General features: G+C 45.5%; 6 protein-coding genes across 11 annotated transcripts; 2 read left to right on the forward strand and 4 right to left on the reverse strand.

Moving 5' to 3' along the window:
• Positions 1 to 2,270: 2,270 nt before the first annotated feature.
• Positions 2,271 to 11,579, reverse strand: AGTRAP (angiotensin II receptor associated protein). 2 transcript variants are annotated; one of them, XM_063176795.1, is made up of 5 exons: positions 11,497 to 11,579; positions 6,216 to 6,250; positions 5,903 to 6,014; positions 5,037 to 5,235; positions 2,271 to 3,015 (listed from the first exon to the last, which is right to left on the reverse strand). In XM_063176795.1, exons 1-5 carry the CDS (start codon positions 11,521 to 11,523, stop codon positions 2,909 to 2,911), a joined length of 480 nt encoding a protein of 159 aa, XP_063032865.1. In that variant the 5' UTR covers positions 11,524 to 11,579; the 3' UTR covers positions 2,271 to 2,908. The 2 variants fall into 2 exon arrangements, with proteins under 2 accessions (XP_063032865.1, XP_063032866.1); XM_063176796.1 differs by lacking the exons at positions 6,216 to 6,250; positions 11,497 to 11,579 and adding an exon at positions 6,104 to 6,203.
• A 7,144-nt stretch (positions 11,580 to 18,723) lies between these two features.
• DRAXIN (dorsal inhibitory axon guidance protein) lies at positions 18,724 to 35,053 on the reverse strand. 2 transcript variants are annotated; one of them, XM_063176968.1, is made up of 8 exons: positions 35,036 to 35,053; positions 34,589 to 34,666; positions 25,942 to 26,408; positions 24,444 to 24,631; positions 23,949 to 24,060; positions 23,524 to 23,613; positions 23,166 to 23,255; positions 18,724 to 19,737 (listed from the first exon to the last, which is right to left on the reverse strand). In XM_063176968.1, the coding sequence occupies exons 3-8, from the start codon at positions 26,384 to 26,386 to the stop codon at positions 19,625 to 19,627; spliced, it is 1,038 nt and encodes a 345-aa protein (XP_063033038.1). In that variant the 5' UTR covers positions 26,387 to 26,408; positions 34,589 to 34,666; positions 35,036 to 35,053; the 3' UTR covers positions 18,724 to 19,624. The 2 variants fall into 2 exon arrangements, with proteins under 2 accessions (XP_063033038.1, XP_063033037.1); XM_063176967.1 differs by lacking the exon at positions 35,036 to 35,053 and having other exon boundaries at positions 34,589 to 34,984.
• A 219-nt stretch (positions 35,054 to 35,272) lies between these two features.
• Positions 35,273 to 41,707, forward strand: MAD2L2 (mitotic arrest deficient 2 like 2). 2 transcript variants are annotated; one of them, XM_063177073.1, is made up of 9 exons: positions 35,273 to 35,322; positions 37,538 to 37,589; positions 37,818 to 37,936; positions 38,459 to 38,530; positions 39,345 to 39,445; positions 39,561 to 39,655; positions 39,759 to 39,832; positions 40,835 to 40,927; positions 41,228 to 41,707. In XM_063177073.1, exons 2-9 carry the CDS (start codon positions 37,550 to 37,552, stop codon positions 41,267 to 41,269), a joined length of 636 nt encoding a protein of 211 aa, XP_063033143.1. In that variant the 5' UTR covers positions 35,273 to 35,322; positions 37,538 to 37,549; the 3' UTR covers positions 41,270 to 41,707. The 2 variants fall into 2 exon arrangements, with proteins under 2 accessions (XP_063033143.1, XP_063033144.1); XM_063177074.1 differs by lacking the exon at positions 35,273 to 35,322 and adding an exon at positions 35,417 to 35,529.
• On the reverse strand, positions 38,031 to 46,204 carry LOC134429753 (F-box only protein 44-like). The gene is made up of 7 exons (XM_063177068.1): positions 46,152 to 46,204; positions 45,722 to 46,035; positions 44,991 to 45,117; positions 44,208 to 44,303; positions 43,734 to 43,869; positions 41,189 to 42,982; positions 38,031 to 38,562 (listed from the first exon to the last, which is right to left on the reverse strand). Exons 1-6 carry the CDS (start codon positions 46,163 to 46,165, stop codon positions 42,836 to 42,838), a joined length of 834 nt encoding a protein of 277 aa, XP_063033138.1. The 5' UTR covers positions 46,166 to 46,204; the 3' UTR covers positions 38,031 to 38,562; positions 41,189 to 42,835.
• Positions 46,205 to 46,711: 507 nt separating this feature from the next.
• On the forward strand, positions 46,712 to 60,801 carry FBXO2 (F-box protein 2). Of its 3 annotated transcripts, none has more exons than XM_063177071.1 (6): positions 46,712 to 46,958; positions 48,848 to 49,116; positions 50,375 to 50,501; positions 50,593 to 50,688; positions 51,799 to 51,934; positions 58,582 to 60,801. In XM_063177071.1, the coding sequence occupies exons 2-6, from the start codon at positions 48,873 to 48,875 to the stop codon at positions 58,615 to 58,617; spliced, it is 639 nt and encodes a 212-aa protein (XP_063033141.1). In that variant the 5' UTR covers positions 46,712 to 46,958; positions 48,848 to 48,872; the 3' UTR covers positions 58,618 to 60,801. The 3 variants fall into 3 exon arrangements, with proteins under 3 accessions (XP_063033141.1, XP_063033140.1, XP_063033139.1); XM_063177070.1 differs by lacking the exon at positions 58,582 to 60,801 and adding an exon at positions 52,777 to 54,525 and having other exon boundaries at positions 48,792 to 49,116; XM_063177069.1 differs by lacking the exon at positions 58,582 to 60,801 and adding an exon at positions 52,777 to 54,525.
• A 15,484-nt stretch (positions 60,802 to 76,285) lies between these two features.
• DISP3 (dispatched RND transporter family member 3) lies at positions 76,286 to 121,282 on the reverse strand. The gene is made up of 21 exons (XM_063176825.1): positions 121,217 to 121,282; positions 103,627 to 104,563; positions 101,595 to 101,814; positions 98,994 to 99,130; positions 98,046 to 98,180; positions 97,023 to 97,183; positions 95,454 to 95,593; positions 94,626 to 94,771; positions 93,088 to 93,249; positions 92,362 to 92,523; positions 91,332 to 91,454; positions 90,235 to 90,371; positions 89,519 to 89,700; positions 88,934 to 89,064; positions 87,851 to 88,023; positions 86,618 to 86,744; positions 85,450 to 85,595; positions 84,378 to 84,537; positions 83,276 to 83,389; positions 81,972 to 82,138; positions 76,286 to 81,056 (listed from the first exon to the last, which is right to left on the reverse strand). The coding sequence occupies exons 2-21, from the start codon at positions 104,552 to 104,554 to the stop codon at positions 80,694 to 80,696; spliced, it is 4,014 nt and encodes a 1,337-aa protein (XP_063032895.1). The 5' UTR covers positions 104,555 to 104,563; positions 121,217 to 121,282; the 3' UTR covers positions 76,286 to 80,693.
• Positions 121,283 to 121,896: the final 614 nt, after the last annotated feature.

Here is a 121,896-nt window from a genome sequence, read left to right on the forward strand (position 1 = left end):
GAGCTTTATTCTGGCCCACAGGCCTCTGAATGCAGCACCAGCTCCACCAGAACTCCCTGAGCCTGTGGTTGCTGTTCCTTTTAACCCTGGGGAGAGGGGCAGGGAAGGGGTAGGGAGCCACCAACCAGGTACATGGAGGAGGTCTGAAGGGACAAAGGACACCTAGATAGCTTAATGTCTCTCTAGGGGTAGAGGGCATCTTTTGAATTCTGCCAATTACTCGATTCCCTTCTGGAATGACAGGGGGCAAGGGAGGGGGAAGGAGAGGTGATGGATACACCTGGGGAAAGAATCTTCAGGGAGAAACCCGGGGTATCTGAAGCAAACCACATCACACCGCAACAAACAAGCACACACTTGGGTAGTCCTCCCTCCGCAGCGCTGCCATCCAAGCACCCAAGAGGCAGTAATGGGAGTGAGAAACTCCTCACCCACAGCCGAGGCTCCACTTACCCACTCCGAGAGGCACCGGCAGCACTGCTGGGCCCCGGGGACCGACCCCACTGAGCGTCTGAGCCGGCACCTCCTTCGCGGCCACAGCCACCCCCGGCCCCCTCAGCGCCCGCTCCAGCTGCGGCTCCATAAGCAGCTTATCCCCCCGATTAGGTCGGTCACCGGGGCTACAGATGGCCGGGGAAAGCAGCTCTGGGCCATGGCTAATTAAAGCCGGGGCCCGGCCGGGGAGAGGGGGGCTCATGCCGGGCGGGAGCCGTGCCTGTCCCGGGCAGTGCCTCAGGACACCGCCATCGCTTCCTCTTCTCCCTCCTTCCCCACCCGAACCCGCCAGCGCTGAGGGAGGCACCTGCCCTGGGCGGGCTAGGCTTAATGATGGGAGCTGCCTGCTCACCGCTAAAATGCCGGGCACAGCAGGACCTGAGGGTTTAAAACAACAAAGCGAAACCAGCTGAATGGAGCATCGCAGCTGTGTGGGTGAGGAGATCTCACTGAGACCCCTGAGAGGCAGCAAGGCCATGCTCCGGCACAGCAGCCCCGTGAATCCCCTCACGCCCTCCTGAACCAGATACAAACACTCTCTTCCTCCTCAGCCAGGAGAGGGGTCTGTTTTTATCATCACCTCTGATTTACTGCCCAAAATAGGTATCCTTGAGGCACAGTAAGATCAGTGTTACTGGTGAGGGGTTTGTTTTTATCATCACCTCTGATTTACTGCCCAAAACAGGTATCCTTGAGGCATTGTAAGATCAGTGTTACTCGTGCCTTGCTCTGCTTCTTGGAGCTCCCAAATGTACCAAATTTCCCACAGAAAAACGCATGGCAGGTCAGCTAGATGGGAATTTCCAATGTATAACATCTGGGAAGGCCTCCCTAGATATAACTGATTGTGCCAACACCCAAACCCCACAGTATTAAAAGCAGTGATTTTGTCTTTGGTCCATGGATCTAGGTAAAAAAAGCATTTAAATGTCTTATTCAGGGCTCTGTGCTGTCATTGTACAGTTCTAAAGAGATGAAAAAACCCATTCACATAAAGGCTCTGGAACTCCACAAGCCACAACAATTTCTGCCTACTCTTTCCTTCTTTGCCATCTAATCACAAGAACAGACCAATTCCTAGTCTTGTGCCCTATGATATGTAAAGTCTGAAAAAAGAACGTACAACACTTTTATGGCATTTACCATGTGCTTGGTTCAGGTCAATGTAGTGCTTGTGCAGCAGAGGAGCAGAAGCATCTGCTTATGTTTGAAGTGAAGGAAATTGGGTGAAAACTGCTTGGTTTTAAAAATACAAAATGGCACGTTTCTGGAGGTTACAGCAAAGTCAACAGGAGTCTTGTTTACTGAAGCATCAACAAAGGAGAAGGTCTTGTCAGGAGAAATGCAGTTGTAATAAAACAGATATAAAATTTGACAATGAACTTCTTCAGAAAAATACCTATCTTCCTAACACTTGAATTCTGCCAAACATACTAATTTTCTTCTGTAAATGAATCCTGTTGAAATGTGGTTGTTTGAGTGCTTCTGGGGTTTTGTTTGTTTGGTTTTCTTTTTTTAGAATCTTACCTGAAAGCCACAGCAGGACAGATCATCTACAGTGTAAGTAAGTCCATCTTTCCTCAATCATTTTACTTGCTCATCTTCCCACCCACAAAATTATATGCAGAATTTTCTACTTCTCAGAGTAAAGCTTAGGCTAAAAGCCATCAGAGCCCTGTAGACCTTCCCCTATAATGACCCTCCCAGATTGCCTGGCTACAGTCCCAAGCCCTCAGGAAAAGCTACATTTTCAAATGAGACATAAGTGACCAGTGTAACTTTTTCTAACACAGGAAAACTGTGTTCATTTTATAGTTTTCTTAGAAAAATGTAACATTTCAACTTCTGTTAAGACAATCAGCTGAAGGCAAAAGGACAATTCAAGGCACAAAGGATCTGTAATCTACATTCAACAGTCACTTTAAGTATCCTGAAGGACATTGAACTTGCATAAAAGCATCAGTTAATAAAACCCAATACCAGATCCTGGGAGCACAAGAAGTTAAATAATGCCATCAAAAACAGCTCTTGGGAACTCCCAGGTGTTTCCTGGAAATATATTGCATAAAATCAGGCTAAACTGTGTTGCTTTAGGGCAGTCCATGAGCCTTTTAAAGATTGCTTGTCCAGGAGTGCTTTGAGTGGTTCTCTTATAAAGAAGAGGAAGCACAGTGGAAGACTGTAGGAGGTGCATCCATCACATGTATAGAGGATTTAGGGGGAGGGGAGAGAGTATTGGGATTACACAGTGCTTAACATGACACCTCCAAGATCTTCGGGACTTACTGCACCACCCAACCTTTAGGCAGGCAAAAGAAATACCAGCTCTTATTTTCCCAGTAGCAGGTGCTGCTCAGTGGGAAGAGGAAGGCCTGGCTGGGCAGGGGCAGTGTCAGTGCTGGCTGCAGGGTGCTCAGTAGGGTGGCTGGGCTGCCTTGCTTGAGGAAGGCCACTGTGGAGGAGCCTCTGGCTGATCAATGGGCTCGTAGCTGCTGCTGTCCCGGCCTGCACTGCTGACACCTGAAAAGAGATGGAAGAGAACAAGCTTGGCACAAAGGCAAAAGCACAAGAACTGAATGCTCTAGGAGAAACAAACAGCTCAGGAGCACACATTTTACCAGCTCCCCCAGCACCTGTGGTCTGTGATCCTCACTGAACAGGAGGTAAGAAAAGTCATCCTTCCAACATGCCTGTTCTTTCCTTGAGAACAGCTCTCTTAGCAGCCACATGGATGTGTGGAAAGCAAAACCCACAACACCCCATAGCAGCACAACAGGTTCCTGTAACAATGCATTTCAGCAAGATTAAGTGTATGAGACCTCAGGAAAAAATGAATAGAGCCAGAAGCTGCAGGAGCTGTGGCTAGCTGACAGCACAGATTTAAAGGAATGCTACATCCCTGAACCACTCTTCCCAACAATGCAGCTGTGCTCAATTGTGGTCAAATTACCTCAAATTTGAGTCCAACAGTGCTTCTAACTCCACCATGAACAATTTACCTGCACAAAATTCATGTTACTGTCCAGGGGATGAGCAGGGAAAGAGGAGGCAGAGAATATCCATGGACAGATCTTTATCTATGGGCATTTGCCATGGGGAGAAGGCAACCTGAATCACAGACAGCCACCAGAAAATGAGGGGTTTGTTCTAAGCAGCAAGGATGCTCCCAGGCAACAAAAAGGGACTTAATGTAGAAGGAAAACAAGACAGAAAAGGCCAGGAAAATTTCAACACTGGTGGGTTCAAGAGAAAATGCCAGATAGCAGGAAAATAAGAGGAAATTTGTTAAGCACATTCACCACAAAGCAACACACAGTACTGAAAATCTTGTAAGAAAGACAGTTCAGGAGAGGATATGAAACTACAAAGTGTCTTAATTCCCACCTGTGCCTGAGAGGAGACTCAGTTTGGCATAGTGTGGTTGAAAAGTGCTGCCAAATCCCAAGCAGAGATGAACTCCTCAACGATTCCAATACTTTCTATACATATATTGAATCCCTATGACAAGCACAGTGAGCAGCTGATAAAAACTGACACAAAAAAGGCACTGCAGATGACTCACGTGCCTCCTGACCCAGGAGACATAAGACATATCCATCTACATTTTCACAGGTAGCTGGCAGAGATGACATCCACACTCCACTAGCAGAGAAGTGCAAATATCACTCATGGTTTCTTTCCATGGCTTCTCCTCCCCTGCAGGTTTCCCCCTCTTTTCACAGGGGTGTGATCTTTGCTACCACCAAAGCTTCCAGACACTGTAATGCAGGTACACCATCTTTTGTCTGGCACAAACTTATCAGGATGACAAACAGAGCTGTGACAGGCTGCAGGTTTTGCCAGCATGAATTCAAACAACAATCCCTGGCAAACAATCAATCCCTGGCAGCTGCCCAGGCATGAATTACTACCAGGAATGCTTGGCAAAGCTGACCAAGACTCAGAACATTTAACCACAGCCCATCCTCTCTGACAAATCTTCCACATTATCATTTTCAAATACAACCAGGGGAAAAATTAAATGTCTCCAAGCTAACCCACATCAGGTAAATATGTGCACATTAGTGCCATTTTCCATGTGAGGAACAAAGTCCAAAGCAATCAAGGTAAATAGGACATGTGAGGCTCACATGGAGTTAGAAATCCAGCTTTATTTCCCTCTTGTTCATAATCCAGCCTGAAGAAATACTACCTCTACTTTCCCCCAGAAGGAAAAAAAAAGGGTTGACAAAGAAAGGACACCCAAGAGTTTCCAACAAACACACAAATGCAGGAGGAGGAAGAGAGGAAAAAGACTCTCAACACCATTGTGGGCAAAATGTCAAAATCTTCAGTTCTGCAAGGGGAGAGAGGAAGAACATAAATTTAAGTCCAAAGACACACCAGAAGGACAAAATGGGATGACAAACATGAGCAAGACAGAGCAAGCACTGTCTGCCTGGAGTGAGGGCAGAATCCAGTTGCACAGAGCTCAGGCTGATAGGGCCAGGCAGCCCTGAGGAGGGAGCCCACACTGACATGGAAGCAGAAGCAGCTCCTACCTATGTTCAAGGTGTACTCTCCTCCACGCTCCCGATACATCCGATACACCAGGTAGCAGGACAGGGGTTTGAGGAGGAGGCTGAAGATGGCCATGCCCACGCTGAACCGCTTGGCATCACTGAGGTAGTCGTGGGAAGGGTAGAAGATAGAGATGTGAATGATGTCTGTGAGGACTGTGAGCAGCAGGCCAGTCAAGAACTGGAAACAAGGACAGAGAATGGGACATGAACAGAGCAAGGGTTGAACCACCGACAGTAACAGTCAGTATCTGCTTCCTGCAAGACCTGTGTTGCACAATCATCCTTCACCCCAGTGTCACACAGCACTCTTGGAACTGCCCCAGGCAGACACATACTCCTAGGTGAATGATCTTGTATTTCATGCCTTCTCCTCTCAGATATCTTCTCATAATATATTATGATACAATATCTTCTCTCTAGAATTGATATTGTTATATAATCATGAGATATATGATTATATATATATCTTATATATCATGATACAATATCTTCTCTCTAGAATTGTTTATTTTTGTATGCCAATCTATTCAATGCTCAGAAAAGGGTTTTACAGAGCCCCTCCAACTGAAGCATATGAAACACTGTGAGTCCTCATCTAGCACTACAAGTCACAACAGCAGGTTATGAAAAAAAAGGAAGAATCAAGTATGTCTCATCTCTGAAAAGAAAAATAATTGACAGTGAATGCTTCTCATCATGGTTTACAGAGTTCATAGATTTATGAACTCTTTAAAAAAAAACAAACCCACCCAAACAGGGAGCTTCTGTGTAGGGAACAGTTGAAAATCATCACCAGCTCAAGGACTCTGCCCTCCACCCTCTTCCAGCAGCACTTTTACACTCACCATCGTTATGGCATCAAGGGAATCTCGCTGCACAATGGCCCAGATCCCCACTGCAAGGACACTGAAATTTCCCCAGGCATAGGAGACAGGCAACATGTAATTCATGCACCCCCTGCCAAATGAGACAAAAAAATCCAGCTCACGTTCACAATAAGCCTACAACAGTTTGGATTCTTCCCTGTTCCCATACAAACACCTCACTCTTAGATTTAGGATTTTCTTGCAAACAGGGATTGCTGATTCCCAGGGAACATGCCATTCCTGGTTTGAAGGAATACCCTCTTCTCCCCCAGGCCAGACACTAATCACTCACCACACTGTGAGCAGCCAATGTACCAGAATGATAGCCTATGAAAAAAGAACAACAAACAGGAAGACAGGTTAGCATGTTGGGAGAAATCTGGGAGGATCAACATGAAATGGCACCATCTTGTTCCCAAGGGATGGGTGCAAGAGTGGCTTGGACCCATGAACCAGTGCAGAAAGATGGTGAAGCAATTGGGACAGTGAAGACAAAGCTATTTTTCTGCACATCTGTTGCTGAGTATGTCCTGTGGTGCTGCACTGCAGTCATTCACTCTTCTTGTCATCTCTGTCAACATCTGATTCAGGGACCACTTAACCTTTTCCAAATGGGTTATTAATTTTGGAACTCCAGAAGGGTTTGCACAGAAAGCCAGGCAATCTGATTAACACTGTGCTAGCACAGTTTATACATGACCAATCTGGCATCCCATCACCAAAAGACCCATAGACAGCCATGCCTGCAGCTCCAAGAATTTCCCTCCAGTCCTCAGCAAATCCTTCTTTTACCTCCTTCCAGTCTGTTCAATCTCACTGCAGTATAAACAGACCTGAAGGCTTCTTCCAGCACTCTGGGAACCTGATCCTGCCAGAGCCCACAGCTTTTCTCTCCCACTGAAGCCACAAGGTCCCACTGCCAACAGCGCCCTGAGCAGCAGTAAGGTAATGCTGTCACAAATTCTGTACTTTGCAGGTGTCCTTAATGATCCTGGTCCTTGTATGTAATGGAACAAATCCAAGAAAAAAGGGATCATACTGTAATAAGTGCTACAAGGATTCTCTTCACCACCACTTGCCATTTTTGTAACCAAGGAAACATACCCTACATGTTTATTCAGAGAAAAAATAGGAACAAAAATATATCACTTCAGGCTTTTTCTCCATCTACAGCCTGCTGGTCACTCCAGCAAAGGGAGATCACTCATATTTGCTCTCTAAACATTTGTGAAAGCAGGAATTTGGAAGACAGGCTCTATTAACAGCCTCACCAAAGAGAGGCTGAAGCCTGGACATATCAGAGGATCCATGGGATACAGGTGCACTTTCATTTTTTCTTAGCTGAGAGAAAGGCTTCAAATTGGCATTTCTGCTGCCCTTGGTATTAAAAAAGCCAAACCCACATTACCAAAACCCCTCTGAAGCACACTCCCCCCCACCAAAGGAAAAAAAAAGAAAATTGGGAAATGAGTACACAACAAAAGCCTAAGTTACTCAGTGGCATAGGAAAGCTGTATGCAGATACAAGCATTGAGAAACAAAAAAAATTTAAGATCTACTGACACCCTGCTAGATTCCTTGACTTAAAACATCTCTCTGTGCTCTAACTGAAAACAAAACTAGCTGCTGGAGAAGAGAGTGAAGCTGTGAAGCTGTGACATAAGTGCAGCACAGTCAGGACAGCACAGGGCTGGGCTCACACTGCTCTGCCAGGACACCACAATGCAAATGATTTCCTGCTCTTCCTTCACTGCACTGCCCCATCACAGCTGCTGAGCACTCACAGACTTTGCTGTAACTTCCAACACTGCTTAGACAGATTTTTACTGATTAATTTCTTTACTTGTTCATGAAAGCTTAGAAAATGCTTCAGCACCCCTGGTGCTTCCCCTTCTCCCAAACTGTACCACAGACACACTGGGAAAACTGCTAATCAGTAAAATACAAGATATTCCTGGATATGAGAATGGAGACATGCAAATAGCATTTACTCAAGAGACTATCACTACATCAGGAAAATTCTTAATTAGGTAGTATTTAATTGCATGTTACATACCCTCAAGACCCCTCAAAGCTCACCAGTTAACATAATTAGGCAGGGTGGGTTTTTTTAAAAGCTGCCTAGATCAATACTGCAGTTACTAAATTATGAAGTATGTTTAATCACCAGCATAAAGGGCTGATACTGTGAATGACTGCTGAAATAAAACCAAGATATTCCCTTTTCAGTTATTAGTCCAATTTACCTGACAGTTCTTCAGCACAGTACGGAATTGGCTAGTGGTGTTGGTATGCTTTAACATAGAAAATACAGTGTTAATGAAAAACTACAAATTACTATGTGAGATTAGTTAATTTGCAGGCAGTCTCCTGATAAAACAGCAGAAGAATTTAAAATGTTTCCATCTATCCAAGGACTTAAGTCTGTAGCTAAGACAGACATACATTTCTTCTTTTGAGAAAATAACTCCAAAGTTATTGATGAACTAGTGGTGGGAGCAGAAAATAAGAAAGGTGGGTCCTTTGTCTCCATCTCTTCTGGGAAAAGGGATGGCTGTGTAATTAAAAGCACCCCATTGGAAACTGGGGAGAGCTCAGGAGAATTCCCACCTCCTCTGCAAACCCCAGCATGAGATGGAACTAATTGCCAAGCATAAAAAGAGCCTAAGTCTGCCAGGGTCTCATTAGATGGGAAACTCTTTGGAACAGGAACTCCTTTAAACATGCTTCAGCACAAGATTGCATTTTGACCAAGTTAAAAATGAAACAGTTCCAAATTACAATTATTTTCTTGTTGTATCTAAATTTCTATTTTCCAGTGAGCTCACCTACTCTGTGAGTGACATTCACCTGAGAACACACAAAACCAAAATAAGTATCTGAGTGGCCACCTGTGAGGATGCTCCTCATTATTACAACAGAGTGATAATAATGAGAGTGCTTAAGCAGTGGGACAGGCTGTCCAATGGGGCTGACATGGCTCTGTTCTTATTTTAAAACTCAGCTGATTTTTGACTTGAGCTATTTGATCTAACTTTGCAGTTTGCCTTGCTTTGAGTAGGAGGTTTAATCACATGCCATACAGACATCTCTATTATTCCTTGCTTCTGTGACTGAGCATTTAAAAATGCCTAAGCACAAAACGTGTGTTTCCAGGCACATGAATGGTAGGGCATTGTCCAGGCTTGATCAAAGTCAAACGTTGCATTTCGAGGCTCTGCATGATTATTTCAATAACCACTGGTGTCAAGCTGTCATGGCAAAGCATGGCTGTGCTGCTTCCCCCGTGTTTTGCTGAGCATGGCTGTTAGAACTGAGCCATAGAACCTGTTCAATGAGCACTCCCCACCCACTGCAGGGCAAAGCCTGCCACCTTAATTTTACAGCTCTGCAAGGAGCTTAGAGCTACCCCAAGGCTAAGGTACTGCTACATTCTGGCACAAACACAGCTCAGTCATGCAGCTTTCTTGGAACCACTTCTATCACAAGGCTCATCTTTACAATCTCACAGAACCAGTAAGCAGATCCTGCCAATGAATAGCAGCAGTGTGTGATATTTCCAGGCCCCTTCTGAGTAAGAATCTTCCCCACTTTTGTGGCATTTTACAGGGAGTCAGGCCCTAACTCAGGAGCAGAATAAAGTGTAGGTACAACTATTAACTCCCAATCCCTGTCTTTGCAGCTCAGAGCAGAAGTGGCAGACTTGACAACAAGGAATTTCTTAATGCTGAAAACAGTTTGCCCAGGACAAGCTCACACTTATCTAGCAAGAGATTGGAAAATGGTTGTCTGAAACAAGGAAGAAAGGCAACATTTTAGTTTTGTAGTCTTTGTGACTCATTCATTGAAAAGTCTGTGGTTTTCAGCTCACCTATCTCCATTTCCCATGGCAGAACACGTATTTCGTGTTGGCAAACTTTTAAATTAAATGTCTTTAGTTTTCACTGTTGTTTTAGCATGGGAAAAAATAATCAAATCAAGTTAAAAAACAAAGCAAGATCTTTTAATCTTCCTAGTGCCCTGGGAATCACACAGTAGTCCAAACTTGTCAGAGCAAAGTATCAGCTAGTTTCCAGAATGTAATATAATCCATCCACAAGCTGGGCCTTGAAAAATCCATTTGCTTACTTGCCTCTAATGAGGGAAGTTGCTTTTCTTGGTGAACTAGTAAGAGGGGTATTCATCATTATATGAACACCAATCTTTTCTTTAATACAGCCACATGAAAGCTGTCCTGTACAAAGCTGAATTAATAATAAAGCTGAGATAATACTATTCTCCCATCCAACCCATAGGCAGCCTGGTCCAAGGCCACTGCTCACAGCTTAACAAATCAGCAAAAAAAGCCCTGATGTGATCTGTGATGCTTTCAGTCACTAGGGAAACCTTTAACCAAAGAAAGCATCCAAACCAAGCTGTATTAAATAAAATCACAAAGTAGTGAAGCTGGGAAAGGACACATACACCTAGAAATCTCAGGGCTCTGAAAATGTGAAAGACAAAAAAAAAATAGAGGAAAATGTCACATGTCTGGTAGCACAGAAGACATCAGAATCAAACATCAACATCAAAAGCTAACAGTGTGATTTTAACATCCACTGGCCAGAAGCAAGAAGTGCTTCTTCCAAAAGTGAAAAATGCTACGTTACTGTTTAGGTCTCTTATATTTCCTTTCTGTGGCTATCAGATATTCACTGAAATTTCCAAAGTGCCCAGAGGTGGAGCCTGCCCTACCCAGCAGAGAAGCAACTGCAGTTATGTATCAGATGATAAGCCTCAAGTAAGTGGGCTTATTTTTCTAAGACACTTTGCCTGACAAGCAAAAGCTTTGTCTCCTCAGGACCTTGTGCAGTGTTTATCTTGGCTTAGCTCTAGTCAGCTGATCCAGAAACCTCCATGGACACTAGTTAATGACTTCAGCAATATCCCTGAAGTAGGGGCAAACTTTGGAGTCATCACCTGGTGGGTTTAACCAAGAATCATAGAATACACTGAGTTGGAAGGGACCCATCAGGGTTACCAACTCCAGGCCCTGCACAGGACACCCCAAGAATTCCAGCCTCTGCTTGACAGCATTGTCTAAATGCTCCTTGAACTCAGACAGGCTCGATGCTGTCTGATCACCCTGTGGAGAAAACATTTTCCTGACAGCCAACCTAAACCTCCCCCTGACTCAGATTCATGGCCTTCAGAACTTCTGCAGCCTTTGCCCACGTGATAAAAAAAAGCAGAAACTTCAGTTCTTCCTCCTCAGAGGGTTCCGGTTTTCCTCCTCAGAGGGCTCTGGTTTTCCCCCTCAGAGGGCTCCGGTTTTTCCCCCTCACAGGGCTCCGGTTTTTCCCCCTCAGAGGGCTCGGTTTTTCCCCCTCGGAGGGCTCTACAGCTCCAGCAGGGCCTCAGCCAGGATCTGGAGTAGGCACTCGGCCGGAGAACATGCGAGAGGAGCAGGGTACAGGGAGGGCCGATCCGATCCGATCGAGCGCCCGGGGGGCTCAGCCCGCCGCAGCCGCCCCCAGCCGCCCTCCCGCTCCCCCGGCCCCGCTCCCGAGCCCCGGGGCAGGGGAAGCCCCTACCTTGAGGCTGACGGCCGGCAGCTCCATGGCAGCAGCCCCGGGACCGCCGGCAGGGCCGGGCTCGGGGACGGAGAAGGGCGGGAGGAGCCGGGACACCGCCCCCGGCCCCGCCCGGCCCCGGCCCGGACACGGCGGGCGGTGCGTGGCGGCTCTGGGGCGCACCGGGATATCGAATTTGTATGGAACCCCCCCATGAGGGGAGAATGATGCATCTGGCTCCATCTTATCAGAAGGCTAATTAATTACTTTATTATACTATATTATTTTATACTGTATTACATTACATCTAAACTGAATCTGCCAAGCACTCCTCTGCACTCAATCTCGTGACTGTCAGCCGACAGTCCCGACACACACACACCCTGACAGGCCAAGGAAACAGAACACCGGCACTTTGGGTAAACAAGCTCCATATTGCGTTCTACTTTGGCACAAGCACAGGCACAGCAAATGATAAGAATTGTTTTTCCTTTCTCTGAGGTTCAGAGAATGTGGAACCCAGAAATTTTCTTGGGAAGAATTGTGCCTTGCTTTTCTCTGTGAAGAGAAATGTGGCTGCACAGGGGACCCTTGCTGGGGTTCGCTGAGTTGCAGCTGGTTAGAGGTGTTCCAGCAGAGGAGGCAGCCCGGCTGCTCTGCCTGACTGATGTGAACCTCACAGCTTCTAATCTCATTAATGCCTCGAAGGTGGGTGCCATGAGGATAGTGCCAGACTCTTCTCTGTGGTACTGAGTCACAGGATGGTGGGCATAAACTAAAACACCAGAAGTTCCAGCTAAACATGAGAAAGAACTTCTTTACGTTGAGGGTGGCCGAGCACTGGGACAGGCTGCCCTAGAAGGGCATGGAGTCTCTCTGGAGACATTCCAAACACAACTGAAACACAGCTGGACACGTTCCTGTGTCACCTGCTCCAGATGACCCAGTGGCAAGGACCTGGACTAGATGATCTCCAGAGGCACCTTCCAACCCTAACAATCCTGTGATTTTGTTTCAAAAGCCACCATTAAGTTAAAAATATGCATATATCAGTTTCTTGGCTGCAAACACCCAGCCAAAGTGTGCACAGATCAGTTTGTTGGCTCCAAAAACCCAGCCAAACTCTTCCATCTGTTTGCACATGCAATGCAATGAGACAAGGTTGGACATTATATTTTGATTGTAATCAGTGTCTGGGTAAGCTAATGTGTGCAAAGGACTTAACAGCTTTCTGCAGGAAGAGAATTTTTGTGCATATGTCACTGGTGTGGCCAAAGTGTAAGGAGTGACAAAGAAACTGTTGATAGACACCAATAAAAAGGTTATTTTAAGGTGCTAACTGTGCTCAGCTATGTCACTCAACAGCTAAGTCAAGTTAAGGTCAGTCTCAGGGGTTGAACCAGGTAGCTAGCATGGCTGGCAGTACTTAGTTGCTTCCTTGGGCCCTGGATTTTTCCCTAGAACAAGATGACTGAACCCTTTGCCTAAAAACCTGGTACAAATAACAAGTTCTTCATTTCTTATTCCGAAAGAGACCTGTTTTCATTTCAGAGCTAGGGAAGTTGATGAGTGACCAGTTCAACCCCACACAGTTCAGCTATAACCATTTCCTGTCCAGTTCATACCAGCAGCCTTCTCTGCAGGTCTAGCAAATGAAACAACAGAACCCAGAGGTCAGGATGACATTTCTCAAACCCTCCCATCCTTGCCTAATGCATGCTGTCTGCAGTGTAAGGCTGCAATGTCTTACAAGGTTGGTTCCTTTCTTGTCATTATTCCCTCTTAGAGAAAAGATGGGGCCTCTGAGAAAGTAGCTGGGTCAGAGGATCATTGCAGAAGTTGGATGTGGAAATGCATGAGTCAACCCTCAGTCTCATTTCCAGCTCAAGCAGTGAGAATTGTGCAGTGCTGAACTTGCTGTCAGACATTCTCAAACAAGCCACAAATGTAGTGCAATCCAGCCTGTCCTTGACCGTGTCCTGAGTGCTATTGACTGCTCACAGCAGCACACTTCAAGATTTCCCAAGGCAAAGCATTAAATGCCAAAATGAAATTACCTAGAAAATGCTAGGAAGCATCAAAATAAAACTGACTGGCTGCATAGCTCAGAACAACAGTAAAAAAAAACCCAAAAAAGCTGTGAAGTCCCCTCAGGAATCTCTGAATATGTCACTTTCAAATGAAAGATTGAAATATAACTCATCTATTGCCACATGACACATGAGCTGTGCCTTCACCTCCATTATTGTGTCTTGCAGGGAAGTTCTGTCTTTATCTACAGAAGTCGTGGTATCAAATGAGATCAATGCTTGTGGTTCCAGTAATGTCAAGTGTCACTGTCATATTTTCTGAAAAATCCCTTTGCCCAAGATTCTTCTGCTGGGAAGCTGAGAAGCCTCAGAGAAAAATGAAAATAATAATTATCCGATTGCTTCTCCTGTGTTTTGCTGCTTTGGAATGGGTTTGGAGATTGTTTATCCAACAGGTGATTGTTTCATTAGTTTCATGTGAATTGTTTTAACTTAATGACCAATCATGGTCCAGCTGTGTCAGGACTATGGAAGCAGAGTTTTCATTATCATTCTTTGTAACCTTCTGTAAATATCCTTTCTTTATTTTTAGTATAGTTTTAGTACAGTATACTTTAATATAAGATCATAAAATAATAAATTAGTCTTCTAAGAACATGGAGTCAGATTCTCAATTCCTCCTTCATCCTGGGGACCCACATAATACCACAGTCAAGGAATGACTGGATTTCAATGTAAATAACACAAATATAGGACACTTGGGATGGGGGGAAAGACAGAGAGACTGAACAGCCAAATTGCTGGCTCAGAGCTGTGTGTGAAGTTCACTAGGATGCCCTTCTGCCACGACAGGAATCTATCAAAGGAGAACTGTTTGTTATCAAGATAAATCCCATTATCCCAGGTGAATGATAAGCACTGTTAGGATGCAGCATCATGTGGGTGTCACCCTGGTTTTTTTAAGTTTTTCTAAGCCTTCTGATGTTTATATTCTTGTAATGAACTTTCTCACGCACTTCATGTAAATAACTAATTGTTTTGCATTCTTTTATGGAGGAGGAGAAATTTGATGGGCTGTTGGTTTGTCCAGTGTCATTGGAGAGGTGGCACTGTCATCCTCCAATCCACTGTCACTTTTGGAACTCTATAAATGTTGGAGTCAGAAATTAAACTTCTCTCTTTTTTACCTTGTGTGTCCATGTCATTTTATTTCATGTCCTACAGTGACAATGTGGGTGTCTTTGGTCCCTTCAGCATTCTCACTCAGCCTGAGACAGTCTCATTATCATTTATGCACCATGAGCCATAATTTGAATTGATGTATCCTCTGTTTAATGCAAAGCATTTCCCCTTGTACAATAAAAGCACTTGATTTCATTTTGTTCATCAATGTATCAGGCAGCTAATTCATCCCTGCTTATTATATCCTGGGCTTGCTTGTCATGGGCTCAAGGGACTTAGGAATTATCTCATGGATATGAAACAATGAGAGCTATGACTGACATTATGCATTTATATGTCTCTCACACCTGTCTGATCTGGGGGTTGCTTGTTTTTTATTTCTACTTTGTGCTGGTGTACCTTGTAAATTGCCTCTCTGTGTAACCCACTGTGTCTCTTCCCTTCCCCAGGTCTGATAAAGCAACACAACATGGTGAGGAAGATAAGCAGCAAGTTAAAGAAGGCCTGCAGGGAGGAGCAGGTTACCCAGGAGACTGGATACAGAGATTTTTGTGACTATAAGGCTGCTCCAAGTGAGTTCAGCTCACTGCAACCAATACCCAGCAATTAGCTGCTTTATGCAAAATCTGGTGTTTTAAAAAATCTATTGGTTTGCCTTGTGCAGACTGAGTAAAAGCCTGGATCCCCTCCTGATAGCATAAAAGTGAGGTTAATAAGGCAGAAATGCTTTCCTTGGCATTTTCAGGACACTGTACCCTATGATAGCAATTCCATAGGGTTAATTCCACAGGGTTAATACAATTGCTCCTGCTGGCCCTTGGAGGTGCACACCAGCTCCCCCCTCATAGTTCTGTCCTCCTTCCCCTCTCTAGGGGTTCAGTCTGAAGACAACTGAAGGCTGCAGCTGACACCAGTGTCTCTGAGTTTTGCCCCTGGCTATGGAGCTGAGAGCAGTGAAGGCACCACCTCAGCACAAATTTATATATATCAGCCACAGAGCCTTTCTGAATAAGCAGTGAGGAAGGGCATATAGAAGTTGCCTGGCTCTACAAACTCCCTTTTAAATCCCAGTGGGAAATCAGCAAACAGAATCATTATCTGGATTGGAGGGGAAACTGAAGGCACTTTGTAATGCTGATGGAAAGCCTCCTCCTGCAATTTCACTGCAATTTCACAGGCAAGGTGATCTGGGGAGTGGAGAGGGTCACATTAATGTGGTGTCCTGACAAATGCACTTGGAAATCCTTCCCATCTCAGCAGCAACGAGCTGCTCCTCTGATTTTCTAAAATCTAACTAAAGCTTTGAGATATCATTAACAGACCACTCTTCAAGGTTCACTGGCACTCCAGAAAATGAACTGACACACAAGAAGTGGTTTTATGGAGTGCATATGCTCACTCAGAACATTCCAAGAAAACAACAGCCCTCGGGTTCTTTTGATAAAAAATATGAAAGCAATGTTTTTTCCAGGCTTCATGTAGCAGAGAATGACTGGCATGGATGTGATCATGGGTTTCAAACTGAAGCACTTACACACACTGTGGATTTACAACAGGGTAATTACTGGGGGAGGGAGGGAAGAGAGAGAGTTTCAATAAAACACCTCCAAGCAAAAATGAATGCAGACTATTACAGACCTGAGACAGAACGATTCCCAAGTGTTTTAATTTGTGCTTCCACTCCTTGCCTGTCTTGCAGTCATAATTTTGGCAACTACCAGCAACATCCCTGAGATTCAACAGCATTGTAGAGCAGGCAGCTGCTGAAATGATTATGTCAAATCAGCATGCTGTTCTCTCTTTTCCATGTTTAATGATTCTCACCCTTGGAGAGCAGTTTAAGGTGATGCATAACCCTTGGACTCTCAGAGGCCACTAACAGCAGTAGCTGTAGAACAGGACTTTGGGTGGGACTATGTCACTCACCTTTCTTGCATGCATGCTCTGTGATTAACTTTATAAATTATTGCACAGAATCCTGCTCTGGCTGGTTTGGGGCTGGTCCAAAGTCCTTTCAAGACAATAGACAATCTTGCAAGAGTTCTGACTTAAATTCTCTGGGGGCAGCAGAGAAGCTGAGCTTGTGTGAATTCTTAATTTGAGTTTCTTAAACAATCAGTTGAGAAGAACATCTAAATCAAGCCTTGCTTGACATTTGTGTCTCTCTCTTGTTCAGACCTAATGCCCCCAAAGGCAAAACCGTTACTGACAGCACTGTGACTATGAGAGACTGGGGAGAAAGGGGAAAGCTGCTAAAAGTAACCCATGATGGTGATGCTCTGCAGCTGCTGTCACAGAGTGGCACTAAGAGCTTTGCTGAGCTCACAAGTGGGTTGGGCTTGGGCAAATGCTGCCCTGCGGTTTTATATCACAGGCTGCTCTTGCATTCCACACCTTTGCACGTTATTTACTCAACAGCTTTCCTTTGCACTGCAATTGTGAGGTCAGGAGTTGATCTGGCTGACCCATATTTCATGCTGATTCTTTTCACACTGCTGTGGCTGTGCAGCATGTGCTGTACCACTGCTCACCCCCCCTGCTCCACCTCTGCCACACCACAGCTTGACTCAGCAGCAATGACACTTGGTCACAGGCTCTCCTTCTGAAACTCCAATGTGAGCAATCAATCCAGTAATCTGTAAATTGTATCAGTAAACTTGACTGATAATAGTTAACTGAATTTTCACTGACCTTAACTAATCCCACCAATTAAGAATAATGTTTTCTTTATATTCAGAGTTAATAGCAGACTGAAGGCTGAAAAAGCAAGGACTGAAGGATTAAGTCTCCTTTTGGAGTCAAAACTCTGACAAAATTCAGACTTGCTTGTATTTCATGATATGCAGCAGTCTTGCCTAAAACACTGTCCATGATCCTACAAGGATCCCATTTGTAGTGTAAGAAGCAAGGAATACCTCATCACCAAAGATAAAGACCCCTGCAAAATTTCCTTCTTGCTTTCGGCTGCACTGTTCCCCCCAGACCTTGGCTCCCACACTAAAAAGCAGAGTGATATCAAACCTGGTTTTGATAGTGCCTGTGCATGTGGTTCTCATCAGTGTCACACAGACCAGAGGCTGAGAGCTCTGCAATTGAATGTGATCAATTAGGAGCCTTTTTTCCCTTTCTGCTTCCACTGACAATGGCTCAGGCAGCACCACCCACTATTCACATCTGGGCTGAAGGAGGGGCTGCATTGCTCTCCCTGGGTTAATAAACTGAATTCTTGCTGCTGTGGCATCGAGCTGAAGGCAAACCCCCTTTCTTTATTTCTTTTGTGCTGAGACTGTCATGCTGTAAACAGAAATTGAAACAGCTGCATCCAGCTCTGTGGTAGGTTTTGCCTAAGTGCTCCCATACAAATTCCTCCTTTAGCAGGTGTGCACAGGTCAGAAGTGACATTGTGACATTCACAGAGTTTCTCTGTGGCCATGAGTGGGCACTCAAATTAGAGATGTAAAGTATAACTCTCACAGTCTTTGAGTGAATACACAATGCAAAGTGGCACTGTAGCACAAACAAGATTGCAAATTGGAGTTTTGAATAACTAAATGGAACATAGGGGGTTTAGGGAAGCTGTGTAAAGAGGATTCTGCCCACAGCACCACAATTAATATTTCTATTCCTAAAGAAAGTGCTATCCATCTCCAGGCTCTGGGATATAAAAAGCTCCATAGCTGCCTCCCTGCAGAAGTCAGGGTATTGGGGTGTTAGCAGTAACAAAGAACATTTTTCCAGCTACCAATACTCCAAATTAACACACAAAGCCTTTTTGCTCCACTGAAGCTAGTGATTAGGTATTAGTATAAAGAAGTTTAAAACATCTGGCTGGCTACACTAGGTAGAAACAATTATCTCCAATTTGAGGGAGAGTACAGGCAACCTTGGGCAGAGAAATTTTTCTACCAGTGGCACAATTGTTCTGTGTGATTACCTCAAGTCATCAGTGTTACCTGCTGACCAACTTCCCTATAGGCTTTTCTGGCTCCTCCACATCCTTGGGTGCAGTCAAAAAGCAGAAGAGTTGCACAAAGGATATCCATCATATCTTTATTTACATATCACAGAAACACACATGCAACATGTCACAGGTTTTACTACAATGGAACAACCTGTCCCTATCTCTTGTTACCAAAAAAAATATTTTTGGCTCACTAGGAAAACTATCACTTCCCCAGAAAGCTCCTAAAAATAGTAATTAAAAATAACAGACCTGGCAGGATAGAAAAATGAGTGAGAGCTACAGGCTGGGATGTGTTGCCACATCCTTGCAGAAACCAGGTGGTTCTCTGAAAGCAAGAAAGGAGGGATGGAGTGGGATTGGATGGTCCCAAAGATGACAGGTCCCAGGATGCAGTGGTAGTGTGGAATAGCTAAGGAATATGTCTGGAGCAGTGAAAAAGGGAGAGAGCAAGAGGTCTGCCTCTCTCACCTGGGCAGGCAGCTGATCAATCTCCCATCTTTGATTCCACCTGGATGCTACAAATTTCCTCTCCTCTAGGAACTTCCAGTCCTTAAGGAGGATCTGTCTACCTTTATTCTCAAGCAATAATTAAGGGGTAAAGCTTAAGCTCATATCCCCTTGGCCCTGAAGGATCTTCCACATCTTGCCTGTCTTGAGAGAAGATGAAACTGCACAGCTTTTGCTGCCAGGACCATCAGAATGGGAGTCATGATCATTGCTCACTAACTAGGAGGGGGGGACTCAATTCAGTGGCAGGAATGTGCTGAAGGGAGGGACAGGGAGTGCAGTCCTGCTGTGGAAAGGGCTGATGCCACTGTACTTATAATGAACACCAATTTCAGTCTAGCTGGGACCTGGCACGTTCAGAGCCTGCAGCTTCCCTCATTTGCTCAGCTTTTCCCTCTAATTCCCACTGCTAGGTATAAAGAGTTTGAGCCCAGCTCCTGACCATGCAGGCAGGAGTCCCACCCTCCTAAACGTTAATGAAAGATCCCTGCTCTCCGTTGGCTGAGTCGGGCTCCACACAGCGCCCCTTCCTCCGGGTCACTCTTCGGTTCCGGTGGAATTTGGCGTAACAGCGCAGCCCTATGGAAAAGATGTTGTGAAAAATGTGTCATTTATCATTGGCTTTTTGCAAAATATTAAAGTGAATGTTGCATGTGTTGTGCTAGAAAGTTATGCTGTGTTAATTTTCTTAAGTAGTGTGTTAAATATAGTTTTGGGTTATAACAAAATGTTAAAATAGAAACTATGCTATGTAAGATACTTTTTTTAAAGACAGGGGTGAGATACTCCCACCAAGACAGCAGCCACAGGACACCTAAATCTTTCAGAGAAAGAATTTATTGCTCCCTTATCAGAACAAACTTCTTCCTGCCTTGCTCAGTCCTGAAGACCCTGTCAGGATTCAGAGGAAGAAGCTGACACTGCCCAGACAGAATCCTGTGTTTGATGGAATTTATGCATCATGGATGAGCTGTATGAATATGCAACGGGCTGTTGCTTTTAAGGGTTAATCCTCTGTGAACGTGGGTCCTTTTCTGGGCTTAGTTTGCCCAGAAAGAGGTACCCAGACTGTCTGTAACTCTCTGTTTTTATTGTCTCGTATTGTCATAATCCCAATTGTTCAAATTTTTATTACTCTAATTATATTGCTATTTTTATAACCATTTTATTACTATTGCACTTTTAAAATTCTAAAACCAAGTGATTGGCATTTTTCACAATGTGCAGAAGTGAGGAGGGACCAGGGCTCACTACAGCAGTGACACCAACTATTTCTCTGCCTCAGATACTGCTGCACTGGGGACAGTCCTGGTGCTGTGTCAAATAGGGTGGGAGAGAAATGCCTCACATTCAAGGCCTATTGCTCTCTGGGCATTGCCATTCTGTTTGGCTCACTGTTCTGGTTTGGGATTCATTGTTCAGTCAGGTTTCCCTGGATTCTTGAAATGCCAATGAATTATTCCAATTGTTTCCAGTGATTTTATGGAAGCCCTGCTTGGTTTCCTCCTATTACTTCCCATTACTGTCTAAGTAATCTCTCCACTGGGAAATTACTACAGACTTAATGTGCAGCAGCAATGACTAGGGACCTCCCCTTGCTATTTATTTCTCTGAAACTTCAAGAGAGAAGGGAAGAGGCTTTGAAGTGTTATTACTGGGAGGTCTGATCCAAAACCCACTGCTCATCTCCTTTAATTTCTCTGTTTTAGATGCTCAATGTGCACGGTCTGAAGGAAGCTAGCTAATATAGCATGGGTGAGTATGAAGGGGAAAAAAGGAATTTATTTGTAAAAACCATGAGTACATATTCTCCCATGGCAGTGGAAGGTAATGTGAGCCTCTGGTCGTGGTAACTATTTGGTTTCTGCCTCCAAGAGGTTGATTTTATGCTGTTTCTTGTCTGACTTTGTTACACCAGAATGTGTAACTAGTTGGGCCAAACAGGGTGGATAGACTTTGGGGAACTAATTCTCATGAAAACCCTGCTTTTCAGTAGTGCAGGATCTTGTCACTGGGCTTGCCAGGAGCTGATTTGATCATTCTAGAAACTGCAGTTCTTTTCACTTCTAGAGCAGGCAGCAGAGGATTTCTAGCTTTTGTAATGAGACAGCTCAAAACTTTCCTTGGTTGTACACTGGAGATCCAGATGATGTCACACAGCAGTCCTTGGGAATTATGTCCCTGGGCTACATTGAGACCAGCTTCCTTAAAAAGCTGGGTTTGTGCCCCTCATTACCAATCACCCCAGGGCAAACTGGCCTCCTAAAAGGGGAGCATGCAAGATCAGAGCTCTACTCTTATCTAAGCCTCTTGTCTGTCTTACCTGGATCTCCCCTCTCTGGGGATCTTTTTTATGCTGCACAGGATGCATATTTCCTATCAACTGATAACTAGCTTAAGGACAAAGCAGGGCCTGGGGCAGCCTCATTAAGGATTGCAGAAACACAATTCTTGTTTCTAGGCTAATCTATCAGAAGGTCATCTCTGATTAGGACCTTGTGGTGTTACACAACACACCCAGGGTGAAGACTATCATTTAACATTGCAACTCCAGGAAAGCTGCCCATTGAACTGGGTGAAAAGTAGGCAAACAGCCTGGTCAAATCACTAGGTACCTAATGCAGGTCACAAAGCTTGGCAAACAGTTTTACTGGCAGGCAAGACTCAGTGCCTGGAGCTGATCCTGAACATGTTCAGACTAGAAGAGTGAGTGCCTTTTAACACTTTCATAATGCACCTGCCTGGTAAAGGCTGATGTGGATGCTTCAGAAATAGTTTTAAGAAACAGAAGCTTGAGTCTGCCCCAGACTCTACTAAATTGCTACAAGCTCAGTTGAAATTAACTTGTGGAAGTCATGTTAGGCACAAGGGTATCCCCAGCTGGCCATTGCTGCTCCACATAGTGCAGCCTTGTGTCACAGACAGGTTTTATGAAAAATCCTTTCATTAGGGTCTTTTCTCCTGAGAAGCTGAGAGGCCTCAGAAATGAAATGTAAACATTGATTATCTGCTGCTGTGGAATGCAACAGGTGCATCTTTGATTGGTCTCATGTAGTTGTTTTTAATTAATGGCCAATCACAGTCCAGCTGTCTTGGACTCTCTGGTCAATCACAAGATTTTATCATTCCTTTCTATCCCTTTCTAGCCTTCTGATGAATCCTTTCTCTATTCTTTTAGTATAATTTTAATATATAATTTTCCTTTAATATAATATATATCATCAAATAATAAGTCAACCTTCTGAAACATGGAGTCAGATCCTCATCTCTTCCCTCGTCCTGGGACCCCTGTGAACACCACCACAGCTTTGTTCAGCACAGCTTCCCTGGGCTCCCAGGCAATTCCCAGCCACAGGCTACCTTAGCAAGCTCAGCTCTTTGTGATTATCAGCTCCTTTTGTGATTTCATCTCTTCAGCTTGCTAAGTGCCTTAGGCAGACACAAGGAGACAGAGGAGAAGTCTGTGTGAAGTTCCACGGGGATGGATTTATTTGCAGCCTCTGTGAAAGTCTCAGGAACAGCTCTTCTCCTAAGCTGGGCAAAAGTAGCTCTTTATATAGAGTACAAGAGTTTTAGAAATTGTCCAACAGTAAGGGTCAAAAGGAAAGTAACTTATAGTCTTAAGAGAGATAAGCAAGGGTCTAAAGGTGGAAAAAGGGGCTTAGGTCCAGTCATCATGACTTGGCATTTTCTGTCTTAGGCTGCTGAACTCCATGGAGGCCTTGCAGGCCCTGTGCCTGCTACAGCTATAGATATAAAGATAAAAAGATAGATAGATAGATAGATAGATAGATAGATAGATAGATAGATAGATAGATAGATAGATAGATAGATATTAAAGAACTGTTACTCCTTTCCTCATATCTTTGCCACAAAGCCCTGTAATTTCAAAGCTATAATAATTTGGAGGGAAGGGGTTCACATTTTCCATTCCAAGGGAGGTTCCTGCCTTCCTTGGCAGACAGCTGTCTTTTAAAGCAAGACAGGGAGCAAAGAGCTGCACTCACCTTCAGTGCACATACAGTCATCATAGCACTTGTTGTTAAGGCCTCGATTGTGTGGCTTGCAGAGGTGTTCACGTAGGTCACAGCAAGAGCCTGCAACACAGGAGCAGGGGTCAGCACAGCTCAGGTGTGCCCTTACCTGCAGGGCTACTGACACCCATGACAGCCTTATTTTACAAATAAACACCCATGGCATTGTACAGACATTATCTGGTCCCCACCACACACCTAGAGAGCCTCTGCTCTTCCCTTGCACACCACTTCCTATCACTAGTAGAGATTGGAATGCGTGTCTAAAAACCTGAGCTGGATTTCAAACACCCCATGTTTGGAGAAATGGCTCTGCCAGGCTGATGCTGACCTGGGGGGCAGTCAAGGTGGTGATCACATGGCTCTCCTTCAGCTGTTGTGGTTTCATTTCCACTGTTGGGGCTCTTACTGCGGCGTTTTTCTGTGTAAAAAAAAAAAGATTCTGATAGAAAATTTCGCGCTAGTGTTTTCATTTTGGAGAAGATATTTTTCCAGGGTAAAAACAGCCTCAAATTTCATGAGTTTGAACTCTAAACCTTCATAGTCTATTCCTCTCCCCATTTATAATTTTTATTCTGCCCTCCAAATATCCAAAATGAGAAGCATTCTGAAACCGAGCACAAAACTCAATCAGCATTATGCTGCTTCTCTCTTCCCCCACCTCTGTGATCTCCTGTTCTTCAGCACATCTATGAATACAATCATAGACAAGCCTTACAGGATGACTTTTGGGAAAGAGGAAGGGAGGTTTAGCACCTTTCTTTTTAGCAGATGGCCACATTTCTGGTTTGAGATCCTCATAATCAGTCCAGTCAAAGAGTGCCATATCCAAGGTGGGCATCACATCCCCATCTTGCCTGAGGCGAGCCTGCAAACCACAAAAAAATAAACCAGATAGACAATGGATTGCACTTCTGTAGAGACACTGAAGTCTTTGCAAATTTTCATGGTGCTTTTACATTAAAAAGTCTTTATTGCCTCTCCCCTCCTCCACTCCTGTCTTATCCACTGGGGATTCCAGGCATCTCATTTTCAAAAGCAAAATCCTTTCCCTTGTTGAGGCTGAGGGCAAGAGGGAAGTTTCCACTGCTTCTGTGCGACAACAAAAGGTGAGCAACATGCACTGGGACATGCTGGCACTTCAGTCAAGTGCTTCTACTGTCTCTGTGGTCCTTGAAACTCAGTGGATCTGGATAGCTGAGGGGGAGGCAAGGCTTGGAGGTACAGAACAGCTCCCAGCTGTCTCCTTACCTGTGACCGTGGTGAGGTGGCTGGAAGAACAGGAGGCTCCTCTGTGGAAACAGCTGTGTCCAGTGCAGCAGTGAGCAGTGGGCTGGGAGTCAGACTTGGAGCTTCCTCTGCCTGGAGATTTTGAAACTGTTCTTCAGAGCTTTTGGGTTTCTTGTACAGGGAGCTTGGCCCAGCACCAGCAGTCTTCCCTGCAGAGGGAAACAGGTACAGTGGCATTACCTTTCTCATCCCTTTTCTCTGAGTGACAAATTTGAATCAAAAGAATTCATGTTTCATCCAGTTGCCAACCACTCTTCCATGATCCTGAGCAGCTGTTTTAACCACAGTATAACAGAGTAATAAGCTATTACAGTGATAAATCAGCTCCAGAGTATATGCAGCTTGATTTTTACAAGCTTAAGACATACAAAATCACACCTCCCTCAAGATCTGTCTCTTGTTTAAGAAGCAAAACATGTTTTTTTGTGGTCTCAAAAGTACAAAATGTACCTGTTTAACCATTTTTAAACCAATGGATTAAGCTATTGCAAATACCTGTGAATACATTCTTATTTGATTTTAGTAGTGAGTTACTTCAATGTAGCTCAAGTCAGGACTTACCTACCTTGAAATTACCTTCACAGATATGTCCATCTTCTTCATAAGTATTAATTTAAATACAGACCTTAAGTTAACCTCAAGAAATAAGCCCTGTTTGTAGTCTGCAAACATTGCTTCAAACCAGTTTTGTTGCATGTTCTTTCATATTGCTAACACAAGCTGTTTAGTCAGCCCTCTGAAAAAAACAATGGAGCTCTTCTTACTGAGGCAGGGAGGAGTGAAGGATGGAACCCAAGGACGTGACACCCAGCTTGTCACACAGTGTAGATTGACACAAATTGCCTCGTTTTAACAGAACTCAAGGTTTACCACAGAAACACCCACCCACAACCTGACCTGCTAAGGAAAGCAGTCCCAGTCAAAATCAAGCAACATTTTAAAGTTATCACTGCAATTTCACATATGCAAAATCTGAATTTTTTGTTGTTGTTGTTGTTCAGCATAAACATAGAAGGGTACAAGCTCTGGTGAGAAGAAACTGCTCTTCAAAACAAAATAAGGGGGTTGTGTTTTTTCTAATTCTCATTATTTTTTTGAAGTCAATGGAGAGATTGAGCATGGCTTAGACATATTTGTTCCTAATTTGGACCACTTGCTAAAAAGGAAAATAAAAACAAAACAGACCACCCTAAAACAGTCCCTCAAGTCTTAGGGTCTCTCAGAGCTCCCCATGTAAGACAAACCAGGTCATTTTCACAAAATTGCAGCCAGCACTAAATTCTGCTTCTGCAGTTCCCCTTTTTTCTTGCGCTACTTTTGTTTGGCACATTTTCCCCCCAGAGCAGGCAAACACACACACTCCACACCCTGCACACACACACACGTGGCTCCCCCACAGCTGCCTCCTCTTGGAGATGCTCATTCCCAGTGCCACCAGCTCCCCTTGGGGCTCCAGTACCTCGGTGATGTTTGAGCCTGTCCCTGCGGCTGTACCGACGATGCTCTCGGTTCTGCTTCTTTCCTTTCTCAGAGCCTGGCGACTGGTTTTCCCTCTCAGGATACGATTCAAACCCCAGGAAAACATCCTTATTCTGCTTCAGGGCTGCTGGCTGTCCCTCTGCCCCCAGCTCTTCCACAGCTGAAGCTCCACTGCCCATCCTGAGGCTCTCTTCCCCAGCCAGCTGCCCTCTTGAAGGCATCTTCTCCTTCTTGGCCAAGCCTTGCCTGTGGTGGCGCCCAGTTCTGGGCTGCTGCAGCCACATCTCTTGGTTTTGGAGGTGGTGGTTGCTCCCTGGGGCATTTTTGAGCTTTGTGCCAGGGTTCAGGGAGATTGCAAGGCTGATGTCTGAAAGAAGCAGCACGCACAGGAAAAGGAAAGAAGAGAAGGTGGAAGAAGTTTCCATAATCGTGGGTGCTCTGGCTCACCTGCAATTAAAAAAAAGGGGGGTAAAAAAAAAGCAACCAACACTTAGGAACTGTAAAGACCATCAAGAATCAGTCCTAGAACACTTAGATAAAAACCATTATGGTGACACTTAGATAAAAACCATTATGGTGTCCTGAGGTGGAAGCAAGTTATTCCCTCTTTGCTTATCTCCTCTTGTCCCTGGTTAGAGCAGCTGAGACACATGTGCAGGGCCTGCAGGGCTGAGAAGTCCCAGTTTCATGTGCAAATGAGGTCATCAATCAGCAGGACACTTGCCTTTGATTCCCCACCAGCCCCCCTACCCTGCTATTCACAGCCACCATCTGAGGGGCTGGGGGGGCTGGCTGCTGCCCACAGCTCTGAAGCCTGGCACAATACCAGCTGCCAGGCTGGCACCCTGGGCTGGGGGCACCGGCCCCTCCTCACAGCTGGTTTTCTTGCAATGGAGATGTCAAAATGAACAGAACTGGAGGCAGATGGTGGCCACGCAGGACCAGTAACAGCCCTGAGCAGCTCAAGACAAGAGACTTCCACACGTGCTTGCATGCAGCTTCAGGGTGGTGGAAATTGGTCAAAGAAAGAAAAAAAACACTGGAGATTTTGTGCTGATACCCCATGGCATGGCAGGGAAATAAAAAGGCTGTCAGCAGAGCAGGGGATGCTGGTCCAAAGCACCCAAGGGCAAAGGCAGGCTGAGGTTTCCTGAGCTTGTCCCACTCTCCTTCCTTGGTCCTGCACAGGTCACCAGGCAAGGCTGTCACTGGGAGGGCAATCTGAGTCCCAAGAACATCGAGACCAAGTTTCACTGAGTCCACCAGCACAGTGGCTGCAGACTGTTCTCATTCATTCTGCTTCACTGCCATGTCTTTGAGGGTCTTCTTTCATCCTTTTGTTTGTGTCACAAGACGTGGCTTTGGGACGTTGTGGCTTCGTGCTCTGTGCAAGTCAGAGCATTCTCTAATTAAGTTATTCAGTCATTCTCCCCTGTCCTTTTCCACAAAATGGGGGAAGGAATTTGCAGCGTTTCTAGTGCAGCTTTTCCAGACTGTCCCTCTCTCTCTAGACAGCATGAAGACATGCTTAAAACCTGGGATTTTGATTTTAAGAGTTCCCTGGGATTCTGGCTGCCACAAAACCAGGCCAGTGCTAATGTTTGAGGAACACTGTCAGAGTTACAGCCACAGCTTTCCACTCAACCCCATCTCAGTCTTCATGCACCTCAGCACTTGGCTGCACCTGATTTCCATCTGTTCACCAGGAGAACCACTTTGCTGCTTAATCACAGGGGCTCATACTCCCTCCTCCAGGTGATTTGCTGCTTGGCCAGCCTGTTGATTTGGCACAGCCTGGTTTTTGGTAGCAGGGAGGGGGCCACAGGGGTAAGAAGCTGCTAGAAGCATCACCATGTCCAACAGAGCCAAAGGGAAGGGAAGGAGGTGGGAGAGGAATAATGGAATTGTCTTTGCAAACCAGCTGTGGGGCTGCTGGTAGATAAAACTGGCACTGGGAGGTAAAAGAAATGGGAAGGATTCCACTGATTGATGAATAGAAAAAGGTATTTGCTTTTACAAATAAAATTTCAGTTTGCTGATAAATGAAATTAGACATGGAAAGATGAAAGAAGCAATGGGGAAGAAAAACCCCTGAATTCCATAAAAATTAAAAATTAAAAGGGAGGGTTGTACATTAGAGGGAAATCTTTGGGATCAGGCATTTTGGGAAGTCTGAACCTCTCAAGTACCTCAGAAATGGGGAAAGAGAGAAGGGAAATGTGGCTGGAAATTGGGATAAAAAGGAGGCTGGGTGCTCCAAAAATTGGAGAGACCCCAGGGGAATGCCCCATGGCCTCTCCCTTTATTGGAATAAAGCCAGAAAGGGACTCCTCTGCCTCCTTTTTGGACATAAACCTCTGGTGTTTGTGGATTAATTTTCCCAACAGGTGCTCCAGGCATTGGGAGCAGAGATTCCTCTGCAAGCTGTGGTGATGGGCCTGGTAAAACAAACTGTGTCCTTGTGATGCATGAAATCCATGGGGCACGCAGAGATCCACTCACAGCCCTGGGAAAAGTGCTCATGGTGGAGAGGGGGGATGGCAGAGAAAGCTGGGATCCAGCAGGAGACCCAAACAGAGAGAGAGGGCCCCTGCTGCCAGAGATAGAGATAGAGATAGATAGAGAGTTTGGGGCCCTGCTCCCAAGCTAGAGCAGCCTGTCCTTTGAGGAGTGCACCCTGTGGATGAGTGACCCACACCACAGCCGTTTTGGGGTGGTTCTTGCCTGCAGGAGGGAGCCCAAGGCAGAGCAGAGGAGATTCCTCTCCCCGAGTGAACAGAACAAGACCTTGAGTGATAAACTGACCAAAACCCCCCTGCCCTGTCTGCCTGTGCTGTTGGGGAAAAGAGGGAAGGGCTGGGGAGGGGAAAAGGTGTTTTAAAGGCTTCTTTTACTTCTCATTATCCTCCCCTGACTCTGTTAATAATAAATTTAACTTATACCTTAAATTTGAACCTGTTTTGCCCTTAGAGTATTTTCCTGCCAGCCCTTATCTCAATCTCAATTAAATTTGTTAATTTTTTCCCCTCTCTTCTGCCCAACTATAGCATAAGAGGGTGAACAAACAACTTTTGTGTGTGCCTGGTGTTTGGCCAGTGTCAAAGCATGACACCAGCCACTGCAACCTGTGAAGGGCACCAGGTAACAGCCTTTCAGGCCAATTCTGACTCCAGTTTGTGTGGAGCTGACAGAAGATACCCTAGGAGTAGCTTGGCCTCTTCCTTTGCCCTTTCCTTCCAGCCTGAGAGACAGATATGGAGAATTTTGAGTCAGTGAAAACTTTGCCATCACAGCAGCATCCTGGAGTTAAGAGAGGGATGCCTTCATGCTGTTAATTGAATAAACCCTGCTCATGCACTCCCCAGCCAATCCTGCCTTTCCAGGATTCCTCTCTGCTGCTGTTCATGGCCTGGGAATGTGTTTTCAGTTCTGCAAAGAGGCAGCAGCACAGGGGCCTTCTTTTCATGCAGTTTTCAAAAAAGCAGGTATTTCTACTGGCCATAAAAGACAATAAACTGTTCCTTGAGGACTGATTTAGGAGGCACTGGGAAGCACACTCGCAAAGGCATAACACTAGAAATGCTATTTTATTGGCAGCTACCTGGAACAAAGGAAAACCAGACTGACAGCTAAATCTATTTTAAAAAATTTAAGATCTTCTTCCAAACTGCTAGAACAAGTATCAACACACAGCTCTGCATGGGGCCATTTGCTTTTTTTCCCCAGACCATGGGGTCTTTGCTTTTTTTCCCTAGGATTTTCTCTTTAAGAACCAGCTGGATTAAGACATCACTCAGAACAACTCAAAGAGCTATAAAGAGCATCTTACCTTTTCATCTGTAGGCAAAATACCAAGAGGAGAGAACAAGTGCAAAGAGAATGCAAGGGTGTCTCCAATCTCACTCTCACAGATGTGTCCCTTTGATGGGGAATCTGACAGACACATTCTGATTTTCAGTGGGAGCTGGGAGGCAGCTAAATGCTGCAGGGCACTTAAACAGAAGGTCTGCTTCAAAGCACAGGGGGTGTTTATTTAAGCAGCCCAGCTGTCTTGTTGGCACAAGCCAGGGTGAAAATGCAGGTAGGAACACGGATTGCCTCGTCTCTGCACGGGCAGGTTAATGTCACTGTGGTACTGTCACTGGGAATCTTGCATTAATAATGTGCCTGCATTAGCTGACAACCTGTTCTATGCTGTTGTCAGGGAAATCTGAGCTGTTTGCTACACCAAACCTGTGCATGGACAAGTCTTGGGATAATACAACACTGCTGTGCTAGAGGCAAAGCAGTCCCAGCCTTCTCCTAACCACTTGTTTCCATGTCCCGATCTACCTTTAATTCCAGAAAACTCTTCACACCTCCTTCATTTTTCTTACCCTGTAGAATTCACACCTACAAAAGACAGCTAGATAACACAACAGCATCCCTAGCTCTCAGTGCTCAGGTTTTTTGTATTTACTGGGAATGTTCAGATAAAGGCAGGAATGATGAATTTGGCTCTATGTTCTCAGAAGGCTAATTTATTGTTTTATGATACTCTATTATATTGAAGAATATAGTATATACATCCTTTAGTATACTATACTATACTATACTATACTATACTATACTATACTATACTATACTATACTATACTATACTATACTATACTAAAGAATACAGAATGGATACTTACAGAAGGCTAAAAAGATAATAATGAAAACTCGTGACTCTTTCCAGAGCCCCAACACAGCTTGGCCCCGATTGGCCAAAGAGTGAAAACAACTCCCAGCAGAATGCAATGAAACAATCACCTGTGGGTAAACAATCTCCAAACACATTCTAAAGGAGCACAACACAGGAGAAGCAAATGAGATAAGAATTGTTTTCCTTTTCTCTGAGGCTTCACAGCTTCCCAGGAGAAAAACCCTGGGTGAAGGGATTTTTTCAGAGAATGTGAATGCCGTACAAGTTGAACACCAAAATAAACTTCACCCTCTTTTCTAGCAGGACCACAGTCCACAAAAAAAATCCATGCTAGCCCTGGGCTCATTGATGACAGCAAGGCTCTCACCCTGCTGATGCAGCCTGCAAAGGATGAAATTCTGCCTGAGACACACACCAGGCAGAAAGAGGTCTGGCCTTGTAAGGAGCTGCCTTTTCTAAATTGCTATAAACAAACACACAATTTCAACAAGCCCAGAATTCATTGTCTTCTTAGGGTTCATATATTAGCAAGGGAAATAGATGGAGTATTTGCCACGTTAAGCTGCCCCTGTGGTTCCTCACAACACCAGACCTACATCCTTATTGCTCCACCCCTCTTCCAGCACTACCTTTTAGATCCTCAAGATTACAAAGCACCTGAGACAGCAAATCTGCCTCTCACATGAACACAAGTACTGCAAAGAGCTGCCCAGAGTGTGGACTCAGGGCTGGGCAGTGAGTTACGGTGCTGTTTTCCAGCCACAATTTCTGATCCATTTTGGGTTAAGACATCAGTGGATGTTTACAACCCCCTAAGTGAAATTGAGGGGGGCTGGGGGGTTGCATCTTGGATAATTTTCCCTGTGGGAAGTCTTCTCTGGACTCACTAATATAATTGCTGTTTTTCTGCTCTCTGCTCATAATCCTGCAAGGATTGAGCAGGTACATGGAAATTCTCTCATGTTTTTCTGCTATAAATACAGTTGTGTCACCTTGGCTCTGAAATAGACTCTGAAAATGTTCCTGGTGTATTTGGTTTGGATTTGACAAAACAGGAACATTAGATCATCTGCATCCATTCATGTGTCTCGCTTAAAACATGACATCTGACAGTCCTAGCTTTAACTTTGCACATTTCTTCATGTCACACCCAAGGGCAACAAAACCCTTGAACTGAGAGACTGTCAAGATCTTTGATGCATTTATTATGCTCAAGGGCTGAACCAAGCTGGACCCAAGCACGTGTGCTGGGCTAGATTTTTTTTTGGCTCTGATAAGCTCAGGCTTTGGCAGACATGTGTAAAGATTTCCTGGACTCCAGACAACCCCAATCTGCAGCAACACACAAAATGTGTGGGCATCTGCATGGGTGTTGTGTGTGTGTGTGCCTGTGTGGCAGGGATGGCAGACAATAAACCCAGCTCTGTGTGCCAGGCTCCCTGCAAATGAGGAGCCATGGGGTGATGGATGGGCTTGAGAAGGCCTGGAGCAGAATGGATGGGGTGGGCTCTGTGGTGGCTGACATGCAGAGAGCTGGCTGGAGCCATGAGGATGGCATTGTGCAGATAAATGAGATTTGACTTCCCTGCTGGGTCTCTTTCCATCTGTTTTTCTGTTTCTGGAGGCAAACGCTGGGAAGGTTCACAGACAATCTGCCAAGAGACTTTCCCATGTCTAAAAGCTCAATCCCAGCTTTGTGGGGTCTCCCAAAGCAGGCAGGTAATATTTGCCCTTCTCTTTTCATTTCCAGGACAAAAGTACTAAGATTTTTATTCTTTCCAATATCTCCTGCACACAAGAATTGTAAAGAATTTGTAAAGAATTGTTTTTGCAGTTGTCCCAGACATCCTTGGGATGACAGAACAGCTCCCTGCTCACAGATCTTCAGTCCTTTTGTGTTCCTTTTCAGAGCTGCCCTGCTTTTTAGGTTTCTTGCTTCCATCATCACCATTCCTCCCTATCTTGCCTTTCATACTTACTGGACCCCAAAGTTTCTTTGTCCCTCCTGACTGTGATGCAAGACATTTCCTCTCTGCAGATATTCAGGCTACCTGAGCACCTCCTCCACTTTGCCCTTTGAAACACCTGGTTCCTTTACCTGTGCTGTTTTCTCTCACTTTGGCACTCCAGAATAGAAAGGGCCAAATTCAGTAACATACCAATTGCATCAGTGGCAGGAGAGACAGGACATAAGGATTGTAAGGAGCTGCCTTTCCTAAATTGCTATAAACAAAACACATGTTACAACAAAGCCCAGAATTCATTGTCTTTGTAGGGTTCATGTATTAGTAAGGGAAATAGGTAAATAAATAAGGGTTCAGGCTTGCAAGGCATTAAGAAGTAGCTGTAGCTACCCCTGTGCCTTCACAAAGCCTCTCCCTGTATCCAGTGACCACTTGAAACTTGATTCACTCACCATTAGTTGCCGGGCTGGAGCTGGGACTCCCCTCACCCATCATCTCCACTGTCAGCCTGTGCTCTGCTGTCCTGGTGAGCACAGAACTCATCTGTTCTCACAGCACAGCCCAGGGAGCTCCCTGTGCTGCAGCCCAGGCTTGTGAGCTGCCCGAATCCCTGCTGAGCTCCAGCACCCCAGGTTTGGCTGACCCTGGACCCCTTCGAGTCAATACATGCCCCTAGGCACAGCTGAGCCACTCTTTCTGCTGCCCTGAGAGCTTCCCAGCACAACATCTGCCAGGGACTGGTCAGCCCAGCAAGCCACTGCCTTGAAGGGCAAGGCGGGCCCGTGAATGAATATGCAGAACCCTCTGCTCTGCTTCCCTCTGGGACTTCATCACAGCATCACAGGCGACCTGCCATCAAACAGAGCCTGCTCTACCCAATAAAGAGACTAAAACAGCAGTGAGCCTCAGATTCACACCCAAGATGGGGTTGTTTGCTGTCAGCATGGCAGAGAAGACTGTCCGGTTTTGTGCCCAATGCCAGGTGACAAATGGGACGCAATCAATAGGAGAGGTCACTGCTCACCCAGCTGGAAAGTACTCGCTGGTGTTACAGGGAAGAATGGGGCAGATTTGCCCTGATCTTTGCTGGGAGGGAGACGGGGAAGTGTCTCGACTGGCAAAACAGACAGAGACACATCCCTGTCCTTTCAACATCCCTCCTTGCATGACATTCTCACTTTGAACCATGTATATAGAATTATGCCTCCTTCCTCAAGGGAGAGGACATGGCAATACAAAACCACTTCCACTAAACCCTCCAGCTGACAGAAAACTTCAGGTGCGAATTGGATAAGCGCCACTTAAATTCTGCGTGATTAATTACTAGTTGCAATAAGCCATTAACTGATGCCAAGCTGATTTAATTTAGAAACGAGACCTCAGTTTTCTCAACAGAGGAAGAACAGACAGCAAGCCGCGGGTACGCAGGGGCTCTGTAAACACAATGACTCGGTGGGAAAAGCTTGGATCTCCCCTCGGCATCGCTGGCTCGGAGCCGGGACGTTCCTTTGGGGTGTGTGCGAGGGGCTCAAGCCCTGAGAGAGGGACGGTGCCTCTGTCCGAGGAGACTTTGCCTCCCAGAGTGATGTGGGGAGGAATCTGGCCGGAGTGACCCGCAGCGGGGCGGTGGGACGCGTGTCCCAGAGCCCGAACCGCGCATCCATCCCTGCGAGGCACTGGCACGGAGCCGACCCGTGTGGTAAAACCCGCAAAGTCCGGAGCGCGGGTGACAATAGGTCCGGCCGAAGGCACCGCGCCCCGGCCCCGGCGCTGTCCGAGCGGAGCGACGCCGCCGTAACCGGAGCTCCGCGCATCCCGGCGGAGGCAGGACGGGGCATCCCCGCCAGCCCCCGTGTCTTTGTCTGCTCCGGGGCGCACGGAAAGCGGGAAGGTGCTCCCCACTCCTCCCCAGCCCCTGAGACAGCGGAGGGGATTCAGCTCGGCGGAGCATCCACCGGCGCGGGCAGCGCTGCTTACCTGTCCGGAGGCGCCGGTCCGGAGAGCCTGGCGGGCAGGGCAGGGCAGAGCTGTGCGAGCGGCGGAGGGGAGGCAGGTCTGCGGGGGGCAGGGGGTGTTCAAACCCGAAAGGAGAGGAGGAGGAGGAGGAGGAAGAGGAGGAGGAGACAGGGGGAAGGCAGTGGGGGAATGTGGAGAGGGATCGGGGACATGGGGAATCCCGGGGGACTGGGGTGCACGGTGCGGGAGGAGGTGGGGCTGCGAGGGGCGGAGGGGCTCTGGGCGTGCGGGGGGCACAGGAGGAGTGCGGGCCATGCCGGGGCAGCGTGCTACGGAGGAGGTGGGTGCGACAGCGCAGGGCGCTGGTGGCAGCAGCGCTCCCTGCCCCGGGCACGGACGGGACAGACAAAGACCGGAGACAAAGGCGTGGCAGCCCGGGGAGGCGGGGAGCCGGTGAGCCCCGCTCACCTGCGCGGTGCGGCGGGCTCCGCTCTCCCGCGGCCTTTCCCCGCGTTAAGGTCCCGGGGAGGGAGAGCCGCTGGTGGCTGAGCGTGCCCCGCTCCCTGCACCGAGCCCCGGCCCCGCCGTGCCCGGGGAGCTGTGGCGGCGCCGGGACCCCGCGGGGCAGCGGGACCGGCCCACGCCCGCTCCTCCCGCCCGCCGGGGGGCGCTGCTGCCGCCCCCGCCACGGCGTCATCCGCAGGCGCTGCCGCCGCCGCTTCCCGCGCTGGGCGCCGTGAGGGGCGGCGGGCCCGGTACGGAGCGGGAACAGCGGGAGCGGGACAGCGGGGCGGAGAGCAGCACCGGGCGGACACGGGGACACGCGGGGGAAGGTGGCCGTGCTGAGGCGGGGTGCTGGGCGGCAGCGGAGCCGCGCGAGGAGCCCCGTTTCGGGAGGGAGCAGCGGCGGACGGGCGGTTGCCAGGCTCGGTTCCCAGGCTGAGGAAAGGCGGTGCCGTGCGGTGGGTGAGACCGGGGCGCTGTCTCCGTCCGCCCTCCTTTCTGCTAGTGCGGTTGAGACAGCGGAGTGCGTGAGGGAGCGGCGGTGACGGGAGCCCGGGTGAGGGGAGCCCGGGCTCGGCAGCGATAGTGACCGGAGCCCGGGCCCGGGAGCGTCCGGGCTGCCCGGTCAGCCTGTGCGCGCTGCTCTGGGCTGGTGCGGAGCTCCCGTGATAGGCACGGGGAGGGCGCTGGGTTATACTTACATGATATTCCCCATCCCCGGAATGTCCAGGGTTGGATGGAGTTGGTACCAGCCTGGGATATGGAGGGTGGCCCTGCCGCTGGCAGGGTTTGAAAACCGCCAATCACTTGGTTTTTAAAATTTTAAAAGTTTAATAGTAATAAAATGGGTATAAAAATAGTAATATAATTAGAGTAATGAAAAGTTGGACAATTAGGATTTAGGATGATATGAGATAATAGGAACAAAGTGTTATGGACAGTCCAGGTAACTTTTTTCTGGGCAAAATAAGCCCGAAAAAGGACCCACGTTAACAGAGGATTAACCCTTAAAAGCAACAGCCTGTTGCATATTCATACACCTCACACATGATGCAGAAATTCCATTCAAACACAGGATTCTGTCTGGGCAGTGTCAGCTTCTTCCTTTGAATCCTGACAGCATCTTCAGGGCTGAATGAGGCAGGAAGAAGTTTGTTTCTTCTGATAAGGGAGCAATAAATTCTCTTTCTCTGAAAGATTTAGGTGTCCTGTGGCTGAACCTCTAAAAACACAGATTGTTTATGATACTCTGTAGATCTTTTGTACTAATTTGAGAGGCACTGTGGCTGGGGTGCCAGAGAGATTCTTATCTTAATTGTATTTAGTGTAGCAGATCACTAATATTCCAGCAAGTCCTTGTATATAGGGGTATAACTGTGTTTTAAAAACTGGGGCTGAAAGTAGCTCCCTATTTTGTGCAGGTTGAACCAATTCTTTGTAGGTCTGAAAACATTTTATTGCAGCTGAAACAGCTTGAAAATGAATGTCTATAGAGCTTATTGGAACATCTGTGCTTTGTCAAAAGTCTTTGTAGAACAGTTGAGTTACTGGTGGAGCCAGAGTGCTCCAGAGGCATTTAAAGATCTCTGCAGTTCATGAATGGTGCTGCTGTTAGTGGTTACAATTTGTTGGCTTGCAGAGACAAAATAATTAAACAAAATAAAGTTTCTAATAGATAATTATGTACACAATGTGACATAAGTTATGTAAGGCATGGAGTCAGCTCCTATGCAGGGAAAGCTGTTGGGAAGCTGAGCTTCAGCATCTGCTGTTTGATTGTCAGTTTGTCACAACAATGTGCTGCCCTTTGTTGCTCACAAATTTCAGAATCCCAGCCCAAGGGATGCAGTCACAGCCCAAGCCTGTGAGAGTTCAAGGAGCAGCTGAATGATGCTCTAAATCACATAGTTTAGTTTTTGGTGGTCCTGTGAGGAGCAGGGAGTTGAACTCCATGATCCTTATAGGTGCCTTCCAACCTGAGGAATTCCATAATCCTGTGTCACAAAGTTGACTTAATTGTGCAGCTCTGCAGGGTTTGGGTTCCTTGGAACTGGAGAGAGAAACTCAGAAGTTGTTGATGGTGTGTCAGTGGAAGATGTAGCCCCAAGCTTGGACAAGCAATGGTTGGTGGTGGTGTTAGAATAAACCCAAAACCCCAAGAAGTACTTGTGTTACAGTATGAGATAGGGCTTAGAAAAGGCAAGTACTATGAAGCTTTAAAAGAACAATGTTTCTTGTGTTACTAAAAAGTATTTGTCTGAACATTCCTGTATCCCAGAAAGGGAGACTGAAAACCCCAGGAATTAAATTATGGATAGTTTCTCATCCTGAGCTGGGAGCACTGGTTTTTTGCACTGCTGGTAATCCCTGAGGATGTGCTGGGTTTGTAGGGTTTAGCTCCATGATCTGACTAGATGAACAACACAGGAGCCAGAGGATAACCATTCCTTTTGTGCTTATTTCCAGGGTCTGGGGAAGATGACCACTCTCACACGGCAGGACCTTAACTTTGGGCAAGGTAATGCGTTGTACCAAGCTGCATCTGGTGTCCTCGTGAGGCTCCTCTTGGGTACTGAGCTTGGGAGAGTGTTGTAGGATTGCTCTGTCCCTAAATTTTCTGCAGCTGAGAGGAGGCAGATGAAATTTATGCAGAAAAAAATAACCTGTAAAAAAGGTCCCCTGAGTCTCTGGTATTGCTCTACTTTCCCACACCCTATTCCAGCATCCTTTACTTCTGTTTTTTCAGTTGTTGCAGATGTTCTTTCAGAATTCCTGGAAGTGGCTGTTCACCTCATCTTGTATGTCAGAGAAGTTTACCCTATCGGGATCTTTCAGAAGAGGAAAAAATACAATGTACCTGTCCAGGTAGGAGATTTTCCTGGAAGGTGACAGCCACGTGGACAAGCAAAATAGCAAGGATCAATCAACACTCAGCACAAAAAACTTACACTTTGCAAAGTGATTGTTTAATGCATTTATTTTTGAGGAGAGCTTAGTTTCTGTCATAAGAGAGGACATAAAAAGTGCTCATGGGACAAGCAGGTCATAGATAACAGTAGTGAAGGCTGCCCCAGCTCTGTGCAGTGAGGTGACAGGATGATGTTCACTAGGAATTAGGGGTGGTTGGAATCTGCTATTCCCAACAAGCTGTTCTGGGTATCCATTCCAGGTACACAACAGCTGCATGGGTGCAGTGATCTGCCCCAGCTGGTTAACCCTTCCCTGAAAGAATTGCTGATTTGAATGGGCAACTCAGCATTTTCCAGCACTATTTGGAGCATGACTTGAGTTCCTTGTACACACTGGTGCTTCTGTTTAAATCTTGCATTTTAGCATTGTCCTGGCTCATGTCCAACACAGCTCTGACTCTTCCTGTGTTTGCTGCAGATGTCCTGCCACCCTGAGCTGAACCAGTACATCCAGGACACACTGCACTGTGTGAAGCCTCTGCTGGAGAAGGTGAGCTCAGACTGGGGATCTGGCCAAAAGTACTGCAAGTGGATTTAATAGAAAGTGAGAGAACATAAATATTATCTTAACTGCAACATTTGTTTACAAATTTACCATACACAATATACCAGCTGATAAAAGTTCCTAACAAAACTAAAAACGTCATAACTTTCCTGACAAGACCCTGCCTTGTCTCATATAGCACACAAGGACACTTGTCTGTATATTTCCAGTTATATTACCCAGCATTCTGCTTTACAATCCATCTGAGTTTAAGCACCTGTTGTGGCAGAAGAGTTTGAATGCTTTGCTGAGAACCAGGAAGCAAAGGTAGGCCTGCACTCCAGGTTTTGTGAGAGAAGAGTGTGACCAGTGAAACATTCCAGGAGGCTGCTGGCAGGTTTTGTATGCCTTGCTCTACAGAAAATTTTAATGCACATGCAGAAAATAGAATTAGGTCTGTTCTAAATTGGGGTTGTACAAAGCTGCTCTGTTTGGACAATGGTCTTAACTCCATCAGTGTCAATCAGGCTGTGCATTTCCTCCTTTGTTCCAAAACAGGACCTAGAGGAACATACAATTTAGCACACTTCATCTCCCTCAGCCTTAGCCACAAGCTGGCAGCTTAACACCCAGCAAGAAATGGCTTTGCAAAAGCATTTTTTTTTTCTGATTGCTAAGAATAATCTGAAGTCAGGTTTTGGATAAGGGCTTGTGCTGAGCCCAAACAACTGAGTGTACTCCACTGCATCAAAGAATGTAAAGCACACTGTGGGCAGCAGACAGCTCGTATTGAGGGATTTTTCTGTCTTGGTTCTTGCAGAACGATGTGGAGAAAGTCGTGGTTGTAATTCTGGATAAAGAGCACCACCCCGTGGAGAGATTTGTCTTTGAGATCACCCAGCCCCCTCTTCTTTCCATTAGGTGAGCTTTCCACTCCTGTTTGCCCCTGGCATCCAACACCCAGCCCTGGGAGACATTCTGGGAGCAACTTCAGGCCTTTGCTGCATGCCAGTAACAAGTTCTGTCTCCTCCACAGTTCTGAGTCCCTGCTGTCCCACGTGGAGCAGTTACTGCGTGCCTTCATCCTGAAAATCAGCGTGTGTGATGCTGTGCTGGACAACAACCCCCCAGGTAAATGTCACCTGGATGCAGACAGCCTCATGCCTGGCATTGCTTGGCTTGGCTGATCCTCTGGGAGCTGTGCCCTGAGCTGGAACCTGACACTTCCCCTTAGGTTGCACCTTCACAGTTCTGGTTCACACACGGGAGGCAGCCACACGCAACATGGAAAAGATCCAGGTGATAAAGGTGAGTGACATTGTGTGTGAGAAGCTGCACAGCAAAGACTGGGCACTGCAGAGTTTTTGGCATCTTTAAGGTTAAGGCTGAGAGATATTTTGAACGTGTAGGTTGGTGTCACATGAGGCACATCATAACTGTACTTGAAATGAGGTGAAATTGTAAATGCTGGTGAGCTGACAACACATTTTCCACACACAGCCACCACTGCAGACAACTTCAATTGAAATAGATTGTAACAATACAGCTTCAAGTCTTGAAATAGATTGTAACAATGCTCACTGTCCAGTGCTTGCTCAGACACTTAGAAATACTCAGGCATGTAGAATAAGTGCTTTAATTAAATCAAGCAGAAAAGCAGCCCTCACCCACCATCCACTTTTGTCTAGAGGGCAAGAAAGACTAAGGTTAAAGTAATGAGTAGGTTTGGGGGCACAAATACACTGTATCTTGCACTTTCTAAAGGAAGATTATTTTCAAAGAATCTTTGCTTAGACACAGGGAAACTTTTTTCCTGAGTCAAGTTATTTTAGCTGTCCTAAGGCACAACAAATAAAGCTAGCAAAGTATAAAATTGTTTCAAAATGAAAGTCTGTTCTGCACTGCTTAGTAATGGAAACTTGTGGTGTGGTAGACCCACCTTTAGACTTGCAGGGCAGGATGGAAACCCATGCCCTAAGCATTCTGGAGTTGCAGTTAAATCTTGGTGTAATGAAGTGGGCATGGTAGCTCAGGACAGCAGAGAGTGTACCTTTTAAAGAAGTGAGATGTCACCTTTGCAGTAAATGCAGTGGGTTCACCTCACAGTTTGATGCTGTAATTGAAGACAATTATGCTGAGCATCAGGGACAAGCGTGTAAATGTTAAGTTTTGTTGTTGGGGAAGGTTTGAATTACCTGTTCCTTCCCTCAGCCGCTCTTGTCCCTCTTTCAACTTCAGTGCTGAGGAGGAGCTCCCCTTCCAGCACTGCTGGGTTCTGCCAGTGACACCTCCTTGTGTTCCTGCCCCCAGGATTTCCCCTGGATCCTCGCTGACGAGCAGGACGTGCACATGCACGACCCCCGGCTCATTCCCCTGAAAACCATGACATCTGACATCTTAAAGGTGAGCAGGGCATGCTGGCCAAGAGGTGCTGAACCTGCTGTGGTTCTGAACTGTGAGTGCTCTGACATCAGCTCTGCAGTTTTCTGTAGTGTAACAACTTTAAAACATACTGCTGAGCTGTAGCTTAGTCTTGCAGATGTCTGGGCCAGTAATCAAAGCAGGGCAAGACTCCTCATAGTAAAATAGGAAACCTGGTTATGGGGGAAGGTATGAGCACTTACTATTCAGCCTGTTGCAGGCTTTTTTTTCCCATTCACCCACCTGTGTACCAACAGGACTGTTCCTTATTTCTCTTTCCAGATGCAGCTCTACGTAGAAGAGCGAGCTCACAAAGGCACCTGATTTCAAATCTTCCTTGCCTTCAAGCTTCATCTGATCTTCCAGTGGAGTAAGATCTGTCACAAACTGTATCTTGATAACCATCTCTTCAGCTGGCCTTCTGGGTGAATGTAGAGCAGCTGCTGCCTCTTTATTTCAAGTGCTCTTACCACTGTATAAAGAACTGACTTGGAATGGGGAGCCAGAGCCTGCTCCCATCTTGACTTGTGTGAGAGCACAGGTGTTGATACAGTGCATCCCTGGGGAGTCAGTGCTTTATTACCAGTCCAGTTCTCACCTGGAAAGGGCAGCTCCATTGCACACAGGCAGTGACAGACAGCTAGGAGCTGTCACACAGTCCACGAGAGCAACACTTGTGCTAAGGGGGAGTGAGGCCTTATGTAGTGTCTGTCCACTGTGACCATCCCAAGCAGTCTTCAATAAATACCAAGTTTTACCCCAGTTGAACTGGGCTGAGTTCTGTCAAAACCAGTCTCCCTTCTTCAGCAAAGAAGTATTTTTATTTTCTTTTCTGGCCTGTATGTGGACTCTGTCAGTTCCTATGAAAGGCTGTACAACCTCGGTCTCTCCCCTCTCACTCAGAGGTGGCATTAGCAATGTGGAATTTGTCTGTCCAGCAAGGACACCTGCCAAGTATCCTATTCCTAACTGAGAATAAGCAAGGAAAGCACTTATAATGCTGCACCTGTCAGAGGAGATGGAACATGTTCTTTACATCAGCTCTGGGTATATAAGGGTGGGAGACACAGTTCAAACAAGCTGAGCTTGTCTGTCAGAGAATTTAGTATGCTAGCCTGTCCAGCACCTCCTGCTTCCTCCAAGCAACAAGTGTAGGAACATTATAGATAAGTCTGGACACTGCTTTAACATTTTATATTGGGTTACACTGCTCAGTATAAACCAAAGGTGATGTGGGAAAAGCCCAGCACAATCAAAAGGCACTTGTGTTGTTAGGCAGCTGCCTGAAGGGACTTCTTACCTCCTCTTTCTCTACCTGTTTATTCAAACACCAAGCAACTGTTTTGGATCATTTTGATCATACACACTTAGAGAAAGGGTAAGGAATTCACTACCAGTGACACAGCACTTAGGGACAAGGGGTGACAATTTCCTGATGCTATGAAAGGTCTAATGCAGGTCATAAATCTTAACACTGAAACAGGAGAGAAAATACCATACAAGACAAGCTGTGGCAGAGTCCTTGTAGATACCATTTATAATCTGAAATTAAGCATTTTAGCCTTATCTTTCCTATATTCCATAAACATGAAAGTGTCTTTAAGTCTCTGTGTGTTAGCATAATAATGTATTAACTAGAAAAGATAGATCTCATATTTAATTGTCCCAGTTCTTCTCTGGAAGGGCACCAGTAACTGGAGTAGCATCCATGGTAGAAGAGAATGGAAGATGAAGACAGAACACCCTCCCAAAAGGCTGGGCCTGCTGAATTCTACTGTGAATATGAGCTGCAAGACAAAGCTAGGACACACCCAGACAGAACAGGCAGACAGTGCACCTGAGGCCACTTGGTTCCAGTCCTGAGGTAAAAGCAAACCCTTCCAGAGTGCCTCACAGCGAGCTGGGGGGCCCAATGGTGATGCTGCTGTTTGTCACACGCACCCCATACCAGCCTGCCCAGTACTGGGTGTCCTGGCCTCCGTGCTGGAACCAGATGTGACGAACTCCTGCTGGGTAATTCTGGAAGGTGTGGGAAATCTGCACAGAAAAGAGAATTCCTCTTAATTTGCCTCAATAAATCAGCGTTCACCTAGGAGCTCAGAAAACTACAGTGTGCGAGTCTTAGAGTGAGCTCTTCCTGAGCCTAGATAGCTTTCATTGAAACCCTGTTTTTTTTGGGGAGGAGGGGGTGGCAGGAGGAGGAAAGAAGCTTTTCTCACTCAGTCTTCTCCCCAGAATCCTATCTGTGCTAAGCTAACTAAGCTATCCCATCTATAAAAGATAAACCTTAATTTCAGAGCACTGACATTGTGCCAGTGTCAAACTGTAACACTAACATTAAGCTTGATTTTTAAGTGCATCTATAAGACATCTAATGCAGAATGTACAGCAAATCAAACCAGGTAAACACCTGTAACAGTTTAAGAAAAGTTAAGTCTGCAATACTTGGCTATTTTTAAATAGCAGTTTTTTGATCAAAAAAAGCCCTGAAATCCGCTCTTGTTATTTAGTTATTTAGACAGAATCTTACATAAAACCAAGAAACAATTAAAAGACTGCATTAAAACAACACAGAAGCCCACAGGATACTCTATAGAAAATGCTGGGCACCTAAAAATATTAGCTGTCTCATTCAGGACACCACTGCTTCTTCAGCATCATCAACAGCAAGAGCAGAGGAGGCTGAAGAGCAGAGAAAGTCCACTGGCACTTTTGGCCAAGTAAGACTTGCAACACACCAGTGTCACAAGACTGCAGTAAAGCTCCTGCCACCCTGGCTGCTGCTCACCTCTCTCCACTGGGCATCACTCCACTGCTCAATGACCACTGGCTCAGGATGGAATTCCTGCAGGCAGATCCAGTCCTTGGAGAGCAGCCTCACGGTGAGCTCGTAGCGGCACCCGCAGTCAAACCTGGCAGCGTACCTGGAGGGGCAGGAGGAATCAAGGAGCAGGGCTGTATACACAGCATTCAGTGGCCTTTATTTTTCAAAAGCAGTCTCCAAGGGGATCCCTGTCTGCAGAGGAAAAGGAGTAAAGGAGTGTCATCCCCATAGCTATAGAGAAGTCGTGGAAGTTACAGCTATCCCACCCTTCACAGGACTGCCACCGTGTAGTCCATGAAGTAAATTTAGGTTTAGCTTCTTCTTCACTTAATAACTCCCAAAGAATAAAGAACTGATTTTATGGCATGAAAAGCTCCAGAAGCCTAGCTTACCTCTAGACCAATGCTAGAAATTCTAATTTTCAGTGCTTCCACTCACCAGTCCTTGACTGTAATTTCAGGCCGTATCTCATCCATCAGCTGATTCCAGTAGCCTTCTTTATCCAGGGTAATGATTTGAGACTTGAAGCATGGCCTAAAACAGACACAGAAATACTCCCAGTTCTACAGAACACTTCTCTCTTGCTGTCCTTTCCCTGACAGCTTTAATACCCACCCAGATCCTGAAGGCCCACAAAGCTGACCTGGCTAAACCCTGCTTTATCCATAACCTGACAAGAAAATGAACTGAATTAGCTTCACCCCAAGATAAAAAGAATAGTTACCTACAAGCTGGATTAAGAGGAGTCTCTGTATTGATGTACTGGTAACAGGAAACCAGTGCCTGGTGCTTGTAAAAGCTGTTGATCCTCCTCTGGTGACAGCTTTTATTACAAGTTGTTTGTGTGACACACCCACCACTCCTGAAGCTTACAGAGCTTTGACCTTGTCATGTAAGTACAGTTGACTGAGTTTCTCAATCAATCTTTCTCTACCACCTTTGGGAGAGGAGAAGCAGGGATCCCATGTGGATTATCCTAACTATAAAAATTACAGGAAGTTCCTGCTAGGCAGAGAAATTTAGCACCTGCTGTGATCAAATCTCTCAGCAGGACCCACCTCTTTAGAATAATTGGTATAAAGGGTTTATGAAGCTTTTTCCTTTTCCCACAGGTGATCTAAGGTTCAGGACCTGCCACCAGCCTTCTAAGCATGGTGCCTTTTCAGGCAGGTGGGAGGAAGCAGGTTTCCCAGTTCCACATTACTGGAATCCAGTTCTTACCCATATGAAGTGACAAAGTATTTTTGTACTCTGGGGTCTGACATATGACTTCCATGAGCTCCAGGCAGATCCTCAATTTTCCACTTATCTCCTTCATTGGCATCAATTGTCCAGTGCTGGAAGTTCTCTAAAAACACAGGTGTCCAAGGTGAGGGTTAGGACCTCACTTCAGCTAACAGCAGCATCTCAGCTTTTGTTAGAACCAGCAACAGGAGAATACTTGAAAGCTACTTGATGTTTTCAAATTCACTGTATTTTTCCTACAGCTCTAAGTGACTCCTGTCATTATGGTGCCATTACTTTTTTGTGGCTGTCAGCATCCAGGACAGCAGGCAGCAGATTTCTGACCTCATCAGAAAATCAGCAGCAGCAATAAAGTAGGAATACTGTAGTTATATTAGTCAAGTCTGGTCACAAAAGTTCTCCAGCTGCCCAAATGTTTAATCCCAATCCCTGATCGTTTCACTACCACATTGTACTTGCAGTGCAAATTAATTGTCACTGCCTGTTGTACTGGGGTCTTATGACTTCAGATTTTTCTGGCTAAAACCACAAAGTATTGGTAAATACATATCTACAGCAGTTTTACTGCAGGAGCTGAGCTATAAATCTGACCTAGCAGAGCTACACCCAATAGCTGGACAGTCCCACAGCACAAGCAGAAGTTGAGGCATGACTCATTCAGACTGCTCAGAAACTCTTAGTCCTTTATTATAAATAACGAAACCAACCTTCAGCACGAGGGTTTTTGAGTAAGTTTTTCTTCATGTGGCAGAGCATATAGAAGATCTTCCAGTCCGAGATGCTCCTGTCATAGCTCTGACGATAAAACCCGTCGCGCTGGCACTTGCGCTTCCACAGCGTGTTCAGGTCCACCACGTAGCGCCACTGCGAGCACACCAGGCGGCAGGTGCGGAGCAGCTCCCGGGCGGGCAGCAGCGACAGCAGCTCCACCAGCACGTCCTCGGGCAGGTCCCCGATGCTGGTCATGGCAGGCCGCGGCCCGCGGGAGGGCGAGGGCAGATCCGCGGCGCGACGGGCCGAGCTGCCGGAGGGGAAGGCAGTTTCCTCTCGTGAGTAACAGCACCGCGGAGAGCCCGCCCGGCCCCCGGCCCGCTCCCGCCGCCGCCCCCGGGCCCGCTCCCCGGCGCTCGGTCCCACCTGGCTCCGCCCATCGGCGCCTCCGGACGCGGATGTGCGGGGCCAGGGGGCGGGGCCGCGCTTGGGCGGGGCCGCTTTAGGGCGGAGCTGCTTTGGGGCGGGGCTGCTTTGGGGCGGGGCTGCTTTGGGGCGGGGCTGCTTTGGGGCGGGGCTGCTTTAGGGCAGAGCCGCTTTGGGGCGGGGCTGCTTTAGGGCGGAGCTGCGTTTGGGAGGGGCTGCTTTAGGGCAGAGCTGCTTTGGGGCGGGGCCGCTTTAGGGCGGAGCTGCGTTTGGGAGGGGCTGCTTTAGGGCAGAGCTGCTTTGGGGCGGAGCTGCTTTAGGGCAGACCTGCTTTGGGGCGGGGCTGCCTTCGGGCGGAGCTGCGTTTGGGCGGAGCTGCTTTGGGGCGGGGCTGCTTTGGGGCGGGGCTGCTTTAGGGCAAAGCCGCTTTGGGGCGGGGCCGCTTTGGGACGGGGCCGCTTTGGGACGGGGCTGCTTTAGGGCAAAGCTGCTTTAGGGCAGAGCCGCTTTGGGGCGGGGCCGCCGCCTTGGGGCGGGGCGGAACCACGTTTGGGCGGAACAGGGCGGGGCCGCGGGGCAGGTCCCGGTTCTCTCTGACCGGTCCCATTCTCTCTGCCCAGTCCCGGTTCTCTCTAACCGGTCCCGGTTCTCTCTGACCAGACCCGGGCAGAACAGGGCGGGGCCGCGTCCTGGTTCTCTCTGCCCGGTCCCATTCTCTCTACCCAGTCCCGGTTCTCTCTGACCGGCGCCCCAGCCCCGTGAGCCGCGCTCGGTGTAGCCCAGCTCGGAGCGGCCCCTGCGGTTCAGGTAAGAGCGCTCGGTGTCCCCCCTGAGCCTCCGCGGGTTTCCCGGGCTGGGGAAAGAGGAGGGACACGCCAGTGCCCCGAACTCATCAGGGGATGCGCGGTGCCCGGAGCGTGTCCGTAATGTAAAGTCTTGCCGGTTTGGGTGCTTAGCTGGGGTGGAAAAGGAAAAGAAAAAAGGAAAAAGGAAAATAAAAAAGGAAAGGATAGGAAAAAGGAAAGGAAAAAGAAAAGGAAAGGTAAGGAAAAAGGAAAGAAAAGGCACCTCTGTCTCTTTCCTGAGTGCGGGAGGAAGCCTGGCTAGCAGCGCTCTATCAGCACGCAGGGAGCAGGAGGGGCTTCTGAAATTCCTGTACGAGATGAAACCAGCACGATCCCTCCCGCCTGCTTCTAAAAAATTACGTTTTGGCCGTCGGGACTGTGGTTGAGGGTTGGAAGTGTGGGGAGAATAAGAAATCACTAATGCTGTCCGGGAGTTTTAAATTACAGTTTGCCCCTGCTGGGTGCAGTGCAGATAGAGGACACATCTGAACGTCTAGATGTAGGATGCTGCTACAGCAGTGGCTTCCAGTTTCTTCCCTTCCTTGCCAGGTTTGGCACTGCTGTATTTTGTTTAGCTGCATGCCAGGGTATTTCACCTCTGTTCTTAGTGCTCTCCCAGTTTAATGAGTCATTCCTGAGGAGTTTGGCTGCATCCATGCAGTTTGCTGCAATCTCAGCCGTTTCCCAGCACCAGGACTCAGCTGACATCAAAGCAGTGTCACAGTGCATGCCTCACAGATGCCATGGGCTCTGAATCTGCACACTCATCTTGCCACAGTCCTGCAGCACCTGCACCTGGGCCTCAGGGCAGCAGAGAGCTGCTTGGAGTTCAGCATTAGCACATGGAGTTAGAGCAAACACTTCTGACTTTATTCCTCCAATAATGAGGCCATAGACATTAGAATATTAGAGAATATCAGCTGAGTTATTTTCAGTTATGCTCAGACCTTTACTTTATACAGGCTCCTGATTAAGTGCCAGTACTCTGAGGGAAAAGAATGTCAGATATAGAATGAACCACTGCAAAGGTGGCTGGCAAGAAGCTTAACACTGATATTTGAGTACTGCTTTGCAGCACTTGTTATCAGGGATGTTCTTAAAGGCAGAACAAGCACCCCTGTGCCTTCCTCTGCAGAGGAAATTATTACTAGGAAGCTGATTTTTGCAGCAACAGAGATTCTGGAAGGACTGATTCCAGCCTGGAAATGAACAAACTCAGTGGTCAAATACATACATTTTGTGGGCAGATTTAATTCAAGGCTTTTACTTAGAATAAACAAATAGTAATCTGCTTCAGGCTATTAACGTAATGAGGAACAGGAGACCTTGAGGCTAGGAATCAAAAATCCTACTTTCAAATAACTGTGGTGGTGTTTGCAGGGCTCCCAGGATGAGGGAAGAAATGAGAATCTTCACTCCATATTTCAGAAGGCTGATTTATTATTTTATCATATATATGATATTAAAAGAAATGATATATTAAAACTATACTAAAGAATAGAAGAAAGGATTTCATCTGAAGGCTAGCTAAGAATAAAGAAGAATGAACAACAAAAGCTCGTGACTCTCAGAGAGTCTGAGCCAGCTGACTGTGATTGGCCATTAATTAGAAACAACCAGCATGAACCAATCAAAGATGCACCTGTTGCATCCCACAGCAGCAGATAGTTATCGTTTTTCTTTTCCTCTAAGGCTTCTCAGCTTCTCAGGAGAAAAATCCTAACGAAAGTATTTTTTATAAAATATGTCTGTGACAGATAACATATTCATTTTCCCTTTTTTTCCACTGCATCAGTGTCTGGCATTGCTGAGCGTGGGAAACCCTCACCCTTGCTTTCCACCCTGTCTCAGACAGCTGTGCCCAGCTGCCCCAGGGATGGAGTCCCTCCCTGAGGCAGTCCTGGTCCGGATCCTGGCCTCCCTCCCCGCCGTGGAGCTGGTGCTGGTGTGCCGCCTGGTCTGCTGCCAGTGGAGGAACCTGGTGGATGGAGCTGCCCTGTGGATCCTGAAGTGTCAGCAGGAAGGCCTCACCAGAGCAGAGTCAGATGTGGAGAACTGGCAAAGCTTCTACTTCCTCAGTAAGAAAAGGAGGAATCTCATCAAGAACCCATGTGGCGAAGGTGAGGGACATCACGAGCTCCAAGGTGTCAGAGAGGTGACCAGTCACTGAGAATTGTGTTTATTTAGTCTTTGAAAATAGATCTTGGTTGCTGTCAGGTTGCAGAATTTTCTCCCTGCCAAGAGTCAAGTCACTCAATCTGTGCAGCCAAATCATTTAATGAGCACAAAGGCCCTTGATAATCAGCCCTTGAGAGACATCACAACGAGCTTCAAGGTGTTAGAGAGATGACCAGTCCCTGAGAATTGTGTGTGTCTAGTCTTTGAAAATATATCTTAGTTCCTGTCAGGTTGCAGAATTTTCTCCTTGCCAAGAGTCAAGTCACTCAATCTGTGCAGCCAAGTCATTTAATGAGCACAAAACCCCTTGATAATCAGCCTTTGCAAAGGGCTTTTACATAACATTCACTTTATCTAACCTCTGCAAGGATCTAAATCATGTTTGAGACACAGAGATGTCCTTTGTAGAAACCATCCAACACAGCAATGGCTGTGGCATTTGTTTCTCCATTGCTCCTTGCCAAGCCATGACAGGAGAGATGAAGCCTTTCCCAGCTCAGGGGTGAGTCTGCCCTCAGCTCACCAAGCCCTTCAGGCTTCTCTCCTTGGAGCAGCTCAGATCAATCATGTTTTTTCCCTCCTCACCTCAGCCCATGTTAGAGACTGGGCACACACCCCATGTGCCATCATTCTGAATCTGTGACCTTAACTTGCCAGGGCTATAAGCTGCATGGCAATAAACAGCAGTAACCAAACCTCACAACCCAAGCAGCAACAATTTCACACATCACAGACCAAAGCAGCACCAACACAGCTTCCCTGTTTTGTTTACAAGTGGCCTTCTGCAAGCTTTTCCAGCATCCAGGTTTGCCTTTTGAAAACCCTGATGTTTAAGGACTTACTGCTTCAGAAAATACCACTTAGTGCTTTAGAAAACCTGGAAACAAAGCAATCAGCATCTGTCCCTAGAGTCCTTGTGTGCTGTGACACTATTCAGAATACCTAAATTCTTTCCCTGGAGTACTTTCTTAGACCCACACATACACAGCCACTTTTTGGGAATGTTAAAGTTAGGTGTGATTAGTCAAACTAAAGGTTTTTGCCTGACCTCTATTTAACAAACATCTCCATAGTCTACATATAAAATCAGTGCTGTGTCTAATATCAAACTTTCACAAGCCAGAGGAAGGTTCCAGTGGCAGATGGTCAAGTTCCCCACATCCACAGGACTCATCCAAGTCTCTTTTCTGCCATTTGCAGAAGGCTTGGAGCACTGGGGAGAGGTAGAGAACGGAGGTGATGGCTGGAAAATTGAAGAGCTCCCAGGGGACTTTGGAAAAGAATTTCCTAGTGAAGAAGTCCATAAATACTTTGTCACATCTTATGAGTAAGGCTGCTTTCTTCTCTCCCTCAGGAAGGGGGGCATTTTTGGTTCTCCCAGGAGGGAATGTGACCCCAATTGGCATCTTGTGTTTCAGGTGGTGCCGAAAGGCTCAGGTGATTGACCTTAGGGCTGAGGGCTACTGGGAAGAGCTGATGGATACAAGCCAGCCTAAAATCATGGTAAGAGACTGGTAAGTATTGAGGAAGGCTCTGAGGACAGGCAGAGGGTTAAGAAAGATAAGGAAGAGAGGGAGGGCATAGACTATCTATCCATCTAAATCTATAAAAAAAAAATATAAAAAAGAGATAAAAAATATTACAAATATTTAAAAATATAAAAATATATATATTATATATAAAGGTATAAAATATATATAAAACTATACATAAAATATATATAAAACTATACATAAAATATATATAAAACTATACATAAAATATATAAAACTGTATAAAATAGATATGAAAACATAAATACACATAAATATATAACTATATTATATATATGTAAAATTATATAAATATATATAAATTATATATAAAATTATATAAATGAATAAATACATAAATCTATGAATATAAAAATTATAAAAATATAAAATAGTTAAAATATTAAAAATACATTTTATATATATAAAATAGATATAAAACTATATTAAAATATATAAAACGGTATATAAAATAGATATAAAAATATAAAAATATAAATACACATAAATATATAACTACAGTATATATATGTAAAATTATATAAGTATATAAATTATATAAATAAATATTATATATATAAATCTATACATAGAAAAATTATTAAAAATATATTAAAATAGATTAAAATACTTAAAAATAAAAAATACATTTTATATATAAATATATAAAATATAAATATATATTAGAATACATAAAACTATATGTAAAATAGATATAAAATATTAAAATATAAATATACATAAATACATAACTATATTATATATGTAAAATTATATAAATGTATATATAATATATATATAAATTATATAAAAATTATATAAATAAATATATATATTTGGCCATAAAACCTCAGCTCCCAGGACACTGGATGTGGGACAGGGGCTCAGAGGCAGCTCCCACAGGCTTTAAACTGTTGGAGCACATGAACTCCCAAGCTCAGGTTCCTGTGGTCAGTGAGGGGAGGTGGTGGCCTGGGCTCAGAACCATTGCAGATTTCCATCTCAAAGCAAGGCTGCAGTAACCTGGTGAGCGTGGTGGAGCCTTTGCAGAGCTCTTACAGGTAATGCCAACACCTTGGGCTCTCCCTGCAGGTATGCAGGACGTAGTGATGCTGGCTGCCTCTATGAGCTGTGTGTGAAGCTGCTCTCTGAGAATGAGGATGTGCTGGCTGAGTACAAAAGTGACACTGTCACCATCCCAGAGGGAAATGATGGCAGCTGGACTGAGGTGAGTTACAGGTATGGGCTCAGCAGGTGGCACCCCACCTACATGAATCAGGAATATTTTAAAGCAGAATTTTCCAAGGGGAGGAGAAGGCTCTGTCATGTGTTCTCTGGGGCCATGACCCTGTGATTGGAAAAGGAAAAGGGAGGTTGCTTTACAGGAAACTTGCTGAGTCACCACTAGCAGGTGTAAGGTGCAGGAGACGTCACAGAATCAGCAGACTGGAAGAGACCTTCAAGATCATTGAGTCCAACCTGTTCCCTGACTCCTCAACTAAACCCTGGCACCCAGTGCCACATCCAGGCTTTGTTAAACACACCCAGGGATGGGGACTCGACCACCTCCCCAGGCAGCCATTCCACAACTTTATTGCTATTTCCATGAAAAACTTTTTCCTAACATCCAACCTAAATTTCCATTGAAGCAGCTTGGGGCTGTGTCCTCTGGTTCTGTCTCTGTCTGGAGACAGAGCCCAGCCCCAGCTGAGCACAGGCACCTTTCAGGAGCTGTGCAGAGTGACAAGGTCACCCCTGAGTCTCCTTTTCTCCAGGCTGAGCACCCCCAGCTCCCTCAGTGGTTCCTCACAGGGTTTGTGTTCCCAGACCTCTCCAGTCTGGATGTGATCGAGCATCTCAATGTCTTTCCTAAACTGGGGGGCCAGAACTGGACACACAATGTCCAACTGGGAGTGAACAATGGGATCAAAGCTTCTCCCACTGTAAATACCCCCACTGTTACCCAGGTCTGCCTGTGCCCAGTGGGGCTGAGGGCTCTGTGCACTGAACAATGATCAGTTTGTGGTGGTCTGACACTTCCTAACAACCATTTTGCCCCTTGTCCCACAGATCTCTCACATGTTCTGCAGCTACGGGCCCGGGGTGCGCTTTGTGCGCTTTGAGCACGGCGGGCAGGACACGCTGTTCTGGCAGGGCTGGTACGGCGCCCGCGTCACCGGCAGCAGCGTGACCCTGGAGCCATAGCCCTGCTCAGCAGGACCTGCACGCTGCAGTTCACCTCCCTCAGGGCATCCATCCCCCTGCCTTTGGATGGTTTCTGCATGGTGCTGCTGCTGGCTGTAGAGCGTTCGGCCTTCCTGCATAGGAATGTGTGTGCAAGGTGCCAGGAGCCACCACCTCAAGAGGGCTGTGCAAAAATGTGCATGAATTTGGGAATGCACCTCACCACTTGCACTGGTGTTCTCTGTCAGACAGGAGATAACCTAAAAACCCTGCAGATCTCTGTTAGTCTCTAATGCCTAGCACCCAGCCTGAGTCATCTCTCCTACCTGCTCCCCTGACTTGGGCACTCCTTAACTTGAAGGGATTCCTTAAGTATATTTTCTGGAAGTTAGAGTGGAAAGAAAAGAATCAAGAAAACCACATACCCTGTGTCTCAAAACATACCAGGGAAACCCAGAGTCCTGTGCTCAGCTGTTTCCATGACCTGCAGTGAGAACCTTGGCTTCTTCCATTTATAAAAAGATAACATTGTTTGCCACAGAGGGGCTCTAGCTTGGCTGTCAATACTGTTAGTTTAATTTTTAGTGATAATGCAAAGCAAGAGAGGTTGAATCCTTTTCTCTTACACTGTTCCCAGCATCTTTTTATCAAGGGAAGTGTTGGGAAGAGAAACATGTCTGATGTCCAGCCCTGGGGCTTCATTTGGCTCCCTCAGAGACATGGCATCTGAGAGTAATTGCTGGTGGACAGAGAAAGAGATTACAACAATTTAGAGTACTGGGTTAGAAAAAATTTGAAATAGGGTCCAGAAACAAATGAAAATAAACTCATTTAGCCCTTCCTGGTCATCTAGTGTGACTCTGCTGGCAGGACACAGACAGCTCTTGGCCTCGTTCCACCTCTGCTGGCCATGTCTGCAAGAAAACACATCTGCCTCTGCCCTGTGCTTGCTGACAAGACAGCACTCCAGCCTCCCACTTGAGCTTCTTGACAACCCTCAGGGCTGCGTGCCCCATCCTGAACAGACCCCTAAGCTTTCCTGAACCAAGACTGTCCCTGCTAGGGTCACTATAAGACACAAAATAAAACTACGCGCACACTGGAATCTCCAGGGTAAAAAGAAGGGTGTTTAATTTCTGACTCCAACATTTATAGATTTTCAAAAGTGTGACAGTGGATTGGAGGATGACAGGGCCACCTCTCTAATGACAATGGGCAAACCAACAGTGCATCAAATTTCTCCTCCTTCAGAAAAGAATGCAAAACAATAATTATCTACAGAAAAGTGTGTGAGAAAGTTCGTTACAAAAATGTAAATGTCAGAAGGCTTAGAAGAACTTAGAAGAACAGGGTGACACTGCTAGTTATTCCACTCAGAAGAGCATCCCCTAACAGAGCTGGTGTTGCCTAAAGAAAGTATATTTTTGTGTCCATGTGTCTGCCTTCCCTCCCTGGGCTGCCATTTAAGTGCCCTTTACACAAGTAGCGGCTGCTGCTGCCTGCGGGCAAAGGAAGGAGCTCCCACCTGGACCCTGTGCATGCTGCATCCTCAGGCTTTCTGCACAGCTGCTCCTGGGTGCCACACACACCTCAGAGTCCAGGCAAACACAATAAAGTGACACAATTCTGTGTGGATTTCCTCTTTTGTCTGGGTATTTGTCCCCTGTGCTCAAGCATCTGTTTTCTGACTATGTGGAGCATGTCAGCCAGTTCTCTGCTAAAGCAGGAGTCATTGTGTGTAATTCCATGGTGTCCCTGAAAGAGGAATGTGCTCTGTTTCCCAGCACCCTGCACCCATGGGAAGCATTTAGTGGGCAGTGTAACAGCAAGCACAAATGCATTTCAAACATAGTGGGAATTCATTGAAGGTACAGGAAGGCTTCTGCAGAGCCCAGCCCTGCTTCACACCTCCCAGGTCATTTGTCACTAGCTCTGCTGTGAGTTCAACATCAGTTCTGACCCAGGAGGCACCAGAATCTGCTCAGAATGTAATTATTTCCCTTCCCTTACCCCTGCACACACTGCCACGCAGTGCTGCTTTACCCACCCTTAGCCTTTAGTGCAGCTTTTATAGAATACAGAAAGGATACTTACAGAATGCTGAAAAGACAATAATGAAAACTTGTGACTCTTTCCAGAGTCCCCACTGATTGGCCAAAGAGTGAAAACGACTCCCAGCAGAATCCAATGAAATAATCACCTGTGGGTAAACAATCTCCAAACACATTCCACATGAGCACAACACAGGAGAAGCAAATGAGATAAGAATTGTTTCCCTTTTCTCTGAGGCTTCTCAGCTTCCCAAGAGAAAAATCCTGGGTTGAAGGGATTTTTCAGAGAATGTGAATGCCACACTGGGAACACACTTTGGAATTACAGAGAGAACAGCTACAGTGAGTTCAGCTGGGAAGTCTCACAGACCCTGGTGAGCACAAGGATTGCTCGGAGAGCTAAGCTCCTCACACAGCAGTGTGTGAAGCAAAGGTTCACAGACAATATATTGTTTTGCATTCTTTTCTGGAGGAGGAGAAATTTGATGGACTGTTGGTTTGTCCAGTGCCATTGGAGAGGTGGCACTGTCACCCTCCAATCCACTGTCACTTTTGGAAATCTATAAATGTTGGAGTCAGAAATTAAAGAGTCCTTTTTTGCCTTGAAAAGAGCAGTATTTTGTTATTTCGTGTCCTATAGTGACAAGGGAGAGCCCCTTGAAATCTGAAACAGACACAGAGAGGCTGCAGGAGACAGAGCAGGATGACCCAGGAGTTCTTTCTGATTAGAAAAAAAAAAAAAAAAACTAGCGGCAAATATAACATGAAATCAGTAGAATGAATATGTATGAACCTATTGTGAAATTGCATGCATATGGATTAGAGAGGAAGATTAAAAAGGATCTGGAGTTCCCAGAGGTACACATGTCATTTAAGGGGACCAATCCTTTAAATGCATCCGGCGCCGTAATAAGCACACCGGCTTTACAAATTTCACAAAAGTTGTGAAATCTTCTGCAAATCACTCCTCAAGCTGGGTCCCTGGGTGGTGACAGCAGAGGGCACTCGGGCTGCAGGCAGGAGCCACTGCTGGCTCTCTCCATGCCGAGCCACACACAAGAGATGTAATTAATCACACTGCTCTGGATGCTGCGTTTGGGTCTGCTCCTGAGCCCTGCACCTTGTTTTTTCTGGCTGCAGCTGAGTGTGAATGTTTTCTTCTCATTCTCTTGCAGTGCCTGCTGGCCTGGTTTGCAGTGCAGCCTTTGCTGCACAGACCCTAATGCTTATCCCTGCCATGCAGGACACCTGTACACATTTTGGAAGGATTGCTGCCTCTTGGGCAGCAGACACAACACACCTCTATTGGATGCAGGCAGCCTTTTAAACTGCAATGAGTAATCAGAGCAGTGAAAGCTGCCTGGACATAAACCAAGGCCTTTCAAATTCAAGTGGAAGCAGCACAAGTTGCTCAACACTATCCTAGAGCACTGAAGTATCACTCAAATTAGTAATGTGCCTTTCCTTGCAGAGTATATTCTAACCTTAATGCAGTCCACAAGAGTCTTGTCACTGTCATATTTTCTGAAAAATCCCTTTGCCAGGATTTTTCTCCTGGGAAGCTGAGAAGCCTCAGAGAAAAGGAAAACAATTCTTATCTCATTTGCTTCTCCTGTGTTGTGCTCATGTGGAATGTGTTTGGAGATTGTTTACCCACAGGTGATTGTTCCATTGGATTCTGCTGTGAATTATTTTGAATTATTGGCCAATCGGGGCCAAGCTGTGTCGGGAGTCTGGAAAGAGTCACGAGTTTTCATTATTATCTTTTAGCCTTCTGTAAGTATCCTTTCTGTATTCTTTAGTATAGTATTCTTTAATATAGTATTCTTTAATATATTATAGTATCATAGAATAATAAATCAGCCTTCTGAGAGCATGGAGTCAGATTCATCATTCCTCCCTTCACTGGGGCACCCCACAAATACAACAGGGCTGCAGGGCTGTCTGTGTCTCACCATGCCCAGGTTCTCCCATCCCCTCTGCATGCAGAGCTCTGCAGCCCTGCCCAGGCAGCCAGGAGTCCCAGATCCATCACCCATGCCCTTGGCTGACCTCCCCTGCAGGCACTCAGAGCAACTCATCTGCAGCTGGATCTGTGCAGAGCCATTAAGCACAGTGCAATCAGTGCTCCCAGAGAGGCTGCAATAAAGCCACAAGAGCTCTCTTTGGGCTGATGGATGCTGGGGAAACACATCTCACTGCAGCAGGAGCAGGGGCTTGTTGCAATAGGTCTCAAAATAGAACAACACGCACACTGGAATCTCCAAGGTAAAAAAGGGAAGTTTATTTCTTGACCTTGATATACATAGAATTCCAAAAGTGACCTTGGATTGGAGGATGAAATTGCCTGGTGTGTTGTTGGGGTCCCCAGGACGAGGTGGGAGATGAGAATTTGACTCCACATTCTCAGAAGGCTGATTTCTATTCTATTCTATTCTATTCTATTCTATTCTATTCTATTCTATTCTATTCTATTCTTTTCTATATTAAAACTATACTAAACTACAGAGAAAGGATTCAGACAGAAGGCTAGAAAAGAATAAATAACAAAAACTCGTGACTGACTCAGAGTCTGACACAGCTGGACTGGGATTGGTCATTAAGTAAAAACAATTCACATGTTAGGATAAACAATTCTCCAAATCTCATTCTAAAGTAGCACAACAGGGAGAAGCTGAAGCTTCTCAGCTTCCCAGGAGAAAAAATCCTGGCAAAGGGATTTTTCATAAAATATGGTGACAATTGCCATCCCTCCAATGACACTGGTCAAACCAACAGTCCATCAAATTTCTCCTCCTCCAGAAAAGGATGCAAAACCAATCATTATTTACATAAAAGTGTGTGAGAACTCCATTACAAAAATGTAGACATCAGAAGGCTTAGAAGAACAGGGTGACATTGGCTGGGCACTGAGAGGGAGAGGAAAAAGCTTTGGCAGAGACATTCCTCCCACAGAGCACACTACAGATGTACCATGCTCAGAAGCATTGAAATGCACTGGGATATCTATATCTATATCTATATCTATATCTATATCTATATCTATATCTATATCTATATCTATATCTATATCTATATCTATATCTATATCTATATCTAATCTATATATCTATATATCTATATATCTATATATCTATATATATCATCTATCTATACCTATACCTATGCAATCTATATCTATATCTATCTATATAATCTTATCTATATCTATATATCTATATCTATGTATATCTGTATCTATAACATCTAGATCTATAAATCTATATCTATTTAATCTATATATCTATATCTATACATATCTATCTATATCTATAACATCTATATCTATGTCTATATAATCTATATCTATAACATCTATATCTATCTATAAATCTATATCTATATAATATATCTATATCTATATCTATATCTATATCTATATCTATATCTATATCTATCTATATATCAATATCTATCTATATCTATGTCTATAAATCTATATCTCTATATATCTATATAATCTATATCTATCTATCTATCTATCTATATTTATATATAATCTATATCTATCTATATCTCAATATTGATATCTATATAATATATCTATATCTATATCTATATCATCTATATCTATATCATCTATATCTATATCTATCTCCAGGTTTCCCTGAGCATGAAGATTTTTTTTAAGAGCTGAGAGTAGAGAAAGGATGGTATCAGAGCTCTGCTCCTTGCAATCCTTGCAGAAGGTCCTGAAGTCAAGCAGTGATATTTCTACCTCACCACACAAAATGCAGCTCCTCTTGTTAATATTGACACACCAAGCACTGCAAAATGAAGCAGATAAAATCCTGATCCAGATATGAGTAATGACTTTGCATTTTGCTTGAAAATTAAACCTAATCTTGTGTTGTCTGTGCTATACAAGGAGGAATAATGAAACAGATTAAGATGAGATCTTGCTCACTCTTGCTGAACAAAAGCCAATTAATTGTCAGCAGGATTATCGTGGAGCCTTTCTTCTCTCAGACAAATACAATCAGACAGGGTCTCTGTGCTGGTGCAGGAGATTGGTTTATTGGTAACTCTGCCTGGACAGATGAAAACACCACAAAGACTCAGTTACCCACACAGACACTTGTTGGGGTCTCTAGCTGCTCAGAGTGACCCCAAGAAAAGTTCCAAAGTCTCTTTTCCCAGCCCGGCACTTGAAGGAGTCAGAGCTCTTCATTTCTCGGTCTCAAGGTTGTTTATTGTATCTTATCTGTAAAATTCTTTCTCCTGCCCTGCTGAGGTCCATCCAGCAGGACAGTTCCAGCACTCTGCCTGACTCCAGGGCAGTGTTATGTGTTTATACTAAAAACTACACATGCAATATTTACAATTAATTCCCAGTACCTATCATCTATGTTAGACAGTGAGCTCCTACTCTAAACCAATCTGTCAGTGCCACCATCACAGCAGAAGACAGAGGCCAAGAAGAAGGAGAAAGGCTGGACATGCCCAGTTCCCTCCATCTTGCCCCCTGAACCCCCATACCAGAAACCCTAAAATCTACTTTTCCACCCTGTGATAACTGCACTAATATTCTCCTTAAACTGTTGTGGCTTGCAGATCTTCATCTAAGGTTGGTAATTTGCTCCATGGGTCATGATCAAACCCACAGGCATCCTGGGCTCTGTGCCAGGGTCTCTGAGCCCCCTGGCAGGGGTCCTGGCCGTCCTGGACAGACAGAGGGATGCTCTGGGTTCCCACAGGCATTCCCTCCTTGCTTTTCCCCAGCCTCTCCTGCTGACTTGCACACAGGAGATGCTTTGGAACCAGCACACAAACTTCCAACTCTACAACCTAAGCTTGCCTGCTCCAAGTCCCCTTCTCCTGTCTAACTCAGATCCCTTCCCACCTGTACACCTCTCCTGACACAGATCTGTCCAGTCTTTTTTCAAAGTTTTCTGTCTAGAAAGGCTTTACCCTTGCAAATCCTTTGTCACACTCCTCCACCGTGCTGAGATGTTTCCTCTCTCACCCAAAATCCCCGCTGCAGTCTTTCTGCTATTTGCCTGCTCCACAGCAGAACCATCTTCCACCTGTCTGCCATGATGACAAGCAGAGAAGTAATTCCTGCCTCCCCTCATCTGCCATTTTTCCAATATAAACCAGAAATCTGTGAAAAGGCAAGGACTGTGGGAAAAGTTTCTAATATCACTGCTCTCCCAGAAAAACGAGGGAAGACTCAGCACAAGGATTGAAAAGGCTTCAGCACTGCAAGGAGCATCACTTGGGGGTCATTAATGCACATTCACCACTGCATGGGAGCCCTAAGACATCAGTGGGGTGTGGGACACAAGGAAAGGTGCAGCAGGTGTGGCATTTCACAAAAATAGTTGGCATGGAAAAACAAATCCTGGTTTTAGCTGAGAAGATTCAAAGTAGGAAGAGAAACCAACACCAGCACACCTGGAAAAAGGAGAACAACACTGCCCCACTCCTATGGCAGAGTGAAGCTAAAACATCAAAAATCCCCTTTTTCTGACAGTGCTAAGAGCTCCACGCAGCTCATTAGGGAAGGAGCCTGCAACAGCTAGAATGAGAGTCATGGAGAGAATTTGTGAACAATCTACTTGGAGAAAACACTTCCTACTTTCGCACCAGGTTAAAATAAAAAAGTAAAATTAAACCCCACCAAAGCCTGCAGCGCCAGCACTGACAGACAAAAATGGCTTAACAGAAAAAACATGGGCAGGGAAAGTGATTTTCTTTGCCTGCATTGCCAGGGGAATTAAATCTTGTTTTTTTTTCCCTGTCACCAGCAAGTGGAATAATCCAATATATTAAAGTTAATGTGCTTCTTGTATTTATTGCTGTGTATTTGACCTAACAGAATTTTATTCCTACATCAAGAATAAAACCATTCCGGAAGGCAAACTGCAAAGCTCTAGATCAATTACTCCCTTCTCCAACAGCTGAAAAGTGAGTTATTTCTTGTTAGAGAGGGGAAAAAAAAGGTAGGAAATAATAATAAAAACAAAACCTCTTTTTCCCTGTGCAGCAAGTTCTGCACTGCAGAGATGTTGAAGTTCAGCAATATTGAGTTTGGTTTTGTTAGGAAAATTAACTCACAAACACCAGAGGTTTGTGTCCAAAAAGGAGACAGAGGAGTCCTTTGGCTTTATTCCAATAAAGGGAGAGGCCATGGGGCATTCCCCTGGGATCTCTCCAATTTTTGGAGGATGCAGCCTCCTTTTTATCCCAATTTCCCAGCCACATTTCCCTTCTCTCTTTCTCCATTTCTGAGGTACTTGAGAGGTTCAGACTTCCCAGAATGCCTGATCCCAAAGATTTCCCTCTAATGTACAACCCTCCCTTTTCATTTTTAATTCTTATGGAATTCAGGGGTTTTTCTTCCCCATTGTGTCGCTGTAGGACACGAAAGAACACAAGTGGACACTGCTGTTCTGAAGGTGAAGAAAAAGGGAAGTTTATTTTCTGACTCCAACATTTATAGTTTTCTAAGAGTGATAGTGGATTGGAGGGTGACAGTGCCACCTCTCCAATGACACTGGACAAACCAACAGTCCATCAACTTTCTCCTCCTCCATAAAGGAATGCCAAACAATGAGTTATTTACAGAAAGTGTGTGAGAAAGTTCTCTACAAGAATGTCAACATCAGAAGGATTAGAAAATATTGAAAAATCAGGGCGACACCGTTTTTTCTTTCATCTCTCAATGTCATTATTTTCATTTATCAGCAAACCCAAAGTTTATTTGTAAAAGCAAATATCTTTGTCCACTCATAAATCAGTGGAATCCTTCCCATGGTTTCTTTTATCCCCCAGTGCTGGTTTTATCTACCAGCTGACCCACTGCTGGTTTGTAAAGACAAATCCACTATTCCTCACAAGAGGAACTATTCCAGGGGCAAAGGGCATTGTCACAGACATATCAAATGTGGTTTATGCCCTTTCCAGCTTCGTTTGTGGAGCTGAGGGCTCAGAGCATCCCCATCTCACCCTGGATAGAACCAGACTTGTTCAGCACAGCCCAGACCTGAGAGTGCTGCATGATCCCCATCGGTGCAGCTGCTTTGTAACATAAAATAAAAATAAACCATTTTCTATACGTGAGAGCCTGCGAGGTAATTAATATCCTGGCCATTAAATTCCACTGCAGTGTAGTCAGTGTTAATAAGCTAGCTAAGAGCCCTGCTTGAAATTAATAAGTTGCAAATGACCTAAGGGCCACTGCTTCATGCTTGCCTTTTTGCCCCCATGTTCCCCCCAAGAATTACAGAATTTAAGCAGAGAGACAATTTTCATCTATGAGCTAGTATAATTATTCATAACTGGAGAGTTTCAAGGAATAAAAAGCCTTTCTGGTTAATTAGAAACTCCAGCATCTCAGGGAAATCAGGAAGGGAATAAAATCTGGGTTTGACTGAGGTGCAGAAATATAAAGAATAAATCAAATGTAAGGGCGATGTAGTTTCCGCAGAAATTTTTAAATGCATGAAATTTTTAAATGCGTGATCCTGAGGGTCTGTGCAGGGAGCATGAAGTGCACCAGAGGTGCAGCTGCCCCTTGTCCAGAGGATTTCCCCAACTTCTGCTGCTTTCAGGTGATGAAGATAGAGGTGCATGCTCCAAGGAGGAAAGGGATCAGTCTGATCCCTGAGCCAAAATCTCCTCTCCCCTTCAAAAAGGGGGTCATGGTGGGAGAAATTTGGAGTATTTTTAGGTATAACTGGGTTTTTTTTTTTTCTTTCTCACATGATGGTCAGTCTGCTGTCACCTACCAGCAGCAGAATCTCTAATAAAAACAAATGAGGACAAGAAGACCCAGAAGTACAGCAAATTTCTGCTAATTGTGTGGCTTGTTTAGCAGGCTGTGGTTTTGTTCCTGACTTTTCTAAGAGAAGGTGGTATTGCTCAGAGATGCTGAGGAAAGGGAGGGAGAGAACAGCCTTGGAAACTCAGATTATTCGTACCCCTTGTGTGTGTGTGGATTGCCTCTGTGCCAAGTTATCAGCCTGATTCCCATTTTCCTGTACTTTGGCTGTTTTTTCCACACTCTCTGAAAACGGGGTGCTTCCACTGAGCTGCTGAGTTCTGAAGCATCACTAATGTGCACAAAATCCCTGGAGCTCCAGCTGCTCATCCTTTCTTCCATTCCATACCCTATCCCTTAGAGGCAATTAGGGAAGAGCCTGTAAATTCATCACTGTGGACCTTCTCAAACCCAGATTAGTTCCTCCAGTCTATCAGATGAATACATATTTATAAGTGTGCTTAAAAATGCACCATCCTTCCCTCAATGAGGTGTAATGAATCCATCATGTAAATCCAAGCTCAGGTGCAGAATGGAAAAATCCTCTGGGTATTCTTTAGGATTAATGGCAGGATGTTCCTTGAGTTGCTTGGCTTCTTTCAAAAGCGATAATAAAAGTGATTTAACTACATACAATGCACAGTAGCAAGTTAAAAGAGCTTAAGGAATAACTCACCTTCCTACTTGCAACGTTGGCAGGCTTGTTTGCCTGTGGAATCTTTCTGCTTGGTAAAAAAATCTTGTTTGAGGTGGGTTTATCCTTTGCTCTAAGCCATAAAAACCCCTTCTAACTAACACACCCTTTGCCTCCTTGGTTATCCAGCAAGACTGGCTCAGCAATTCTTTTCTTCTTTATCAAAACTTGCTTCCATCTCTATTCCTTCGTCAGACTCTACATTCAAAAATCTTTCTGCCAAGAGAGCACAGGCAAACAAGTCAGCAAATGCTGCAAGTAGAAAGAAGGTCTCAGAATTTTCCACTGCAAGAAAACTGAAAAACAACTTCTAGCTTAAAAAAGCTTTTAATGTAATGTACTAACTTTTAGTGATTGGAGAATAGTAACAAGAATATGGTAATTATAGTAGTTATGAGGGGCTATAGAGAATAGTTAAGGTATAGATTGGTTCTACTGTATGAAGATGCTCAGCAAAGAAAAGTCTATAATGCATTGGAACCAAAAGAAAAGTATATAATGCCAGGCAGTGCCAAGGAGCACAAACAGATCATAAGCATTGATTTTAACATAATTCATAAGGCACATAAAAGGGCCTTTCAGCCGTGCTTGGAGGAGACACCTGTCTCTGCCCCCCTTGCCACCAGCTAATGAAGCTCTATAATGAAGCTCTAATCCCATGGCTGTTCCTGGAGAGTGCAGGTCAGTCAACTGGCTGTAAATGGGAGAAAATAAAATGCAGCAGCACTTTGCAGTCACTGCTCAGTGCTCTGCAGTAACAGCAAAGCCATGGTGCGACTTTTCCTGGCATTTTCTGTTGAGGAAGGATTGCACCTGCTTCAGGATTCAACACAAGAACAGTAATTTGCATCTCTGCTAAAACAACCCGACCCCTTGCAAACCCTGAAATTGCCAAGTGGCCACTTCCACAGCTGCATGTGGCTACTCACCCTCCTACACTGTCATTAAAAAACTGATAAGCAAAACCAGAATTCCCCAACAAATCTGGATGGAGAAAACTGGACTATAAGTTATATGTGCAACCAAACCACTGAAGAAAAATGTACTCTCACTGCTAGAGCAGCCACCATTATCACAAGTTCACAGATGCACAGTTGTCCCTCCTCACCCATCAAAAGCCATGGCTATCTGCTTGGGACTGCAATGTGTATTTTTCAGATGACATAAACCTCTGTTAAAGGATGGAGAGACAGACATAATCCCAAATACCTTTATCTGACCCACAAGCTGAGGCTTTCAGCAAAGGAAAGGAACAGAGAGGGCAGTTACAGGTTAAAATTATGATTTTCCTGCCCTCTCTCTCTTTCTTGTATTTTAAAAAATGTTAATTTCCTTCCCCCTGCCTCCTTAAAATAAGTTTCTCAAAGTTAAAGGATCTGGCACTTTCTCTCCCCTTTTGTTCCTTCTTCAGATGCATCTCCTGAATATGGAAGAGCATTCCTTTTATATTCCCAGCTCAAAATGATCAAAACAAGGATCTGGGGACTGGTGTGTCCGCATTGTTACTAGGACAGAAACTCAAATGCATTGATGCTAATATATATATAAATATATATATATATACACACACATACATACATATATATATATATATATACATACATACATACATATATATACACACACACATGTATATATACACATACATATATATACATACATTTAACATTTATATATATATATATCTCCTACATCTAGTCCCCCAGATACTCCCCAACTCCTTCAGCCCTGTGCATCTCTCCTTAAATCCCCATTATTTCATTTGGGATGAGGGAGAAACCATGGCCAACAAGGCAAAATATTCCTCTTCATCATATTTTTCCTGTGAAAATGTAACTTCACTTAAGCCAAAGCCTCAGAGGTAAGTGTTGCAGACAACTTTTATGAAAAATCCTTTCCTTAGGATTCTTCCTCCTGAGAAGCTGAGAGGCCTCAGGAAAAAAATGCAAACACTGATTATCTGCAACAGGTGCATCTGTGATTGGTCTGATGGGGTTGTTTGTAATTAATGGCCAATCACAGCCAGCTGGCTCAGACAGAGAGTACAAGCCACAAACCTTTGTTATTCATTCTTTCCTATTCTATTCTTAGCCAGCCTTCTGATGAAATCCTTTCTTCTATTCTTTTAGTGTAGTTTTAATGTAATATATATCATAAAATAATAAATCAGCCTTCTGAAACATGGAGTCAGATCCTCATCTCTTCCCTCATCCTCAGACCCCAGTGAACACCATCACAAGTAAGGATTTTATTTTTACAAAACACAGATTTGTTAGAGGTGGGGATGTGGATACACATCAAAGTTGTTCCAGTGAAAATATTGTGTTCTGATTGTTATTGCCCCAAAATTTCTCGTCCCATCTTTACCAGTGTCCCTGACTAAATCTGGATTTCTGCAAGCTCCTTCTCCCCAGCTTTGCTGGATCTTTCCCCCCCTCAGGCTCTGGGTCACACCATCATTTGTCTGACCAGCTCCCATTTGCATTCAGGGAGGTGGGGACAGGTCAGGGGACCAGGGACAGCCCCTTGTGACAGCAACCCCACCGTGCTGCCCTCACCCTCCTCCCCAGCTGCCTCCAGGAGGGGACAATTATCCTCATCTAATGGGGGTTCATTAATTCCTCCAGGCAGTTGTTCCCCAGCAATGACAGCCCAAAGGTCAAAGCGCTTTTTGCACTGAAATCAAAGCAAGATTGTGTGGCTGAGTCTTGTCCAGTTTTAATAGCTGCTCACAGGGCACTTCAGGGGTCTCTCATTTGGTGACAGCTGGAATTATGGGCAGACCTGCTAAAAAGACCTTTTTGTAGTGCAGATAGAAGCACTAATCTGTTTTAATGGCTTTTCCAGCCAAGCCTTTGACACACATTTTCATTATGGTAATGCTTTAATGCAGAAAGCATCCATACAATTAGGATAAAGTCTCCAAGATCTCCTCCTTATTAAGGCTTCTTTTAATTTCAACACTTTTTCAACTCACACAGAAGGACCAGCTTAAAAAAGCTGCTTTGTACAGCCCAAACTGGACCAATTCCATCCTTTAACAACAACAAAAAATCCCCCACTAAACAAACCTCCTAGTTACTAGGTCAGCAACACAACTGGGCTATAAACATGCATCATCCTCCTTCACAATCCTGGTCATGTCAGAGTAGAGTGTTTTACAGCCAAGCAGTGCCAGCTCAGGATATTATCCAGTTTCCACAGTGTCTTGTTTACAGACTTGGAAGATGCTTTCTTCTCACTGCCACAGCATACTAAAAATAATACTCAGGAATAAGTTATTTTAAATAAACTCAAAGATACAGAAGTTTCTCTCAAAAGAACCCTACATTGCAATCCCAAACTCTTCTCAGTGCAGAGATCGATGAGAAATGCTTTACTGTCCTGCAGCTTGTACCATGCAGGTGCTCCTCTGTCAGATCCCTCAGCTAAAGCACAAATTAATCTGACCCACAGCCCTCAGACCCCTGAGTTAAATCAGCAGAATAACTTTCTTCACTAAAACAACAACAAAAAAAATTATTTCAGAAGTCTCAGCTTTATGTCCTGGCACCATCTGCCTGCCCCAGCCACACAAAACTCCCAATGTCAGCAGCAGGGCTGAAATAGTGCCAGCCCCAGGGAGGGAATTGTATTTGTGGGGTGCCCCAATGAAGGAAGGAATTATCAATCTGACTCCATGTTCTCAGAAGGCTAATTTATTACTTTATGATACTATATTATAATTAAGAATAGTGTAGTCAACTATACTAAAGAATACAGAAAGGATACTTACAGAATGCTAAAAAGATAATAATGAAAACTCCTGACTCTTTCCAGAGTCCTGACACAGCTTGGCCCCAATTGGCCAAAGAGTGAAAACAACTCCCAGCAGAATGCAATGGAACAATCACCTGTGGGTAAACAATCTCCAAACACATTCCACATGTGAGCACAACACAGGAGAAGCAAATGAGGTAAGAATTGTTTTCCTTTTCTCTGAGGCTTCTCAGCTTCCCAGGGGAAAATCCTGGGTGAAGGGATTTTTCCAGAAAATACAAATGTGACAGGAGGTAGTAGCAGCAGCTCTACAGCAGCAGGAACAACAGGGCAGGATGGTGCTCAGCCATCATGGCTCATCATGCAGAGCAGCCAATGATCCCCCTTCACACAGGGAGATTTATTTAAGGCTGTCTCAGAGGGCAGGTTTATTATTAATGGGAAAAACAAGGAAACCCCTTGCCTTTTCATTTCACACTGATGATGTGAATGAATTTTGTATTTGCTTGAAATGATATTTCAGTGGGAGATAACTGCCAGCAGAGGGGGTTATGGGTTTTCCATCTGCTTAGAAGAAAGAGTTCCTGTGAAAGAGCTGGCAACAACCAGCAACTTTCACTTTTCTGAAAAATCCCTTCACCCAGGATTTTCTCCTGGGAAGCTGAGAAGCCTCAGAGAAAAAGGAAAACAATTCTTACCTCATTTGCTTCTCCTGTGTTGTGCTTACATGTGGAATGTGTTTGGAGATTGTTTACCCACAGGTGATTGTTCCATTGGATTCTGCTGGGAGTTGTTTTCACTCTTTGGCCAAGCAGGGCCAAGCTGTGTTGGGACTCTGGAAAGAGTCACGAGTTTTTCATTATTATATTTTTAGCATTCTGTAAGTATCTTTTCTGTATTCTGTAGTATATTTTAATATAGTATTCTTTAATATAATATAGTATCATAAAATAATAAATTAGCCTTCTGAGAACATGGACTCAGATTCATCATTCCTGCCTTCTTTGAGACATTTCTCAGCAGATACAATACAGAATTACTGGCTTACTTCACCAAGACAGGGAGGCAGATGCAAGAAAGCTTTTCCCAGTCCTGTAAATGCTGACTTCCAAAACATGCCCATGATTGCCCAGGCTGAGCAGGGTGGGAAAATGCTGTGTCCAAGAAGATCCCAGAAGAAGAATCAATCGGGTTTTTACATCATACAGCTCTCACAACAAACTCAGCCCAGCAAACAGGAGCAATGTCACACTGCTGATCTCAGGCTGGGCAAAGCAGAAAATCAATGAGGTGCTTGGGATTTGTGTCAGCGACAGGGAAATCATAAAATGAAGATTTTTAGTTTTTTTTTTCTCAGCTATTTGCTCAAATCGAGCTGAGATGGTTCTCAGTTTATATCCCACCAAGAAATGAGCCTGAAGATTGAAGTGCCTCTTCATATTCTCCCAATTCCTCCCCTTGCTCTTTCTGGCGCTTGCCAGCGTCTGGCCTTGTGTGAATTTCCTTAACAAGTCTCCTCTCCAGCACAGAAGAGCTGGATAATAACAAGAGTGAATTGCAGGGCCCTTAGGTCCCAGCAGCTTAGAGGGCAACTGGAAAAAAGCACAGATCACTCAATTGGCAGATAAGGAACTAATCCTGACAGAAAATCGGTTTTCCATAACATTGTGCATTCTGCAAAAGGGAAGTGAGAGAGGCTGGATGGGGCTGAGATTGCACACAGTAACCATGGTATATACCATGATATATATGTCAAATACACAAGCACAACTTGTCTGCAAGGAGCTGATCTGTGAGCTCAATTCTGGACAGGATCCCTGAATCTATTAGAGAAAACCAGACCAGAAGGGACACCACAGGACCAGGCTGGAACAGAGCACTGCTCTGTCTTCTGCAGCACCTACAACAGCCAAAAACAAGAGCAAAGAACAAAACCTGCAGCTAGAAATAGCTGCTGTATGCACTATCCCCCACTGAGGACCATTTCACCCCAACCTCATTAAAGGAGGATTGGTATTTATAATAACCCCAAATTTTGTTTTCTCTCCAACATTTATTTTTACAGCTTTCTCTAAGGACGTCAACCACACACCATAAGGGGCACCACACATCTCTTATTTGCTGTGATGTATTTCAGGGGCGAGTTGCACAGGGCAACTTGTCCTGGTATTTATAATAACCCCAAATTTTGTTTTCTCTCCAACATTTATTTTTACAGCTTTCTCCAAGGACTTCAGCCACACACCCACACACCTCTGATTTGCTCTGACGTATTTCAGGGGCAAGTTGCACAGGATGACTTGTCCTTCGACATTGGCCCGAGAAGTGTGGTAGGGAGGAAAGAGAAAAAGCATTTCCTTTTTCTCACAGCTAAATCACCAGCAGCATCTATGGGGTTACAAAGCCTGGCTCCCCTTCCTCCCTGGATATAGGGTCAGGTCCCTTGGTCCTGTAAGCAAACACTTGAGCCACGGACCTGACAATTAATATGCAAGACAAGGGAGAACCAGGGTTCATTTTCAACTTGTCAGGCCTCACGGAATAAATTACAGAATAAAATCCCAGAATGACAAAATAACGAGCAATTCATTTGAAATGTAAAATAAATAGGTAAATCTCCAGCGGGCTGGCAGAATAAATGGGATTCAGCTGACATTTGGTGATTAAATTAAAGAGTAATGACCTCATGAATAATGGGCTACAGGATTGAATTTGGAGGGCAATATTTTCTTAAGTGGGGGCAGAGGAACAGCACATCCAGTAAGAGCCAAGCTATACTTTTTTGCTATTATTTTCAGTGCTCTGCACAAACTCCCTGTCAGGACCCAGAACATCCCTCTGGCTGTCCAGGATGGCCAGGACCCTTGCCAGGGGGCTCAGAGACCCTGGCACGGAGCCCAAAACACCTCTGGGTTTGATTATGACCCATGGAGCAAATTAACAACCTTGTATGAAGATCAACAAGCCATGACAAATTCAGTAGAATGACAGTGAAGTTATCACAGGGTGGAAAAGTAGATTTTAGGGTTTCTTGTATGGGGGTTCAGGGGGCAAGTTGGAGGGAACTGGGTGTGTCCAGCCTTTCTCCTTCTTCTTGGCCTCCATCTTCTGCTGGCATGTTGGCACTTACAGATTGGTTTAGAGTAGAAGCTCACTGTCTAACATAGGTGATAGATATTGGGAAGTTATTGTAAATATTGTAGTTTTTAGTATAAAGACATAACACCACCCTGGGGCAGGCAGAGTGCCTGGAACTGTCCTGCTGGATGGACCTCGGCAGGGCAGGAGAAAGAATTTTACAGATAAGATGCAATAAACAACCTTGAGACCGAGAAATGAAGAGCCCTGACTGCTTCTTCAAGCGCCGGGCTGGGAAAAGAGACTTTCTAACACATCTCAGGGTCACTGTGACCAGCTAAAGACCCCAACAAATCCCCACTTCTGAAAAGCTGCAATGCCTGAGGACACAGCCCTCTCATCCCAAGGTCTTCAAGTGAGGAGCTCCCCAGCTCCCAAGGGAATTCCTCCTCTCCCAGCAGGCATTTGCAGTGTTAGTTCAGGCCACGAACAGGAGCACAAATCCCACTGGTCCCTCTGGAGTAGGGAAAAAGTTAAACCCAGCAGTAATTAAAAAATCATTAAGGTATGCATCCCTAGCAAAGCCGCCTCCTGTGCTCAGAGACCTTCACATTTCTGTGCCCCAGCCCCTGGCACACGCTGTCCTCTCTCTTGCCAGTCCACACCAAATGCAAATCCAGGTTTCCGAGCTCTCCCCTTCCCTCAGCTGCTGGTATTATGTATTATGTGGGAATTATCAGAGGATTATGTTATCAGGGCTTCCATGGTAATGTCAGCTGCTGTTTCCTGACCTGCAGTTCTGAGCTTGGTCTTTTGAGCTGTCACTGATCCCAGCTGTTATTCTGAGCAAAATTTTGATTGGTGAGCCAAGATTCCTTCCCCAGTCTGCTGCTGGCCACCCTGCTCCCTAAAAATTCTAAAAACCCCAGCATCCCTCCAAGGATACAGGGCCAACCTCTCCTTTCTCAGCCAAAACCTTGCAGCCTGGGGAAGGACTTGATTCAGTGAGTCAATTTCTTTGTTTTCTTGTGAAAAATGCCTATTTTATGATTGGCTTTTCACAAATATTAAAATGAATATTATATGTGTTATGTTAGAAAGTTATGCTGTGTTAATTTTCTTAAGTAGTGTGTTAAATATAGTTTTAGGTTATAACATAATGTTAAAATACAAATTATGCTATGTGAGATACTTTTTTTAAAAGAGGAATGAGGTACTCTCACCAAGTTCCTTTCTTCTGATAATGGAGCAATAAATTCATTTTCTCTGAAAGATTCAGGTGTCCTGTGGCTGCTATCTCTGTGCGAGTCCTTTCTTTAAAAAAAATCTTACATAGCATAGTTTCTATTTTAACATTATGTTATAACCTAAAACTATATTCAACACACTACTTAAGAAAATTAATACATCATCACTTTCTAACATAATACATATAATATTAATTTTATTTATTTTATTTATTTTATTTAATTTATTTATTTCATTAACAATATTTCTTAAAAGCCAATAATAAAATCCGCATTTTTCACAAGCCCTGCCAGGGCTGCCAGCCCAGTGGGCACTCCAAACAAGCTGAAGGGAAAAGGCACATTGTTTACATGAAATCCTGGCTCAAGCCTTGCATTTAAAATGCTTGTGCTCACCTCTCCCCTTTAAACAAGTGGTGCTACAATAGGAATCCCCCTGGTGATAGAGCCTGATAAAGCAGATTATGTGCTTAGAGTCTGATTCCCACTTGGCACGGTATCAGATCTTAGAGCAGCTGTACAGCAGCACTCACTGCAGCACCAGACATATGCCAGCCTTGGCAGGTACACCAAAGCTCCTCTCAGCATCCAAGTCCTTTTCTGGAGCTGGATTTGGGCAAAAATTGCATTTTCAGCACGGCTCCCAGTGCTGCCTGCATGCACTGGAAGGAAAAACTTCCCTGTCCTTACATGCTCCGCCTCAGCACTACAAGGAAGGGACAAAAGCATTTTGATTATAAAGAGCATTTGCGAGGCTCAAAGCACAGTTATTGCTTGTAATTACAGTGCCCCAGTGCAGTGTAAGGACATCTCCTTAAATAGGTCTAACCAGTGAAAGTGTTATTTTTAGAGATATCTTACCAAATAACCTTTAAAAAGCTGTTATTTGCTGAATTCTGCATTAGCACATCATCTTCCAAAGTCACCTTACAGCCTCCTGGAGCAAAGCAAAGCCCAGTCCAAACAGATGCACCACAAACAACCTTTCCACCTATTATATTGCAGGTTTACACTCCGCACATTCAGCAGAAACAGTTATTAAAATACACAAAACATTGGCTCCTTAGAGCCCCGAGATCTGCAGCCTTGACAATTTACATGCACTCATTTTCATCTCTGCTACACCCACACCTCGCTGCTGCTGCTACCCCAAATTTAAGTGAAAAGCTTTCCAGGTTTGGCCTGGTGCAACAAAAATCAGCCCCTGGGTGTGAAGAGAGATGGAGCAGATGCAGGGTTTTTATTTATAAAGCCTCCCACTCTCTCCCTCCTGGCAAATTGTATATCCTGCCAAGTCAGTACACACTGAAACCAAAATTAAAATGCAGTAAACTAGCATAAGAAAAAAGGGCTGAAAACTCACATTTCCACAGATGAAGGTGGCTGAGTATAGAAGATCCAATTAGGAACAGAGAGAAGGGCTCAGCAATTTGCCTTTTTAAAAGGCTACATTTGCATGCAGAGCTGGCACAGGACAGGGGAGCAGTGTCACCTTGCTCTTCTGAAGTTCTTCTGAACCTTCTGATGTTTGCATTTTGGTAATGGATTTCCTCACACACTTTTCTTGTAAATAATGATTGTTTTGCATTCCTTTCTGGAGGAGGAGAGAACTGAATGGGCTGTTGGTTTGACCAGCGTGGTTGGAGAGGTGGCAATTTCACCCTCCAACCCATGATCACTTTTGGTATTCTATGAATATCAAGGTTGGGAAATAAATGTGCTTTTTTTTTTTGTCCATTCTTTGCCATGGACATCTCAGTGTTTGAGTGTTCATTTTGTGTTGTATTGTGACAGAGCAGAGAGTGGGACTGTCACCACAGGAACTGGTTTTCCTGACCCACAAGTGTTGGGGTCTGCATGTAAGGAGCTGAAACCTGACCCAGGGTCATCCCAGCAGTGGGAACAACTCCCAAGCAAACGGGGGAACTGCTTCACCACAGATTTGCCCATGAGCAGGATGAGGCACTGAAGATCAGGGCTCTGGGCCAAGTCTCCAGAGCAGCTCATTTCTGGCTCTCCATCAATCTTCAGGACAGGCTCATGAGAGATGAGGAGCAGAAACCTTCTCATGGCACCTCCTAATGGTGACAAATGCCACCCAGCAGCGTCCTGGTAAACAAAGCAGAGCCTGCCCAGCATCTCAGCTCCCCTGTGTAAGAACTGAAACAAGGGATGTGGGACTCCAGGCAGCTCTACAAAATGCAGTTTATTGTATCCAAGATGTCACAGCAGTCCAGGGTTGTGGGTGACAGAGCTGTGCCCACAGCTGTCAGCTCCAGCTGCAGACAGGCCTGGAGACCCTTTGGTTTTGGTTACAAATGCATGATATACTTTTCTTTTGGTTATAATGCATGATATACTTTTCTTTTGGTTACAATGCATATAGACTTTTCTTTGCTGAGCATCTTCATACAGTAGAATCAATCCATACCTTAACTTTTATCTATAGCCCATCATAACTCCTGTAATTACCATATTCTTGTTATTATTCCCCAATCACTAAAAGTTAGTACATTACGGTTTGAGCTAGAAGTTGTTTTTCAGTTTTCTTGCAGTGGAAAATTCTGAGACCTTTTTTTACTTGCAACTTTGCTGACTGGTTTGCCTGTGCTATCTTCCTGCTTGGTAAAACCATCTCCTTGTTTGGGGTGGGTTTATCCTTTGCTCTAAGTCATAAAAACCCCTTATAACCAACACACCCTTTGCCTCCTTGGTTATCCAGTAAGACTCAGCAATACTTTTCTTCTCTATCAAAACTTGCTTCCATCTCTATTTCTTTTTCAGCCTCTACATTTAAAAATCTTTCTGCTAACCATACATACCTGTGAGACTTCCTTGTCAAAGTTTCATCCTTCCCAACATCCCTGCACAGTGATCTGGGCACCTCTGTCCCCTGCCAGTCACTTCCACTTTGAGGGCAATCCTTCAAACCAGCTGCACCCTTCCCCTCCACAAGGGCAGTGGGTGGCACAGGGGAGCCCTGGTCTCAGCCAGGCCAGATGAGTCTCCAGGAAAAGCAATCACACTGTAATCACAAGGCACATTACTCTATCAGCAGGTGAAATGCCACATTTAAAAAAATGAACCACCTTTTGCAGATCACACTTGCCCAGAAGCACATCAGGGGAATGTGAGTGCCCTTGAAAATCTTGCATTGCTCTGGAAGGCCATTCCTCACCCAAGATAAATAGCCCTCTGCTCAGCAGGGCATCAGAGTGTTTACAGATTTTTTTCCTCCCCAAAAGAACGTCTACTCCATAAAACAACAATTAGCTGCACTCTGGATTTATGAGTGCAATTTGCAATGCTGTTAAAGCATGGGCAGCCGTGGTTCCCATGCAATGGTAATTGCATTGCTCTGAAGGAGCCTGAGAAAGGCACACTGCTGGCTTTTGGGGATCGCTGGAAAAGTGAGAGGCTGCTGCTCTTCATGGAAAAGAACTGCTACCACGTTCACAGTGATACAGGGCACACAATGGTGCCACCATCACCTGCAATGAGCTTGTCCTGTTGGTGAGTGGGGAATGCTGGTGTAACGCTAGAATTGGGAACTCTAGGGTGTAACACACCTAGAGCTGTAGGAATCATTTCACAATTAGTGAAGTATACTGTTATTATGATATTTTATGAAAAAATCCCTTTGCCAGGATTTTTCTCCTGAGAAGCTGAAAAGCCTGAGGAAAGAAATGTAAACAATAATTATCTATTGAAACTTGGTTTAGAAGTTGCTTACCAACAGGTGCATCTGTGATTGGTCTCATGTGGTTGTTTCTAATTAATGGCCAATCACACTCAGCTGGCTCAGACTCTCTGTCCAAGCCACAAGCCTTTGTTATTCATTCTTTCTTTTTCTATTCTTAGCCAGCCTTCTGATGAAATCCTTTCTTCTATTCTTTTATTCTTTTATTTCTTCTATTCTTTTAGTATAGTTTTAATGTAATATATATCATAAAATAATAAATCAAGCCTTCTGAGACGTGGAGTCAGATCCTCATCTCTCCCCTCATCCTGAGACCCCTGTGAGCACCATCACAGGTGTGAGCACACCCAGATGAGGGACTGAGGGGCTCTTCCACTGCTGCATCAGCTCAGCGGGCCCCTGGGAGGTGCAGGACAAGCCTTTGGTGCCACAGCACAGCACAGAGGGACAAAACCTGCACCAGAAGTTCATGGCAGACACCGTGTGCTGTGGGAACTGCGGCGCTGCAGGTGAGCCCCATCCTCGTGGAGTCAGCTCGGGGCAATCTTCATACACAGCATGGAATGGAGGAGTGAAAATCTTCCACAAGCCATGGGTAAAGCTCTTGCTCTGGTCAGCCCTCTTGCAGACCCGTGTGGGTTCCTGCGCTGCCTTTTCCAAGCTCTCCTGGATGTGATAAGTTGGCTTCAAGAGGCCCAACTTCAGCAGCAGGAGCAGACAATCCTGTGCACTTCAGGAACTGGTTCTGTGGCCTCATCCCCTCTGCATTCCTGGCACAACACAGATGCACTCTGCTTGTCAGCATGAACAGTGATGCGGTGATGAGTGAGGGACCCAAACGTGCGAATGTCAAAATCCTTTTATTTACAACAGTCTCCAAAAAATCAGAGGAACACTGAAAATAGTGAGGGTAGGAGACAACTTACAAAAGTGACACGCATACATCAGGAATTGTGCTACATCACTCTGGGAACTGACACTCTAAGGTCTGCACACAACGTGGTGGAATGGCAGTGCCCTCCCTCCCGCTGTCCATGGGGTGCTCAAGCCTTGTACTTTGAACCATCTTTCCTCCCATTTTGAACCATCCTCCCTCCCATTTGTTCTGCTTCTGCCTCCAAGCCTTTCTTTTCCTCCAGATCTGATTGCTGTTCTGCCTCCAGCCACGGTCACTGCCCCCACCTCCCTTCAGCAATTGCCCAAAGGAGCAGCAGAGAAGAAAAAGCCAAAACCTCAGGATGGAGACAGGTATTGAAAGATGCCCAGCTCTGGGTCCCTGGGTACTATCCCAGGGCTATATACTTAGCAGAAGCCTCTGAAATATCTGTAAACTATGGCTTACATGCTGTCAGGGGTGAGGAGTGATGTTGGAAGTAACCAAGACACTGAGTTTGTCCTGCCTGGCTGCAAATCAGTCTGCACAGCTTCCTTGGTGGACAGTGTGGGAGGATATATTTGTGTCATGGGGTTGAACAAAAAGCCTTTTGTAACCCTCCAGAAGGGCAGGCTGAAAGCTCTGTGAGAAGCTGTTTAACTCCCTGCCTTCCTCTGCCTAAGGAAACTCTCAAGACTTTTCCAGCCACTTTCAATCCAGATTCTGTGAGCACCTTAGGCATGAACCATGGAGAAGGCTGAACCTTGTTTAGCAAGACAACAGGGCTCAGGAGATGGTCTGTGAGACAGAGGAGTCATCAGGGAGAGAAGATAGGCAAAGATGTGGGAGGAATCTTTTAAGGTGAACATCTGCTCCTGGAACAGCATCAAATAGGTGAAACATTGCTTTTTATTGCTGTGAGCATCTGCCTTGGAGCACCAATTCCCAGCAGGGCTGTCAGCTACACCTCCACATTGCTCAGATAAAGCCATCCCTTTCCTTACCTCCATAATTTATGAGTATTCTGCAATCACAAAGTTGACACTGCCTACATGGACATGTCTACATCTGCCACTCATTTGCTGTTTCCATGGATGCCTGGGGAGATCAGGATGTTTTAAGTGTTTTGCAGAAGGCTGGGCTCCAATTTTAAGCCTCTTGTCACTCCAGTGCATGAGGAGAAAGCACCAGCCATGCTGAGCATGGAGCTGAGCAGGGTGAAGCAGTGATGGGACAAATGTCTAGTTAGATCTTAAATGTCATGGCTGTGTTTAATCAGGGTCTCAGGTTACAACATTCAGTGAGTCCTTGCAGCATAAATCACCCGGGATCCTCTAAGACTCTTCTGCCATCCTGCTACCTCTGGTGTAAGTTCCTGCTCCTCTCCTTGCCTCAGTTTCCCTCCTGGAGGGGCACAATCTCCTCAGCATGCCTTTGTGAATCATTTGCACTTATCTTGGTCTGCCCTGTTCCATCTGAATCGTTCCAGCCATGGCATTCCCAGTCTCACTCTGGGCAGCAAAAGCCAAGGTGATGCCCTGCTCCTGCTAGAGCCCACCAGTTCCTCTGCACAGAGGGGGCTTGGGCTGGCTGGAGAGGAGGAGAGACAATGACAGCTTGTCCTTTTCCCCACCTGCTTCAGAATACAGGATGGACCCTGCCAGGCGCCAAGAACTCTTTGTTATTTTTGCCTGCAGATCAGAGACACTGCCAGAGCAGACCCAAGAAACACTCAAAGTTTCCCTCTGCTTTAAAATTAATCTTTGCTTCCCCACAGTGGCTGAATGGATGTTCCCAGCATGGCATGAATGGATGTTCCCAGCATGGCATGTCCAGATTAACACTGCAGGTGGGGCGTTTATGGAGCCTCTTTATAGTGAGAACAAACACAGGATACCAGGGGCTTACACAGGCTTTCAACTTCACAGGATTCAAAGCACATCTGTGCTTTTTCTCAAAGGCCTTGAAAGGTTTCTTAATACTTATAGAAGGAGGAACTTCCTCAAAGGGAAGTCACTCTCTTACTCTGTTGTCTGCTGTCCTGGAAACATCCATCAGCTTTAATCACCCAAAAGAGGTTTGAAGTATTTGCTAAGTTCAAGTCAAGCTACAAGCCAGAGAATCCTTGCCCACAGTGCTAGGGACACCTTGCCATCCCCTGCAGCAGCTGCACAGCCACACAGCTCCATGGGGCTCCATGGATATCACAAACACTCCTGCCCTCTCCAGTCACTGCCACTTAGGAGAGCTCAGGGCACCACCAGGAGTTAAATCTGGAGCACAGACACAGGGAACAGCATGGCTTACAGAGCAAGGATGGGGCTAAACTGTTCACAGCATCCATCAGAGCAGCACAGCTTGAGGATAGCCACAAATCATTTCCAGAACTGTGGCATTCACATTCTCTGAAAAATTCCTTTTACCCAGGATTTTTCTCCTGGGAAGCTGAGAAGCCTCAGAGAAAAGGAAAACAATTCTTATCTCATTTGCTTCTCCTGTGTTGTGCTCACATGTGGAATGAGTTTGGAGATTGTTTACCCACAGGTGATTGTTACATTGGATTCTGGTGTGAGTTGTTTTGACTCATTGGCCAATTGGGGCCAAGCTATGTCAGGACTCTGGAAAGAGTCACGAGTTTTCATTATTATCTTTTAGCCTTCTGTAAGCATCCTTTCTGTATTCTTTAGTATAGTTAGTATAGTATTCTTTAATATAATATAGTATAATAAAATAGTAAATTAGCCTTCTGAGAACATGGACTCAGATGCACCATTCCTGACTTTGTTGGGGTATTCCCAGCAAATACAAGACAGAACCATTTACTCATGGGCACAGGGTTCATTATGAAGGAGCTGGTGCAGATTAGAGGTAGGTGCCAAGAAAACATTTCGCACTTTGCAGAAAGGGGTAACTCAGAAGCTCCATGGGATAGCAAGGAGAAACCAGGACACTCACATTCTGCTCTACTCACATTCTCACTACCCTCACTGCCTGTAGCAGGATTACTCTGGAGTCCAACTGGAAACAATCAGAACTCCTCTCTCCAGCTTGGGGACACCTTGGGGAACCTACTTTAGAAACAAGTATTTGACCCAGTTTCACAGGGCTGACAATGTGAAGGTGTAAGACTGGCAGGGATCAAAGCAGGGATGCCCTGAGCCAAGGAGAAGCAGCTCAGTCTCTCAGCAGTGCAGGCCCCACAAACTGGCTGGCAACGGGGTTGGACTTCCTGGAAGTTTCATCTTAAAAAGAGAACACAAAGCCACCAGGACATGAAATCTGCAAAGAAATTGAGTTAGGCTGCTTCCTGGCCACATTATTCTACAGGCACCCTTGTAAATAATGGCTAATGCATCTCCCAGTGGGCCTGACCCTCCCCTCCTGCCAAGCATCAGATGTGCTGTGCATTAATGCACACTTAGCTATTTCAGTTTTAAAAATACGAGAGAACCAGTGATGCTTAAAATGCACTTGTTAATGGCAGCAGTTTGTGATTTCATTTCAGTTTAATACCAACCATCTGCTCAGAGCAGACAGCAGCTGCAGCTCTGGTGCCCGTGGGTCTCCACTGAGGAGGATGTCACAGAGGATGCTGTGCACACCACCAGGAATGGGCTCTGCCTTGTCCTCAGCCAAGAGCTGACTGCTGTGACCAAAGAGCTCTGCAGGGAACCCAGGGCTCTCTTTTCTCTCCACCAGGAAGAGCAGATCAGTGACTGGTGAGGTGACATGGCGGGACTGGGCATTGAAATGCCTTGACCTCACTACTGGGATGAGGGAGAGGACAGCAGGCTGCTGAGGGCACCATCTGCTTCCTGATGGCTGCTGGCAGACACGTGAGATCCCAGCACAAAGTCCCCCCAGCAGGAAGGGGAATGCTTTGTATCCCACCACCCTGAAAACAGGGCCACTGCAGGTGGTGCCACCCAACAGCTCTGGTCTGGATCCCAAAGTGACGCTCAAAAGTGCAGCAAGTTCACTGCTGGTCTGGCATGGATACAGGGCCTGGCAAAGGGATCCAGATAATGTTGTCCCCAGGCCTGTCCAACTGCTCACTGCTGGTTTTGGAGGCTCAGATAAGGAGGCACAGGCTTGGTGTGGGAGCAGGACATCACCCAAGAGTCATCCTTGCAATTCTGACTCTGGACAAGGGAGGGGAAGGACAGAGGGAAGGATTTTTGAAAGACCTTCCCAAATTCTCCCATTTTAGCCTTGTGGGTCCAGAAAGCCCTGTTTGATAAAAATAAATTAAAAGAAAAGAAAAAAAGAAAGCAGAAAGAAAACTGAGAGGAGGAAAGCTCCTCCTCTCCTCTTCACGGGCTGAGGTATTCCCTGGGCAGCCCTCACTTTTCATCACCCATCCATCACTACCTAAAATAAATACAAGTTTCGAGCAAAACTCATGAGAAAATAAAGTGCATCTGCAATTGAAAAACTTCATGAAAAAGGGGACTCTTTTTTTTTTTTCCTCTTTGTTTTCCTTACAAAAAATATTCTTTAAAAAGAAAAGAAAAAACGAAAAGGAGCGACGCGGCTCTCTCGGCCTGGCGTCTAGAGGGCCGTCCCATTGGGTCATACAGGGCCGTCCCACCGGGTCTAGAGGGCTGTCCCGTTGGGGAGGGGGATCTTAAAGCCACTCTTGAGCAGGGCAAGGCAGATGCAGAGAGCCAGCAGGCCAGCCAGGAGCACGGCCAGCAGAGCCTTGAGGCAGGAGGTGCTGCTGCGCGTGAAGGTGCCGGGCGCCATGGTGCTCAGCAGGGCCGTGCTCACAGTCAGCGTGTACAGGATGGACACCGCCGTGTTGAGGGCCACGATCTTCCCAAACTTGGCAAAGGGGGCAATGATGCAGAAGAAGAGCGGGACGGTGGCAATCAGCGTGGTGGTGGCGCTGGAGACGATGGCCACCCCAACGCGGCGCACGGCTTCCATTGTCCTCCACTGCCGGCACGCCCTGGGGTCCTGGGGAGGGACAGCGGCGTTAGTGTGACACGCACAGGGGGTTGGTTCGTTGATGTATTACAGTTTGAGAGGGTGGTTTAGCTGATAGAATCCCAGTCCAGGACAAAGAGGCTGTTTGAGTGCAGCTCAGACATTTAGTGCAGTGCTATGCAAAGAGCCATTGCGTTAGAGTCACAGAATCACAGAATAATGAGGTTGGAAGGGACCTATAAGATCATGGAGAGGTGGCTTAGCTGATAGAATGCCAGTCCAGGACAAAGAGGCTGCTTGAGTCTGTACTCAGACTGTCTGTACTCAGACATTTAGTGCAGTGCTATGCAAAGAGCCATAGGGTTACAATCACAGAATCACTGAATAATGAGGTTGGAAGAGACCTCAGATCATCGAGTCCAACCTATGCCCTAACACTTCAATTAGACTACAGCACCAAGTGCCATGTCCAGTCTTTTTTTAAACACTTCCAGAGATGGTGATTCTACCACCTCCCTGGGAAGAGCATTCCAGCACTTTATTATTCTTTTACTGAAATATTTTTTCCTAATATCCAACCTGTACCTTCCCTGATGTAGCTGGAGGCTGTGTCCTCTGGTTCTGTCAGAGACCAACCCCACCTGTCTGCAGCTTCCCTTCAGGAAGGTGTGGAGAGCAATAAGGTCTCCTCTAAGCCTCCTTTTCTCCAGGCTGAGCACCCCCAGCTCCCTCAGTGGTTCCTCACAGGGTTTGTGTTCCCAGCCCCTCACCAGCCTCGTTGCCTCCTCTGGATGTGCTCAAGCATCTCAACATCCTTCCCAAACTGAGGGGCCATAGCTGCACACCGCACTCTGACCCTTGCCTGTCATGTGTCCTGCATCACAGCTGAGTGCCAGGGAGGCACAGGCAGAATGAATGCAAAGCTGTAGGAGGAACAGAGCTCACCTCAGCCTGCTGGAGAGGCAGGTTCTCCCCTGCCAGCAGGTATCCCTCCACCAGGTGCACACAGTAATCAACAGAGGAGCCCACGAGGATGGAGAGGGAGATGGCTTCCACAGCTCCCATCTCCCAGCCACACCAGTACATGATGGTCACCACCAGGCACACAACCCCTGTGGGAGAAAGGTGATGTTAGGTAATGTACAGGTGTCACAGACAACTTTTATGAACAATCCTTTCCTTAGGGTTTTCCCTTCTGAGAAGCTGAGAGGCCTCAGGAACAAAATGTAAACATTGATTATCTGCTGCTGAGGAATGCAACAGGTGCATCTGGGATTGGTCTCATGTGGTTGTGTCTAATTAATGGCCAATCACAGTCAGTTGGCTTAGACAGAGAGTCCTATCTATTGTGTAGATAAAACACACAGGGAATTAGACACACAAATCTACTTTCCCAATGAGGTTGGGAGTTTGTTCTGTTCTGTTCACTTAACCGGTCTGTTCTCCAGGACTGGCCCCTGGAAAGCCAAAAGGGTTTACACAGAATACAAGCAATTCACTTCAAATCACCAGAGAATCACCTTTGCCACAGTCCATCCATTTCAGGAAAAGTGAAAACCTTGTAAGAGCTGAAATGAGGGATGTGGGGACTCCAGGCAGCTCTTCCAAATGCAGTTTATTACATCCAAGATGTTACAGCAGCCCAGGGTCATGGGTGACAAAGCTGTGCCTACAGCTGTCAGTTCCAGCTGCAGGCAGGCCTGGAGACCCTTTAATTCTGGTTACAATGCATTATATTCTTTTCTTTGCTGAGCATCTTAATACAGCAGAACCAATCTATACCTTAACTGTTATCTATAGCCCATCATAACTACTGTAATTACCATATTCATGTCACTGTTCTCCAGTCACTAAAAGTTAGTACTTTGCAGTTTAAGCCAGAAGTTTTTTTTCAGTTTTCTTGCAGTGGAAAATTCTGAGACCTTTTTTCTACTTGCCACATTTGCTGACTTGTTTGCCTGTGCCATCTTTCTGCTTGGTAAAAACATCTCCTTGTTTGGGGTGGGTTTATCCTTTGCTCTAAGTCATAAAAACCCCTTCTAACTAACACGCCCTTTGCCTCCTGGGTTATCCAGTAAGACTGGCTCAGCAATTCTTTTCCTCTATACAAAAACTTGCTTCCATCTCTATTTCATTCTCACATTCTACATTCAAAAATCTTTCTGCCAAGCACACATATCTGTGAGACTTTCTTGTCAAACTTTCATCCTTCCCAACAAAGCCCGACACATTGGAATTGGTGTTTTTACCTAGGATGCTGAGCAGCACTGGCAGCAGGAGGAGGATGTGTGTGGTGAACACTGCCACAGCAGCCACACAGATGACCAGCGAGAGGACAAGGCCATAGAGGGCACTCTGCACTCCTGGAAGGAAACAGCCAGCTGATATGAATCCTGGAAGGTGACAGCTGCCATGGCAAAGGCACCATGCTCCTGCTGGCAACAAGGCAGGCAGGGACTCACACTGGGGAAGACAGGAGGGGGAGAATGAAAGCGGAAAGAAGGTGATTTGTTGGAACCCAGGACATCCCTCTGGCTGCCCTGGATGGCTCAAGCCCCTGGCAGGGGGCTCAGAGACCTTGGCACAGAGCCCAAGACCCCTGTGCCTTCCATTTTAACCTATGGAAACAATTACCAACTTTGTGCAAGGAGTTACAAGCCACAAGAGTTTGAATAGAATGATAGTGAATTTATCACCAGATGAAAATGTAGAATTTTGGGGTTTATAGAATGGGGGTTCAGGAGGCAAGATGGAGGAATCTGGGTGTGTCATCTCCTTCTCCTTCTGGTTCTTGTCCTCCATCTTCTGCTGTGATGGTGGCACTTTTGGATTGGTTTAGAGTAGAGACAGACTGTCTAACATAGGTGATAGGTATTGGAAAATTATTGTAAATAAAGTACAGGTAGTTCTTAGTATAAAAAGCCAACAGCACCCCAAGTGTGGTCAGTGTGCCACAAACTGACCTGCCAGACAGATCTCAGCAGGTCAGAGAAAGAATGGAATAGATAAGCAAAAAATAAACAATCTTGAAAACCAGAACAGAAGAATCCTGACTCCTTTTTCAGCTGCTGGGCTGGGAAAAGAGACTCTCTGACACATCTCGGGGTCATCCTGACCACAGAGACTCCGAGAGTGATTGGATTTTGAATCAGCAGGGCTGAGTCCCTTCCCTAACCCATTTCCTTGGGCTTTGCCTAATTCTGACAACGCACATTCAGGCTTTAGGAGTTTGCCCAGCAATGGCAAAGGAGTGCAGATATAACCCATGCCCACCCTATGGGATGGAGTGTGCTGTGAGGATGTGTCAGAGAGCATGGGTTCCCCAGGGACAGAAACACGGCAGTCACTTGCCTATAATCTCCATGAAAATCTGCTTCCAGTGCTCACAGGTCTGGAAGCCGTGCCGGAGAGCAGAGCCCTCTGGGAAGAGCTGGAGCTGCTGCTGCAGGAATGTCTCCCACTTCAGATAGTCAGCATATGTCTGGAAGGATGATTTCCCCTTGTAGGTTGTCTGTAACAAGATAAACACATCACTCATGGCCTGCTCTTTGGGCAGGCTGTGTGGGGACTCTGGAAAGAGTCACAAGTTTTCATTATTGTCTTTTCAGCATTCTGTAAGTATCCCTTCTATATTCTTTAGTATAGTATTCTTTAATATAATGCATGGCAAGGGGAAGGGCAGAACAACCAGCTCAAGTGGCAGCATCAGGCAGGAATGGCAGTGGCATTTGGGCAAATCTGCCACCAGCTTTTTGCCTGAGCTAGTTGTGGTGTGAGCAGCCACTTCTACCAACCTGTGAGTGAGTGCAGGCATCTGTCTGCAACAAATGCTAACAAACACAAAATGATGTCTGCAAATGGAAGTGGCCCTACCCATCCCCTACCACCACCTTAACCTGAACCTCCACACTTATCCTCCTCCTTACCTTAGGGCTGGTGTACAAATGAATCCAAGGCAGATTAGAGTGAGCAGAATAACTGAAAGTTAGTCTAACCAAGACAGCTGATTTCGACTCAACAAATTATAGCTCTCACCCCATAGCTTTCTTTATGTCCTACTTCCACCTAAGCTTCTACTCAGCCTTCACCCCAAGCAGCCTAGGCGTAGCCTTCCACCAAACCCATTTAATCTCAGCCCTGCTATGTTTAGAGAGCATAATACTACCCACACATTTGGGGTATTTGGGACTGGCAGTGGCATTTGGGCAAACCTGCCACCAGCTTTTTGCCTGAGCTAATTGTGGCGTGAGCAGCCACTTCTACCAACCTGTGAGTGAGTGCAGGCATCTGTCTGCAACAAATGCTAACAAACACAAAATGATGTCTGCAAATGGAAGTGGCCAGTGCAGAAGGAGCAGAGCTAAAGCCCCAGAAGTCACAAGATGAAGCTGTCAGCAGAATGACAATGTTCCCACGTGCTCACCGACTCAAAGGCCATGGAGATCCACTGCACCTTGCCATCCTTCACCCCCACTGCCCCATGAGAGAGCTGTCCTGGCAGCAGGTTGGGCTCAGGGATATTCTTGCACTCTGGGTGCAACATCTGCAGAAAGGAGGAGATGCTGTAACCTGGAGAGAGAGAAAGAGCAAGAGATGGAGGGCAGAACGGGGAAAGGAAGCACATTGGAGCAAAGAGATGGAAAAAAACCCCAACCAACAACCCAAAATGAGAGCCCCAAGAGAATCACAGGACCCATTTGTGCACAGCCGCTTCCCCTTGCCACTCTGGTTTGCCAAAACCCTTGAGGTCTCAGCATCACAGCTCCCAGCTGCTGTAGCTTGAAAGGACACTGTCACCAGCATGGGACAGGACAGTGCCACTGCTGTTTGTCCCCAGCTGTCAGGAAGCAGCACAAAGAGCAGGTGCTGAGGGGCTGTCTGCCTGGCCTGGCAGGGATTTGCTCCAGGCATGAAGCTGGCTTTTAGCCTGAAGCCAATATACAGTTCCCAGGCTCAGCTCCACGAGCTTGTGACCTCTGAAGCTGGGAGAGATGGTCACTGGTCACTGGTCAGGCGTGCCAAGCCACAGGGACAGTGAGTAACCTCACTGCAATGAGATCAGAGATCATTGCTTTTCAGGAGCTACTGAGAGGATATTTACCGAGTAAAAAGATTGTATCTCAAACAACACCCATGACTAGAAAGAATAAATGCAATTCTGTTGTTATCTTTCTGGATTAACTCCCCAAAAATATACCCAGTGTCTTTGGCATTAAAGAGACCATCTTTCTTTATTTCTGTCCCAAAAAGCACAACCAATGACACGTTCTAGAAGGGTCAAGCTGCCTTGGGAAGAAAAGGAGACTATGACTAGAAAGAACTAGAAAGAACATGACTAGAAAGAACAAATGCAATTATTTTCTTATTTTTCTGGATTAAATCCCAAAGAACAAACCCAGTGTCTTTGGCATTAAAGAGACCACCTCTCTTTCCTTCTTTCTGTCCCAAAAAGCACAACCAATGACACGTTCTAGAAGGGTCAAGCTGCCTTGGGAAGAAAAGGAGACAGCAAGAAGCAGTCACCCTTTCTGTCTGCTGCTGAGGACCCCAAGCAAGCACAGGCAGGGCTGCAGAGGAGTTGTCTAACCTACCCGAGGGCAGGCACTGAGCCCCTCCGGGCTTCACCAGCTCAGAGTTGCTGGCAATGGCTTTGCAGAGGCGGCACAGGTTGCCAATCTCTTTGAAGAGGTCAAAGCTGTCATCGTAGATAACACTGCCCTTTCACAAGGAGACACAATGACAAGAGCACCAGACGTGAGACATGCACACAGCAACTGGCACTGCAGCTTCCTGCCTGCATTTCTCACTGCCCCTGCAGAGGGAACAGGAAAAGGCTGGTTCTGCACAGCACCCCCAAACCACAGAGCAGGCAGAACAGCAGAAAGCTGAAGTGCAGCAGCCAAGCTAAGCGTAATTTTTCTAGGGAATGACTGTCATGTGTCAAGGTATGAGATCTCACAGATAAGCTGTCACATTTAGTGGCTTTCCCTAGAGTAAATGATTTTTATTTTTTGTTAATACTTCATAATGAGATATATATTATAGAAAAATATCAGTTCCCTCAGTTTTGAATGTGTAGTGAGATTTTATACCGCGCTCAAGATGGGTTTGTTTCGAAAATCCTCAAGAAAGCCAGGTTTAGACTCAAAATTAGAAGGCTATATATTGCACTCAGAAGGATTTTCTGAAAAGTCTGAAGTGTTTTTTCAATAAGAACTTCCTGATCTCCATTATTCTGTCAATTTGCTAAAACAGAACTGTACTGGCTCATCCCAATGCTACAACCCCTGCCCTTCTATCTGTCCAGACTGCTGGACCACCCTGGGGGCTGTGGGTATTAACTAAACACCATCCAGAGAGCCTGCCCCTCACTTGCCAGCCCCCAGCATGGCCAGACCATGAGTGTGGCGTTCACATTCTCTGAAAAAATCTCAGCTTCCCAGGAGAAAAATCCTGGGTGAAGGGAAGCCTCAGAAAAAAGGGAAACAATTCTTATCTCATTTGCTTCTCCTGTGTTGTGCTCACATGTGGAATGTGTTTGGAGATTGTTTACCCACAGGTGATTGTTTCATTGCATTCTGCTGTGAGTTGTTTTTATTCATTGGCCAACCAGGGCCAAGCTGTGTTGGACCTCTGGAAAGAGTCACGAATTTTCATTATTATCCTTTTAGCATTGCGTAAGTATCCTTTCTCTATTCTTTAATATAACATAGTATCATAAAATAATAAATTAGCCTTCTGAGAACATGGAGTCAGGTTCATCATTCCTCCCTTCATGTATTTTGGGTGTATTTTGGGGCACACAAGCACACCACCACGAGTACCATGTCTCCGAGGACGTGGTTGTCCTGGCGCCTGGTGCGGTTCACGCCTCTGATCCCAAACACCACAAACACCATGGCTCCAGTGTCCACCAGTGGCCTCACTGCTGGCTTCCCACAGCCTGTGTTCATGCAGGGGTTAAATCCAGATGTGGCTGACAGCTTTGCTTTGGGCGCTGTAGTCAAATAGAGAGTAAAGGTTGGTTAGTTGTTATAGTAACTTCTTCCAGCTAGGTCTAATGAGCTGCAGGAGGCCTATAACACACTAAGATAGCTCAGCTACCTTTGGAGGCACAATAGTCAGCAGGATGGCTTCTGCTGCAGTGTTGGAAACAAAAAAGTTTTAATAAAAGGCAAAATAACAAACAGAAAAACTGAGCCAGGTATTGGAATCAAATACCGACATCACACCGCAACAGCCAGGTGCCAGATCTTCTTGCTTGTGGTAAAACACTTTACAAAAACCAATAGTTTCTTTGTTTACTCCTTTTTCTAGTTATTGCCCAAGCCAGACTTTTTAGCTTCTGCCTAATTAGCTATCCTAAGTTTGAGGTGAAGTTTCCTGAGTCCTATGAGGTGTCTTTTCATTTAATCGAAGAGAGAAACTTTTAGACTTCTTTCCTTTAAGGAAACAGAAGAGTTTTGTCACTCTATCACCCAAGAGCACTAACTACAGTTAGCGTCCTGGTTTGATAAGGAAGTGTTGATTATCTGCAGGGTGGTGATGAACTGAGAGTAGATTGTCTGAGGGGTGGTAATTTGATTGAGAATCCAAAGTTTTGTCTCACTGTGTTGTGCTGGAAACTGGGAGAAGGAGGAATGTTTTTGGAAGGTTTTCATTCTGAGTTCTGTGTGTTCCTTTTTTTTTTTTCATACTGTAAGTTAATAAAGTTTTTTCTTTATTCCTAACTGGAGCCTGCTTTGCTCTATTTCTGGTCACATCTCACAGCAGACACTGGGGAGAATATATTTTCATGGGGGGACTGGGATTGCGCCAGCCTCAAACCATGACAGTTATATTAGAAGGCAAGAAAAGGTCTGATTCTCTGGATCTTGGCATGTTTGAGCAGGGCCTCACCAGCTCACCTTTTTCACTGGGGACATAGAGGATGCCTTTGGTGGGTCCATCTGGGCTGGAGCTGAGCAGACAGCCTGGAGGTGCCACACACACTCGGCCGTGGTAAGGGGGCTTGTGGGACTGGGCAAAATACAGTTTCCTGTGCAGCAAAGAGAGTTTGTTATGAGGGAACAGAGGGAGAGAAGATGAAGCATCCGAAGTATTGCATGGCAGCAGACATTCTCAGGGACAGAAGCAATGGGAAAGGTGAACATCTGCAGACTTGTATCCCTAACCACTGTATATTCTGTGCTGCCCATTCAGCCCAAGAGTTCAGGTGGGTAAGGGCAAGAACCACATCAGCAACATCTTTTTGCCACTCAGAGAAGCTCACTCACAGTCTCTCAAGCCTTTTGTTAATGATCTCAAGCATCATGTTAATGATGCTATGGGCCTGCAAAGTGACTGCAGAGATGGGGCATAAATGCAGCAAAGCAAATTCTAGAGCCGTGGATGTCACTGATTGAGGGCAGGAGTAGCATCAGGCAGCTTAGATGAGCCTCTCAGCTGTGCTGTTTCTGTTGCCTTGTCCAGAAGGGTTTTTGGAAGGTTACCGTGTTCGCTGCTGCTCCTTGGAGGCCACGTAGAAACTGAAATCGAACTTCCAGCCCCTCTTGGTGTCACAGGACAAGGTGGTCATCATCCACTTCCTGGGGCTCATCTGCTTAAGCAGCCCTACTGTGGACACACAAGCTGTCAGCTTCCTGGTGAAGTTACCGAAAGGCACTCTATACACCTAAGCAATGGATTAATGAAAACAGACACTTAACTCCACAGGGTTGCAGCCTCTTGCACATTAGCATCACACTCTCCCTTCCTCCCTGAGCACTGGCACAGCCACACGGAATGAGCAGTGCAGGCACAGTCAGTCCCCAGCCTGCCCCTTCCCAGTGATGGCCAGTGTGTGACAGTCCCCTTAATACCCCCATTCCCAGTGGTATAAATGGTATAAATGGTATAAACACCAAGGCTAAATGGTGGCTGCTCTGCCCAGGCTCAGGGACATCTGCCCTAGAGACACCCACAGTTTTGCTCCCATCACTGACAGTCACCTCTCAACAGCAACAGGTGAAGTCTTGATGCACTCCAAGGCATCATCTTGGATGGTGCCAAGCATGATGCCTTGTGTGTGAACTACCCTACTGCAGTGCTCTGAAAGTGTCACCCAAAGCTACACAGGACCCCATGGAGAGACAGGAGGAGGCTCTTGTGCTCACCTGCTGAGTGCTGCCCTCTTGCTAGAGGGGTGCAGCATCCTGGAGTGACTTACCTGGAATGAAGGCACCTCCCCATCTCCTGGTGACACCATCTGCCAGGGCGCAGGGACGCTGGCGTTGAGTGAGAATCTGTAGATAGCTGGTCTTCCCTTGCTCCTGGACTTGGAGATATACACAGTCCCCTGCAGCTCTGAGGAAAACAGAGAGCATGAGGTTTGGTGTTACTTCTAAACCAGCAAATCCTGCAGCCAGAGCAAAGAAGGGATCTTACGGTTTGCTGTCTGCTCAGCCTCTGCCTTCTCCCAGCACAGTGCATCTTTCAAAGGCTACCACAAATACATCCTGAGCTGCAGTAATTCCTGATGGCTTATTGATTCATGTCATCTTGGGAGCTGGCCCAATAACTCTTTTATCCTCAAAATCCCCTGCAAACTGAATTTACTCTCCTCATGACCTGCCAACAAGGTTGTGAACAGGACTGAGATGTAAAGCTTGGAGTTCCTAGCCCTGTTCTCAGATCAGAGGGATATGACACTAGAGATACTACCACCTGGGTTATAGGACCATGTCCTAGAGAGCAGTAGGTGTTCAGGGAAAGGGGGATTCTAAAGATGCCCCATACTGTCACAGACATCTTTTCAGAAAAATCCTTTCCTTAGGATTTTTCCTCCTGAGAAGCTGACAGGCCTCAGGAACAAAGTGTAAACAATGGTTATCTGCTGCTGTGGAATGCAACAGGTGCATCTGTGATTGGTCTCATAGAGTTATTTCTAATTAATAACCAATCACAGTCAGCTGTGACAAAGTCTGAGCCACAAGCCTTTGTTATCATTCCTTCTTTTTCTATTCTTAGCTAACCTTCTGATGAAATTCTTTCTTCTATTCTTTTAGTATAGTTTTAACATAATATAGATCATAAAATAATAAATCAAGCCTTCTGAAACATGGAGTCAGATCCTCTTCTCTTCCCTCATCCTTGGACCCCTGTGAACATGGTCACACCATCCATCCAGCACCAACCTAGGGCTCAGTGGGGCAGGCTCTGGAGAGAATTATTCCCCATCAGCTATTCAGAGAGCATGTGGTTTAGTTTGTACCCCAGTGGATCCTTGGGCCCTGGCTGCAAATGTGCCCACCATGCTCCACTCACCTTGCTGCCCTGCATCACTCATGCTGCCTTTGCTTCCCCAAGGTGAACCCGAGCCCCTCTTCTTTTTTTCCAAGGAAGTTCGGATGTTGTTCTGCAAACTGTGGGGCTTTTCCTGAAACAAACCTGTCCCACAAGGTTAGTCAGGGAGGAAGGAGTGGATGGCATGAGAAAAGAGGTACCAGGGCTGTGCACACCACAGACTCAGCTGCCGAGTACCAAACCCTGAGCAGGCAACGCAGTGCCACAGTCTCTGGGCTGGGCACTGACATGATGTCGCAGACATCTTTTCATGAAAATCCTTTCATTAGGATTTTTCCTGCTGAGAAGCTGACAGGCCTCAGGAACAAAGTGTAAACAATGGTTATCTGCTGCTGTGGAATGCAACAGGTGCATCTGTGACTGGCCCATCTTGGATGTTTACAATTAATGGCCAATCACAGTCCAGTTAGCTTGGACTCTCTGTCAGAGACACAAATCTTTATTATTAATTCCTTTCCATTCTTAGCTTAGCTAGCCTTCTGAGATGAAACTTTTCCTTCTATTCTTTTTAGTATAGTTTTAATGTAATGTATATCATAAAATAATAAATCAAGCCTTCTAAACATAGAGTCAACATTCTCATCTCTTCCCTCCCCTGAAAACCCCTGTGAACACCGTCACAACATGAGACCAGCACTTATGAGTAAAAATCAGTCAGTTTTCATGGTCTGTGAAGGGATTGCTCCAGAAGAAATATTCAGGCAGTTCATGGCTAAAGCAGGAAATACTTTATATTTATATCTAAATACTAATCTAATATCTAAATCTATCTAATATCTAATATCTAAATACTAATCTAAATATATCTAAATACTCCACTCCTACAGGCAACTCAACCATCCTATTCCCAATGTGTGCCTCCTTTCCACAGGGTCCATCCAATAAGGTATTTGAACATTGTAGGTACCTGCCTCACATTTCAGCTCCTGCAGCCCAGGGTTTGGGCCAGGCTGGACTGCACCCACCGTGGTTTGGGAAGCAGTGCTCTCACCTGAGCAGGTGATGCAGGAGATCCCCTCAGCACTCAGGTTGTATTTCAGATCCAGCAGCACCTGGATGTTGGTGTCTGGCCGGAACAGGACTGGAGCACGGCTGGCTGGCTGGAGGCGGCTGGCAAAGAATATGGACAGCAGCAAAACCAGGAGAAAGAGCCCTGCAGTGGGAAATCTGGGTAAGCACGGGATCCTACGTGCACTTCAGACATGCTCAGAGAGCAGCAATGTGGTAGAGACAACAAAAGATGGTATTTTCAGCTGTGAAAAGAACAGCCACTAAAGCACACAGGGCTTTCTCGTAATAAGAAAAAATTCCATCAGGAATTGCCACTTGGGATCTGAGTGAGAAGAAAGGGATGACAGCAGCACTTATGAGTAAAAATAGTCAGTTTTCATAGTCTCCAGAAGAAACACTCATGCAGTTCATGGCTAAAGCAGGAAATACTTTTCTAAATACTCCACTCCTACAGGCAACTCAACCATCCCATTCCCAACGTGTGCCTCCTTTCCACGGGGTCCATCCAATGTCCAATGAGATATTTGAACATTGTAGGTGAGCCCCCTTATGGACTGACTGTTCAGGGAGCACTCTCCCACTGTGTTAGAAGACATTTACCGTGCCCCTTTTCCCAGCTCTTGTGACTAATAATCAAGGCTTGGAGACTGATTGAAATGCCAAACCCTCTAAAATCCATGCAGATTCAACTCCCCTCCTTGCTTACCCACAATCACCCATCTGCTCTTCACTGCAGACCACAGCACCCAGTGCTCCAGCAGCTCCTGCAGATGAGTTATTAAGTGACCCTGGCTGCTCTTCTCTGCAGAGAGCTGCAGATTTTCTGGCATCACAGACACCAAGGGGACATCCCCCATTTCCAGGGAGACTAGAATAGAAAGAAATCAAAAGCAGTCTCAGTGTCATGAGTGTCTCCCAGAGCTCTCTGCTCTCCTTTATCAAATCTTGTGCAAAGTGCTGTACAACTCAGTCAAGCTAAAAAGATGGAGTAAGTGCCCAGCAGAGGCAGTGACTCCAGGATGTTTTAAGAAGCATCTTTGCCAAGTCACTGCCATGCAACAGCTACAGATGGAAATCCATATCTCAGTCCAAATCTATGCTTCAGGCTATTCCCTGCTCTACCAAACCCCACAAACACTGTCCATAAGGTCACAGAGACACTGCATGCTTCTTGGGCCAAACAGAATTTGTCCCTGTCCCACTAAATATTCTTACTAATTACACACAGCTGATCTCTGCCTGAGTGCAGCCTGGCTCCTCCTGATTCTCTTAGTTCAGGGATGCCAAGGGAAATGCCCCCTTCTCTATGTGTGAGAAGAGGGCACTTGCTGTGTGTTGGGGAAGATGAAACAGGAAAGCCTTATAAATATGATTGCCTGGCAAAAGATTTTGAGAATGTGGAAACTATAAGTGAGATTAAAATGAAAGCAAGCTTTGAGATCCTTTAGTTACTGAACAACTGGAAAACAATGGTGTGGCTGGCTGAAGGTGATCCCCTTTTGATGGAACAACACCCTCTGCTTGCAGACAGGCCCAAGGGTCAGAGCAGATCCTACAGCTTGGCAGAAGGGGCCCAAAGAGGAGTTTTTAGGGTTTAAAATGTAACACAGTGTGGTAATGTAGTGATTCTTATAGGCTGTATGGAAGAGATTCCAGCGAGTTTTAAAAGCCATGTACAAGAGAGCACGACCCTGTAAGCACCTTTTTCTTGGGCTGGAAGGATTATCTCCTGCTAACAACAGATAGGGAATTTCTGTTTTTTTTTTTCTAGATTGCTTATGTGATCTCAGGCAAGTCACTGCCCTCTTCATACCATGATGGAGCTGCTCTAGGGGGCTGAAGAACAACAGTGTTCTTTCTCCTGCTTCCCAAATACAGCGCTCCAAATGGCAGGGAAGAGGGGAAAACTTTACTCCATGGTGAGCTGTCCTGGTGTTATGGATTCGATGTTTCATGGCTACTTCCATGTCACAATCAGTGAATTCAGACAGAAATCAGACCACAGTGGACTCAAGAGAATTAGCAAACTAGTTAAGAAAGCATGCATTGACACCCACTGAAGATCTCAAAGCAAACTCACAAAGAATATTGAGTCCTGACTCCTACAACTTCCCATGATGACACCACCTCCAGCTTACAATTCAGAAAACTGAAGCAAGAGCCAGTGTCAGGGGCAGGGAGAGCTGCAGGATGAAGAGGGCAGGGTGATGCCCCCCAAAGGCACAAACAGCAGAAAACACTTACCAGGCTCCTCCTCCACGCTGAGCAGTGGGATGTCATCATCCAGGTAGGGAAGGGTCTCTCTGCCTGCTCTGGAGGGGGCTGCTGAGGCAATGAAGAGATCTTCAGCCAGGTGCAAGGCACTCTTTTTGGTGCACTTCTGACTGCAGCTGGATTGAAGCAGGAAAGGAGACAAAGGCAAGAGTTTAAAGCCACATACCCTGCGAGGAGTTACCAGCGGGCTCCTTCAGTGGCAAAGGAGCACAGGAACAGCCTGCTCCAATTGTTTGGAAAGACAACAGGAGCTGCCAGGAGCAAATTCCATTGCAAGTGCTGAGAGGGCAGGGGCTGGGCTGCATACACAGAGCCGGGCTGAGCTGTGGACATTGGGTGCTGAGAGATGGCAGTTTCAGCAGTTCATCTCCCTGCTAATGAATAAAATCATTCCAGGTCACCTGCAGTGCTGAAGAGCAGGGGAAAAGGAAATGTGCTGAGTTTCCAACACAAATTTCCACATCCTGCTCACAGGCAGGAGCAGTGGGGACCTGTCTGCCTTGCATCTCCACCTCTTGAAGGTTTAGCTGTCATTAAGTGCCCAGAGGAAACAAATGGTCCAATACTCACTCCATGGCATTCAACCAAGAGAACTGACTGAGACAGAATGAGACTGGGACTTGACCCTTCCATTTTGCTCGGATCTGGAATGGCAGAACTTAAATTTCCCTTCTGTCAGAGCCAAAGCCAAGCTGCCTGAGGGGAATGAGGATAAACTGAGATGACAGGGAAGGAATTTGCAAACCTCCTTTTGCCTGCAAATTCCACAACTTCCCACCCACAGGCTCCAGGGCTCACCTGGCTTGGCAGGAGCTCTCTAGTGGGGACACATAGAGGGTCCATATTCCAAGAGCAGCTGGCATGGTGAAGAGCACAGCTACCCAGCAGCAGGACACAATCAGGGACATGAAGAGTCCAAAGTCATGCACAGCTGGGATCTACATGAAGAGAGAGAACACAGGATTGGGATCTGTGAAGGCTACAGCTTGTCTATCTATAGCTGCACAAATAATTTGGCCATGACAGACACTTACTTGACCAGCTTAGGGAATTGAAGTATACAAGCCCCTGGACACAATACTGATAGGCTAAATTTAAGTTTAAACAAGGGGACACCAGGCAATCCCTTTGAATCAGGAATGCACCCATATCATTGGCCAGTTAGCTGGGCAGAGTAAAGACCTTTGTCCAATCCTCTCTCTAAGCACAGGAAATTCAAAGCCCCTATAAAAGAGGGTGTGCTTCAACAAAGGTTGGCTGTTGCCACATGAACTTTGCAATGTGTGTACATCACATTCCTGTCTCCACCACCAGCAACAGGGATCAGCTGGGGCAAGGAAGAGATATCTGGAGGAACCTGAGAATAACACACGGTGATCTCAGCCATGAAAATCAGCAAACCTGCTAGGTAAAGCACTGAAACAGAGCCTGTTTGATCCGTGGCCCATGGGGTTGTTGGCTGGAGACAGAGACAACACAAACTCTCAGAGATGCATGTGACAACAGTAATGGTTTACTATGGAAGCCTCCTTATATAGGGGGTTTAAAACCCCCAGGGTCAGACAACTGATGGGTCTGGGTCTGAACACCACCCCAGCTCCTTGGCCAGTGGTATGTCTGCATTCTAGAAGGAACATGATTGGATGAGATCTCTGTCACCACATTTCTCCTCACAGAGAAAAGCAAGGCACAATTCTTCCCAAGAATATTTCTGGGTTTCACATTCTCTGAACCTCAGAGAAAGGAAAAACAATTCTTATTATATGCTGTGCCTGTGTTTGTGCAAAAGTAGAATGCAATATGGGGATTGCTTACCCACAGTGATGGGGTTTTGTTTCCTTGGCCTATCAGGGCCAGGTGTGTGTCTGTGTCGGGACTGTTGCTGACGAGATTCTGTGCAGTGGAGTGCATGGCAGATTCAGTTTAGATGTAAGGTAATATAATACAGAACAATATAGTATAATATAGAATAATGTAGTATAATAAAGTAATTAATTAGCCTTCTGATAAGATGGAGTCCTCCTCATCATTCTTCCCTGCCACGGGGGTTGACCTGTTTCGACAGATCTGTTTGAGTTCAAATCTAACCAATGATTGCTCACCCAGGGACTTGTTTCAATTCTTTTCTAGAATGAACCAGGCGAACCAAATTAGAATTCTGTTATGGTCAGATTTGCCTTGTCCAGCTACAGACCAGCACAGAAATATTTCCTTGGATAACCCACTACCTTACAGCAAGTAAGAGACAGCCCTGTGAGAAGCAGCTCTCACTGCGCCGAAGGAGAGGACAGATGGTGCTGGCAGGCTCCTGATCAATCAGGCCCTTTGGCAGACATTGAAACCCCAAATTCCAAAGGCGCAGGGTACCTGAGAGAAGATGTTGGCAGCATATGCTGCAGCTGTGGTCAGGGAGGTGAAGAAGGTGGCTTTCCCTGCTGTCTGCACAGTGTGGATCATGCGCAGCCGCAGGTCCTTGAGGTGCGTGGCTTGGCGGTAGGTGTTGATGAAAACAAAGACATCATCAACTCCTGGAAAAAAGACAGCAGGGATACTGGTACTCTGCTCACAGAGGTGACACCGGCTAAAAATATCTGATTTCCCCCCCTCGCGAAAAATGCATGTGTTTTATGATTGGCTTTTGGCAAATATTAAAGTGAGTGTTGTATGTGTTGTGTTAGAAAGTAATGCTGGATTAATTCTCTTAAGTAGTGTGTTAAATATAGTTTTAGGTCATAAAAAAAATGTTAAAATAGAAACTATGCTATGTAACATACTTTTTTCTAAAGAAAGGACTCGCAGTGAGACAGCAGCCACAGGACACCTGAATCTTTCAGAGAAAAAGAATTTATGTCATGTCATTGTTGCTCCATTATCAGGAGAAATGAACTTCTTCCCACCTCGAAGGCACTGTTAGGATTCAGAGGAAGAAGCTGATACTGCCCAGCCAGAATCCTGTGTTTGAATGGAATTTATGCATCATGTATGAAGTGTATGAATATGCAACAGGCTGTTGCTTTTAAGAGTTAATCCTCTGTTAATGTGTGTCCTTTTTCAGGCTCTTGCTGCCCAGAAAAAGGTACCTGGACTGTTCATAACTCTTTCTTTTTATTGTCTCATATTGTCCAAATTCAAATTGTCCAAATTGTTATTACTCTAATTGTATTACTATTTTTATAACCATTTTATTACTATTAAACTTTTAAAATTTCAAAACCAAGTGATTGGCGTTTTCCACATCCCTTGATATTTGAACTGCAAATATTAAATTTATAGGTAACAGAAAAAGGGCCTGAAAATTCAATCTGGATTTGCCACCATCACCTTCTCTCCTGCAGACAGAAGGCAGGGCAAGGCAGGTGAAGCACAGGCTTTGGGTAAAGATGAGCTTACCAATCCCCACGATGACAAAGGCAGCCACACCATTGAGGATACCCAGATACTGGATCCCAAACACGACGTGGTACAGGAACAGAGCCACCAGGCAGCTCAGCCCAATGCTGGCAATGCCAAAGAATGACAGAAAAACTGCAGCAGAAAAGAAACACAGAAAAAAAATAATATCTCTGGCCACCCCTAGCAGAACAAACACCTCCCATCTGCCCTGTTGGGATAGTGGTTCCCATAGTGTGTTTGTGATAGAGAACAGTTCAGGGAGTACTGCTTGCAGACTCCTTCCCACAGGGCTCATGCAAAAAATTACATCAAATTGATGCCAGTGTTACCAAGACAGGCATTTGCATCTTATTCCTGATCTCCTGTGAGTCTTTCCCTCACCTGTCGCAGACATCTTTTTATGAAAATCCTTTCCTTGGGATTTTTCTTCCTGAGAAGCTGAGAGGCCTCAGGAATGAAATGTAAACAATGGTTATCTGCTGCTGTGGAATGCAACAGGTGCATCTGTGATTGGCCTCATGTGGTTGTTTCTAATTAATGGCCAATCACAGTCAGCTGGCTTGGACACAGTGTCTGAGCCACAAACCTTTGTTATCATTCATTCCTTTCTATTCTTAGCTTAGCCAGCCTTCTAAGAACCTTTCCTTCTATTCTTTTAGTGTAGTTTTAATGTAATATATATCGTAAAATAATAAATCAAGCCTTCTGAAATATGGAGTCAAATCCTCATCTCTTCCCTCATACAAAGACCCCTGTGAACATGGTCACAATCACCCTGCCCATAAGTGTCTGCTCTGGAGAATCAGACTTGCCCTTCTGCATGATGCAGTGCCACACAGCCACACTGGTGCCAGGGCATCAGAGTGTCTCCTCAGCCTTGACACACAGGGACATTTGGCACATTTGGATTTGTGTTAGAACAGGGCAGCTGTGAGCCCAGCGTACCTGAGCAGGAGGTGAGGATGTAGACCAGGACAGCTATGCAGCTACTGCTGATGAAGGCCAGCAACATGTCATTGTTGAAAGTCCTCCTCACTTCATAGTCAAACAAATCCGTCCCTCCGTACAGCACCTGGACTTTGCTGGGGTGGGGAGATGCGAAAGAAGTGGAATAGCTGAGCACAAAAGGAGCAGAGCCAGGTGGTTCAAAGCACAGCATCTCCTCCAGAGCCAAAGGAGGTCACTGCTCTAATAACCTGGCAGTTCTCTGAGAAAACAGAGCAGTGAGAGCAGGTTGAACAAAGTTGCTGCTGGAGGTGAAATTCGTACAGGGAAGGAGAAAAATAAAGAGCAGGTCTAATATTTTTAATATTCCTCCACTGCACGGTGGGTCTCAGGCACTAATAGACAGTTCCTGGAGCCTTTAAAGCCAATTCCATCTGGAATCCTAATCACTGCTTATTATATTAGCACTGTGGATGCAGGCAGAGGGAGAGATTAATCAGAAATTATATGATTTACCAGGTTCTGCCTCTGGAAGCAGGCTCAGAGCAAAAATAAGCCAACATATTTTAACCAGGACTACAATAGTGCTGCACCATAGGAAGCTATCAAGGATCTGAGCTTTGGAACTGAGCCTTGGCCTCAATTCCTTTTTTGGCTTGTCGGAATCACAGTCTGCTTTCCCAGCCCATTGCTGAGAATGCTCTGTGGGTGCCTGCACTCCAACCTGCTTGTGAAGATCAGCATCCCTTCATTCTGGGAAGCACCAAGTCTCAGGGCAGCAGAAAGTCTAAGAAGGCACAGAGACTGGGACACACAGCCTTCTGTCAGCTGTCTGAGGACTGGGATGCCCTTTTAGCCCTTTTAGCTCTATTTTATCATCTCTATATCTCACAAGCACTGAGCAAAGCTCTGTTCAACCAAGACCTGGCAGAGAAAAAAGCCTGCACTTCCTGAAACTTATCCTGCCTTGAAACTCCCTTCCCAAGCTGTCTGTACAAAAAGCAGAATTGGATCCACAGGTTGAGCAGCCTTGAGTGAAGACTTTCATCCCCTGCATCAGACCAGTAGTGGCCAAATTCAGAGCAGGAAGACAGCTCTGTTTGAGCTAGTGGAACTGGATTTGTAAGACAGAAGCAAAAAGATCCTGTGCCAGACAAGGACTCAGTGGAAAGACAGGGAGTAGATTCAAACTTTGTCCCCTTTTCATTGTCTCTGTTGGTGTCTCTGCGTGTGGAAGTGGCAGTAAAGGGGAGCATATGAGTAATTTTCTGCCATTTACTCCCCACCATCATTCACAGCTCTGTGGCTGAGCCCAGTTTCTGTGGAGATGCTTTTTCATCTGGAACATTATGCCATGGCCACTGTTCACATCTGACCAGTAGTCCAAGCTAGCATGTCAAACCTTCTGTACCTGGTGCCTTCCCAGTGAAGCCAAATGGAACGTGGCTATTAGAGAACAGAATAGAATAGAATAGAATAGAATAGAATAGAATAGAATAGAATAGAATAGAATAGAATAGAATAGAATAGAATAGAATAGAATAGAATAGAATAGAATAGAATAGAATAGGCACTTCTGCCCTGCTGTGAACTTTAAGGCAGAGCTGTCATTGTCAGATTCTCTGAGAAATCCCCTTGCCCAGGATTTTGCTTCTGGGAAGCTGAGAAGCCTTAGAGAAAAAAGAAAACAATAATTGTATGATTTGCTTCTCCTGTGTTTTGCTCATGTGGAATGTGTTTGGACATTGTTTATCCAACAGGTGATTGTTTCATTGGTTCCATGTGAATTGTTTTCACTCTTTGGCCAATCAGGGTCAAGCTGTGTTGAGGCTCTGGAAAGAGTCACAAGTTTTCATTATTATCTTTTTAGCCTTCTGTAAGGATCCCTTCTGTATTCTTTAGTATAGTTTCGTATAGGAGTTTGCCTCTTGTTGACAGAGTGACAAAACTATCTTTTGTCTCTTCAAAAAGAAAAAAAGCCCAAAAATTTCTCTTCTCAATTAAGTGAAAAAGCTACTTCATAATTCTAAGGGACTTCGCCTCAAACTCAAGGCTAGCCAATTAAACAGAAGCCAAAAAGTCCTGCCTGAGCAATTTACTAAAAAAAGAAGTGAAGAAAGAAACTAACAAATCACTTTAGTAAGGTGTTTTACCAGGAACAAGAACCTCTGGTACCTGGCTTGGCTTTTCTCTGTTTGTTATTTTGCCTTTTATTAAACCTTTTTGTTTCTAAAACTGCAACAGAAGCCATCCTGCTGATTTTATGCCTCCAAGGGTAGCTGAGCTATCTTGGGCGTGTTATAGAGCTCCAAAAGCTTATTAGACCTAGCTTGAAGAGACTACTATAACAGCAGAATAGAATAGAATAGAATAGAATAGAATAGAATAGAATAGAATAGAATAGAATAGAATAGAATAGAATAGAATAGAATAGAATAATAAATTAGCCTTCTAAGAAGATAGAGTCAGATGCACCATTCCTTCCATCGTCTGGGAACCTTGCAAACACAACAGCAGAGCTTTTTCCCTGAAAGGTCTGTTCCACCCTGTGCCCTTCCCTGCTCTTGTGCACTCCCACCTGCCCTACCCACCCCTCCTCACCTCGTGGACTGCTTGGCCAGCATGGCCACGTAGGTGATGACAAAGTTCTGGAACTTGCGGCGCTGCTCCTCCCAGCGATCCTCCACCGAGTAGTAGTTGGGCAGCGGGGCCCCAAAGAGGATCTCGCTCCTCAGCAGGGAGCTCTTCTTGTTCTCAGCAGACAGGCCCTCATCCACATACCAGTAGAATTCAGGGTGGGTCATGGCCAGCTCCAGGGATCCTGCAGGAGAAAGCAGTGCCACTTTTGTGAGGTCCTGCTTGATTGTCCTGGTAAGGCACGGGATCTAGTGTGTAACAGGGAAACTGGGAGTCAGCCTGTCCTTCATCAGAGCAGTGCTGACTGCTGCTGCCTTCCAGAGAGCAAGGGAAACCTGGATTGCAAAGACTCACATCCCACTGCTTGCGTTACTGCCCCCATGACCAACCTGAACTACAGCACCCCCAGCCAACAGCATCCTGATCAACACTCCCACTGCTGGATGCTCCTCCTTCTCTTACACATGGAGACAATACTTTCTCCATTACACCTGGAAGCACAAGAACCAAACAATGCCCATGGAAGAGGAGTCCTAGCTCTGCTGTGACCTGGTACCTCTGCCATCTGATGGTGTGAGGGATGCAGAGATGGAGGCACTCAGCTAGTTCTGACTAAGAGACACTGCCTATCTATTCCCAAAACCCAGTTCCCTAGAGTTTGTACCAGAAAGACCAGAAACTGTGCTCTTTCCTGTTTTGGTAGCAGAACTGTTACTGGAGCAGATGGACCTAATCCTTTGCTTGTTCCCTGCAAGGCTCCTGGACAGCTCCTCTGCAGCCTGGCTTGGAGACAGATGGAGGGTACATCCCACAGCCACAGCACACCCACAGACTCCTCATGAGTCACCTCTCTGTCAGCACCCACAGCCTCTGCTCTGCTGGAGGTGCACAGCACAAGGTACAGAGCTGGGAGGAGGAGGCAGGGCCTTTTTCCTCCTCTCCTTATAGGAATCTTTCCAGCTGGTGACTCACAAGCTGCCAGAACAGCCCACCGACCTCTTTAATCTGCTCTGTAGTGCAGGGAAGCTCATCCCTATTCGTCTTTTCAAGCCCCTGGCATTGCTCCAGTGAACCACAGCCATCTACAGGGGACAAGGGTCAGTAGAAGACATCTGTACCATGCAGGACACCCCCTCACTTGTCCCTCTCACTTGCCTGTGGGGGTCTGTGTGACCTGTGACTGGAGCTGCAGGGTTGAAAAGGGGCCCTGGTGCAGAAAAGACAATTCCTCAAGGCACAGCCCAGCAGCATCTTCCTCTCCAAACAAGGCATCACTCCTGTTAGCTGCACATCACTGACTGCCTGAACCTTGCTGGGATCTTTAGCTGGTCACAGTGACCCCGAGAAAAGTTAGAAAGTCTCTTTTCCCAGCCCAGTGCTTGAAGAAGCAGTCAGGGCTCTTCATTTCTCGGTCTCAAGGTTGTTTATTGTATCTTTATCTATAAAATTCTTTCTCCTGCCCTGCTGAGGTCCATCCAGCAAGGCAGTTCCAGGCACTCTGCCTGCCCCCAGGGCAGTGTTATTCTTTATACTAAAAACTTCAATATTTGCAATTACTTTCCAATACCTATCACCTATGTTAGACAGTGAGCTTCTACTCTAAACCAATCTGTAAGTACCAACATCACAGCAGAAGATGGAGGCCAAGAAGAAGAAGAAGAAGGAGAAAGGCTGGACACACCCAGATCCTGCCATCTTGCCTCCTGAATCCCCATTCTAAAAACCCCAAAATCTACTTTTTCACCTTGTGATAAATTCACGATCATTCTACTTAATTCATCATGGCTTACAGATTTTCATCTAAGGTTGGTAACTTGCTCCATGGGTCATAATCAAAACCACAGGGGCATTTTGGGCTCTTGTGCCAGGGTCTCTGAGCCCCCTGGCAGGGGTCTTGGCTGCTCAGGACAGCCAGAGGGATGTCCTGGGTCCTGACAGAACATGAGGAGAGGCAATCCTTGAGCATGCCAGCCCTTGCCCGCAGCCCTCAGCTCACCTTGGATGTCAGCAAGGTCTTGCCCCATGCCATCATAGTAAATCTTCCCTCCTCTCTCCGTGGGGAAGAAGTAGGTCATGAGGGAGCTGGGAGGGGAGCAGTAGGAGTAAGAGCCCAGGGGCAGGTCCTTCAGGACCTCATGTGGCTTCCAGCAGAATTCACGGAAGCGAGGGTGGTCCATGATCTTGCGCTCCACCTCGTGGATGGTGACCAGGCGCTCCGTGGTGAAGATGTTGTTCTCAGCGTCGCCCCGAGCCAGGAAAATGAGCTCAATGCGCCAGTGAGCATGAGTCTGTGTGTTAGCACTGATGTAGCTGCTGGAGTAGTCCCAGCGCGGGGCTCCCCTCCCCACTCTGGAGCTCTGGTTTGCTGTGCTTGGATAGGGCTGTGGCTGCAGGGAGCTCCCCCTGCCCTGTGCGGGGCTGCGCCTCACCCGTGTGCTGACACCAAGGTGGGACGCGTTGAGGTGGAGCTGCTGGAGCTGCTCAAAGATGAGCCTCTGCAGCGTTTCTGAGGTAAAGTCAGCCAGGTCCCGGCGGTTCCTCCCCCAGGAGCCAAACTGGGATTTGAGGGCCAAGGCGAGGGCGTCGAAGCGCTGCGAGGACTCGTGGTTGCGGATCTCGAAAGCGTTGTAGGAGATGTCGATGTCCAGGGCGGGGTAGTGGAGGAACATGACGACAGCAAGCACGGCAGGGATGGCACAGCCCAGGAAAAGGATGAAGCCAGCACAGTATGGGTTGGTGAACACCCAGCCAACAATATTCCAGAAGCCAGATATAGGCAGTGTGACACACAGGGGCCTGACTCTGCACGGGCTCTTCCCACACAGCAGAGCACCCTCGCGCCTCTTCCGGGAGCTGAAGGCCACCTCTTCATCTTCCTCCTCTGGCCAGGCATCCTGTAACAATGGGTCATCCTCTGTGTCCATGTCCAGCACCTGCACACAGATAGAGAAGAGCAGTCAGCAGCAGCTTCTCACAGCTAGAGAAGACGCAGCAGTGGTGTCACAGGCACAGCTGTGAATCCACAGACTCACAGCAGCAGAGCCAGGACACTCCAGCTCCCTCAGGAGGAAAGCATCACTCCTTCCAAGCCCCACAGATCTGCTGCAGCCTCTGAAACAACAGCCTTGTCAAGGGGTATCCCACTCTGCCTGGCAGAGGAACCAGAGAGGGAGAAGTTCAAGTGACAGCCCCAGAGCCCAGTGCTGTGGCAGAGGAAGGCTCCAGGAGCACCAGGCAAGGAGACTGCAGGGATTCACAGTATGCTGCTCACCCTGCAGCAGCATGAACACTTAATTAGCTAACCTGGTTCTCACATCCAGGAATGGTTCACGCTACCAGGTACAAAATGCAAAGGAGTGCTAACTTCCTCTCCTTAGAACTGCCAATAGATTTCCCCCAGCTATTTATGGCTTTGCTCCTAACCAGCCCCACCAAACATAGCACTTAGCTCACAGGGCTCACCTTTGCCAGACATCCAGTGAGTCTTCAGAGAGGTTGATGTGTGCAAGTGTGTGTGTGTGTGTGTGCTTCTGTCTCTGTGCGCACACACATGCACACCTCGTGGGGAAGATGAATACTGCTATAAATAACTGGGGAAATCTATTTTCAATTCTAAGGAGAGGAAGATAATGCTCCTTCCTATGGCTGGTGTGTGAGCCCCATCCATCACTGAGCTGCCAGGGACTGCTCCCCTTCAGCCTCTAAGGGACAGCCAAGCTAAACTCCAGTTCACATCAGTGTAGATTGATGCTGCAGGAGCTCAGGTGTAACCTCACCCATCCCACTTGGGCAGGTTGCTGTGTACCTGCAGCTAGCTCCCCTCTACAGCTGACTTTTCTCCCTCTGGCCTGGGGAATGGAGTTACTGTGAGAATTCAAAAAGGATATCTATTCTCTCTTTAGAAAGAGAGGTAAAGAGCCATAATAATTTCTCATTTTATTGAGTTACTGAGGAGAAGAAGGGAAAAGATTCTTATCCTGAGACAGAAGAGCCTGCATGTGACAAGAAAGGGAAATGAGAGAGAGCAACTTAATAATAAGGCAGCAGAAAAGGGATTACACCACCTTCTTTCTTAACCAAGAGCTAAATCCTCAACTCAAGGATGGGATCAGCTCTCAGGTATCTTCCTCTGATTTGTCCATCAATTTTCATGGTCTGGACTACAAACCCCAATCTGTAACACATGGGCACCATTATATAATGTTTGGTGACCAACATGTGCTACACTCTGGCTGCAGCCTGGCACAAACTCTGCCGCTGGTGCGAACTCCAGCACAGAAATTTCTGCAGAAGCCCCAGAGAGAGAACTGAGTCAGGGAAGGATCAAGATTTGGTCTGGGACAAAGGCATGGGCAGGGTGGGTGGCACCAGGACCGTGCCCAGCAGTGCCAGCCTCCCTCGGCATCCACAGCTCTGAACCCCCTTCAGGAGAGCTGATTCAGCTCCACAGCCAGACATGGCACACTTGGCACTGCCCTTGGGACTCATCTGGCTTTGCCACCTTCCTCAGATCCTGCCTGGATCAGGATGACAGCCCGTCCAACCCAAAACATGGCAAATTGAACTGGTGGGGGAGATAAACCCTCAAATCATCCAGAAGGGGATTGAAATGCATTTTTTTTTTCTGCTTGAATTTTACTCGAGGGCTGGCCTGTTTTCCCTCCATCACTTCTCATGCTATCCAGAGACTCTCAGCACTGAATCATGGCCCAATTACTTTTTCAGCTGCAGGATACACACAGAGAACTTAATCCTGCAGCCTTCATTAAAGCTCTGCCTCACTTCTGAGCAAGCTTAGCCTGCGCCAGGCTGAAAGAGGCAGAGGATTAGAGAACTCCTTGGAGCCCTGGGTCTGTTTCTTTAGAGAAGAGGCACTGATTCAGCTGCTTTGGGTAGGCATATAGATTTGTTGGGCTTCCCTCTGCTATTTCCAAAGCAAACAGGCTTCCTGCAAGCTCAAGCCCCAACAGCCCCACAGGGACTGTCATTCACTTGCACCTCAACCAGGGAAAACACCCATGCAGCTCCCACAAGACAGCTCTTTTCCAGTGGCATCTAGAAGAAAGGAAGTCATTGGCAAGTTGGAGAGAAGCAGTGACAGATGAGGAAGCTAATTACACCCGACCAGACTAATTAATGCTGACTTTCACGTTAAAAAATCCTCACTAGTGTTCCATTTCTATTACCCAGTTGTTCCCTCCTGCAGGAAAAAGGAAGCCTTGTGCAGCACCAAGCTAGAAAGAAAAAAGGAAAGGAAGCTCAAGACTAGAAGGGAGGGAAAGACAATTTCTGTAATAAAGGAGATTCTCATTGACAAAATAATCAGACTTCACACAGGTTTCTCCCATGTGCAGAGCATTCACAGCAGGGCTAGCAGTTTTGTGCTCCTGAAATCTTCTGGAGTTTCTACCAAAGGCAGCTTTAAGCCCCTTTGATAGCTACAAGGAGTTCCTATGAGGGGCAGAGAAATAGCCTTCATGCTTCCAAATTATCCTAAGAGCATCTGGTCCTGGCAAAAGCCACATCTCTGTGACACAGAGCTGCACACAGAACAACTGGAGGGCAGCATTAATGTGCCACACTAAAGCAGAGCTCCACAGGGACACCAGGACACAGCAGCACAGTCTGGCTCTACACTTTAATCACTGAGACTAATCCAGAAGTCTAATTTTAAAATGCAACCAAGAAGGGTTTTCTCAGGTCCCTGTTCTGTAGTATGCATATTCTCTGAAATAATCCCTTCACCCAGGATTTTTCTCTTGGGAAGCTGAGAAGCCTCAGAGAAAAGGAAAACAATTCTTACCTCATTTGCTTCTCCTGTGTTGTGCCCACATGTGGAATGTGTTTGGAGATTGTTTACCCACAGGTGATTGTTTCATTGGATTCTGCTGTGAATTGATTTCACTCTTTGGCCAATCAGGGCCAAGCTATGTTGGGACTCCCAAAGTCCCAAGTTTTCATTATTACCCTTCTTAGCCTTCTGTAAGTATCCTTTCTGCATTCTTTAGTATAGTTAGTATAGTATTCTTTAATATGATATAGTTATAATATATAAAATGATAAATTAGCCTTCTGAGAACATGGACTCAGATTCATCATTCCTTCCTTCATCTGGGGGCAATGCAAATACAATCCCATTCTCCCTTATCAACACAGCTATCACTGAGAGCATGGAGTCCCTTTCCCAGTGATGAACTACTGTTCATGAATTGTTAAACAAAACAATAGGGAGAATTAGATATGGTTTTTTTTCCAATTGGAAGTCTGACTTTCATAAGTCTTGCACTCCTGGAAAAGTCAGGCAGGCCATGGACACCTCACCCTGAATCTCCTGCAATACTTCTCAAAACATTGACTTAATTCAGCCACAGACCAGAAGCTGTGCCTGAGGATACAACACAGAGAGAAGCTGTTTCAGTGGGATATGAGCCCAGAGATGCACATGCTGCTCAAAAGCACTGGTTTCATCTGCTGGCTGAGCTGGCTCACCAGTATTAGTTAAGCAGGTTCACTTTCCCAGTTGCAAGCACAGCACAACAACCAGGCTTTAATCTATTTTCTTTCTGTGTGCTTTGCTCTTCCCTTTCCACTTGCTTTAAATCCTTTAGTAAGATGCAGAAAAACACTGCCAGACCCCAGGCACTTTGCAGATCAGAATGATATCAGAATGCTCCAGCAGCACAGAGCCGTTGGAATTACAGTGTAATGCTATAAATATGTGTTTGCTGGGAAGAAAGTTCAGCAAAATTATTTTAAATACATATATAATATATATATAATATATTATATAAAATATATTATATAAAATATTAAAATTTATATATTATATAAAATATATATTATATAGATAATATATATTATATAATATATAGATATAGATACATAGATATAGATATAAAAGCTCTACAGCCCATAATTCCATTTGCCCACAAAAAGCAAGACAACAGGCAGGGCTGTGTATAGGAAATAGGATTATCTGATCTCAAGCTTTTATGAAATCTAGCACAGGCACATGCACCCTCATCTCTTACTGAGGTGTTCCCTTCCACTGCTGACTGTTCCACCCCTCTTCCACCTTACAGAGACTTTTAAACCCTTGCTAAGATAAGAGCACCTGGAAACAGAAGGATCAATGATTTTAAGTGATTAGGTTCAACGATTTTTTCCAACCTAAATGATTCTACCATCTCTCAACCAGCTTCCAGACTGGACAAAGGCTGCTTAGACCACTCTCAGCATATGTTGAGGATCTTCTGCATGCCTCCACCTGCTATTCCAGGCTCTGACAAACACTGATTAGATCTATCATAATTACATGCCAAAAACAGCATGGAAAGATCAGCTGCAAAGTCAAGCACTCACCAGTCAGGAAATGCCAAATTCAGGCCCAATACAGCACCATTAATTTTTGTCCCTCTTTTATAAATGCTCAGCAGTGTAGTTTTGCCTCCAGGCTCAGTGTCCAAGGCAAGGACTCTGGCTCCACCAGAGCATGCAGTGGATGATGATGCTCCCCAAACCCAGCAGGTATTCACTGCCCTGCTCTCCACTCATCATTCAGCGTGTGGTCTCACGCCTCATTTCCTGCATGCCGCTCATGCCTGCCTCACAGGCAGAATTATTAATTTCCTCGTGAGCTTTTTAACGCTGCCTGTCATGACACAGTCTGAGGGCTGGAGAAACAGGGCTGAACTGAATCTTCCCCAGCATCTCAGAGAAGGAGGGGGTGGTGTAGTCTGCATCTGACAGATGCAGGAGCTGAGGAGATGAAGGAAGAAGCAGACATTTATTTTGGGTGCCTAGTTTGACACACAGGGTACCAAATCTTTTTGAGGGCAAAAATGGGGGCTGTGTGCCACAAACCTGTGTTCTGCAAGTATAATTTGAGCTGTACCATGAAGCATAACCATCACTGTGCAGTGTAACCTTTATGCTGGTGAGGGATACCCAACCTCCACAAGGAGAGCCAAATTCACACCATACACATTGTGAAAAATGCAGATTTTATGATTGGCTTTTCGCAAATATTAAAATGAATGTTATATGTGTTATGTTCCAAAGTTATGCTGTGTTAATTTTCTTAAGTAGTGTGTTAAATATAGGTTTAGGTTATAACAAAATGTTAAAATAGAAACTATGCTATGTAGGATACTTTTTTTAAAGAAGGGACTCACAGAGAGATAGCAGCCACATTCATTTTTTTAGGACACCTAAATCTTTCAGAAAAAAAAGAATTTATTGCTCCATTATCAGAAGAAAGGAACTTCTTCCTGCCTCACTCAGTCCTGAAGAAGCCATCAGGATTCAGAGGAAGAAGCTGACACTGCCCAGACAGAATCCTGTGTTTGAATGGAATTTATGCATCATGTATGAGCTGTATAAATATGCAACAGGCTGTTGTTTTTAAGGGTTAATCCTCTGTTAATGTGGGTCCTTTTTCAGGCTTGTTTTGCCCAGAAAAAGGTAGATGGACTGTCTGTAACTCTTTGTTTTTATTGTCTCATATTGTCCTAATCCAAATTGTCCAAAATTATTATTACTCTTATTGTTATTATATTTATTATACATTTATTATACTTATTTATTGTATTACTCTTATTATATTACTATTTTTACATCCATTTTATTACTACTAAACATTTAAAAATTTAAAAGCAAGTGATTGGCATTTTTCACACACATTACCAAAAAGAACCCAGTAAATTGCCCCAAAACACACGCTTTAAAGTACTGGAACTGTCACTTTTCAAAAACAAAGGTCACCAAGCTTTGCTGACATCAAACCATGCATGTTCAGTGCCCTGACTCCCTGGGATTGCTGCAGAGGTATTCCTGCATGAGCACTTCGCTAACACGCTTGTCGCTGCCAAAGAAAATTAATTCCCTGATAAAATAATTTGCTCCTGGTTATTGTAACTAATGATTGTAGGTGTCAGAAGCAGCGTCTCGGTTATAATCTCTCACAACATGCCTCGCAGCCCTGTGCCATGTTTACTGCTCAAGTTACTTGGCTTGTGCTGGTGATAAGCTCGGCTGTCACTCAGCTGTGTGGCAAATTCCAGGTTTGTGCAAACAGGAACAAGCAAGCTGAGGCTCTGATAGGCTTCAGAAATGATTTGCCTAAGTGTGAAAAACGCCAATCACTTGTTTTTAGAATTTTAAAAGTTTCATAGTAATAAAATGGTTATAGAAATAGTAATATAATTAGAGTAATAATAATTTGGACAATTTGAATTCGGATAATATGAGACAATGAATACAAAGAGTTACGGAAATCTGGGTACCTCTTTCTGGGCAAAATAAGCCCAAAAAAGGACCCACGTTAACAGAGGATTAACCATTAAACGCAACAGCCTGTTGCATATTCATACACCTCATCCATGATGCATAAATTCCACTCAAACACAGGATTCTGTCTGGGCAGTGTCAGCTGATACCAGAGACAAATATTAAAATGAATATTATATGTGTTATGTCAGAAAGTGATGTTGTGTTAATTTTCTTAAGTACTGCATTAAATATAGTTTTAGGTTATTACATAATGTTAAAATACAAACTATGCTGTGTAAGATACTTTTTTTAAGAGAGGACTTGCAGTGAGATAGCAGCCACAGGACACCTGAATCCTTCAGAGAAAGAGAATTTATTGCTCCATTATCAGAAGAAATGAACTTCTTCCTCAGCCTTGCTCAGCCCTGAAGACACCGTCAGGATTCAGAGGAAGAAGCTGACACTGCCCAGACAGAATCCTGTGTTTGAATGGAATTCATGCATCATGGATGAGCTGTATGAATATGCAACAGGCTGTTGCTTTAAAGGGTTAATCCTCTGTTAACGTGGGTCCTTTTTCGGGCTTGTTTTGCCCAGAAAAAAGTTACCCGGACTGTCTGTAACTCTTTGTTTTTATTGTCTCATATTGTCCTAATGCAAATTGTCCAAAATTATTATTACTCTAATTATATTACTATTTCTATAACCATTTTATTACTATGAAACTTTTAAAATTCTAAAAACAAGTGATTGGCGTTTTTCACACACATTACCAAAAGGAACCCAGTAAATTGCCCCAAAACACACGCTTTAAAGTACTGGAACTGTCACTTTTCAAAGACAAAGGTCACCAAGCTTTGCTGACATCAAACCATGCATGTTCAGTGCCCTGACTCCCTGGGATTGCTGCCGAGGAATTCCAACCTGTCCTGCCAGACCTCCTTGCCAAGCACAGCACAGGCAGCTGTTCCAGCTCCAGTTCTTGCCACTCCAACTTAAAAAGCACAACGAGGTTAAAAGGAAATGTCACAGATGCTCCACCTGAAGAGTGTATTTAGCCAGCTCTGATCAGTGTGCTCTGACTTTCCAGAAAGAGGAGGAACAGGCACCAAGTCCCACTTGCAGGTGTCACATCATGCAGGTCACAGTGTCTCACTCCAGGTGCTACCAATTTTGATCTAATGCATCTAAAAGGTCTTATTTTTCACTGCTGCAATTTACTGCCATCAGAAAATAACAGATTTGGAAGAGGAAGGTTGTAAGGCTGCAATCTGCAGTGAGGACACAGCTCGTTTTTATTTTACTTTTATTTTATTTTAGCCACATTCACTTTTTCAGCAGGGCTTTCCACACACCAGCCTGAGAGGAATGGGAGATCTGTGGCACATTCCCAAATGAGGGAACAGCAGGAATACTGAAATACTTGTGCACCATTCCAGCTCCATGCACTGAGCTGATGTCATCTGTGGCACAGACACAGTCTCTCCTATTTCTCAGAATGTGAGGGTGGATTCTGGGAGGAATTTATCCTGACAGTCACTACAGCTGAGTGAGAACAACTGCAGCAAACCATGTGTGCCCCATGGAAAACTAACTACTGGATCAGGAGGGACCCACAGAGCAGCTTGCAGCAGCCTGAAAAGTGGGATCTAAGCAGGTTATATCTTTCTTACCTCCCACACTTTTTCTCCCAAACAGGTGCACTCCTCCCATGCAAACCCAGAGCTTGTGGAATTACTATTTCACTGCTACTTCACCTTCCAAGAATCAGTGAGAAATCTGGAAGCAGATGTGCAGTATCCAGAGGCTGAGGAGCCTCCAGTGCCACACAGCTCACTGGTCCAGAGCAGGACCTGGGCAAGCACAAGGTTTGTCAGAGCAGAAGGAAAACTTCTGGAGGGGAAGATGTGAAGACAAGACAAGCAGCCTGAGCAGCAGGTCAGCAGATCCCCTGCCAGCACAATGAGTTAAAGCTGACTGCCAGCTGCACCAGCCATGCAGAAACTCACATTAAATATTACAACAGCTCAATAAGCACAGCCCTGCAGACCATTAGCAGAGGAGGGGGCAGGGATTCAGAATAAGCAAACAGGCTTTGATGACATGTTCATCTCAGATGTGAAAAACGCCCATCACTTGGTTTTAAAATTTTAAAAGTTTAATAGTAATAAAATGGTTATAAAAATAATAATATAATTAGAGTAATAATAATTTTAGACAATTTGGATTAGGACAATATCACACAATAAAAACAAAGAGTTAGGGATGTCCAGGTACCTCTTTCTGGGCAAAACAAGCCTGAAAAAGGACACACTTTAACAGAGGATTAACCCTTAAAAGCAACAGCCTGTTGCATATTCATACACCTCATACATGATGCATGAATTCCATTCAAACACAGGATTCTGTCTGGGCAGTGTCAGCTTCTTCCTCTGAATCCTAACCAGCGTTTTCATGGCTGAGCAAGGCTGAGGAAGAAGTTCATTTCTTCTGATAAGGGAGCAATAAATTCTCTTTCTCTGAAAGATTTAGGTGTCCTGTGGCTGATACCTTGCTGTGAGTTCTTTCTTTAAAAAAGTATCCTACATAGCATAGTTTCTATTTTAACATTATGTTATAACCTAAAACTATATTTAACACACTACTTAAGAAAATTAATACAGCATCACTTTCTGACATAACACATATAATATTCATTTGAACATTTGCGAAAAGCCAGTCATAAAATACGCATTTTTCACATCATAGAAAGTCCAGGATGCTTCCTAATACAAACAAGAGACACCAGGAGCTGGCTCCTGTTAGCCACCGTGCAAGAGAGGGAAATGTTGCTTGCAACAGCTCCCAGAAGCTGCAGTGGAGCCACGTCTCCAGGATACAGATTTAGGCCACCAGAACTGAGCTGAGCCAGCAGGAATGTCCCTCCTCTCTGCTCCCTTCTCCTCCCTCCCGGCACAGACCCGGGAGTCTGATCTGAAGCAGCTCAGAAAGAGGCAAACATCACCATTGTCCTCATTCCCCTTCTGCTGCCAAAGATGCAGAGATCCACAGGCACAGGAGCTGCTGTGAGCGGCAAGCAGCCGACCCAAAGGGACAAAAATGCCACCTGGAAGGATCAAAGCATTTCAGCCACTTCTTACTCCATCCCACACTCTCAGGCAGATGTTCACAGGGTGAGATGCTGCTTGTGCTATCTCTAAGGACTAAGTCCTGCAGTTAAAACACAAAAATGAAAGAAATATTTGTGGCTCTGCTGTTAGTTTTTCCAGCTTTCCTGAGGCAAAGCACATCATCTGCTCTGAATTGCTCTCATATTTTGGAGTTTGTGATTTCTATCCTTTCACAACATGCCTTGTTCTAAAGACTCCTGGGATTCCGCTTCACAAGGAAACACAGACTATTTTTGAAAAGACATTTGTAAATTGATTTTCAAAAGGACACACTCTGCAGCCCTGTGTGGATGTGGAACTTGTGTCTGGCCCTCTGAAAACCAGGCTGCTGGCTGAGTGCAAGAGGAAAGTAACTGAAGGCACTTCCCGAATCAGCCAAAGAAATGGAAATGCAAACAGTACCAGGATCTGCAACATAACCAAATAAATGAGCATGTAGGCAGGGTGGTGTACATGCAGGAACTAATTTAGCTGCATAGAAGCCAAGATTTGGGTCCAGAAGGAATTATCTCCCTCCCAACACATTAGAATTACAAGAGACTGCAAGAGGTCTGTAAAGGAAATGCCATAAAAAACTTATTTGTCTGCTACTTACAGTAGAGCTCCCTGTTATTGGAATCTAAACAAGGCCAGATGCTTTCCTGTGCCACTTACACACAAACCCATGCCATGAACTCTGCAGTCTCTGTGAGGAAACATGCATCAAGGAATTGGCTCCAGACAGCAGATTTACAGGAATGAAGCTTTGCTTCCTTGGCATAAGCACTGCCACAGGGGACGAAACATTTACCTGCTGATATATCTTGTTTCCAGTTGTCATAGACTGGTGTTTTACAGCTCCCTGTGATGCTGCAGCTTTTCTATCAGGCTCTGTGCACAAGCACATTGATACCAGAGACAAGCATGCAATGGACCAAAGACCAACCCAGACCACAGCTCAGCTGCCCATCTGTCACTGTCATATTTTCTAGAAAAATCCCTTTGCCAGAATGTCTTTTCCTGGGAAGCTGAGAAGCCTCAGAGGAAAATGAAAACAATAATTATCTGATTGCTTCTCCTGTGTTTTGCTGCTTTGGAGATTGTTTATCCAACATGTGAATTGTTTTAACTTAATGACCAATCACAGTCCAGGACCCTGGAGAGCAACAAGTTTTTCATTATTATCTTTCTAGCTTTCTTGGAGTATCCTTTTTCTATTCTTTAGTATATTTTTAGTATAGCATAGTATGATATGATATGATATGATATGATATGATATGATATGATATGATATGATATGATATGATATGAGCCTTCTAAGAGCATGGAGTCACATTCATCATCTCCTTCCTGCCACATGAGAATCTGAAAATACCACATCCATCTCTGAGCCCTGTGTGAAGGGGCAGAGCTGAGAAGCAAGGGTTAGGATGGGGAGAAAAAGAAGGGATGGCCTTGGAAATAAAATTCAGTTTGGATGTGGAAAGAAATGGCTTGCAGCCTACACATCAGACTGTACCTTTGAAGCTTGTTTTTCCAACCTGTATTTTCTCCTGTTAATGGTGTAACACTCCAGTTATTAATCTTTTCTGGTTTTCAAGGCTATAAAACCATGACTCAATAGCCATGCTCAGACTTCAGAAAGCTTCCCTTAGGTGCTGCAGAGGACGGTCAATGACAGTATAACAGGTCATAAATAACATTCAGCTGGGTGCTAGTGCTGACAGTTGTTGTAGCCCACGCCTGCAGCACACTGCTACCAATGGGAAAATTTACAAACTCACACATAGTTAAGCTTTGCTGAAACATATCCTGGACGGGGGTCAATGGAAAGTCTTTTGCTGACTTCACTTAGAGCTGGATTAAGCACTTATGCTGTCTCCTCCATACTCCTGAATTATTCATGACGGGCCAGACACTGCAATCCATACCCACACTGCACTTAATCTGTCCTTTAAATTGATTTGCATTAGTCTGAGTCACAGGCACCACAGCCTTCCTCTTTAACAGTCTCACAGAAGGCAGCAGAGCTATTCACGAAATGAGGTGCTGCTCTGAAAGAGGAGAGAGGCAGGATCCAGCCCTCAGCAAATCAAGGACAGGACTGAGAGAAAATTCACCCTGGTGAAGGTACAACAAGATGAATGAACTCAGGTAAATCTGTGTTCAATCAATCATTTAAATTCAAGAGATAGCCTGTTCTGCAGTATCACGGGTGTGAAAAACGTTTTTGTGATTCGTGTCATCTGGCAATGGAATCAGCAAATGCTTCTATCTGCTGTGACAAAAGTGGATCCCAGTTCCTTGGATAACTACAAAGAACAGTTTTGAAACTTTCTGACTGAATAGGCAAATAAAGCATTGAAATAGAAGAAGTATATTAGAATAAAGAGATGAGGCAGCAAGACAACTGATGCTTAGAATAAAACAGAAGAAGTATAGTAAAGAGATGAGGCAGCAAGATGACTGATGCTTAGAATAAAATAGAGGAAGCTGTGGGAAAGCTAAAGGGATACTGCAACAAATGCTTATGTATAATAAAAAGCTTGATGCACTTGACAAAAATCATGTAGCAGACACCAGTAAGGCCTCCCTCCACACAAGTACAAGAAGGACAGGAAGCCAACGACCACCTGGAAAGATTATGAAATTGCTGATCCCACTTTATTGATATTTGCTGATTTAGACTAACACAAGCACACTGGAAAATGCTTTGTAGGCTTAAAACCAGTATATATACTCTGGTGGATTTGTAGTGGTGTGTGCCATGAGTGGAGCAGTGACTCCCCGACCACCCAGTGCTGCTTGCTTGCTTGCTTACTTTAAAATAAAAGATATAGAAATAAAATTCGGTGTGGCTATCGAAATTTTATATTAACAGGAGGAGATTGAGTTCTAGAAACTAATATTTCATTGCTCAACTTCATCACAAGGTCTGAAAACACATTCACAGATCCAAAGACAGTTTTCACACACGCCTTGCGAGGACTGATGACCTCTCTAAAGAGAGAGAAACAGGCAGGTGTGTGGAAAAGAAGAAGGCAAAGGACATTGTTAAAAATAGGTTAGAAACTGTTGTAAAATAGTTGATTGTTAAGCATGTGCTGTTAGTTTGGTTGTTATATTGTAAAAAGCAGTTAAAAGGGTAGTTATAAGAAATACGGTACTCAATGTCCTCATAGAGGACACAGACTCAAGCTACATCAGGGAAGGTATAGGTTGGATATTAGGAAAACATTTTTCACCAAAAGAATAATAAAGTACTGGAATGCTCTTCCCAGGCAGGTGGTAGAATCACCATCTCTGGATGTGTTTAAAAAAGCCTGGACATGGCACTTGGTGCTAGAGTCTGGTTGAGGTGTTAGGGCACAGGTTGGACTCGATGATTGGACTCATTATTCTGTGATTCTGTGAGAACACACCTCAGTAAAGAGCCAGCCTGGACAGAACTGTAATGGCCAATCAAGCCCCCTAAACCTTCATGCAAATGAAGGATCCAAACAGAAACCAATCCAGAGGGACAAAAACAGGATAAAAAGGGACATCCGACCCAGGAAAGCTGTGCTGTTCCCCTGGGACATCGGGGCCATCGCTGCTGAGGGAGCCCCAGGCCAGCGCTGCACCTCCTGCCTGGCTCGGGCCTCCTGCTTTAGGCCTTTCATTTATTATAATAAATGCTGAAATCACTTTACTACCAGGAGCCTGCTCTCATTTTTATTAGACATATTCTGCTCTTTCTGACTGGCACAAAAGCAATAAAAAGTGCACAAAGAGGTGAGGAGCACTCCCTCAGTGGAAGCTCCTTTCTCCCAGTACCCAGGCCCTCAGGCCACACTCCTTGCTCTGATCCTGAAATCCCCTCCAGCTGCTCAAATCACAGATAAACTCTCACCATGGGAGAGCAGCTTACCTCTAAGTTTCACTACTAAACCCAAATTTATAGTCTGATACCTCTAAACAAACAATGGATTAAAAAAATAAGCCAATCAGCTAAGTAAAAGGAGAAATATTTTGCCGCTACACTGAGGAATATAATGGGATTTGATTTTTTAGAATGAATGAATTTGTTCAGTTCTCATTTATGTTAGTGCTTGATAAGATTAGAGGATTAAACCAATTGTATGCTAAATACTTTGTGCAGAAGAGAGTTTCTGCCAGGATTTACTGCACGCACAGAAACCACAGCAGCATTACCCAGAGACTCTGCGACTCACAGGGGGACCTGTTCAAACTTCAGAAATAAAAATCACAGCTTATCCAGATTTTCCACATGCACCCGGGTATGAACTTCTATCCCACTCCAGTTTCACTCAAGCTTGTTTATTAAGTACTCATACCCAACAGGCAAGTCTTTGTATAAGCTGCACTTATCTTGGAGCACTGGCATCACAAGAGGATTACAGATGTGCTGTGGCTTTTTTGGAGGCAAAATGTTAGCATCTTGTGCATGCCCTCTCCCTGTGCCAAACTGAAATGCCCCCATTCTATCACTCTCGTGTCATTTGATTACATACACACACATCACAGCCACCCCATAAACTCCTGCAAAATACAGCTTGTCAACAACACTTCATTTGCAGTTCAGAAATTACAGATACAAAAGGGGTCAGAGTTTTCCTGTAACTTAACTGCTTCTTCTGTTGGTGTGACAAAGGCATTTGTGATGTTTAATTCATTAATGCCGAAAAAAACCACAAGATCTTGGGAGGCACAGCCAAGGACACACTAGGTATTGAAAGAATTTTTAGCACCTAGCAAACACATTTCCCCCAAACATCTAAAAATTAACGGCAATTTTAACAGTGTGAAATCCCTCATTTATGTGCCCCCAAATGACAAAGAGCCAGTCAGATATTGCCACCTTGACTCCCTGTAAGTGCCCTATTCTACAACAAGGGTGTTTGTCAATATAGCTAAAAACACCACACTATAGCCAGTGAGAGAAATCTGGACAGATTATAAGTGACTTCAGCTTGTGTTTAGAGTTGTGGTTTGGGGTTTTTTCCTACCCCTGAGGATGAATTTGCCCTGTACATTGCAGAAACTGAATCACAGGGGTCATCACTGGCAGTTGGAGATTGGATGATGCTGATGCTTCTTCCCAAATGCCAGCCCAGTTCTCATATATTACACTGTTCCATACTGCTCTGGGCCATTGGTCCCTCAGCTTTCCCCTTGTGCCTCTAGGTGAAAGGGACACAAATGCTGATGGGTAGTTTCCCCTTAAATCATTTTCCTATTAGACAAGCATTCTCTCTCTGTAGAGGAACATCTTCCCCTTGGGACTATTGCAGGTATGCACAGGGGCAGCAGGAAGAAAGGAAGAATGGATCTTTTATCATATTAAGCATTTCCATTCCAGCTTTGTTGTCTTATTCACCAGCTCAGTTCTGTTTTATTCCAGGCTTAGAGAATCAAGCTATAAGGCTCCAAGGGGTAAAGAGACGAGTTTGATGAGTCTAACCTCTAAAGATGCATGCAGGGTGGTAAAAGAAGTGAAATATCTTCCTTCAATACAGTTGTTGTGTTGCTAGGTTTCCATCTAGATACACAGTCTAAAAGAGCAATTAAAGGAAGCTGGTGCTGTGGATTCTATCTTTATCAACACTTCACAAGGTTACTGGTGAGAAAGAAACAAAAATTTTGTCCCCAAGCAAAGTTGTTCTGATGAGAACAGACAGCTAGTTTCAAAAGCTTACACAAATTTTCATGGGGAAATTGTTCTTAAGAGCCTGAGTTTCTAAGGTAGCAAAATTTATGTTTATCAGGATGTGGCTTTGAGAGCAAAAGGTCTGTGTGTTTATTTGTCATTTGAATTGCTCTTCCAAAGCCCAAGTCCTCACCCCACTCAGTTAGCCTGTCTTGCTGCAGCAGACGAGGACATCAGCCTGGTTTTAAAGGAACTTATTTGTTTGTCTGTTACATTAAACGCCAGCAGACTCTGCACAGCTGTCAAAATACTATTCTAATCATTGCATAAATGAAGGTTGTTAACCAGCATGCTGCTATGCCTGTGCACAAAACAAAGGTGCAAGTGACACAGGACGCATCAAGAAGGTCCCACACATGCCTGAGGGACCCATCACAACTTCCAGATTTGTCTGGCCTGGAATTTTTCAGTTTCACTCAGCTCCCAGTCTCTCAAGTGCTTTTAAATACTTGGGCAGTAGCAAGACCCCTGCTCATTTGGCTTGGTCATCATATCACCAAGGAGGAAACAGAAGAGATTCTTTCCTCCAGGACAGTGGCTGCTTTACTGGTACATCTTTGGAGACCACCTGAATGGCAAGAGCCATAAGGACCAGGCTAAGTTGGGACTGTTGCTAAGCAATGAAATCTCCTTATTAAGTGGTGCAGTGTTTTTAGACAGGAAAAGTCCATTTCTACACAAGCTGGTATAAAACAGGAGGGTTCCCTTACATGCACTAGTTACATGATGCTCTTTATATCTTTTGGGCACTGAGCAGAAGAGGATCCTGCCTGGCTGGACCTGCTAACACCCCTGAGTATGGCCAATACCCCAGTGACTCTGCCAAGCCTCCGTGAAGCCAGGGACACAAAGCTCCTCAGTTCTGGCACCCAACTTTTCCCCCAGGAGAGCAGCCCTGCTGCAGGCGCAGCTCAATCAGCTCGTTATAGAGGCATCCTCCCGGGAAACGATCTCCCTGTGCATATTCATGAACTATCCACAGCTTCCAGCGAGAGTTGGCTAAACACACAGCTGAGGGGGGTTTAGCTGCTGGATTCCCAGGGGGTTAGAAAAAAAGGGAAAGGGGAAGAAATAAAAAGGGAAAAGGGGAAGAAAAAAAAAAGGGGAAAGGGGAAGGAAAAAAAAGGGAAAAGGGGAAGAAAAAAGGGAAAAGGGGAAGAAAAAAGGGAAAGGGGAAGAAAAAAAAAGGGGGAAAGGGGAAGGGGAGAGAGGGGCAGTTAAAAAAAAAAAAAAAAAACAACAAAAAAAATTTTAAAAGGGAAAAAATAGGCATGATTGCAAGCGGTTGTCTCCAAGCATTGCGGGACCGGGGAGCCCGACCGATACCCCATTGCAAGCCCCCCGAGCAGAACCGAACGCGGAGAGCCGCCGGCGGACAGAGCATCACGCCAGACGGGCTGAGCTCCCGGACTCCCAGAGCCTCGCAGACCCGCGGGGCCGCGGAACGCATCGCTCACCTCGGCCCCGCCGGGCTCCGCTCCGCCGATGATCGCTGCAGCGGCGGCGCCGGTCCCGCAGCCCCGAGCCGGCCCCGCCGCCGCTCCTTGGGACGCCGCGGCCGCCGTGGGCGGAAGGGCGGGCGGGCGGAAGGGCGGCCGGCAGTGCCCGCCGTGTGCCGAGCCAAGCCGAGCCGAGCCGAGCCGAGCCGAGCCGAGCCGAGCCGAGCCGAGCCGAGCCGAGCCGAGCCGTGCCGTGCCGTGCGGTGCGGAGCTGCGGGGCTGCCGCCGCCCCGCCGGGCTGCGGGCGGCGCTGTGGCCGCACTACAAACCGCGGATGTAAACCAAAGCAACCACATCAATCATATAACCCATATCAACCATATACACCATATCAACCATATCAACCATATCAACCATATAACTCATATCAACCGTATGAACCATGTAGAACATATAAACCCCGGTGCGGCGGTGCCGGACGGACACGCAGCCCCGGAGCGGAAAGCAGCCGCACGGCAGGGCCCGGTACCGCCGGGCAGGGCGGAACGGCGCTCAGGAACGTGTCCCGGTGAGAGCCCGCCCCGCGGAACTGCTCAGCGGACAGGGCAGGTAACGGGGGAGCTGTGGGTGCCCGTGTCCCCTCCGGGATGCGGGACCACCGGGACTGCCCTGCCCGTCCGCCCGCAGAGGGAGCCTTT

This window comes from Melospiza melodia, chromosome 26, assembly GCF_035770615.1.
Source record: "Melospiza melodia melodia isolate bMelMel2 chromosome 26, bMelMel2.pri, whole genome shotgun sequence".
Lineage (NCBI taxonomy): Eukaryota > Metazoa > Chordata > Aves > Passeriformes > Passerellidae > Melospiza > Melospiza melodia.

Bases quoted from the DNA above. Each gene is read 5' to 3' on its own strand.
- DRAXIN (XM_063176968.1), bottom strand. From the start codon at position 26,386: ATGGAAACTTCTTCCACCTTCTCTTCTTTCCTTTTCCTGTGCGTGCTG. The intron at 24,632-25,941 runs GTACTGGAGCCC...TTCCCTCTGCAG, and splicing joins CAGGCTCAAACATCACCGAG to GGAAGACTGCTGGTGCTGGG. The intron at 23,614-23,948 runs GTGCTAAACCTC...TTTTTTACACAG, and splicing joins GCCATCTGCTAAAAAGAAAG to AAAAACGCCGCAGTAAGAGC.
- LOC134429753 (XM_063177068.1), bottom strand. The intron at 45,118-45,721 runs GTTGGTTTCGTT...CTGTGTTTTTAG, and splicing joins CAAAAACCCTCGTGCTGAAG to AGAACTTCCAGCACTGGACA. The intron at 44,304-44,990 runs GTAAGAACTGGA...TGTCTGTTTTAG, and splicing joins TACTTTGTCACTTCATATGG to GCCATGCTTCAAGTCTCAAA.
- DISP3 (XM_063176825.1), bottom strand. From the start codon at position 104,554: ATGGACACAGAGGATGACCCATTGTTACAGGATGCCTGGCCAGAGGAG. The intron at 86,745-87,850 runs GTACTCGTGGTG...TCCTTGTGAAAG, and splicing joins ACCACGTCCTCGGAGACATG to GGCAGTGTTATCTACGATGA. The intron at 81,057-81,971 runs GTGAGCTCTGTT...GTCCCTCCCCAG, and splicing joins TGCCTCTCCAGCAGGCTGAG to GACCCCAGGGCGTGCCGGCA.
- MAD2L2 (XM_063177073.1), top strand. From the start codon at position 37,550: ATGACCACTCTCACACGGCAGGACCTTAACTTTGGGCAAG. The intron at 37,590-37,817 runs GTAATGCGTTGT...CTGTTTTTTCAG, and splicing joins GGACCTTAACTTTGGGCAAG to TTGTTGCAGATGTTCTTTCA. The intron at 38,531-39,344 runs GTGAGCTCAGAC...TGGTTCTTGCAG, and splicing joins TGAAGCCTCTGCTGGAGAAG to AACGATGTGGAGAAAGTCGT.
- AGTRAP (XM_063176795.1), bottom strand. From the start codon at position 11,523: ATGGAGCTGCCGGCCGTCAGCCTCAAG. The intron at 5,236-5,902 runs GTGAGTGTAAAA...CCTTGTTTCCAG, and splicing joins CCCTTGATGCCATAACGATG to TTCTTGACTGGCCTGCTGCT. The intron at 3,016-5,036 runs GTAGGAGCTGCT...ATCTCTTTTCAG, and splicing joins AGAGTACACCTTGAACATAG to GTGTCAGCAGTGCAGGCCGG.
- FBXO2 (XM_063177070.1), top strand. From the start codon at position 48,873: ATGGAGTCCCTCCCTGAGGCAGTCCTGGTCCGGATCCTGGCCTCCCTC. The intron at 49,117-50,374 runs GTGAGGGACATC...TGCCATTTGCAG, and splicing joins CAAGAACCCATGTGGCGAAG to AAGGCTTGGAGCACTGGGGA. The intron at 50,502-50,592 runs GTAAGGCTGCTT...CTTGTGTTTCAG, and splicing joins TACTTTGTCACATCTTATGA to GTGGTGCCGAAAGGCTCAGG.